This window comes from Medicago sativa, chromosome 4 (genome assembly GCF_051527215.1).
Source record: "Medicago sativa cultivar Bolivia chromosome 4, Bolivia_mono, whole genome shotgun sequence".
NCBI lineage: Eukaryota > Viridiplantae > Streptophyta > Magnoliopsida > Fabales > Fabaceae > Medicago > Medicago sativa.
The window spans coordinates 39,792,815-39,936,993 of record NC_140752.1 but is presented as its reverse complement, the minus strand read 5'-3'; the positions used below and the strand labels follow the sequence as shown (position 1 = coordinate 39,936,993).

The window sequence follows — 144,179 nt, the reverse complement described above, 5'->3', positions numbered from 1 at the left end:
GGGATCCTCACAAGATGCAAGAACAAAGCCATGGTACTTGGACAGTGGTTGTTCTAGACACATGACTGGGGATAAACAATGCTTCATCTCCTTCGTAAAAAAGGAAGGAGGTCTAGTAACCTTTGGAAATAATGACAAAGGACAAATTAAAGGTAAAGGTATTATTGGTAAGAAAGACTCTGCAAAAATTGAGGATGTTCAATATGTTGAAGGTTTAAAACACAATCTATTAAGCATAAGTCAATTATGTGATAGTGGATTTGAAGTTGTTTTTAAACCTAACATATGTATAGTAAAACATACATCCTCAGGTAAGATTTTCTTTACTGCATCTAGAAAGAAAAACCTATATGCTTTATACTTAGATGATATTCCAGCTGAAACCTGTTTTATGACTCTTGAAAAAGATAAATGGATTTGGCACAAAAGAGCTGGACATATAAGTATGAAAACTATTTCAAAAATATCTAAACTGGATCTTGTAAGAGGACTTCCAAAAATTAATTTTGAAAAAGATAGGATATGCGAAGCTTGTACAAGAGGTAAACAAGTTAAAAGCAGTTTTAAAACAAATGATTTTATTTCAACCAAAAGACCTCTTGAACTACTTCACATAGATCTATTTGGTCCTGTTAGAACCGCCAGTTTAAGTGGAAAACAATATGGTTTTGTTATTGTTGATGATTTTTCCAGATATACTTGGGTTCTATTTTTAAAACATAAAGATGAAGCATTTGAAGCATTCAAAACTTTTTGTACATTAGTTCAAAATGAAAAGGAATCCAAAATCATTTCAGTAAGAAGTGATCATGGAGGAGAATTTGAAAATGCATTCTTTAAAGACTTCTTTGATGAAAAAGGAATTTTTCATAACTTCTCATGTGCAAGAACTCCACAACAAAATGGAGTTGTTGAAAGAAAAAATAGAACTCTTCAGGAAATGGCAAGAACAATGCTAAATGAGTCCAACGTAGAAAAATACTTTTGGGCTGAAGCTATAAATACTTCTTGCTATATCATAAACAGGGTTTCAATTAGAAAAATTCTAAACAAAACCCCATATGAACTCTGGAAAAATATAAAACCTAACATTTCATATTTCCACATTTTTGGATGTTATTGTTATATTTTAAATGATAAAGAAAATCTAGGAAAGTTTGATTCAAAATCAGATAAAGGAATATTTTTGGGATATGCAACAAATTCCAAAGGATATAGAATTTATAATTTGAAAAATCAAACCATGGAAATTAGCATGCATGTTATTTTTGATGAGTTCGATGATTTAATAATCAACAAAGAAGATGAAGAAGAAATCTCTCAAAAGGAAGATGATAACATTCAAGAACATTCTCCACAAGTTCTTCCAAGAAGCTGGAGAACCATTGGTGATCACCCTCCTGAACAAATCATTGGAGATACATCTGATGGAATAAGAACAAGACGATCATTCATAAATAATGATGTCAACATGGCAATGATCTCTCACATTGAACCAAAGAACATACAAGAAGCAATATGTGAAGAATCATGGGTAAAAGCCATGGAAGAAGAACTCTCTCAATTTGAGAAAAATGAAGTATGGAACCTTGTTCCTAAACCTCAAAATCAATCCATCATTGGAACAAGATGGGTATTTAGAAATAAACTAAATGAAGAAGGAAAAGTTATCAGAAATAAAGCTAGATTGGTAGCACAAGGGTATAATCAACAAGAAGGTATTGATTACGATGAAACTTTTGCTCCGGTAGCCAGGTTAGAAGCAATTAGAATTCTTCTTGCATATGCATCTCATAAAAATATTAAGTTATTTCAAATGGATGTCAAAAGTGCCTTTTTAAATGGATTTTTAAATGAGGAAGTTTATGTTCATCAACCTCCTGGTTTTGAGAACGCAAATAAACCTAATCATGTGTTTAAACTCACAAAAGCACTATATGGTCTCAAACAAGCTCCTCGAGCTTGGTATGAAAGGTTAAGTACATTCTTAATCAAAAATAATTTTTCTAGAGGAAAAATAGATACAACTCTTTTTAGAAAAGATGACAACACAAATTTTTTAATTGTTCAAATTTATGTTGATGACATTATATTTGGTTCAACAAATGAAAAAATGTGCGATGATTTTTCCAATCTCATGCAAAGTGAATTTGAAATGAGTATGATGGGAGAATTAAGATTCTTTCTTGGCTTACAAATTAAGCAAGAATCAAATGGCATTTTTATTTGTCAAGAAAAATATATAAAAGATCTTCTCAAAAAATATAAAATGAATGAAGCCAAAATAATGGCAACTCCCATGCATCCAACATCTAACCTAGATAAAGATGAAAATGGAAAAACTATTTCTGAAAAAGAATACAGAGGAATGATTGGATCTCTGTTATACTTAACTGCCAGTAGACCAGATATTGTTTTTGCTGTTGGTTTATGTGCACGTTTTCAAACTTCTCCAAGAGAATCCCATTTAACTGCTGTAAAAAGAATTTTTAGATACCTAGTAGGTACTACTGATCTTGGCCTTTGGTATAGCAAAGGTTCTTGTTTTGATCTTATAGCATACTGTGATGCTGACTATGCTGGAGACAAAATAGAAAGAAAAAGCACAAGTGGAGCATGTCAGTTTCTTGGGAATGCACTTATAAGTTGGTCATGCAGAAAGCAAAACACTATTGCTCTGTCAACTACAGAAGCAGAATATGTGTCAGCAGCCAACTGTTGTTCTCAAGTTCTTTGGATTAAAAATCAACTTGAGGATTTCTCTATAAGGTACACAAATATTCCAGTATTTTGTGACAATACAAGTGCAATAAATTTATCAAAGAATCCCATTCAACATTCAAGATCAAAACATATTGAAATTAAACATCATTTCATTAGAGATCATGTTAATAAAAAGGAACTTGAATTAATTTTTGTTGATACAAAAAATCAATTAGCTGATATCTTTACTAAACCTTTAGTTGAGGATCACTTTAATTTTATTAAAGAAAAATTACACATTATTCAAAATCCTTGCAAAAGGTCCAAATAGGAAGAGTCTTCTCTTCATCAGAATGTTCTAAAAACATTCTTGAAAGAAACACCCTCCAAGACAGACTTGTGGGACACGTCTCAACCATGTCCTTTCAAAATAGTTTCTTCTATTTAAACCTAGTCTCTAGGTAGAAAAGAAATTACCAATATCAAGAAAAATTACAACTCATTAATGCTCTTGTTCCCTCTCTCATCATTAAACCACTAAAAGTCACTTCTCACCTTTTTCCCTCTCCCAAAACCGGTTTCTACTTTCTCTCTCTAAAAACTTCCCACTCTCTTCTTTCTCTGAACCGTCTCATCTTCTTCTCTCAAACCACCACCGTACACCACTTCCTTCACCTCACATGGCTCGAACCAAAGGTGCCGGAAGCACTAACCCTGACAACTCATCTCCGCTTTCACCATCTCCAACTCGTTCTCCTTCTCCACCGTCTCCTCCGACGAAACCACCGTCATCCCCCACATCACCACGTATTGATTTAACTCCACCACCAACCAAAGAAACTACTCCATTCGAAACTCCACCACAATCTCCGCTCAAAAACACTGTTGAACAAACCATGCAAGATGGTTATCTCACCACCGAAACCACACCAGAAAAAACTCCATCGAAGAATGATGAAGAACTTCCCTTCATCCCTGACCCAGAATCTTTCCATCCACTTGCGATGGTTGTGTATGTTGAACCACAACCAACATTTGTCAACCTCAATCTCAACCCACCAACAGAAGCGGTTGAAGAACAACAAACCGCTCCTCAGGAACCTCCAAACCTGAACAAAATGGCTCCTCATCTCAGGAACGCCACTAAAAGGAAGATGCCTCCAAAGAAGGCTAAATCTGCTCCTAATCCAAGACCTAGAAAATCTCTAAGGCTTCGCTCTGCAGTTGGAACAAGGAAAACCAACAGTGTGGACACAACTGTCCATGAAATCTCTGATTCAGATGAAGAAACTGAACCACCTACCCCTTTGGTTGAGAAAACTCCTTCTCCTCTTAAGCCTAAGCCTAAGAGTAGCAAAAAGGTCTCAAAACCTTCTGTTAAGGCTTCTATACCAAAACCAAAGCCTAAACCAACTGTGAAGGACAAAGGAAAACAGAAGCAAACTGTTGAACCAGATCGTTCTCCAGAAGGCTCTTCAGAAAGCTCTTCAGATGAAGATGACAAACTGTCTTCAGATTATTCTCCAGAATGTTCTCCAAAGCGTAAAACTACCTCAAAACCAAAGAACATTAAAATCTCTCAAGGAAAGAAGGTACCCCTGTTTGATCCAACATTGAAAAAGGATTTCAAGAAGAAATGGGAAAACAGGTCTATTGGAATTGGAAGGTATTATGACTTTGTCAAACTTGAAAAAGACAAAGTTGATCTTAAGGAATATGTGGATGAGCAAGGCTTATTCAAGCTTTCTACAACTTTCTTCAACTTCGTGAGAGACACTACCCAAAGCTTATTCAAGCTTTCTACTTCATGGCAGAAGCATACCCTGAGGAAAGCCTGATAGTGTCTAGGATCAAGGATGTTGAGATTCGTCTCACTCCACAGGTAATCTCTGACATTCTTGGTATCTCTAATACTGGTCGTACTGTTTTTGGTGATGATTGGTTTGAAAAACTCGAAGTAGATTCTGAGAATGTTCTCAAACTCCTTTTCAAACCAAATGTCACTGAGTTTGTTTCTTCGAACCTTCTGCCTAAACCAAAAATGTTCCATGGTATAAGTCAACACTGTGTCTTACCTAGAAATGGCAATTTTCAAAATGTAAGTCCAAATGATCTTTTAGTCATGTATCATCTCTACATGAAAGAAAAATTGAGTCTACCTCATATCATAATTCATAACATGATCAATGTCATTCAATCTCGAAACAAAAAGTCATGTCTGCCATATGGAATGGCTCTCACTAAAATCTTCATCAAAAATCATGTTCCTTTTGAGGGTGAACAATCTCTATTTGAGTATTCTCAATTCACCCCAAAAAATCTGAGTCACATGAAGCAGGAACCTGATGTTGAGCCTCAAACTGACCTCAAAAGAAAGAGGGAAGATGAGTCTGCTCTGCAAAATCATGTTCCAGAAAATGCCTCTGATGAACACTGCATCCCTCCAGAACGTTCTCCAGAACGTTCTCCTGTGATGGAGGAGGATCAGGAATTGCTTGCTAATTTTGGCAACAATGCATCTTTCTCGAATGTCAAAGCTTCTGAGATCCTTCAAAGCCTCACAGAAAAACCCCCGGTCACAAAATCATCAAACTTGTTTATCTCTCCACAAAAGCATGAATATTCTGCTTTATTCCAACCTGACTCGGTGGACAAACTCTTTGCTCCACAAGGTTTTGATACATCTGTCCAGATGGATTCTTTCAAATCTCTTCAAACCAATCTCACTTTTCCTTCAAGGTTTACTGAGTCTCCTTCTATGGCACAAAGGATTGTTGAGAACAATGAAAGGCCAACTAAAAGGTCTAAAGTTGAGAAAGATTGCAGCAAGACACGTAATGATCTGACTAGGGTTATTGAAGGGAATAATGCTATTTTGCATTATCTGTCTTGGCTGACTTATGAAGCTACTCTGTCAAGGAAATGGAAGAACACCATGAGTGACAAGAATGAGGTACCTAAACCTGAACAGAATCCCTTTCCTGTTCCCATGTATCCCATGTTTATGCCTACCATCTCTTCATCATCTGATGCTTCCTCACCAACCATTCCACCTGCTGCTACTGCTCCTGTTGCTGCTGCCCCTTTTCATGATGACAAAGGGGGAGATGATTTAGGGGAGTTAGGGGAATACCAATTAGGAGGACCAGGAAAACAGCTAGGATCTAGGGAAGAATAGATTGCTGCTTATGCTGTTTTATTATGTTATTTTGATGTTTTAAAAACTCTGTTTTTATTTCTCTATTTATGCTTTTAAATATGTCTGAACAAGGATCAAAACTGCTGCTAGTATATGCGCAGGTGAACATTGCATTTTGGTGAATCTCTGATGTTTTGATATGAATCCTTGTATTGATCTTTATGATCTTTTTATCTAAATGAATATGTTGGTTATGTTATATATTCTCATGTTTGCATATAAATCTTGAATGCATGAATTGAGGGGGAGTTCTTTGATAAAATTATCAAACTCAATTGCCATAAACAAATTCTGGAAATACTCTCAAAATGGCACAAAATTTTAGTTGCTAAAGTTGAGGGGGAGTTTTTAACAAATTTTTCAAAAACTCAAATCAAAATCAAAATAAATTATAAATGTTTGTCATCATCAAAAAGGGGGAGATTGTTGAGACAAAATCCTTATTTGATGTTTTAAAGATTACAAACATATTATATTTATTTAATCTTGTTATCTACTAATTCATTTTGTGAGAATTTGTTTCATGAGAACAATCTGAGAACGTTCTGGCAAATACGATGAAAATGAAACAGTACATCAAAAGTGAACAAGTCTGCACAGCAAGAAAGCATGGCAAAATAGCATTTAATAAATGTCTCTTGGGCCTTAGGAAAAGGGTTCGACCCATTTGGATCCAAGAAGCCCATTAAAGAATAAATGCACATGGCTTAAAGCATGACATCACTAAAACAAAGGACAATGACATCATCTGCATTGGGCAACAAGTTATACAGCTCATAACAGCTGGTTATCTCATGCGCAAGCAAGCAACAGTGCTGTAAAAGCCAGGCTGTTCATACAGAACATTCTGAGAACGTTCTGGCTATTTTAAAGAAGAAAAGAGAAATCAATTGAGTCTTTGGACAGCTATCAAAAACGTGTCCAACAGCTCTATTTTCTCCCTTGATCACCAAGACACTCCTCACCTATAAATACAAGGGCCTTTGAAGGTTATAAGCAAGAGTTTTGCAAGCTAATATCTCTCTAAGTGAAAATCATCACTACAAACAAAGCTCTTCGCAAACAAAGCAAATTCCAAGCTCTCTCACTATATCTCTTGGATCTTCTCTTTCGAATTTGCTATTGTAAAACTCAAACTACGAGTTGAGTATTTTATTTGATCCACACAAATCTCATTATACAAAGTGTGTTGTATTCTTCTCAAGTCTATTGGGCTTAATAGTTTGAGGTAGAAAATTCCAACCTTTCTTTTGCTAGTGCGCAAAGAATTGTAGAAGCCTGCTGAGGTTGATAATACAGGTGTAACGGACTGATCTGGTGTGATCAAGATCTTATAGTGCTAGTCAGAAGTTTCTGTTAGCAAGAAAACTATAGTGGATAATCTCACACGAGGTGTGGGGACTGGAAGTAGCCGGGTTTGGTGAACCAGGATAACTCTCCTGTGTTATTCTTCTTTCTCTCTCTCTTTATTTAAAGTTACACAACACACACACTTTATCACACTTACATTAATCTCCAGAACATTCTGGTCCAAGATAAAACATTTACTTAAATATTTAACTAAGGTTTAAAATCAGCATATAATATTGTTTTATCATTCTGTCATCATTCTCCAGAACATTCTAGTCTTTGTTAAAATAAACTTATATTTTAACTTAACATCATTTTTCTCATTCTGCTTATAATCATTCTTTAGAACATTCTGTTTTGATTAAATTGTTATATACTCTAAACTTGTTGAACTAACGTACACCAAGAACATTCTTGAGTATATAAATCCAAACTTAACTTTCAGGAATAATTTTTAAAAGGGTCACAATTCAAACCCCCCCTTTCTTGTGACGTTTATTGCTACTTCAAACCTGACCTCTTTTAAAATCATTTTTGATTAAGAAATTACTTAGTCTATCATACCAAGCTCTTGGAGCTTGTTTCAAGCCATATAGTGATTTCTTCAGTTTATAAACATGATCAGGATGCTTAAGATCCTCAAAACCAGGAGGTTGTTTGACATACACTTCTTCTTCTATGACTCCATTTAGAAATGCACTCTTGACATCCATTTGATATAACATTATGCCATGATTAATTTCATAGGAAAGAACCTGATTGCTTCCAATCTTGCAACTGTAGCAAATGTTTCAGTATAATCAATGCCTTCTTGTTGACTGTAACCTTGTGCATCTTGCTTTGTTTCTGGTTACTTCACCTTGCTCATTCAACTTGTTTCTGAATACCCATTTTGTTCCAATAATGTTCTTCTGAGAAGATTTGGGTATCAGATCCCACACATCATTTCTTTGAAATTGATTCAACTCTTCTTACATAGCTAAGATCCATCCATCATCTGAAAGTGCTTCATCAACTGTTGTAGGTTCAATCATTGATATCAGTCCAATCATTGAATCTTCTTGTCTGAAGTATGATCTTGTTCTTCTAGGACTATCTTTGTTTCCAATGATTAGATCCTCAGGATGTGAAGACTTGTGCTTGAAAGTGTTCCTGGATTGAATAGCTTGCTGAGAGCCATCTTGAGCTTCATCAGAAGCAACTTCATCATGTGCTTCTGAGGTGGGTTCAGCTTCTGGACTATCTTCAGATTCAGCTATCTGATCAGGTTCTGGAGTATCTTCAGGAACCTGTATCTATGTAAAACTTTCATCTTGCTTTGGAGTTTTATCTCCAAGCTCTTTGTCATCAAATTTAACGTGCATAGATTCTTCAACACAGAGTGTTTCTGAATTATACACTATGTATGCCTTTGACCTTTTAGAGTAACCTAAGAAGATTCCTCTTTCGGCCTTGGCATCAAATTTCTTTAGGTAGAGCTTGTTATTCAGAATGTAACATGTACATCGAAATTGATAAAAGTAAGAGATATTGGGTTTTCTTCCTTTAAAGAGTTCATATGTTGTTTTTGAAGGAAAATCAAATACAACAGAAGGGAGTAGAAGCAGCGGAATAATTTCGATTTTCTTTCCTTGGATCATTACGAAATTCAAACATGAATCAGTGATTTGATTGTTACCTCGAAGTGTGAAATCTAAAAGCTGAAAACTGGAAACTGGAATCTCGATCACAGCCAAGCAAGCAGCAAGCAGCAAAGCCTCTAGCAAGTCCACACGAACAATGCTCCTCCAAAACTCGGTGCTAGCCAAGGAATCAGAAGTGCAGAAAAGAGGGTTGCTTCAAAACGTGTAACCAAAAACTTCATCACTATGGTTCTATTTATAGAACTTCTAGTGTGCTCTGCAAGTCAGAAGTCACTATTGGGCTTCATTAAGCCCAACAACGAGTTTAGTAGTTTTGCTAACTAATTAGCGTCATTTACTAAACGCACCCCTTTATATAAGTCATACTTATATATTTCTCTTTTGACTGTTCTTTGTGTGTGACCCTATAGGTTCTAGTCACGTTGGCAATAATATTAAATCTAATATTTAATACTATAAACAATGAGCGGTATCTAGCAACACATCATTGCTACCCAAGTGACAAGAATGTCAAGTGATCTGATGAAACCTTTCCATGATAATACTCATGTGTATAATTACTCCTTTGTCTCGATATCTTCATTGATCCCAAGGCATAGATATTTCGTCACCCTTGTATAGATCAATATTTATATTTCTTGATTCCAAAATATACTGAATAACGAATAAGTCCAATATCTTATATTGACTTAGTTCGGCATGGCCATGCAGTTTTACAGTCATATTTCATCAAGAGGCCTAAAGATATATCTCCTGTTTATGAGGAGGGACAAATCCCATCTAGGACACTCATGTCCCTCAGCATGATTCATCAAGTACCCATCAACGTTATGGTTATCCTGTTACAGACAACGTTAGAATGGCAACAAAGCACTTGAGTCCACATCTAGGAATCATAGTGGTTTCAGGTCTAAGAGCGATATACATTATTATCATTGTGAGAATATCTTATGACAATATCATAACATACTATGTAGTATTCTCACGGTGGGTCAATCCAGTATAAATATTACTCCTAATACTTATACCTATGTATAGACTTAATATGTCATATCTATGACCCATGAGATGCGGTCATCAGTCTACATACATAATAGTCTCGATGCTTTATTATTATCCTTTATTCATATTAAAGCTTTGACTACGGATGCATTTAAGAATAGCGTTCTTTATGATAATGTAATCTCATGATTAAGTCACACTTAATTATATTATTACACGAACTATCTATTCTAAGGACTTTATTAACATTACATAAATATAATAAAGAGTGCCATATATTATTCAATAATAAAAGTCATGATACATAAGATAAGTTTAACATAAATTATTGGCCTCTAGGGCTTACACCAACAATCTCCCACTAGCACTAGAGCCAATCAGGCATAAACCTAATACCCATAGATCTAGTATGACCATCATACTTCTGCTGGGCAAGAGCTTTAGTAAGTGGATCAGCAACATTCTCTAATGTTGGTACTTTGCATATTTTAACATCTCCTCTTTCGATAATCTCTCGAATAAGATGATAGCGCCTTTGTATGTGTTTGGATTTCTGGTGAGATCTAGGTTCTTTGGCTTGTGCGATTGCTCCATTGTTATCACATAGTAATTCAATGGGATCCACAATACTTGGAACTATTCCAAGATCAGAAATGAATTTCTTAATCCAAACAGCTTCCTTTGCGGCATTAGATGCAGCAATATACTCGGATTCTTTTGTAGAATCAGCGACTGTTTCTTGCTTTGAACTCTTCCAGCTCACAGCACCGCCATTTAAGCAAAACACATATCTAGATTGCGATTTAAAGTCATCATGATCTGTCTGAAAACTAGCATCAGTGTAACCAATTACAGAGAGCTCTTCTTGACCTCCATAGATCAAGAAAGTATCCTTAGTTCTTCTCAAGTACTTAAGGATATTCTTGACAGCAATCCAATGATCATTGCCAGGATTAGATTGGTATCTGCTCGTAGCACTCAAAGCATACGAGACATCTGGTCGAGTACATAACATAGCATACATGATAGACCCAATTGCTGAAGCATATGGAATATCACGCATTCGATCCCTTTCTTTGTTAGTCGAAGGGGATTGAGTCTTTGATAGATTTATACCTGATGACATAGGGATGAATCCTTTCTTGGAATCATGCATATTGAAACGTCTCAGGACTTTATCTATATATGTACCCTGACTTAAGCCAAGCAATCTCTGTGATCTATCTCTATAGATCCTAATTCCTAATATATAGGAGGCTTCACCTAAGTCTTTCATAGAAAAGCATTTCCCTAACCAAGTTTTGATTCCTTGTAATGTAGGGATGTCATTTCCGATTAACAATATGTCATCCACATATAAAACCAGAAATGAGACTATGCTCCCACTAACCTTCTGTTATACCCTAATTTTGGGCCTAAAAATACTAAATCAATTCTTCTTTTCCTTGCATTTCAAGTCATTTGAATTTGTCTCTGATCAATTGCATATCTCCCTGCATTTTATTTCAATGTTATTTGCAAAAATTCATAAAAAGGGTATTTTAGTCATTTCCTGCATTCAAACTCATTTTGGTCCTTGAAAATTGTTTGAGTCTTTTCAATAGGTTTGTATAAGTCTTTGTTTCAATCTCATGTTAAGATCCATTTCAAAAATTGCATCTGAGTCATTTTGAGTCAGTTTAGTCCCTGAGGGCATTTTAGTAATTTCCTGTGTTAAAACTCTATTTAAACTCTAAAAAATTGTCTCTGAGTCTTTTAATTTGCTTGTATAAACTCTTGCTTTAATTCCCTATTAAAAAAACCATTTGAAAATTGCATCTGAGACGTTTTGAGTCATTTTAGTCCCTAGGGGCATTTTGGTCATTTCACACAAAATTTTGACAGAGAGAGGTTACTTTGAAGTACTTCATTTAAGTAGTTGATTCGTTTTAGTTCTTTTGTTGATTCTATTTTTTTAGTTTCACTTTACGTTAATTTTCAATTTACTTTTTTAATCAATTTTAGTTTTAATTGCATTTTAGTCCTCAAAGTCTTGTTATTTGCATTTTGGTCCTTTGTGGTTTGTTATTTTGCAGGTCAAAGTTGGTCAAAGTTAGTTAGGGTCCAAGTGCCACATGGCATCACATCATTGGGCAAGCATCCTACTTGGCATTCTATAAATAGGTCCCATGGGTCAAAGAGTCAACACACACTAATCATTCCAAAAAAAAAACTCCACAAAAATCACAAAATTCACAATTATTCCCCCCCCCCCCCCCCCCACTTTCTCTCTCATCTAACTAACTTTTTTTCACCTTCTCTCTCTTCTAACCACCACAACTTCATCTTCAACCTCCATAACCACCACAAAACCTCCATAACCACCACTCTAACAACCTTCAACCTCCACAATCCACCATTACCGATCCATTTCGCCACCATATTCAACAACAAGCAATTTTTGAACCGTAACCACCTCAATACACCACCAATCCGATATCAACAAACAATCCTTTCTCTCCTCTATTTCGAATTTCAACAACAAGTATCACAAGGCTCAAATCCGTTCAAATCTTCAACAACAAGCTCGGATTCGAACTTGAAGGATGGAAGAAGGTTAAAACTAAAACCGAATCAAAGGCTGAAGAAGCAAAGTGAATTGAAGGAAACTTAGGCCAGATTCAGGGGAAGGGATTCGGATTCGCGAAAACGTGAAGAAAGAGTGGCCAGATCGAAAGGTAAAGAGCAAGCAGAAACGAATCAGAGAAGCATCAAGCAATACGGTATTGTTCTTGATCCAAGCTTTCCATTCCATTTTCTTGCTTCAAATTTTCGCAGCTGTACCTATTAGGCTTAGGTGTATTGATTGTGTTTTGAACGTTTCTGAGTTCATATTCGAAAAGAGGATAACGATCCGGTTTTAAAAGTGTAAAAAAAAATTCGAATCGAAGCTCGCCGGAATCTGGAAGTGTCGCCGGAGTTATGAATTTTTCGGCAAACCTTTGAAGATTCCGGTGAGTTTGTTGAACTTTCCGGTGACATTCATGAGGTTGAAGATGAACATTTAAGAGAGAGAAGAGGGAGTTCACGCATGCTTTGGCTTTAGAGAGAGAAAGTTTTCTTGTTATGACTCTTCTTTCACGTGTTGCTTGTTTTAAAAGAGTTTTGTTTCATTCCGATTGCCTATGTGTGCGTACACTATAATTCCATGCTCCCTATGTTTCTGTGACCGTTGGATTTGGGATTGATCCAATTGGATCAATCCTATGGTCCCTGATGCTTTAAGTTTGGATGTGGATCTTGTGTGTTTGGGCCTGGACTTTTGTTACTACTTTTTCCTTATTTTCTCGCTATATGCACATTGTTTCTTGCCGTTTGCACCACTGTTTTCCTAAAAACTTTGATAAAAATTCCTAAAAAAATTTGTTCAATGTTTTCTTGTTATTTTCAATAATTTTTGATATGTTTTACATGTTAATCTTGATGAAAAATACATGAAAATAATTTGTTTCTTATTGATTCAATTCTTTTTCATTTCTTGATAAAAACTTTGTTAAAAACTTCTAAAATTTTGTGAACTTCCTTGCAATTAGTTTTGACATTTAAAATGTGCATTTCCCTGATATCTTGGCATGTTAAAATTGATAAAAATAAATGTGTAATTTTCTTGTGATTTTTGTGTTACTTCTTGTCATTTTTTTGTGAAATGTTTGCATGTTTTTGACCCTAAAATCTCACCATGATCTTTTGATCCTTGATATGTGAATTTGCAATGTGTATGCCTCTAATTTGGTGCTATTTTTTTTACTGTTTTAAGGTTTGATTGGTGAGTTGCTTGTGTTACAAGTTATGTGGATACTTTAGTATGTGAATAAATTGTGAAATAGGCTTATAATGAGTCATAATTTTTTAGAGCTTGATATTGCTTTGTAATTTTCATGTTGTGGCTGAAATAAACCTTTTGAAAAGCTTGTCATAACATGAGGATTATGGGACATGATCTTGCCTTGATATTATGGTGCATATTAGGCGTATTTTACTACCTTTTTGATTAAGTTTGTTTGCTTCTTGCTTGTTAATTTTGCAATTGTGTCTAGTATTTCTTTTGCTCATACTCTCTACCACTCTTTGCCTTATGCTACTAACCCTCTATTTCATGTTTCATGCATCTCATAAGCATCCCATCTCCATTTCACTTCTTGCCATTTAAATTCATGCAAAAGTTAGAATGTAAAACCTAGGAATTCTTGTACTTTACCTTATGCTTTTAATTTCTTGCAAGACCATAGCATGTATTTAGGCCAATGATGTAAAGGACAATGGACTCTAATGATGTACACCAACACAAGCACCGACACATGCACACACATCACATGGATACCTTAGATGTATGCTTAGGGAATGCATGTTTAGATGTATGCTTAGGAATCGCGATACTTAGAAAAATTCTCTTTTCCAAAAAAATATGAACAACTTCACTCAAATCACTTTCTAAATAAACTTTGGGACCAAAATCCCATTGATTTTCCCTTTATTTTCTTAAACAAAAACTTTAATGAATTTTAACCATACTTAGACTTCATTTTGCAAAATAACTAATTCCACCCCACTCTTTTCCAATCTTATGCCCTTGAGGCCTCTCTCTCTTATTCTTCAAAATTTCATTTTCAAACTTAAAATCAATCAACAAAAACAAAAACATCTTTTGGAAGAGAACTACGGTGGATTTGATCCCTTAAAAGGGTACGTAGGCAAGGAAACAATATTCCTTCAATTCAAATAAAATAAAAATTCAAACATCTTCTTCTCCCTCCAATTCTTCACTTAGTAAACTCTTAGGTGTAAATATCATTTTTCAAATAGCATTTAAAAATAAAGCGCGCGCGTAGAAAGTAAAGACGGTTCCTATAGGATACTATAGTCGTTATGGGTGCCTAACACCTTCCCGTAGCGAAAACAACTCCCGGACCTCGATTCTCAAGGGTTTTGCTTATTTTTTCCCTTCCCAAGAAAAAATGAGATATCAAAGGTTAAAAAGGTTCAAACTTAATCAATGTTTGACACCCGAAAAACCAAGATAAAACAGCTGGCGACTTCACTGGGGAGATTCGAGAGTTACGCCTAGTCTTTATTTCCACGCTTGCGCTTTTGTTTTTACTTGTTTCTTTTTGCTTTCCTATGTGTGAATAAATGCTTAAATTCTTGCAAACGTGTGGGGTGAGAATATCAAAAGTCCTACACCCGGGCTGAGTGAACTTAGGATTTAGGGGGGATATAATCGACCATTCATTCCGAGGGTTGCCTCGTAGTGGATTATGCGATCAATCCCACATAGCTAAGGCATTTTGGGGGTGATGTTGTCGGCGCGTTGTTATACCCTAATTTTGGACCTAAAAATACTAGCTCAATCTTTCTTTTACATTTTAAGTCATTTGATATGTCTCTGATCAATTGCATCTTCCTCTGCATCTTATTTCAATGTTATTTGCAAAATTCATGAAAAAGGGCATTTTAGTCATTTCCTACGTTAAAATTCCTTTCAATCTTTGAAAAATTGTTTGAGTCTTTTCAACTGGTTTGAATAATTCCTTATCTCAATTCTATGTCAAAATCCATTTCAAAAATTGCATTTGCGGAAAAAATACCGGAACCGCGTGAGGGAGGGGCATTACGGCTAGAAACGCGGCGGTTGAAGAAAATCGGACCGGAATCACAAGGTAACCATCTTCTCTTTTCCTCTTTTCAAATTGTGTTCAAATTGTTCCTCAAACTTCAAAGTTAGATCTACTCCGATTGGTACCTCATTTCAAAAAACTAAGCTCGGATCCGTAACAAGCATGAAAATGGATGTTTGAAACAATAAAAAAATTTCGAATCCGAGCGGAAAAAATTTCCGACGCGGTGGTGCCGCCACCTCGCGGTGGTCGGCCACCGCGCCGGAGAAGAGGGACTTATCGGAGAAGAAAGAGTGAGAAGAGAGCTTCTCACTCTAGAAACTCTTAGAGAGAGAAGGATTGGGGGGAAAATGGATAAAAACCGGTTCAGGCCTATGTATATGGCCATGAACCGGGTCGACCCGCCCCAGGGCCGGCCCGTTCTCTCCCTAAGCCTTTCTACACGTTTTTGCTGTACGCACCCCCCTTTTCTGCATGTTTTACTAATTTCTTGCTAATTGCACCCCTGCATGTTCAAAAATCCTTTAAAAATTCCTAAAAAATTCCTATGTGTTCTTGATCATTTTCTTGATATTTTTGTGATGTTATCATGTGTTAAATCTTGATTAAAAAATGTGTGGTATTTTCTTGTCAATTGTTTACTATTTTTGTTAAAAATTGTGAAGTTTTCATATGTTTTTGTGTCTAAAAATTCTTTAAAAATTCTAAAAATTTTCATACACATTTCTTGATAGTTTTGTGGTATTTTTGTGATAATTTTTGCATATTAAAACTTGGAGGTAATAATGTGATGATTTTCTTGCTATTTTGTGATGTTTTGTGTTAAAAAATTTGTGAAAATTTGCTTGATTCTAGCTCCAATTTCTTGATAAATGTTTGTGACCTATACCATATGATTTTATGAGGTTTTAGTTACTGTTTAAATGTGTATGCTACTGCATGTGAATATTTTCGTGCTTTATTACTTGTTTTACAAGTTTTGTGTGTGAATAAATAATGTGAAATAGGCCTAACTTTTGTCCTAAATGCTTGACATGTTACACTCCTTTAATCCTCCTTGAGAAAACTGATTTGGCACTCTTTGGGAACTTGTTAAAATATGAGGATTATAAGTCTTGTTCAAGCCTTGCATTGTTGATGAATCTTTAGGCCTATTTTGCACTATTTTTGCCATGTTTTGTAGTATTTTTCTTACTTTTGTTATAGTGATGTTTCCTTGCTTTTATTTCTTGATGTTATCATGTGCTACTAATCCTTTTGGTTTCATGCTTCATACACCATAAGCATTCCATATCTCATCTTGTCCTTCACTTTAATTTCTTGCACTTTAATTTTTTTTTTTACCAAGGCTTAGTATGTAAAAAACTTAGGAATTTTTTGTACTTTACTTTTATGCAATTTTTAATTCTTGCAAGACCATAGAATGTATCTAGGCCAATGATGTAATATGGACTATGGACTCTAATAATGTACACCGACACAAGCACCGACACATGCACACACCTCACTTTAGATGTATGGCTAGGATATGCATGTTTAGATGTATGTTTAGGATTGTATGTTTAGATGAATGCTTAGGCTTTACACTTAGAAAAATCTCTTTTCCAAAAATATGAACAATATCACTCAAACCATTTTCTTAATAAACCTTGGGGTCCAAAACCCCATTGATTTTCTCTTTTATTTTCTTAATCAAATTTCAATGAAAATTAATCATACTTGACCCTTCTTTCAAAAATAACTAATCAAACCTCACTTTTTTTCTTCAATCTCATGCCTTTAAGGCCTCTCAATCTCCATTCTTCAAATTCCAATTTTCAAACTTAAAATCAACCAACAAAAACAAAAACATTTTTTGGAAGAGAACTACGGTGGATTTGATCCCTTAACCGGGTACGTAGGCAAGGAACCAATATTCCTTCAATTCAAATAAAATAAAAATTCAAACACATTCTTCTCCCTCCAATTCTTCACTTAGAAAACTCTTAGGCTTAATATCACTTTCTTAAATAGCATTTAAAAATAAAGCGCGCGCGTAGAAAGTAAAGACGGTTCCTGTAGGATACTATAGTCGTTATGGGTGCCTAACACCTTCCCGTAGCGAAAACAACTCCCGGACCTCGATTCTCAAGGGTTTTGCTTACTTTTTCCCTTCCCAAGAAAAAATAAGATATCAAGGGTTAAAAGGTTCAAACGTAATCAATGTTTGACACCCGAAAAACCAAGATAAAACAGCTGGCGACTTCACTGGGGAGATTCGAGAGTTACGCCTAGTCTTTATTTCCACGCTTGCGCTTTCGTTTTTACTTGCTTCCTTTTGTTTTCTTATGTCAATAAATGCTTAAATTCTTGCAAACGTGTGGGGTGAGAATATCAAAAGTCCTACACCCGGGCTGAGTGAACTTAGGATTTAGGGGGGATATAATCGACAATTCATTCCGAGGGTTGCCTCGTGTTTTGGATTATGCGATCAATCCCACATAGCTGAGGCATTTTGGGGGTGATGTTGTCGGCGCGTGTTGTCGCGTTTAGGCACTTTACTTCTAATTGTTCTATGACGCTATGAACCGTAGATAACCGAACCCATCCATGGCCATTTTCTAGGATGTAGTGCGGAGGCTAAACCGAGTGTTGTCTCGAATTTTAGTCGTCACGCGATACTACACTCAAGTTAGACCTTCTTACGCATAATCATGGAGCGAGTGTTTGTCTCGTGACACCACGATATACGTCGGAGAGGTTGCAACTTGGGAACCTTTTTAGAACCCGGTTACTATTATCCAAAGCCCTAGTTTCACCAGACACCGTGTCCACCCATGACTCCTTGACTTTGAATTTCAACCCACCATGTTTTCTCCGAACTTGAACATAATCATGCATACATGCATAAACTTTTTCCCATGCATTTATCGGAGGACTTAGACAAGTCATCTTTTGAACATCACGGATGTGAACGCCAAGTGATACCATCTCAACTAAACTTTTAGTTTTGCTCAAGATTTTCAAATAAAACCGTGTTTCTCTGTGATGTTCACAACCACTTTGACAAAGTCCTCTGACAAAAAAGAGTCTTTTCGCATTTGCATATCATGCATCATATGCATCATTCATCGGTCACAAATGGCTTCCCGTGCTCATTGTCTCCTGGTTTTTCCGCTGCAGTCTGAAAGGTGGCTCGTGCTCGTAAGGTTTACCAACCGGCTAGAATTCATCAAACAAGATTGTACAAGAGAAGAAACATGGCTAACCTTGAGGAAGAGAATGCCAGCCCCTCGGGCCAGCACATTGAAGAGTCTAATCTGGACGAAATTCTGAGGCTTATCAAAAAGAGCGATTATAAAATTGTTGACCAGCTGCTGCAAACTCCGTCAAAAATATCCATCTTGTCTCTGCTCCTGAGCTCAGAGGCTCACTGGAAAGTGCTAATGAAAATACTGGAACAGGCCTATGTCGATCATGAAGTCTCTGTGGATCAGTTCAACGGAATAGTGGGTAACATTACTGCTTGCAACAACTTGGGGTTTGGTGATGATGAGCTCCCCGAAGCAGGGAAATACCACAACTTGGCTCTGCATATCTCAGTACACTGCAAGTCTGACATGATATCCAATGTGTTGGTGGACACTGGATCATCCTTGAATGTAATGCCTGAGTCTACACTAAGACAGTTGAGTCATCATGGAATTTCTCTGAGGGGAAGTAGCTATCTGGTTAAGGCTTTCGACGGATCTCGCAAAGATGTTCTTGGGGAAGTAGACTTGCCAATTACCATTGGTCCTGAGACATTCCAGATCACTTTCCAGGTCATGGACATCAATGCTTCTTACAGTTGTCTCCTCGAAAGACCGTGGATTCACGACGCTGGGGCAGTCACTTCTACTCTGCATCAGAAACTCAAGTTTGTGAGAAATGGTAAGATTGTCACTGTGCATGGTGAAGAAGCATATCTGTTTAGCCAAGTGTCATCTTTCTCTTGTGTTGAAGCAGGGTCCGCTGAAGGGACGTCATTTCAAGGCTTGACCGTTGAGGGTGCAGAACCCCGGAGGGCTAGTGCTGCTATGGCTTCACTGAAAGACGCCCAGAAGGCTGTTCAAGAAGGGCAAGCTGCTGGCTGGGGCAAAGTGATTCAGATTTTGGAAAACAAGCGTAAAGAGGGCCTTGGATTCTCCCCGACCTCAGGTGTTTCGACAGGAACTTTCTACAGTGCTGGGTTTATCAATGCTATTGCTGAAGATGCTGCTGAGAGTAGTTATGTGCCTACATTTGTTGTACCAGGAGGCACTGTGAGAAATTGGGAGGCCATTGATGTTCCTTTAGTCATGCATGCTTCCATGTAATGTGTCTTGTTGCTCATGTTTTTCTTTGTTTTCAAAATAACAATCCTTTCGCTCTGCCCAAGGCGAAAGTGATATCATTGTAAGGGCATGTTTGTTTCGGCATTGCCGTTATCAATAAAAGTTGTCGTCTTTCTCACGACTCTTTGTTTTTTTACTTTTTAGTGCCTTTTTCTTGGAAATAATGGTAATGCCAGAAAAAACCAACACATCTGTATTTTCATATTAATTTCAAAAATCTGCATGAAAAATTTTTTCTAAAAAAAAATCATTCCAATCATATTATGCAGATTGAACCATAATAAACCCGTTGAACACAGTGACCCTATGGTTCCTCCAAATTTTGAATTCCCTGTATATGAAGCTGAAGATGAGGAGGATGATGAAGAGATACCGTACGAGATCACTCGACTGCTTGAGCAAGAAAGAAGAGCCATTCAGCCTCACCAGGAAGAGATTGAGCTCATCAACCTGGGTACTGAAGAGAACAAGCGAGAGATCAAGATTGGTGCTGCACTTGAGCCAGAGGTGAAAAAGAAGATTACTCAGCTTCTCCATGATTATCCAGATGTCTTTGCATGGTCCTATGAAGATATGCCGGGTCTAGATCCCAAGATTGTGGAACATCGGATACCGACAAGACCTGAATGTCCTCCTGTCAAACAGAAATTGAGAAGGTCTCGTCCAGACATGGCTCTTAAGATCAAGGCTGAGGTGCAGAAGCAAATTGATGCGGGTTTCCTCATGACAGCTGAATATCCTGAGTGGATTGCCAACATTGTACCAGTGCCAAAGAAAGATGGGAAAGTTCGAATGTGTGTTGATTACAGAGATTTGAATAAATCTAGCCCAAAAGATAATTTCCCATTGCCTCATATTGATGTGCTTGTTGACAATACTGCTCAGTCTAAAGTGTTCTCTTTTATGGATGGCTTCTCTGGCTATAACCAAATACGGATGTCACCTGAAGATAGAGAAAAGACATCCTTCATTACTCCATGGGGAACATTCTGTTATAAAGTGATGTCGTTCGGCTTGATAAATGCTGGTGCAACCTATCAAAGAGGTATGACAACTCTGTTTCATGATATGATTCACAAAGAGATTGAAGTATATGTTGATGACATGATTGTGAAGTCAAGTGATGAAGAGCAGCATGTTGTGTATTTGAAAAAGATGTTTGAAAGATTAAGAAAGTACAAGCTGCGGTTGAATCCTAACAAGTGTACATTTGGTGTAAGATCTGGAAAGTTGCTAGGCTTCATTGTTAGTCAAAAAGGCATTGAAGTTCATCCCGACAAAGTCCGAGCCATCAGAGAAATGCCGGCCCCTCAAACTGAAAAGCAAGTCAGAGGTTTCCTCGGACGTCTGAATTATATTTCAAGATTCATATCTCACATGACTACTACCTGTGGACCAATTTTCAAATTGCTCAGAAAGAATCAGCCTGTTGTATGGAATGATGAATGTCAGGAAGCTTTTGATAGCATTAAAGAATACCTGTTAGAACCACCTATCCTTGTCCCACCAGTGGAAGGAAGGCCTTTGATTATGTATCTGTCAGTGTTAGAAGATTATGTGGGTTGTGTCCTCGGTCAACAGGACGAGACCGGAAAGAAAGAACATGCTATCTACTATCTGAGCAAGAAGTTCACCGACTGTGAGACTCGGTATACAATGCTTGAAAAGACTTGTTGTGCTTTAGCCTGGGCTGCCAAACGCCTGCGTCATTACATGGTGAATCATACAACTTGGTTGATATCCCGAATGGATCCAATCAAGTACATCTTTGAAAAGCCTGCTGTTACTGGAAAGATTGCACGTTGGCAAATGTTGTTGTCTGAATATGATATTGTGTACAAAGCTCAGAAAGCAATCAAGGGAAGCATCCTTGCTGAGCATCTTGCTTGTCAACCTCTTGATGATTATCAGCCGATTAAGTTTGATTTTCCTGATGAAGAGATCATGTATCTGAAAGCAAAAGACTGTGAAGAACCACTGATTAATGAAGGGCCGGATCCCAATAGCAAATGGGGGTTGGTGTTTGATGGTGCTGTTAATGCTTATGGGAAAGGAATTGGTGCCATTATTGTAACACCGCAGGGGCACCACATTCCTTTCACTGCTCGAATAACCTTTGAATGTACAAACAACATAGCTGAATATGAAGCATGCATCTTGGGCATTGAAGAAGCCCTTGATCTGAGAATTAAGCACCTTGACATCTATGGAGATTCTGCACTTGTTATTAATGAGATAAAGGGTGAATGGGAGACTCATCATGAGAAGCTGATCCCTTACCGTGACTATGCAAGACGGCTGTTGACATACTTCACAAAGGTTGAGTTGCACCATATCCCTCGGGACGAAAATCAGATGGCTGATGCTCTTGCTACTTTGTCTTCCATGTTTCGTGTCAATCACTGGAATGATGTGCCCGTAATCAAAGTACAGCGTCTTGATAGACCCGCTCACGTGTTTACTATTGAAAATATGCCAGATCAAGCCGATAAAAATGTGAATGATAAAAAGCCTTGGTATCATAACATCAAACAATTCTTGCAAAGTCATGAATATCCACCTGGTGCCTCCAACAGGGATAAAAAGACATTGAGACGATGGGCTAGCAAATTCCTTCTGGACGGGGAAATCCTATACAAGAGAAATTATGACATGGTCTTGCTGAGATGTGTTGATAGGCAAGAAGCTGAGAAATTGATGCATGATGTACATGATGGTACTTTTGGGACCCATGCTTCGGGCCACGCCATGTCAAGGAAATTGCTAAGAGCCGGCTATTACTGGATAACCATGGAACGTGATTGCCACAAACATGCTAAGAGATGCCACAAGTGTCAAATTTATGCTGACAAGATTCATGTGCCTCCACACGCTCTCAATGTTATGTCTTCCCCATGGCCTTTCTCTATGTGGGGCATTGATATGATCAGAAGAATTGAGCCAAAAGCTTCCAACGGACATCGTTTCATTCTAGTGGTAATTGACTACTTCACCAAGTGGGTTGAGGCTGCCTCCTATGCAAATGTGACCAAGCAAGTGGTAGTGAAGTTTATCAAGAATAACATCATCTGTCGATATGGTGTTCCCAACAAAATCATCACTGACAATGGTTCCAATCTGAACAATAGCATGATGCAAGCTTTATGTAAAGAATTCAAGGTCGAACATCACAACTCTTCTCCTTATAGACCTCAGATGAATGGTGCAGTTGAGGCCGCTAACAATAACATCAAGAAGATTGTTCAGAAGATGGTCACTACTTACAAAGACTGGCATGAGATGCTACCTTTTGCCTTGCATGGTTACCGTACTACGGTGCGCAGTTCAACCGGGGCAACTCCTTTCTCTTTGGTATATGGCATGGAAGCAGTTCTCCCTCTGGAAGTGGAGATTCCATCTCTTTGGGTGATCATGGAAGCAAAATTGACTGAGGCTGAATGGTGTCAAAGTCGGTATGACCAATTGAATCTGATTGAAGAGAAACGTATGGATGCTATGGCTCATGGACAGTTGTACCAAGTGCGGATGAAGAATGCTTTTGACAAGAAAGCCCGGCCTCGAGAATTCAAGGAAGGCGAACTTGTATTGAAAAGAAGGATAAGTCAGCAACCCGACCCAAGGGGCAATTGGACACCTAACTATGAAGGTCCTTATGTTGTCAAGAAGGCTTTCTCTAGTGGTGCTTTGATTCTTACACACATGGATGGTGTCGAACTTCCAAATCCTGTTAATGCCGATATAGTCAAGAAATACTTTGTCTAAAAAGAAAAGAACAGTGTGGTAGGTCGAAAACCCGAAAGGGCGGCCTAGGCAAAAATGAGCTTCCCGGTGGGTCGAAAACCCGAAAGGGCGATCCAGGCAAAAGTTAGGGACAAAAAAATGAAAATGAAAAGCTCGCTAAGTTGAAAACCCGAACGGGCAGCTTAGGCAAAAATGAGCACCCCGCTGATTGACAACCCATGAAGGCAATTCAGGCAAAAATGGGGCAATGAAAAGAATTTTATTCCCCGGTGAATCGAAAACCCGAAAGGGCGGTTCAGGCAAAAATGGGATTGAAAAATGAAAGAATGAAATAATGAAAATCATTGACCACAGATGCGAACATCCAATGTTTACCCAGCACTGACACGCCTAGCAACGGCGACCTGTATCCAAGAATCTTCCAAAGGTCCCTCCTCTACAAGTTGTATTGCCCTCAGCCATGGTTGATACGTCTTCCAACGACGGTCTCTCCAAAGAGGATTTCCGTGTGAATATTTCGTAGCACGAGCCACTACGTGCCCAATCTTCCAATGTTTTGTCTATCTTTGTGAAACTTTCTTGTCAAATTATAAACCAATCATACATTTCAAGCATTCATACATGCATAATCATGCATTTTATGTGCTCATACATTTAATAATTTTGTTATACCATACATACATGCTGCATTTCTAATTTCAACTTTCAATCCAATCTCAATTTCAATTCAATTCAATTTCGACTTTCAAATTCAACTCACTGTCAAATTCAATCCGATCTCAATTTCAATTCAATTCAATTTCAACTGTCAAATTCAATTTTAAATGTCAAATTCAAACTCAATCTCAACTTTCAATCCAATCTCAATGTCAATTTAACTCAATTCAATTCCAATCTCCAATTCAATTCAATTTCAAGCTCTCAATTCAATGTCTATGTCTATGTCTCTGATCAATCTCAATTTTCAATCTCTCTTTCAATCTGAAACTTTCAATTCAATGTCTTTGTCAATGTTAATCCATTCTCAATTTGCTTTTGGGCCAACAAAAATGGTCATGTCTATCTTCAAATCAAGTCAATATCAACTTACTCTCAATTTGAATCTTTCTAAATCCAACTTCCAATTTGTATCTTGTTATTGGTCAAGTGGCAAGTTCGATCCAAAGAACAGCTTGTACCTGCTTATATGCCTATGTTTCCGGTCAAACGGCAAGGTCGATCCAAAGAACAGTTTGTACCCTTGCTTATATTTTGTTATCGGCCAAACGGCAAGTTCGATCCAAAGAACAGTTTGCACCTACTTACATGTTGTGGTATTGATCAAGTGGCAAGTTCGATCCAAAGAACAGCTTGTATCTACCCTTTGTCTATATCCCCGATCAAGTGGCAAGTTCGATCCAAAGAACAGCTTGTATCTGCCTATATGGCTATGTTTTCAATCAAGTGGCAGGTTCGATCCAAAGAACAGCTTGTACCCTTTTCTTGGTCAAGTGGCAGGATCGATCCAAAGAACAGCTTGTACCCGTCTCTCGTTTGTATCTCTCGGTCAAGTGGCAGGTTCGATCCAAAGAACAGCTTGTACCCATCTCTCGTTTGTATCTCTCGGTCAAGTGGCAGGTTCGATCCAAAGAACAGCTTGTACCCATCTCTTGTTTGTATCTCTCGGTCAAGTGGCAGGTTCGATCCAAAGAACAGCTTGTATCTCTCTTTTGTCCCCTGGTTTGTCTACCCTGTCAATGTCTACCTAGATCCCCAGTGATATGACATGCTCTGTAGACTCCAGTTCGTTTGTCTTGCATGCATAATCAAAATATTGCATGGCATTCATATTTTGAAAACCTGAGAGCGTATTTTTATGTCCAAAAACAGTGCAAATGTTAATATTTAAGTATCTTCGTCCCGTCAAATCAAGGACTCCGTCTCTTGACTCTCCGGACAAAGAAACTTAAATAGGGGCAGCTGTTATACCCTAATTTTCGACCTAAAAATACTAGCTCAATCTTTCTTTTACATTTTAAGTCATTTGATATGTCTCTAATCAATTGCATCTTCCTCTGCATCTTATTTCAATGTTATTTGCAAAATTCATGAAAAAGGGCATTTTAGTCATTTCCTATGTTAAAATTCCTTTCAATCTTTGAAAAATTGTTTGAGTCTTTTCAACTGGTTTGAATAAGTCCTTATCTCAATTCTATGTCAAAATCCATTTCAAAAATTGCATTTGAAGTCATTTTAAGTCAGTTTAGCCCCTAGGGGCGTTTTAGTCTTTTCATGTGTTAAAGTCCTGTTAAATCTCTTAAAATTGTCTCTGAGTCTATTAATTTGCTTGTATAAGTTCTTGCTTTAGTTCTCTGTTAAAAAATCATTTTAAAATTGCATCTGAGTCATTTTGAGTCGTTTTAGTCCCTGGGGGCATTTTGGTCATTTCACATAAAATTTCTGATTCATTTTAATCTGCTTTGTTGCTTTTAATCGTCTCGCTTTACGTTAATTTTCAATTCACTTTTTCAATTCAATTTTAGTTTTAATTTTCATTTTGGTCCTTGTACTTTTGTTATTTGCATTTTAATCCCTTTTTAAGTTTGTTAAAGTCAAAGTCAAGAGTTTGTTACAAGTCAAGTGCCACATGGCATCACATCATTGGTCCAAGCATTCCCACATCACCTATAAATAGGTCAAAGTCATGGTCAAGGTTCATACACACTAATCATTTTTTTCTTTCACCAATTATTTTCAATCATTTTCACAAAAATACACAAAAAAAACAAAAAACAATTTCTTTTTTTTCCCTCCTTCTCTCTCACCTCTAACTAACTTCTCCTTCTCTTCCACCACCCTAACAACTTTCCACCACCACTCTCCTCCACCCTAACAACCATAACCACCACTTTCAACCACCCAAAACCACCTTAACTACTTCTTTCCACCATCAAAATTCATCAATTCCGCCTCCAATTATCACAAAACCTCTCAATTCTTCAACCAATCTTCACCAAATCAACCATTACAATCCAAAACCAAACCAACACAAACCTCACAAATTCCAAATCGGTGCGGAAGAACAACGTTCACGTGAATTCACTGTTCACGCAAGGTCACTGTTCAGGCGAATTCACTGTTCATGTGAATTCACTGTTCACGCAGAAGAAGAAAAATCACGGAAAAAATACCGGAACCGCGTGAGGGAGGGGCATTACGGCTAGAAACGCGGCGGTTGAAGCAAATCGGGCCGGAATCACAAGGTAACCATCTTCTCTTTTCCTCTTTTCAAATTGTGTTCAAATTGTTCCTCAAACTTCAAAGTTAGATCTACTCCGATTGGTACCTCATTTCAAAAAACTAAGCTCGGATCCGTAACAAGCATGAAAATGGATGTTTGAAACTATAAAAAAAATTCGAATCCGAGCGGAAAAAATTTCCGACGCGGTGGTCGGCCACCGCGCCGGAGAAGAGGGACTTATCGGAGAAGAAAGAGTGAGAAGAGAGCTTCTCACTCTAGAAACTCTTAGAGAGAGAAGGATTGGGGGAAAATGGATAAAAACCGGTTCAGGCCTATGTATATGACCATGAACCGGGTCGACCCGCCCCAGGGCCGGCCCGTTCTCTCCCTAAGCCTTTCTACACGTTTTTGCTGTACGCACCCCCCTTTTCTGCATGTTTTACTAATTTCTTGCTAATTGCACCCCTGCATGTTCAAAAATCCTTTAAAAATTCCTAAAAAATTCCTATGTGTTCTTGATCATTTTCTTGATATTTTTGTGATGTTATCATGTGTTAAATCTTGATTAAAAAATGTGTGGTATTTTCTTGTCAATTGTTTACTATTTTTGTTAAAAATTGTGAAGTTTTCATATGTTTTTGTGTCTAAAAATTCTTTAAAAATTCTAAAAATTTTCATACACATTTCTTGATAGTTTTGTGGTATTTTTGTGATAATTTTTGCATATTAAAACTTGGAGGTAATAATGTGATGATTTTCTTGCTATTTTGTGATGTTTTGTGTTAAAAAATTTGTGAAAATTTGCTTGATTCTAGCTCCAATTTCTTGATAAATGTTTGTGACCTATACCATATGATTTTATGAGGTTTTAGTTACTATTTAAATGTGTATGCTACTGCATGTGAATATTTTCGTGCTTTATTACTTGTTTTACAAGTTTTGTGTGTGAATAAATAATGTGAAATAGGCCTAACTTTTGTCCTAAATGCTTGAAATGTTACACTCCTTTAATCCTCCTTGAGAAAACTGATTTGGCACTCTTTGGGAACTTGTTAAAATATGAGGATTATAAGTCTTGTTCAAGCCTTGCATTGTTGATGAATCTTTAGGCCTATTTTGCACTATTTTTGCCATGTTTTGTAGTATTTTTCTTACTTTTGTTATAGTGATGTTTCCTTGCTTTTATTTCTTGATGTTATCATGTGCTACTAATCCTTTTGGTTTCATGCTTCATACACCATAAACATTCCATATCTCATCTCCTCCTTCACTTTAATTTCTTGCACTTTAATTTTTTTTTTTACCAAGGCTTAGTATGTAAAAAACTTAGGAATTTTTTGTACTTTACTTTTATGCAATTTTTAATTCTTGCAAGACCATAGAATGTATCTAGGCCAATGATGTAATATGGACTATGGACTCTAATAATGTACACCGACACAAGCACCGACACATGCACACACCTCACTTTAGATGTATGGCTAGGATATGCATGTTTAGATGTATGTTTAGGATTGTATGTTTAGATGAATGCTTAGGCTTTACACTTAGAAAAATCTCTTTTCCAAAAATATGAACAATATCACTCAAACCATTTTCTTAATAAACCTTGGGGTCCAAAACCCCATTGATTTTCTCTTTTATTTTCTTAATCAAATTTCAATGAAAATTAATCATACTTGACCCTTCTTTCCAAAATAACTAATCAATCCTCACTTTTTTTCTTCAATCTCATGCCTTTAAGGCCTCTCAATCTCCATTCTTCAAATTCCAATTTTCAAACTTAAAATCAACCAACAAAAACAAAAACATTTTTTGGAAGAGAACTACGGTGGATTTGATCCCTTAACCGGGTACGTAGGCAAGGAACCAATATTCCTTCAATTCAAATAAAATAAAAATTCAAACACATTCTTCTCCCTCCAATTCTTCACTTAGAAAAATCTTAGGCTTAATATCACTTTCATAAATAGCATTTAAAAATAAAGCGCGCGCGTAGAAAGTAAAGACGGTTCCTGTAGGATACTATAGTCGTTATGGGTGCCTAACACCTTCCCGTAGCGAAAACAACTCCCGGACCTCGATTCTCAAGGGTTTTGCTTACTTTTTCCCTTCCCAAGAAAAAATAAGATATCAAGGGTTAAAAGGTTCAAACGTAATCAATGTTTGACACCCGAAAAACCAAGATAAAACAGCTGGCGACTTCACTGGGGAGATTCGAGAGTTACGCCTAGTCTTTATTTCCACGCTTGCGCTTTCGTTTTTACTTGCTTCCTTTTGTTTTCTTATGTCAATAAATGCTTAAATTCTTGCAAACGTGTGGGGTGAGAATATCAAAAGTCCTACACCCGGGCTGAGTGAACTTAGGATTTAGGGGGGATATAATCGACAATTCATTCCGAGGGTTGCCTCGTGTTTTGGATTATGCAATCAATCCCACATAGCTGAGGCATTTTGGGGGTGATGTTGTCGGCGCGTGTTGTCGCATTTAGGCACTTTACTTCTAATTGTTCTATGACGCTATGAACCGTAGATAACCGAACCCATCCATGGCCATTTTCTAGGATGTAGTGCAGAGGCTAAACCGAGTGTTGTCTCGAATTTTAGTCGTCACGCGATACTACACTCAAGTTAGACCTTCTTACGCATAATCATGGAGCGAGTGTTTGTCTCGTGACACCACGATATACGTCGGAGAGGTTGCAACTTGGGAACCTTTTTAGAACCCGGTTACTATTATCCAAAGCCCTAGTTTCACCAGACACCGTGTCCACCCATGACTCCTTGACTTTGAATTTCAACCCACCATGTTTTCTCCGAACTTGAACATAATCATGCATACATGCATAAACTTTTTCCCATGCATTTATCGGAGGACTTAGACAAGTCATCTTTTGAACATCACGGATGTGAACGCCAAGTGATACCATCTCAACTAAACTTTTAGTTTTGCTCAAGATTTTCAAATAAAACCGTGTTTCTCCGTGATGTTCACAACCACTTTGACAAAGTCCTCTGACAAAAAAGAGTCTTTTCGCATTTGCATATCATGCATCATATGCATCATTCATCGGTCACAAATGGCTTCCCGTGCTCATTGTCTCCTGGTTTTTCCGCTGCAGTCTGAAAGGTGGCTCGTGCTCGTAAGGTTTACCAACCGGCTAGAATTCATCAAACAAGATTGTACAAGAGAAGAAACATGGCTAACCTTGAGGAAGAGAATGCCAGCCCCTCGGGCCAGCACATTGAAGAGTCTAATCTGGACGAAATTCTGAGGCTTATCAAAAAGAGAGATTATAAAATTGTTGACTAGCTGCTGCAAACTCCGTCAAAAATATCCATCTTGTCTCTGCTCCTGAGCTCAGAGGCTCACAGGAAAGTGCTAATGAAAATACTGGAACAGGCCTATGTCGATCATGAAGTCTCTGTGGATCAGTTCAACGGAATAGTGGGTAACATTACTGCTTGCAACAACTTGGGGTTTGGTGATGATGAGCTCCCCGAAGCAGGGAAATACCACAACTTGGCTCTGCATATCTCAGAACACTGCAAGTCTGACATGATATCCAATGTGTTGGTGGACACTGGATCATCCTTGAATGTAATGCCTGAGTCTACACTAAGACAGTTGAGTCATCATGGAATTTCTCTGAGGGGAAGTAGCTATCTGGTTAAGGCTTTCGACGGATCTCGCAAAGATGTTCTTGGGGAAGTAGACTTGCCAATTACCATTGGTCCTGAGACATTCCAGATCACTTTCCAGGTCATGGACATCAATGCTTCTTACAGTTGTCTCCTCGGAAGACCGTGGATTCACGACGCTGGGGCAGTCACTTCTACTCTGCATCAGAAACTCAAGTTTGTGAGAAATGGTAAGATTGTCACTGTGCATGGTGAAGAAGCATATCTGGTTAGCCAAGTGTCATCTTTCTCTTGTGTTGAAGCAGGGTCCGCTGAAGGGACGTCATTTCAAGGCTTGACCGTTGAGGGTGCAGAACCCCGGAGGGCTAGTGCTGCTATGGCTTCACTGAAAGACGCCCAGAAGGCTGTTCAAGAAGGGCAAGCTGCTGGCTGGGGCAAAGTGATTCAGATTTTGGAAATCAAGCGTAAAGAGGGCCTTGGATTCTCCCCGACCTCAGGTGTTTCGACAGGAACTTTCTACAGTGCTGGGTTTATCAATGTTATTGCTGAAGATGCTGCTGAGAGTAGTTATGTGCCTACATTTGTTGTACCAGGAGGCACTGTGAGAAATTGGGAGGCCATTGATGTTCCTTTAGTCATGCATGCTTCCATGTAATGTGTCTTGTTGCTCATGTTTTTCTTTGTTTTCAAAATAACAATCCTTTCGCTCTGCCCAAGGCGAAAGTGATATCATTGTAAGGGCATGTTTGTTTCGGCATTGCCGTTATCAATAAAAGTTGTCGTCTTTCTCACGACTCTTTGTTTTTTTACTTTTTAGTGTCTTTTTCTTGGAAATAATGGTAATGCCAGAAAAAACCAACACATCTGTATTTTCTTATTAATTTCAAAAATCTGCATGAAAATTTTTTTCTAAAAAAAAATCATTCCAATCATATTATGCAGATTGAACCATAATAAACCCGTTGAACACAGTGACCCTATGGTTCCTCCAAATTTTGAATTCCCTGTATATGAAGCTGAAGATGAGGAGGATGATGAAGAGATACCGTACGAGATCACTCGACTGCTTGAGCAAGAAAGAAGAGCCATTCAGCCTCACCAGGAAGAGATTGAGCTCATCAACCTGGGTACTGAAGAGAACAAGTGAGAGATCAAGATTGGTGCTGCACTTGAGCCAGAGGTGAAAAAGAAGATTACTCAGCTTCTCCATGATTATCCAGATGTCTTTGCATGGTCCTATGAAGATATGCCGGGTCTAGATCCCAAGATTGTGGAACATCGGATACCGACAAGACCTGAATGTCCTCCTGTCAAACAGAAATTGAGAAGGTCTCGTCCAGACATGGCTCTTAAGATCAAGGCTGAGGTGCAGAAGCAAATTGATGCGGGTTTCCTCATGACAGCTGAATATCCTGAGTGGATTGCCAACATTGTACCAGTGCCAAAGAAAGATGGGAAAGTTCGAATGTGTGTTGATTACAGAGATTTGAATAAATCCAGCCCAAAAGATAATTTCCCATTGCCTCATATTGATGTGCTTGTTGACAATACTGCTCAGTCTAAAGTGTTCTCTTTTATGGATGGCTTCTCTGGCTATAACCAAATACGGATGTCACCTGAAGATAGAGAAAAGACATCCTTCATTACTCCATGGGGAACATTCTGTTATAAAGTGATGTCGTTCGGCTTGATAAATGCTGGTGCAACCTATCAAAGAGGTATGACAACTCTGTTTCATGATATGATTCACAAAGAGATTGAAGTATATGTTGATGACATGATTGTGAAGTCAAGTGATGAAGAGCAGCATGTTGTGTATTTGAAAAAGATGTTTGAAAGATTAAGAAAGTACAAGCTGCGGTTGAATCCTAACAAGTGTACATTTGGTGTAAGATCTGGAAAGTTGCTAGGCTTCATTGTTAGTCAAAAAGGCATTGAATTTCATCCCGACAAAGTCCGAGCCATCAGAGAAATGTCGGCCCCTCAAACTGAAAAGCAAGTCAGAGGTTTCCTCGGACGTCTGAATTATATTTCAAGATTCATATCTCACATGACTACTACCTGTGGACCAATTTTCAAATTGCTCAGAAAGAATCAGCCTGTTGTATGGAATGATGAATGTCAGGAAGCTTTTGATAGCATTAAAGAATACCTGTTAGAACCACCTATTCTTGTCCCACCAGTGGAAGGAAGGCCTTTGATTATGTATCTGTCAGTGTTAGAAGATTATGTGGGTTGTGTCCTCGGTCAACAGGACGAGACCATAAAGAAAGAACATGCTATCTACTATCTGAGCAAGAAGTTCACCGACTGTGAGACTCGGTATACAATGCTTGAAAAGACTTGTTGTGCTTTAGCCTGGGCTGCCAAACGCCTGTGTCATTACATGGTGAATCATACAACTTGGTTGATATCCCGAATGGATCCAATCAAGTAAATCTTTGAAAAGCCCGCTGTTACTGGAAAGATTGCACGTTGGCAAATGTTGTTGTCTGAATATGATATTGTGTACAAAGCTCAGAAAGCAATCAAGGGAAGCATCCTTGCTGAGCATCTTGCTTGTCAAACTCTTGATGATTATCAGCCGATTAAGTTTGATTTTCCTGATGAAGAGATCATGTATCTGAAAGCAAAAGACTGTGAAGAACCGCTGATTAATGAAGGGCCGGATCCCAATAGCAAATGGGGGTTGGTGTTTGATGGTGCTGTTAATGCTTATGGTAAAGGAATTGGTGCCATTATTGTAACACCGCAGGGGCACCACATTCCTTTCACTGCTCGAATAACCTTTGAATGCACAAACAACATAGCTGAATATGAAGCATGCATCTTGGGCATTGAAGAAGCCCTTGATCTGAGAATTAAGCACCTTGACATCTATGGAGATTCTGCACTTGTTATTAATCAGATAAAGGGTGAATGGGAGACTCATCATGAGAAGCTGATCCCTTACCGTGACTATGCAAGACGGCTGTTGACATACTTCACAAAGGTTGAGTTGCACCATATCCCTCGGGACGAAAATCAGATGGCTGATGCTCTTGCTACTTTGTCTTCCATGTTTCGTGTCAATCACTGGAATGATGTGCCCGTAATCAAAGTACAGCGTCTTGATAGACCGCTCACGTGTTTACTATTGAAAATATGCCAGATCAAGCCGATAAAAATGTGAATGATAAAAAGCCTTGGTATCATAACATCAAACAATTCTTGCAAAGTCATGAATATCCACCTGGTGCCTCCAACAGGGATAAAAAGACATTGAGACGATGGGCTAGCAAATTCCTTCTGGACGGGGAAATCCTATACAAGAGAAATTATGACATGGTCTTGCTGAGATGTGTTGATAGGCAAGAAGCTGAGAAATTGATGCATGATGTACATGATGGTACTTTTGGGACCCATGCTTCGGGCCACGCCATGTCAAGGAAATTGCTAAGAGCCGGCTATTACTGGATAACCATGGAACGTGATTGCCACAAACATGCTAAGAGATGCCACAAGTGTCAAATTTATGCTGACAAGATTCATGTGCCTCCACACACTCTCAATGTTATGTCTTCCCCATGGCCTTTCTCTATGTGGGGCATTGATATGATCAGAAGAATTGAGCCAAAAGCTTGCAACGGACATCGTTTCATTCTAGTGGTAATTGACTACTTCACCAAGTGGGTTGAGGCTGCCTCCTATGCAAATGTGACCAAGCAAGTGGTAGTGAAGTTTATCAAGAATAACATCATCTGTCGATATGGTGTTCCCAACAAAATCATCACTGACAATGGTTCCAATCTGAACAATAGCTTGATGCAAGCTTTATGTGAAGAATTCAAGGTCGAACATCACAACTCTTCTCCTTATAGACCTCAGATGAATGGTGCAGTTGAGGCCGCTAACAATAACATCAAGAAGATTGTTCAGAAGATGGTCACTACTTACAAAGACTGGCATGAGATGCTACCTTTTGCCTTGCATGGTTACCGTACTACGGTGCGCAGTTCAACCGGGGCAACTCCTTTCTCTTTGGTATATGGCATGGAAGCAGTTCTCCCTCTGGAAGTGGAGATTCCATCTCTTCGGATGATCATGGAAGCAAAATTGACTGAGGCTGAATGGTGTCAAAGTCGGTATGACCAATTGAATCTGATTGAAGAGAAACGTATGGATGCTATGGCTCATGGACAGTTGTACCAAGTGCGGATGAAGAATGCTTTTGACAAGAAAGTCCGGCCTCGAGAATTCAAGGAAGGCGAACTTGTATTGAAAAGAAGGATAAGTCAGCAACCCGACCCAAGGGGCAAGTGGACACCTAACTATGAAGGTCCTTATGTTGTCAAGAAGGCTTTCTCTGGTGGTGCTTTGATTCTTACACACATGGATGGTGTCGAACTTCCAAATCCTGTTAATGCCGATATAGTCAAGAAGTACTTTGTCTAAAAAGAAAAGAACAGCGTGGTAGGTCGAAAACCCGAAAGGGCGGCCTAGGCAAAAATGCGCTTCCCGGTGGGTCGAAAACCCGAAAGGGCGATCCAGGCAAAAGTTAGGGACAAAAAAATGAAAATGAAAAGCTCGCTAAGTTGAAAACCCGAACGGGCGGCTTAGGCAAAAATGAGCACCCCGCTGATTGACAACCCATGAAGGCAATTCAGGCAAAAATGGGGCAATGAAAAGAATTTTATTCCCCGGTGAATCGAAAACCCGAAAGGGCGGTTCAGGCAAAAATGGGATTGAAAAATGAAAGAATGAAATAATGAAAAGCATTGACCACAGATGCGAACATCCAATGTTTACCCAGCACTGACACGCCTAGCAACGGCGACCTGTATCCAAGAATCTTCCAAAGGTCCCTCCTCTACAAGTTGTATTGCCCTCAGCCATGGTTGATACGTCTTCCAATGACGGTCTCTCCAAAGAGGATTTCCGTGTGAATATTTCGTAGCACGAGCCACTACGTGCCCAATCTTCCAATGTTTTGTCTATCTTTGTGAAACTTTCTTGTCAAATTATAAACCAATCATACATTTCAAGCATTCATACATGCATAATCATGCATTTTATGTGCTCATACATTTAATAATTTTGTTATACCATACATACATGCTGCATTTCTAATTTCAACTTTCAATCCAATCTCAATTTCAATTCAATTCAATTTCGACTTTCAAATTCAACTCACTGTCAAATTCAATCCGATCTCAATTTCAATTCAATTCAATTTCAACTGTCAAATTCAATTTCAAATGTCAAATTCAAACTCAATCTCAACTTTCAATCCAATCTCAATGTCAATTTAACTCAATTCAATTCCAATCTCCAATTCAATTCAATTTCAAGCTCTCAATTCAATGTCTATGTCTATGTCTCTGATCAATCTCAATTTTCAATCTCTCTTTCAATCTGAAACTTTCAATTCAATGTCTTTGTCAATGTTAATCCATTCTCAATTTGCTTTTGGGCCAACAAAAATGGTCATGTCTATCTTCAAATCAAGTCAATATCAACTTACTCTCAATTTGAATCTTTCTAAATCCAACTTCCAATTTGTATCTTGTTATTGGTCAAGTGGCAAGTTCGATCCAAAGAACAGCTTGTACCTGCTTATATGCCTATGTTTCCGGTCAAACGGCAAGTTCGATCCAAAGAACAGTTTGTACCCTTGCTTATATTTTGTTATCGGTCAAACGGCAAGTTCGATCCAAAGAACAGTTTGCACCTACTTACATGTTGTGGTATTGATCAAGTGGCAAGTTCGATCCAAAGAACAGCTTGTATCTACCCTTTGTCTATATCCCCGATCAAGTGGCAAGTTCGATCCAAAGAACAACTTGTATCTGCCTATATGGCTATGTTTTCAATCAAGTGGCAGGTTCGATCCAAAGAACAGCTTGTACCCTTTTCTTGGTCAAGTGGCAGGATCGATCCAAAGAACAGCTTGTACCCATCTCTCGTTTGTATCTCTCGGTCAAGTGGCAGGTTCGATCCAAAGAACAGCTTGTACCCATCTCTCGTTTGTATCTCTCGGTCAAGTGGCAGGTTCGATCCAAAGAACAGCTTGTACCCATCTCTTGTTTGTATCTCTCAGTCAAGTGGCAGGTTCGATCCAAAGAACAGCTTGTATCTCTCTTTTGTCCCCTGGTTTGTCTACCCTGTCAATGTCTACCTAGATCCCCAGTGATATGACATGCTCTGTAGACTCCAGTTCGTTTGTCTTGCATGCATAATCAAAATATTGCATGGCATTCATATTTTGAAAACCTGAGAGCGTATTTTTATGTCCAAAAACAGTGCAAATGTTAATATTTAAGTATCTTCGTCCCGTCAAATCAAGGACTCCGTCTCTTGACTCTCCGGACAAAGAAACTTAAATAGGGGCAGCTGTTATACCCTAATTTTGGACCTAAAAATACTAGCTCAGTCTTTCTTTTACATTTTAAGTCATTTGATATGTCTCTGATCAATTGCATCTTCCTCTGCATCTTATTTCAATGTTATTTGCAAAATTCATGAAAAAGGGCATTTTAGTCATTTCCTATGTTAAAATTCCTTTCAATCTTTGAAAAATTATTTGAGTCTTTTCAACTGGTTTGAATAAGTCCTTATCTCAATTCTATGTCAAAATCCATTTCAAAAATTGCATTTGAAGTCATTTTAAGTCAGTTTAGCCCCTAGGGGCGTTTTAGTCTTTTCATGTGTTAAAGTCCTGTTAAATCTCTTAAAATTGTCTCTGAGTCTATTAATTTGCTTGTATAAGTTCTTGCTTTAGTTCTCTGTTAAAAAATCATTTTAAAATTGCATCTGAGTCATTTTGAGTCGTTTTAGTCCCTGGGGGCATTTTGGTCATTTCACATAAAATTTCTGATTCATTTTAATCTGCTTTGTTGCTTTTAATCATCTCGCTTTACGTTAATTTTCAATTCACTTTTTCAATTCAATTTTAGTTTTAATTTTCATTTTGGTCCTTGTACTTTTGTTATTTGCATTTTAATCCCTTTTTAAGTTTGTTAAAGTCAAAGTCAAGAGTTTGTTACAAGTCAAGTGCCACATGGCATCACATCATTGGTCCAAGCATTCCCACATCACCTATAAATAGGTCAAAGTCATGGTCAAGGTTCATACGCACTAATCATTTTTTTCTTTCACCAATTATTTTCAATCATTTTCACAAAAATACACAAAAAATAACAAAAAACAATTTCTTTTTTTTCCCTCCTTCTCTCTCACCTCTAACTAACTTCTCCTTCTCTTCCACCACCCTAACAACTTTCCACCACCACTCTCCTCCACCCTAACAACCATAACCACCACTTTCAACCACCCAAAACCACCTTAACTACTTCTTTCCACCATCAAAATTCATCAATTCCGCCTCCAATTATCACAAAACCTCTCCATTCTTCAACCAATCTTCACCAAATCAACCATTACAATCCAAAACCAAACCAACACAAACCTCACAAATTCCAAATCGGTGCGGAAGAACAACGTTCACGTGAATTCACTGTTCACGCAAGGTCACTGTTCAGGCGAATTCACTGTTCACGTGAATTCACTGTTCACGCAGAAGAAGAAAAATCACGGAAAAAATACCGGAACCGCGTGAGGGAGGGGCATTACGGCTAGAAACGCGGTGGTTGAAGCAAATCGGACCGGAATCACAAGGTAACCATCTTCTCTTTTCCTCTTTTCAAATTGTGTTCAAATTGTTCCTCAAACTTCAAAGTTAGATCTACTCCGATTGGTACCTCATTTCAAAAAACTAAGCTCGGATCCGTAACAAGCATGAAAATGGATGTTTGAAACTATAAAAAAATTTCGAATCCGAGCGGAAAAAATTTCCGACGCGGTGGTGCCGCCACCTCGCGGTGGTCGGCCACCGCGCCGGAGAAGAGGGACTTATCGGAGAAGAAAGAGTGAGAAGAGAGCTTCTCACTCTAGAAACTCTTAGAGAGAGAAGGATTGGGGGAAAATGGATAAAAACCGGTTCAGGCCTATGTATATGACCATGAACCGGGTCGACCCGCCCCAGGGCCGGCCCGTTCTCTCCCTAAGCCTTTCTACACGTTTTTGCTGTACGCACCCCCCTTTTCTGCATGTTTTACTAATTTCTTGCTAATTGCACCCCTGCATGTTCAAAAATCCTTTAAAAATTCCTAAAAAATTCCTATGTGTTCTTGATCATTTTCTTGATATTTTTGTGATGTTATCATGTGTTAAATCTTGATTAAAAAATGTGTGGTATTTTCTTGTCAATTGTTTACTATTTTTGTTAAAAATTGTGAAGTTTTCATATGTTTTTGTGTCTAAAAATTCTTTAAAAATTCTAAAAATTTTCATACACATTTCTTGATAGTTTTGTGGTATTTTTGTGATAATTTTTGCATATTAAAACTTGGAGGTAATAATGTGATGATTTTCTTGCTATTTTGTGATGTTTTGTGTTAAAAAATTTGTGAAAATTTGCTTGATTCTAGCTCCAATTTCTTGATAAATGTTTGTGACCTATACCATATGATTTTATGAGGTTTTAGTTACTGTTTAAATGTGTATGCTACTGCATGTGAATATTTTCGTGCTTTATTACTTGTTTTACAAGTTTTGTGTGTGAATAAATAATGTGAAATAGGCCTAACTTTTGTCCTAAATGCTTGACATGTTACACTCCTTTAATCCTCCTTGAGAAAACTGATTTGGCACTCTTTGGGAACTTGTTAAAATATGAGGATTATAAGTCTTGTTCAAACCTTGCATTGTTGATGAATCTTTAGGCCTATTTTGCACTATTTTTGCCATGTTTTGTAGTATTTTTCTTACTTTTGTTATAGTGATGTTTCCTTGCTTTTATTTCTTGATGTTATCATGTGCTACTAATCCTTTTGGTTTCATGCTTCATACACCATAAGCATTCCATATCTCATCTCCTCCTTCACTTTAATTTCTTGCACTTTAATTTTTTTTTTTACCAAGGCTTAGTATGTAAAAAACTTAGGAATTTTTTGTACTTGACTTTTATGCAATTTTTAATTCTTGCAAGACCATAGAATGTATCTAGGCCAATGATGTAATATGGACTATGGACTCTAATAATGTACACCGACACAAGCACCGACACATGCACACACCTCACTTTAGATGTATGGCTAGGATATGCATGTTTAGATGTATGTTTAGGATTGTATGTTTAGATGAATGCTTAGGCTTTACACTTAGAAAAATCTCTTTTCCAAAAATATGAACAATATCACTCAAACCATTTTCTTAATAAACCTTGGGGTCCAAAACCCCATTGATTTTCTCTTTTATTTTCTTAATCAAATTTCAATGAAAATTAATCATACTTGACCCTTCTTTCCAAAATAACTAATCAAACCTCACTTTTTTTCTTCAATCTCATGCCTTTAAGGCCTCTCAATCTCCATTCTTCAAATTCCAATTTTCAAACTTAAAATCAACCAACAAAAACAAAAACATTTTTTGGAAGAGAACTACGGTGGATTTGATCCCTTAACCGGGTACGTAGGCAAGGAACCAATATTCCTTCAATTCAAATAAAATAAAAATTCAAACACATTCTTCTCCCTCCAATTCTTCACTTAGAAAACTCTTAGGCTTAATATCACTTTCTTAAATAGCATTTAAAAATAAAGCGCGCGCGTAGAAAGTAAAGACGGTTCCTGTAGGATACTATAGTCATTATGGGTGCCTAACACCTTCCCGTAGCGAAAACAACTCCCGGACCTCGATTCTCAAGGGTTTTGCTTAATTTTTCCCTTCCCAAGAAAAAATAAGATATCAAGGGTTAAAAGGTTCAAACGTAATCAATGTTTGACACCCGAAAAACCAAGATAAAACACGCGTGTTGTCGCATTTAGGCACTTTACTTCTAATTGTTCTATGACGCTATGAACCGTAGATAACCAAACCCATCCATGGCCATTTTCTAGGATGTAGTGCGGAGGCTAAACCGAGTGTTGTCTCGAGTTTTAGTCGTCACGCGATACTACACTCAAGTTAGACCTTCTTACGGATAATCATGGAGCGAGTGTATGTCTCGTGGTACCATGATATACGTCGGAGAGGTTGCAACTTGGGAACCTTTTAGAACCTGGTTACTATCTCCTAAAGCCCTAGATTCACCGGACACCGTGTCCACCCATGACTCCTTGACTTTGAATTTCAACCCACCATGTTTTCTCCGTACTTGAATGTGATCATGGAAGTTCTACAAGTTCAAGGAAGTGGATTTGGCTAGTTTGAGAGATTTGGCACTCAAGATCGAGGATCCGACTGGTTTCCGACATCGTTACGGGGCCTTACTTACTCTTCTCCAGACTAATGTGGATGAGAAACTTGTGCACACTCTAGTGCAATTCTATGATTGGGACTATTGGTGCTTCACTTTTCCCGACTTTCAGTTGGTGCCCACACTCGAGGCTTATTCTTGCTTGATGGATCTATCTATTGCTAAGGGGGTACCCTTCGCGGGACTTGAGAATCCTCCTACTCCATTGGTTATTGCGCGTGATCTTCATCTCAAGACCACCGATGTCTCCAAGAATCTTGTCACTAAGGCTCACATCCGAGGGATCACTTTGGAGTATCTACTTGAGAAAGCCAACCTCAAAACTACTTGTCAGGACACTCTCGAGGCTATTCTTGCACTACTCATCTATGGGCTTATTCTCTTTCCGAATCTTGATGGCTTCGTGGACATGAATGCTATTATGATCTTCCACTCCAAGAATCCGGTTCCTACTTTGCTAGCTGACACATACCATGCTATTCACGATCGATCCGGCAAGGGTCGTGGATACATTTTTTGTTGTGTACCTCTCCTCTATAGGTGGTTTATTTCGCACCTTCCGAAGTCTTTCCATGATAATCCAGAGAATTGGACCATTTCACAGAGGATCATGGCTCTCACTCCTAATGAAGTGGTTTGGCTCACTCCCGCTGCTAGAGTCAAAGAAATTGTCTTAGGTGGTGGGAAGTTTCTTAATGTACCTCTCCTTGGTACCCGGGGTGGAATCAACTATAACCCTGAGCTTGCCTTGCGACAATTTGGTTTCCCGATGAAAGAGAAGCCCATCCACCTTGCTACATCTCCTTACTTCTTCCACTACTCTAATGCACCCACAGGAATAAGAGAAGATTTCATAGAAGCTTGCTCTAAACTCCGGAAGAAAGAGGTGAAGCATATGGGTGTAAGATCCGGTGTTGCTCATGAGGCCTATACACAGTGGGTGATAAACCAAGCTGAGAAGATTGGTATGCCTTACCCCGCCATGAGATATGTGTCTGCATCTATTCCAACCAGGCCTTTGCCTCTACTTCCACCTACTCAGGAGATGTATCAGGAGCATCTAGCTATGGAGAGCCGAGAGAAGCATCCGTGGAAGACTAGATACTATGAGGCTGAGAATTTGATCATGACTTTGGATGGGAAAGATGAACAGAAGACTCACGAGGTTTTGACATTGAAGAAAGAGTTGGCTACAGCTAGGAGAGAAATTGAAGAAAAGGATAAGTTGCTTATGAGGGATTCCAAGAGGGCTAGGGGTGCCCGTAACTTCTATGCCCGATACTGCAGTTATGAGTCTGAGTCTGAGTCTGAGGATGATGCTTCCACTCCCTATGCTTGAGGATTTCTGTTTCCTGTTGTTATTTCCAGTTGTTATTGTTGTTTTACATTTCAAAGTCTATCCCTTAGCTTAGTACTTCGAAGGGAGTTATCTTGTAAGACTTCGTGATGTTTGAATGTTTCAGTTTGTTTAGTAATGTTTACAAATTTCTAATTTGTCTAAAACCCTTCGATAACATAAAAAGAGTCTTTTTGCATATGCATTAACACATCTCATGCATCATATGCATTCATTGGTCACAAAAGACTTCCCTCGTGCTCATTGCTCCCTGGTTCTTCTGCAATAGTCTGAAAAGTGGCTCGTGCTCGTAAGGTTTACCAACCAGATAGAGTTCATCAAACGAGATTGTACAAGAGAAGAAACATGGCTAACTTTGAAGAAGAAAACGCTCAGCTCCGTGCCGAATTGGCTGCTATGAAAGAAGATTTGGCTAAGGCTCATGACGCTATGTCTACTATGATGGCTGCATACGAACAACCAGCCACATCTGTCCCAGCTTCTATTGAAATGATTCCATCTATCCCACTGTCTACTGTGATGTCTGATGCTCGGTTTGTTATGCCCAATGGACGCCCTTATGGACTCTCAGCCTTCTATGCTCCTGATACTGCGGCTGGTATTTCTGGTATTGGCAATCAAGGACAGATTCCTGTGACAACTTTTACTCCTACGTCTACCTCTATGCCTCAAGTGACTACTGTTGTTACCGATCCTATTGTACACACTGTGCAACAGGTAATCGATGTTGACACTCCGTGGGGACAAGACCCTATAATGGAGGCTATGAGGAAACAGTTAAGGGAGTTAGCTGGAGAACTCCGTGAGGTCAAAGCTAGCCGTGGGAACAGCGTTTCTGCTAAGGCTCGTGATCTATGCCTGGTGTCCCGATTTGAGGTTCCTAAGAAGTTCAAAGTGCCAGATTTTGACAAATACAATGGAACTTCTTGTCCGCATGGTCATGTCATTCGGTACGTCCGAAAGATGGCCAACTACGCAGATAATAATGCACTAATGATCCACTGCTTCCAGGATAGCTTGATGGAAGATGCGGCAGACTGGTACACTGGTTTAAGCAAAGACAATATCCATACTTTTGAGGAACTCGCTGCTGCTTTTGAAAATCACTATGAGTTTAACACCCGCTTGAAGCCAAATAGGGATTCCCTTAAGTCTTTATCTCAGAAGTCAGATGAAACCTTCCGTGAATATGCTCAGAGGTGGAGAGGGGCAGCTGCCCGTGTTTCTCCTCGACTTGATGAGGAAGAACTGACACAGACATTCCTGAAAACTTTGAAGAAGGAATATGTTGAAAGGATGATAGTCTCTGCTCCGAATAATTTCTCCGATATGGTTACTATGGGAACTCGTCTAGAGGAGGCTGTCAGAGAAGGTATCATTGTTCTTGAAAAGGGGGAATCTTCAGCTAGTGCACCTAAGAAGTATGGTAATGGCCACCATAAGAAGAAAGAACCCGAAGTAGGAATGGTATCTGGTAACCAGTCCACAACTGCTACTCAATTACCTCTACCCTACCAATATATGCAGTACTCTCAACATCCTTTCTTCCCACCATTCTATCAGCAATATCCTCTGCAACCGGGTCAACCACCAGTGGCCGTTAATGCCATTGCCCAGCAGGTACAACAGCAGCCTCCGGCTCAACAGCAACAACAGGGTCCCCGGCCCAAGACTTATTTCTCACCAATACCAATGCGGTACGCTGATCTGCTCCCAACTCTACTTGCTAAAGGCCACTGCGTCACCAGACCAGGCAAACCTCCGCCTACACCATTGCCTCCCAGGTTCCGGCAGGATCTCACATGTGAATTCCATCAGGGCGCTCAAGGCCACGATGTTGAGGGTTGCTATGCTCTGAAATATGTGGTAAAGGACCTGATAGACAGAGGACGGTTGACTTTTGAAAATAGTGTTCCTCATGTTCTTGACAACCCACTTCCAAACCATGATGTCGTTAACATGATCGAGGCTTTCGAAGGAGTTCGGGTCCCTAGAGAGGCTCCCACTTTAGATGTCCGAAATGTTGCTACTCCGTTGATACCGCTACATGTCAAACTTTGCCAAGCTTCTTTGTTTAATCATGATCATGCTTCTTGTTCAGAATGTCTTCAAAATCCCATGGGTTGTTGTGTGGTGAAGGATGATATACAGAGCCTAATGGATGATAAACACTTGATTGCCAGTGATGTTTGTGTGATTGTGCCAGTGTTTCATGATTCTCCTGCTGGAGGGGTATCTCAGACAAGGATTGTTGAACCCTTGGTGATCAGGTTACCTGGCTTGGTATCTTACGCCTCTACTAAGGAAATTCCTTACAAGTATGATGCAACCATGATTGAGAATGGGGTGGAAGTGCCTCTGGTATCCCCAGCTACGGTTGATAACGTTGCTGGAGAAATTACAGCTCTGAGAAGCGGAAAAGTCCGTCCACCCTTGTTCCAAAAGAAGGTGGTTACACCTATTGCCACAATAACTCCACCAGTTGCTCCTCCTGTTGACAAGAACACCGGCCCATCAGGCCAGTCTATTGAAGAGTCTAATCTGGACGAAATTCTGAGGCTTATCAAAAAGAGCGATTATAAGATTGTACACCAACTGCTGCAAACTCCGTCAAAAATATCCATCTTGTCTCTGCTCTTGAGCTCAGAAGCTCACAGGAAAGTGTTAATGAAGGTACTGGAACAGGCCTATGTTGATCATGAAGTCTCCGTGGATCAGTTCAATGGAATAGTGGGTAACATTACTGCTTGCAATAACTTGGGGTTTGGTGACGATGAACTCCCCGAAGCAAGGAAATACCACAACTTAGCTTTGCATATCTCAGTGCACTATAAGTCTGACATGATATCCAATGTGTTGGTGGACACTAGATCATCCTTAAATGTAATGCCTGAGTCTACGCTGAGACAGTTGATTCATCATGGACTCTCTTTAAGGGGAAGCAGCTACTTGGTTAAGGCTTTTGACGGATCTCATAAAGACGTGCTTGGAGAAGTAGATTTGCCAATTACCATTGGTCCTGAGACATTTCAGATCACTTTCCAGGTCATGGACATCAATGCTTCTTACAGTTGTCTCCTTGGAAGACCGTGGATTCACGATGCTGGGGCAGTAACTTCTACTCTGCACCAGAAGCTCAAGTTTGTGAAGAATGGTAAGGTTGTCACTATACATGGTGAAGAAGCGTATCTGGTTAGCCAAGTGTCATCTTTCTCTTGTGTTGAAGCAGGGTCCGCTGAAGGGACGTCATTTCAAGGCTTGACTGTTGAAGGTGCAGAACCCCGGAGAGATAGTGCTAGTATGGCTTCATTGAAAGACGCCCAGAAAGCTGTTCAAGAAGGGCAAGCTGCTGGCTGGGGCAAGGTGATACAGATTTTGGAAAACAAGCATAAAGAGGGCCTTGGGTTCTCCCCGACCTCAGGCATTTCAACAGGAACTTTTTATAGTGATGGGTTCATTAATGCTATTGCTGAAGATGCTACTGAAAGTAGTTATGTGCCTACGTTTGTTGTACCAGGAGGCACTGTGAGAAATTGGGAGGCCATTGATGTTCCTTTAGTCATGCATGCTTCCATGTAATGTGTCTTGTTGCTCATGCTTTTCTTTGTTTTCAAAATAACAATCCTTTCGCTCTGCCCAAGGCGAAAGTGATATTCTTGTAAGGGCATGTTTGTTTCGGCATTGCCGTTATCAATAAAAGTTGTCGTCCTTTTCGCGACTCTTTGTTTTTTGTACTTTTTAGTGCCTTTTTCTTGGAAATAATGGTAATGCCAGAAAAAACCAAAACATCCGTATTTTCTTATTAATTTCAAAAATCTGCATGAAAAAACTTTTTCTAAAATCATCCCAATCATATTATGCAGATTGAACCACAATAAACCCGTTGAACACAGTGACCCTATGGTTTCTCCAAATTTTGAATTCCCTGTATATGAAGCCGAAGATGAGGGAGATGATGAAGAGATACCATATGAAATCACTCGACTGCTTGAACAAGAAAGAAGAGCCATTCAGCCTCACCTGGAAGAGATCGAGCTCATCAACCTGGGTACTGAAGAGAACAAACGAGAGATCAAGATTGGTGCTGCACTTGAGCCAGAAGTGAAAAAGAAGATTACTCAGCTTCTCCATGATTATCCAGATGTCTTTGCATGGTCCTATGAAGATATGCCGGGTCTAGATCCCAAGATTGTGGAGCATCGGATACCGACAAGACCTGAATGTCCTCCTGTCAAACAGAAATTGAGAAGGTCTCGTCCAGACATGGCTCTTAAGATCAAGGCTGAGGTGCAGAAACAAATTGATGCAGGTTTCCTCATGACAGCTGAATATCCTGTGTGGATTGCCAACATTGTACCCATACCAAAGAAAGATGGGAAAGTTCGAATGTGTGTTGATTACAGAGATCTGAACAAAGCCAGTCCGAAAGATAACTTCCCATTGCCTTATATTGATGTGCTCGTTGATAGTACTACTCAATCCAAAGTGTTCTCCTTTATGGATGGTTTTTCTAGCTATAACCAGATACGGATGTCACCTGAAGATAGAGGAAAGACATCCTTCATCACTCCATGGGGAACGTTCTGTTATAAAGTGATGCCGTTCGGCTTGATAAATGCTGGTGCAACCTATCAAAGGGGTATGACCACTCTGTTCCATGATACGATTCACAAAGAGATTGAAGTATATGTTGATGACATGATTGTGAAATCAAGTGATGAAGAGCAGCACATTGCGTACTTGAAAAAGATGTTCGAAAGATTGAGAAAGTACAAGATGCGGTTGAATCCTAACAAGTGCACGTTTGGTGTAAGATCTGGAAAGTTGCTAGGCTTCATTGTCAGCCAAAGAGGCATTGAAGTTGATCCTGACAAAGTCCGAGCTATCAGAGAGATGCCGGCCCCTCAAACTGAGAAGCAAGTCAGAGGTTTCCTCGGACGCTTGAATTATATTTCAAGATTCATATCTCAAATGACTACTACCTGCGGACCAATTTTCAAATTGCTCAGAAAGAATCAGCCTGTTGTATGGAATGATGAATGCCAGGAAGCTTTTGATAGAATTAAAGAATACTTGTTGGAACCACCTATCCTTGTCCCGCCAGTAGAAGGAAGGCCTTTGATTATGTACCTGTCAGTGTTAGATGATTCAGTGGGTTGTGTTCTTGGTCAAAAAGACGAGACTGGAAAGAAAGAACATGCTATCTACTATCTGAGCAAGAAATTTACCGACTGTGAGACTCGATATACAATGCTTGAAAAGACTTGTTGTGCTTTAGCTTGGGCTGCCAAACGCCTGCGTCATTATATGGTGAATCATACAACTTGGTTGATATCCCGAATGGATCCAATCAAGTACATCTTTGAAAAGCCTGCTGTTACTGGAAAGATTGCACGTTGGCAAATGTTGTTGTCTGAATATGATATCGTGTACAAAGCTCAGAAAGCAATCAAAGGAAGTATCCTTGCTGAGCATCTCGCTTGTCAACCTCATGATGATTACCAACCGATCAAGTTTGATTTCCCTAATGAAGAGATTATGTATCTGAAAGCAAAAGACTATGAAGAACCACTGATCAATGAAGGGCCGGATCCCAATAGTAAGTGGGGATTAGTCTTTGATAGTGCTGTCAATGCTTACGGTAAAGGGATTGGGGCCATCATTGTAACTCCGCAGGGGCACCATATTCCCTTCACTGCTCGAATAACTTTTGAATGCACGAACAACATAGCTGAATATGAAGCATGCATCTTGGGCATTGAAGAAACCATTGATATGAGAATTAAGCACCTTGATGTCTATGGAGATTCTGCACTTGTTATTAATCAGATAAAGGGTGAATGGGAGACTCATCATGAGAAGCTGATCCCTTACCGTAACTATGCAAGACTTCTGTTGACATACTTCACCAAGGTTGAGTTGCACCATATCCCTCGGGATGAAAACCAGATGGCTGATGCTCTTGCTACTTTGTCTTCCATGTTTCGTGTGAACCACTGGAATGATGTGCCCGTAATCAAGGTGCAGCGTCTTGATGGACCCGCTCATGTGTTTGTTATTGAAAATATGCCAGATCAGGCTGATGGAGATGTGAATAACAGAAAACCTTGGTATTATAATATCAAACAGTTCTTGCAGAGTCATGAATATCCACCTGGTGCTTCCAACAGGGATAAAAAGACCCTGAGAAGATGGGCTAGCAGATTCCTTCTGGACGGAGAAATCCTATACAAGAGGAACTATGACATGGTCTTGTTGAGATGCGTTGATAAACAAGAAACTGAGAAATTTATGCATGATGTACATGACGGTACCTTTGGGACCCATGCTACAGGTCACACTATGTCAAGAAAACTGTTAAGAGTCGGCTATTACTGGATAACTATGGAGCGTGACTGCCACAGACATGCCAAGAGATGCCACAAATGTCAGATATATGCTGACAAGATTCATGTGCCTCCACATGCCCTCAATGTTATATCTTCCCCATGGCCTTTCTCTATGTGGGGCATTGACATGATCGGAAGAATTGAACCAAAGGCTTCCAACGGACATCGTTTCATTCTAGTGGCAATTGACTATTTCAACAAGTGGGTTGAAGCTGCTTCCTATGCCAATGTAACCAAGCAAGTGGTGGTGAAGTTTATCAAGAATAACATCATCTGTCGATATGGTGTTCCTAACAAGATCATCACTGACAATGGTTCCAATCTGAACAATAGCAAGATGCAAGCTTTATGTGAAGAATTCAAGATTGAACATCACAACTCTTCTCCTTATAGACCTCATATGAATGGTGCAGTCGAGGCCGCTAACAAGAATATCAAGAAGATTGTTCAGAAGATGGTCACTACTTACAAAGACTGGCATGAGATGCTACCATTTGCCTTGCATGGTTACCGTACTACAGTGCGCAGTTCAACCGGGGCAACTCCTTTCTCTTTGGTATATGGCATGGAAGCAGTTCTCCCTCTGGAAGTGGAGATTCCATCTCTTCGAGTGATCATGGAAGCAAAATTAACTGAGGCTGAATGGTGTCAAAGTCGATATGATCAGTTGAATTTGATTGAAGAGAAACGTATGGATGATATGGCTCACGGACAGTTGTATCAAGTGCGAATGAAGAATGCGTTTGACAAGAAAGTCCGACCTCGAGAATTCAAAGAAGGCGAACTTGTATTGAAAAGAAGGATAAGCCAGCAACCCGACCCAAGGGGCAAGTGGACACCTGACTATGAAGCTCCTTATGTTGTCAAGAAGGCTTTCTCTGGTGGTGCTTTGATCCTTACACACACGGATGGTGTTGAACTTCCGAATCCTGTAAATGCCGATATAGTCAAGAAATACTTTGTCTAAAAAGAAAAGAACAGCGTGGTAGGTCGAAAACCCGAAAGGGCGGCCTAGGCAAAAATGCGCTTCCCGGTGGACCGAAAACCCAAAAGGGCGATCCAGGCAAAAGTTAGGGACAAAAAAAAAATGAATATGAAAAAGCTCGCTGAGATTGTACGCAACTCAGGCAAAAATGAGCGTCTCGATGAGCCGAAAACCCGAAAGGGCGGGTCATGCAAAAATGAGATTGACAATAGAAGACGAGTAACTATATCTGGCAAATCACCATCACCCCTTGGGGCATCTGCAACTGTCAATGATCGTCTTCATCAGAAGCTTCTGTACTTGTGAATTCAAAATTTCTATGAAATGTAGCGGTCATCGTGTTCAATGTACCACCAACCAATAAAATTACCATTTTTCAAGCTTTGTAAATCCGTGGAGTTATGTCTTTGGCTGACTCTCACTCTTCCACATCAATTCGAGCCTGTGCTATTGTTTGAAACTCTATTTCCTTTCTATTTTCAATGCTATATACAAAATATTTTCTTTCCATTTTGATAATGTCAATATCTGAAACAAACATTTTTGAAAATTAAAAAATCTTTTCCATCTATTTTGAAAACAAACCTGAGCAATAGGGTACATTCCAGTGAAACATGCATGGATAAACGAGTGTCAATGACTATTCCAATACGTGTTACAAGCAGGTTGTTCCCCAGGATGATCCGTGGTCAATGGCAAGAATGAAAAAATAGAATGAAAGGAAATTTTTTAAAAAAAAATGCAAATGAAAAGCTCGCTAAGTCGAAAACCCGAAAGGGCGGCTTAGGCAAAAATGAGCACCCCGCTGATTGACAACCTATGAAGGCAATTCAGGCAAAAATGGGGCATTGAAAAGAATTTATTCCCGGTGAATCGAAAACCCGAAAGGGCGGTTCGGGCAAAAATGGGTTTGAAAGAATGGAAGAATGAAAAATAATATGAAAAGCATTGACCACAGATGCGAACATCCAATGTTTACCCAGCACTGACACGCCTAACAACGGCGACCTGTCTCCAAGAATCTTCCAAGGGTCCCTCCTCTACAAGTTTTATTGCCCTCAGCTATGGTTTTGATACGTCTTTCAACGACGGTCTCTTCCAAAGAGGATTTCCATATGAATATGTTATAGCACGAGCCACTACGTGCCCAATATTCCAATGTTTTGTTTGTCTCCGTGAAACTTCTCTGTCAAACTACAAACCAATCATGTATTTCAAGCATTCTTACATGCATAATCATGCATTTTATGTGCTCATACATTTAATGATCTTGTTATACCATACATACATGTTGCATCTCCAATCTCAATTTTCAATTCAACTCAATTTCCACTTTCAATTCAGTTCAATCTCCACTTTCAATTCAACTCAATTTCAATTTCCAACTCAACTCAATCTCAATTTCAATTCAACCCAATTTCAATTTCCAATTCAATTCAATCTCAATCCCCAATTCAATTCAATTCAATTTCAACTCTCAATTCAGTGTCTATGTCTATGCCCCTGATTACTTTCAACTTTCAAAGTCTCCTTCAATGTCAACTTTTAAATCAATTCAAGTCAATGTTAATCCACTCCCAATTTGCTTTTGGGCCAACAAAAATGGTCGTGTCTATCTTCAAATAAAATCAATGTCAATCTACCCTCAATTTGTATCTTGTTAAATCGAAACTCCAATGTATTTTGCTATATGTCTTGTTATTGGTCAAGTGGCTAGTTCGATCCAAAGAACATCTTGTACCTGCTTACATGCTTATGTTTCCGGTCAAACGACAAGTTCGATCCAAAGAACAGTTTGCACCAACCTACATGTTGTGATATTGATCAAGCCGCAAGTTCGATCCAAAGAACAGCTTGTATCAACTTTTGTCTATGTCTCCTGGTCAAACGGCAAGTTCGATCCAAAGAGCAGTTTGTCCATGCCTATCTGTTTGTGTTTTCAATCAAGCGACAAGTTCGATCCAAAGAACAGCTTGTATCTTCCTATATGTCTATGCTTCCGGTCAAGTGACAAGTTCGATCCAAAGAACAGCTTGAACCTGTCCTGTGTTTCTATTCCCCAGTCAAGCAGCAAGTTCGTCCAAAGAACAGCTTGTATTCACCCTCTGTTTGTATTCCACGGTCAAGTGGCAAGTTCGATCCAAAGAACAGCTTGTCCCTATCTTTTGTCCCTGGTTTGCCTACCCTGTCCATGTCTACCTAAATCCCCAGTGATATGGCATGCTTTGTAGACCCCAGTTGTTTGTCTTGCATTCATGATCGAAATGTTGTGTGGCATTCATATTTTGAAAATGAGAGAAACGTATTTTTATGCCCAAAAACAGTGCAAATGTTAATATTTAAGTATCTTCGTCCCGTCAAGTCAAAGACTTCGTCTCCTGACTCTACGGACAAAGAAACTTAAATAGGGGCAGCTGTTATACCCTAATTTTGGGCCTAAAAATACTAAATCAATTCTTCTTTTCCTTGCATTTCAAGTCATTTGAATTTGTCTCTGATCAATTGCATATCTCCCTGCATTTTATTACAATGTTATTTGCAAAAATTCATAAAAAGGGTATTTTAGTCATTTCCTGCATTCAAACTCATTTTGGTCCTTGAAAATTGTTTGAGTCTTTTCAATAGGTTTTGTATAAGTCTTTGTTTCAATCTCATGTTAAGATCCATTTCAAAAATTGCATCTGAGTCATTTTGAGTCAGTTTAGTCCTTGAGGGCATTTTAGTCATTTCCTGTGTTAAAACTCTGTTTAAACTCTAAAAAATTGTCTCTGAGTCTTTTAATTTGCTTGTATAAACTCTTGCTTTAATTCCCTGTTAAAAAACCATTTGAAAATTGCATCTGAGACGTTTTGAGTCATTTTAGTCCCTAGGGGCATTTTGGTCATTTCACACAAAATTTTGACAGAGAGAGGTTACTTTGAAGTACTTCATTTAAGTAGTTGGTTCGTTTTAGTCCTTTTGTTGATTCTATTTTTTTAGTTTCACTTTACGTTAATTTTCAATTTACTTTTTTAATCAATTTTAGTTTTAATTGCATTTTAGTCATCAAAGTCTTGTTATTTGCATTTTGGTCCTTTGTGGTTTGTTATTTTGCAGGTCAAAGTTAGTTAGGGTCCAAGTGCCACATGGCATCACATCATTGGGCAAGCATCCTACTTGGCATTCTATAAATAGGTCCCATGGGTCAAAGAGTCAACACACACTAATCATTCCAAAAAAAAACTCCACAAAATTCACAATTATTTCCCCCCCCCCCCCCCCCCCCCACTTTCTCTCTCATCTAACTAACTTTTTTTCACCTTCTCTCTCTTCTAACCACCACAACTTCATCTTCAACCTCCATAACCACCACTCTCCTCCACTCTAACAACCTTCAACCTCCACAATCCACCATTACCGATCCATTTCGCCACCATATTCAACAACAAGCAATTTCTGAACCGTAACCACCTCAAACACCACCAATCCGATATCAACAAACAATCCTTTCTCTCCTCTATTTCGAATTTCAACAACAAGTATCACAAGGCTCAAATCCGTTCAAATCTTCAACAACAAGCTCGGATTCGAACTTGAAGGATGGAAGAAGGTTAAAACTGAAACCGAATCAAAGGCTGAAGAAGCAAAGTGAATTGAAGGAAACTTAGGCCAGATTCAGGGGAAGGGATTCGGATTCGCGAAAACGTGAAGAAAGAGTGGCCAGATCGAAAGGTAAAGAGGAAGCATAAACGAATCAGAGAAGCATCAAACAATACGGTATTGTTCTTGATCCAAGCTTTCCATTCCATTTTCTTGCTTCAAATTTTCGCAGCTGTACCTATTAGGCTTAGGTGTATTGATTGTGTTTTGAACGTTTCTGAGTTCATATTCGAAAAGAGGATAACGATCCGGTTTTAAAAGTGTAAAAAAAAATTCGAATCGAAGCTCGCCGGAATCCGGAAGTGTCGCCGGAGTTATGAATTTTCCGGCGAACCTTTGAAGATTCCGGCGAGTTTGTTGAACTTTCCGGTGACATTCATGAGGTTGAAGATGAACATTTAAGAGAGAGAAGAGGGAGTTCACGCATGCTTTGGCTTTAGAGAGAGAAAGTTTTCTTGTTATGACTCTTCTTTCACGTGTTGCTTGTTTTAAAAGAGTTTTGTTTCATTCCGATTGCCTATGTGTGCGTACACTATAATTCCATGCTCCCTATGTTTCTGTGACCGTTGGATTTGGGATTGATCCAATTGGATCAATCCTATGGTCCCTGATGCTTTCAGTTTGGATGTGGATCTTGTGTGTTTGGGCCTGGACTTTTGTTACTACTTTTTCCTTATTTTCTCGCTATATGCACACTGTTTCTTGCCGTTTGCACCACTGTTTGCCTAAAAACTTTGATAAAAATTCCTAAAAAAATTTGTTCAATGTTTTCTTGTTATTTTCAATAATTTTTGATATGTTTTACATGTTAATCTTGATGAAAAATACATGAAAATAATTTGTTTCTTATTGATTCAATTCTTTTTCATTTCTTGATAAAAACTTTGTTAAAAACTTCTAAAATTTTGTGAACTTCCTTGCAATTAGTTTTGACATTTAAAATGTGCATTTCCCTGATATCTTGGCATGTTAAAATTGATAAAAATATATGTGTAATTTTCTTGTGATTTTTGTGTTACTTCTTGTCATTTTTTTGTGATATGTTTGCATGTTTTTGACCCTAAAATCTCACCATGATCTTTTGATCCTTGATATGTGAATTTGCAATGTGTATGCCTCTAATTTGGTGCTATTTTTTTTACTGTTTTAAGGTTTGATTGGTGAGTTGCTTGTGTTACAAGTTATGTGGATACTTTAGTATGTGAATAAATTGTGAAATAGGCTTATAATGAATCATAATTTAATAGAGCTTGATATTGCTTTGTAATTTTCATGTTGTGGCTGAAATAAACCTTTTGAAAAGCTTGTCATAACATGAGGATTATGGGACATGATCTTGCCTTGATATTATGGTGCATATTAGGCGTATTTTACTACCTTTTTGATTAAGTTTGTTTGCTTCTTGCTTGTTAATTTTGCAATTGTGTCTAGTATTTCTTTTGCTCATACTCTCTACCACTCTTTGCCTTATGCTACTAACCCTCTATTTCATGTTTCATACATCTCATAAGCATCCCATCTCCATTTCACTTCTTGTCATTTAAATTCATGCAAAAGTTAGAATGTAAAACCTAGGAATTCTTGTACTTTACCTTATGCTTTTAATTTCTTGCAAGACCATAGCATGTATTTAGGCCAATGATGTAAAGGACAATGGACTCTAATGATGTACACCGACACAAGCACCGACACATGCACACACATCACATGGATACCTTAGATGTATGCTTAGGGAATGCATGTTTAGATGTATGCTTAGGAATCGCGATACTTAGAAAAATTCTCTTTTCCAAAAAAATATGAACAACTTCACTCAAATCACTTTCTAAATAAACTTTGGGACCAAAATCCCATTGATTTTCCCTTTATTTTCTTAAACAAAAACTTTAATGAATTTTAACCATACTTAGACTTCATTTTGCAAAATAACTAATTCCACCCCACTCTTTTCCAATCTTATGCCCTTGAGGCCTCTCTCTCTTATTCTTCAAAATTTCATTTTCAAACTTAAAATCAATCAACAAAAACAAAAACATCTTTTGGAAGAGAACTACGGTGGATTTGATCCCTTAAAAGGGTACGTAGGCAAGGAAACAATATTCCTTCAATTCAAATAAAATAAAAATTCAAACATCTTCTTCTCCCTCCAATTCTTCACTTAGTAAACTCTTAGGTGTAAATATCATTTTTCAAATAGCATTTAAAAATAAAGCGCGCGCGTAGAAAGTAAATGATAGACGTTTGGCAAGTGCACCAAATACTATCGAAGTAGTAAAAATATCGATCCCACGAGGACTGTTTTTAACTTCAATAATTCAATTGCGTTATAAAAAGAGGATGTTTAAAATTTATTTTGTTTTGCCACTAGGCAGTAGATTTGGTTTAATTTTAATTTAATCAAGAAACAGAAAATAAAGATTTGTTAAGAAAATATGGAGAGAGATGAGATCAGATCTGTCGAATCCTCTAAGTTCCCCTAATTGGTCTACTGCACCTATTTGTTATGAATCCTCTTTTAATTTACGATGATTAACAAAATAGCCTTAATCAATCCCTTGAGTTAGGACCCTCTTCTTAAACTACAGCCCCTAATTCCTTAGGTGGTCTAATAATTCTTGAAGGTTTTACCGAACGTTAACCTATTATCACTAACAAACGATTATCTATTCCTAGACTAACCCTGTTTATTAGAACAATTCAATTAGGTCTAAGTCAAAAGCCATGGTCAGTGGTCATTCGTTCTCACAAAATCAAGTTATATGTGATCAAGATATAAAAAGCATTAAGAACAATTGAATTGAATAAACTAGAATTGAATTCATAAACAAAATAGAGTTTCACAGCAACATGTGTCAATTAGGGTTACAAAGATTCATCTCGGATCTAATCTCTAAGAGATTTAGCTACTCATAATCGAGTTTACAAATAGCATAATCAATGAAATAATTAAAACATACATGAATTGGTAAAAGGTTGAAGAAATCGCCCTTCTAGCCGTCTCCGATGTCTCAAAATCGCACTTTGCTCTCCAAAATCGTAACTCCCCTTCTTCAGATTGAGTGCAGTATTTATAGAAGTCATGGGCCTGACCCATCAAAATCGCGCCGCGCCATGTATATAGGCGTGCCGCGATTTCCCTCAAACAGGGAGGATGTAATTTTGCTTCAAAAATCGCAGCACGGCTTGAAATTGGCGTGGCGCGATTTCCTTCGAACAGACTTCAATATTTAAGCTTTTTGCACTCCAGAACAGTATAAATTGCATGAGAACTCTATCAAAATGTCACAATAAGTCCTAAAAATTACGTAATGACAGCATGTCATCACAACCCCAAACTTAAACCATTCCTTGTCCTCAAGGAATTTGCTTGCAACAGTGACAAATGACAGTAAAATAACAGTTACCTGACAAAACGATAGTACCCAAAAGTTCATTCTCCTTCTAGCTAAAGATGAGCTAGTTTGACTTGTTCGCATCCACCAATTCACAACTCCTCGCATCAAATTGAAACAGGGTTCTACAGTCGACATGCAGGTCTACATATTACCATACGCTTGAAAAGTTTCTAAACATCAATCAAAGTCAATATCATTACACACTTTTGAGGTCTTTAGGGTTATAACGGGGCTTAGGTGAAAGGTGGGATATATTTGGATAAGTAGGCTACACAAAATTTGAGTTAGGCATTCCTACGGAAGTTAAAGCACAAAATTCAATCCTCTAATCATTCACCTTGTGGAAATACAATCAATGCAAAGGTACTAGAGAACATTTTTAACATTTAGGGACAATCGAGTTTGAAGTTACTCGGATTTTAAATGTTTTGTCCCTTTTTCATCATTCAATTTTTTTTTTTGATACACCATTTTTGTGTGTATTTTGCATGTCAATTTCATATTTCTTTCATTTTTGTTCTCTTATTCTCTAGTACCCCCACCCCAAACTTAGTTGGTTGCAAATTCCAATAGCAACCCCAAACTTAATCATTAGCAACATTCTACAATGCCTTAACTCAGAAAATACATTAAGGGACAAGTCATAAAAGTCTCTAGGCTTGTAATGTAGTTTGTCACCGAACAAAAAGTTCTAATCCTACCGGCTCACAATTGGTTAAGAAAGGATAAATTCAACAAATTAAAACAGGGTAGGCTTCAAAAAGGCTCACAGGACCAAGCACTTTTGCCTCAGTGTGTAATCGACAAAGACCAATCAATAATAGAGAAACAATGCAAGTTCTAGAAATGTAGTTGCATGGAAAACTAATCTAAATATAAGTAAATTGAAAAACAAATTTGGCAATGAACCTTATGGCTGAGATTTCTGGGAGTATGTGACTACCTAGCAACGCCGTACACTTCGCCTTTGAATCAAGTCACCCCTCCTTTAGAACTTTTGGAATACCGTTTCATCAAACAACTGTAACTAAACTGGAATAGGTCACATGAAACAAAACAAATTCATTAATAATAAACAAGTGCAGGAGCAATTACAATAGGGAAATAAGTTCAATGGACTTCGACATAAAGAAAATGAATTGAAAACAAAGTAAATCTAGTGGGTTGCCTCCCACTCAGCGCTTCTTTATCGTCACTAGCTTGACTGCTAAGGATCCTCAGAGGTCCTTCAGAATGAGTGCCACCCTTCCTTTTGGTAGGTCGCCACCTAGGTATGGTTTAACTCTTTGTCCATTTACTTTGAAACTTCGATCTCCTTCAGGTGTCACTAGTTCAACAGCTCCATATGGTGACACACTTTTGACCAAGAATGGTCCAGACCATTTTGACTTGAGCTTCCTAGGAAACAGCTTCAACCTGGAATTATACAACAAAACTAGTTGTCCACAGTTAATATCCCTAGGCACTAAGTTTTTGTCATGATACCTTTTTGTCCTGGCTTTATAGATGAGCGCATTTTCATACGCTCTAAGCCTCATCTCCTCAAGTTCATTAAGTTTCAAAATTCTTTTCTTACCAGCGGCTACTTGATCAAAATTTAAGGCCTTAATGGCCCAATAAGCTTTATGTTCTAGCTCGACTGGAAGATGACATGCCTTCCCATAGACTAACTGATAGGGTGAGAACCCAAGATGGGTCTTAAAGGCTGTCATATATGCCCACAGTGCGTCATCTAATTTCCTAGACCAATCTTTCCTATTTGACGCAACTGTCTTCTCCAGAATCTGTTTCAGCTGTCGGTTTGAAACCTCTGCTTGACCACTAGTTTGTGGGTGATAGGGAGTTGCAACTTTGTGCTTAATGTTATACTTTTTGAGCACATTTTCAAGAAAATTATTGCAAAAATGCTTCCCCCCATCACTGATCAATACTCTAGGGGTTCCAAACCTAGTGAAAATATTCTTTTGAAGGAAGTTGACAACCGTTTTGGCATCATTAGCAACACATGGTATCGCTTCAACCCACTTTGTGACATAATCAACACAGACTAGAATATGGAGATAAGAGTAAGAGGAAGGGAATGGTCCCATAAAATCAATACCCCAACAATCAAATGGTTCAACTTCAATGATTCCTTTTAGGGGCATTTCATTCCTCTTTGATATGTTACCTGTCCTTTGGCATCTGTCACATCTTGTGACAAAGTCGTGGCAATCTTTGAAAAGGGTGGGCCACCAGAATCCACTTTGCAAAATTTTTGCAGCTGTTCTTTCTCCACTGTGGTGGCCTCCATAAGCTGAGCTATGGCAGTGCCACATGATACTATGTGCTTCCTCACCTGCAACACAACGTCTAATCAAACCGTTAGTACCTACCTTAAACAGATACGGGTCATCCCACAAGTAGTGGTTTGCATCTTTGAAGAACTTTTTCCTCTGAGGGTAGGTCAGATCATCAGGAACTATGTTGCCGGCCTTAAAGTTTGCCATGTCAGCAAACCAAGGTCTTTCTCCAATAGCAAACAGCTGTTCATCTGGGAACTCGGCCTTGATGGCCTTCTCCTTCTTTGTCACCTCATCATTCTCCAGCCTTGAGAGGTGGTCAGCTACCACGTTCTCGACTCCCTTCTTGTCACGAATTTCAAGATCAAATTCTTGCAATAATAGGATCCACCTCAACAGTCGAGGCTTTGAATCCCCTTTAGTTAAGAGATATTTGAGAGCTGCATGATCTGTAAAAACAATGACTTTGGAGCCTATTAGATAAGAACGAAATTTTTCCAATGCAAAGATTACTGCAAGCAATTCCTTTTCAGTTGTGGAATAGTTAACTTGATTTTCATTTAAAACCTTGCTTGCATAGTAAATTGCATGAAAAAATTTGTTCTTGCGTTGGCCTAGGACTGCACCAACAGCATAATCACTTGCATCACACATAAGTTCAAAAGGTAAATCCCAATTGGGTGCAATGATTATTGGTGCAGTCACCAACTTGTTTTTAATCAAAGAAAAAGCATTTAGACATTCAGAATCAAAATTAAACTCGTTTTCTTTGACCAAGAGGTTACAGAGGGGTTTGGAAATTTTAGAAAAGTCTTTTATGAACCGCCGATAGAAACCGGCATGCCCCAAGAAACTCCTCACTCCTTTAACATTGACGGGTGGAGGAAGTTTCTCTATAACCTCTATCTTGGCTTGGTCCACCTCAATTCCTTTAGCACTTATTTTATGCCCCAAAACTATACCTTCAGTTACCATAAAATGACATTTTTCCCAATTCAAAACAAGGTTAGTTTCGGTGCATCTTTTAAGTACAGCATTTAAATGGAACAAGCATTGATCAAAAGACTTACCAAAAACAGAAAAATCGTCCATAAATACCTCAATGTTCTTCTCTATCATATCAGAGAAGATGGAAAGCATGCACCTTTGAAAGGTTGCCGGCGCATTACACAGCCCAAAGGGCATCCTTCGATAAGCAAACACTCCAAATGGACAAGTGAAGGCAGTCTTTTCTTGATCCTCCGGAGCCACTGCAATTTGATTATACCCCGAATACCCATCCAAGAAGCAATAAAAGGCTTGGCCAGCCAATCTCTCAATCATTTGATCCATGAATGGTAATGGAAAGTGGTCCTTTCTTGTTGCGGTATTCAACCTCCGGTAGTCTATACACATTCTCCAACCAGTGACGGTGCGGGTAGGTATCAATTCATTTTTTTCATTTGCTACCACCGTCATTCCTCCTTTCTTGGGTACCACATGAACTGGACTTACCCATGAGCTGTCTGAGATAGGGTAGATCATACCTGCATCTAGTAACTTCAGCACCTCTTTCTTCACCACTTCCTTCATTGTTGGGTTAAGTCTCCTTTGAGGTTGAACCACCGGTTTGTATTCAGCCTCCATGTGTATTTTATGCATGCAATAAGCTGGACTAATACCCTTCAAATCAGAAATGTTCCACCCCAAAGCTCCTTGATTGTCTCTTAACCCCCTCATTAATTTTTCTTCTTCCAAAGGTGTCAAGGTATTGCTGATGATTACTGGTTTAGAGGCATCCTTAGTGAGAAAAACATATTTCAAGTGAGAAGGGAGTTCTTTTAATTCTGGATTTTTCTCTCCTTCTCCACTCAAAATAGGAGCATCCATAGAGTACTTACCCATTAATTCTTCTATTTTTACCGGACCCAACTCTTGCTTGCTTGCTTCTAGTTGCTTCACACAATCACTTACTTCAAGATCTTCATCATCTCCACATCTTGCTATAGAATTCACAATTGCACGTTCAAGAGGGTGTGTTGGTTGATGTTCACAAGAGTCATCTTTAACTATTTCTTCAACAATGTCAATCCGGTAACACTTGGGAATTTCATCTTTGTGCTTCATGGCCTCAAATATATTAAACACTACTTGCTCCTTATGGAATCTCAACATTAGCTCTCCTTTCTCAATGTCAATCAAAGCACGGCCAGTTGCAAGGAAAGGTCTTCCTAGAATGAGTGGCATATCCTCATCTTCAGCCATATCTAAGATCACAAAATCTGCTGGAAACACCAAGTCATTAACCTTGACTAGCACATCTTCAAGCACACCGAAAGGATAAGAGATTGACCGATCAGCAAAAGTAATGGTCATTCTTGTTGGTTTTGGTTCCCCACACTTAAGCTTCTTCATCATTGAAAGAGGCATCAGGTTTATACTTGCTCCCAAGTCACATAAAGCTCTTCCAATGTCTACCGATCCAATTGAACAAGGGATAGTAAAAGCACCAGGATCCTTCAGCTTAGGTGGCAGCTTCTTTTGAAGAATAGCACTACAATTTTCAGAAAGTGCAATGTTCTCATCATCCTTAGGCTTCCTTCGTTTAGTCAACAAGTCTTTCATGAACTTAGCATATAACGGCATTTGATCAAGAGCTTCGCCGAAAGGAATATTCACCTGAAGTTGTGAGAAAAGTTGCATGAACTTCTTGAATTGACCTTCATCCTTTTCTTTCTTATTTGAAAGGTGAGGGTATGGAAGCTTCACATATGATGGAATAACTTGTGATTTGTCTCCATCCTTCAATATTTGACTCTTCGTCTTCCTCAAGATTGAATCTTCATCAATTAACTTCTCACTTTTTTCTCCCTCTATTTTTTTCTTCCTTTCGTTTTCAACTACTCCATGATCATTGTCTTTTTCAACTACACCCTTCTCCTCCACCTCAACTACATCATCAACCTTCTTTGGAGCTTTTGGAACTAAAGGTGTCAAAACCTTTTTGCTCCTCAATTCAATAGCATTACGAGACTCATTCTTAGGGTTGTCTTTAGTGTTACCTGAGAATCCGCCTTTACTTTGTTCAGCCAATTGCTTAGCTAATTGCCCCAGTTGAGTTTCAAGCATCTTCCTAGAAGATTCATTGTTCTTTCTTTCAGCTTCTTGACTCTTCTTCATCTCTTCAAAGTTGCCTTGAGTCATCTTCATGAAGTTCATCATAGTTTCCTCAAGAGCTGATGGCTTTCTTTGTTGTTGTTGAGGAGGAGTAAGCATCTGAGAATTCAAAGCGTTGTTATTCGAGTAGCTTAGATTGGGATGCTTGTTGATTCCTGGAGTGTAGTACTGATTTTGCCTTTGATATCCTCCCATGTAGTTAGCTTCTTCATTAGAACCTTCTGGTACACATTCACCATTGGGATGTTCTTCACCACATAGATCACATTTGATTGCAGCCACTTGTTGTTGCTTATGAGCCAAAGTGAAGCCTTGAAACTCCTTAGTTAGAGCTTCGATTTGTTTGTTCATAGCTGCTTGGTTAGCAAGGATAGCAGTTTGTTCACTCACCCCAAACACTCCTCTTTCTTTCTTCTTAGCTTTAGCACGATACTCATTTCCAGCCATGTTCTCAATTAAAGCTTGGACTTCATGATCAGTTTTGCTCTTGAGACTACCTCCCGCGGAAGCATCTAAGAACATTCTAGTGTTTGGTGTTACCCCCTCAGTGAAGATTTGGAGGTATTGTTTCTCGGTGAACTCATGATTAGGGCATCTCTTAAGAAGCAAATTGAATCGCTCCCAAGCATCATATAATGACTCACCTTCTCCTTGCTTGAAGTTAGAGATCTCCATCTTCTTTTCCCAATATTTAGACATAGGGAAATATTTCTCCAAGAACTTCAGCTCTAACTCTTCCCATGTTTGAACAGTCCCGTTTGGTATTGTTAACAACCAATCTTTTGCTCTTCCCGTCAAGGTGAAAGGAAATAGCCTTAGTTTCTTTTGTGCTTCAGTCACGGTGGCTGGTTGCACACAAAACTCGCAAGTTTCAGCAAAGCGGCTCAAGTGTTCATGAGGACTCATAGCTTCAGTCCCATCGAATTGCTTGTCCCTCAAACCGTTGAGGACAGTTGTCTTGATGTCGAAAGCTACGGGGTTAGCTGGTTGAAAAGTATGGGTCAGTTGACCGCGATGAGTGGCTAACCCGTAATCTCCTAGCTTAGGTCTTGGTGGTACAACTCCTTCTCCTTCCAAAGTTGCAGATTTAGGAGAAGAGATCGTTTCAGATTCGGTTGAGAGTGGCTCCGGTATTTGTTCTCGAACACCCGGTGGAACAGACTGAGCTAACCTTTGCGACCGGACAGCTTTCCGAAGTGCTCTAGCAGTTCTTTCAATTTCCGGATCGTACTCTAAGTCGTCTGAGCTCTGTTTACCTCGCATAAACAGCAAAATACCTTAGTAGCACTGCACAACGCAAAGTAATCAAGTGAATATGAAAACAGAAAAATAAAAATTAAAAACAGAAAATTAAATTGCAAAAACCCTAAATTATAACGTAATTGCCTTGTTGAAATAATTCAACAGTCCCCGGCAACGGCGCCAAAAACTTGATAGACGTTTGGCAAGTGCACCAAATACTATCGAAGTAGTAAAAATATCGATCCCACGAGGACTGTTTTTAACTTCAATAATTCAATTGCGTTATAAAAATAGGATGTATAAAATTTATTTTGTTTTGCCACTAGGCAGTAGATTTGGTTTGATTTTAATTTAATCAAGAAACAGAAAATAAAGATTTGTTAAGAAAATATGGAGAGAGATGAGATCAGATCCGTCGAATCCTCTAAGTTCCCCTAATTGGTCTACTGCACCTATTTGTTATGAATCCTCTTTTAATTTACGATGATTAACAAAATAGCCCTAATCAATCCCTTGAGTTAGGACCCTCTTCTTAAACTACAGGCCCTAATTCCTTAGGTGGTCTAATAATTCTTGAAGGTTTTACCGAACGTTAACCTATTATCACTAACAAATGATTATCTATTCCTAGACTAACCCTGTTTATTAGAACAATTCAATTAGGTCTAAGTCGAAAGCCATGGTCAGTGGTCATTCGTTCTCACAAAATCAAGTTATATGTGATCAAGATATAAAAAGCATTAAGAACAATTGAATTGAATAAACTAGAATTGAATTCATAAACAAAATAGAGTTTCACAACAACATGTGTCAATTAGGGTTACAAAGATTCATCTCGGATCTAATCTCTAAGAGATTTAGCTACTCATAATCGAGTTTACAAATAGCATAATCAATGAAATAATTAAAACATACATGAATTGGTAAAAGGTTGAAGAAATCGCCCTTCTAGCCGTCTCCGATGTCTCAAAATCGCACTTTGCTCTCCAAAATCGTAACTCCCCTTCTTCAGATTGAGTGCAGTATTTATAGAAGTCATGGGCCTGACCCATCAAAATCGCGCCGCGCCATGTATATAGGCGTGCCGCGATTTCCCTCAAACAGGGAGGATGTAATTTTGCTTCAAAAATCGCAGCACGGCTTGAAATTGGCGTGGCGCGATTTCCTTCGAACAGACTTCAATATTTAAGCTTTTTGCACTCCAGAACAGTATAAATTGCATGAGAACTCTATCAAAATGTCACAATAAGTCCTAAAAATTACGTAATGACAGTATGTCATCAGTAAAGATGGTTCCTATAGGATACTATAGTCGTTATGGGTGCCTAACACCTTCCCGTAGCGAAAACAACTCCCGGACCTCGATTCTCAAGGGTTTTGCTTATTTTTCCCTTCCCAAGAAAAAATGAGATATCAAAGGTTAAAAAGGTTCAAACTTAATCAATGTTTGACACCCGAAAAACCAAGATAAAACACCTTCTTGTAAACACAAGGCTCATCTTCATTTTTAATGAATCCATATTGTTGTACAGTTTCATCAAAATGAAGATTCCAACTTCTGGAAGCTTGCTTCAATCCGTAGATTGATCGCTGTAATTTGCATACTTTCTTGGGTGCTTTAGGATCACCAAATCCTTCAGGTTGTGTCATGTACACATCCTCAAGAAGATTTCCATTAAGGAAAGCAGTCTTGACATCCATTTGCCAGATTTCATAATCATGGTATGCAGCGATAGCAAGTAAGATCCGAATGGATTTAATCATTGCAACTGGTGAAAAGGTTTCATCGTAGTCTACACCATGAATTTGTTTGAAACCTTTAGCAACCAATCGTGCTTTGTAGGTATTAACCTTTCCATCCATGTCGATTTTCTTTTTGAAAACCCACTTGCATCCTATAGGATTAATTCCTTCAGGTGCTTCAATCAAGTTCCAAACTTGATTTGTGTACATGGAATCCATTTCAGATTTCATGGCTTCAAGCCACTTCTCAGATTCAGGACCAGTAATGGCCTCGGTGTAAGTCACAGGCTCATCTTGGTCCATGAGCAATACATCACCCTCTTTTGATATGAGATACCCATATCTCTCGGGTTCTTGACGTATCCTGCTAGACCTACGTGGTTCTTGTGTTACTGGAATAGGAATTTCTGTCACAACAGTTTGTGTATCCTGTTCCTGTTCCTCCATCGGTATGTCTTCACTTTGTGGGTCTTGAACTTCTTCAAGATCTACTTTGCTCCCACTGATTCTTTTGGAGACAAAATCCTTTTCAAGAAAGACTCCATTTCTGGCAACAACAATTGTTCCCTCAGAAGGTTTGTAAAAGTAGTATCCTCTAGTTTCTTTAGGATATCCCACAAAGAAACATTTATCAGATCTTTGTTCAAGCTTAGTAGACATAAGTCGTTTTATATAAGCTTCACAACCCTAAATCTTTAAATGTCCCACATTGGGTTTTTAACCATTCCATATCTCATATGGTGTCTTTTCTACCGCTTTGGATGGAACTCGGTTAAGTGTATAAGCTGCAGTTAATAAGGCGTATCCCCATAAGGAGTTTGGAAGTTCAGCATGACTCATCATTGATCGGACCATGTCTAACAAGGTTCGATTTCTCCTTTCGGAAACACCATTCCATTGTGGAGTTCCAGGAGGTGTGAGTTGGGACAAGATCCCGCATTCTTTTAGATGATTGTCAAACTCTAAGCTCAATTACTCTCCACCTCGATCAGATCGAAGCATTTTGATTTTCTTGCCTAGTTGGTTTTCTACTTCATTTTGAAATTCCTTGAATAAAGTAAATGATTCAGATTTATGTTTCATTAGATACACATATCCAAATCTACTAAAGTCATCAGTGAATGTGATGAAGTAGTGAAAACCTCCTCTAGCAGTTATGTTTAGGGGTCCACACACATCAGTATGTATGAGACCTAAAAGATCACTAGCCCTTTCACCTTGACCGGTAAATGGAACCTTTGTCATTTTCCCTAACAAACAAGATCGACATGTTTCATATGATTCAAAATCAAAAGAGTCCAAAATTCCATCTTTATGGAGTTTGGAAATGCGATTCTCATTTATATGGCCTAAACGAAAATGCCAAAGTCGGATTTAACTCATTTGGTTTCATCCTCTTAGCATTAATGTTATAGATAGGCATATCAAGATCTAGGATATAAAGTCCATTAATCAAAATTGCATTAGCATAAAGAATATTATCCAAATAAACGGAACAACATTTGTCCTTTATTGTAAAATAAAAACCAGCCTTGTCCAAACAAGAAATTGAAATAATATTCCTGCTAATGGCAGGTACATAATAGCAGTTTTCTAAATTAATTAAAAGACCACTAGGTAAGGTCAATACATAAGTTCCAACAGCTAAAGCAGTAACTTTTGCTCCAATGCCAACTCTAAGATCGACCTCGCCTTTTGCCAATGCTCTACTCGTTCTCTGGCCCTGCACATCAGTACAAATATGAGAACCACATCCAGTATCTAATACCCAAGATGTAGAAGTAGACATATTAATTTCTATAACAAAAATACCTGCAGAAGTAGTAGGAACATTTCCATTCTTCTTGTCTTCCAGATACTTTGGGCAGTTACGCTTCCAATGCCCCTGCTTGTTGCAGTAGAAGCACTTGCCTTCCTTAGCCACGCCTCCAGTAGGCTTCAAAGCTTTGGTTGATGGCTTGGCAACAGATTTGCCTTTGCCATTTCCCTTAGACTTATTCGGCTTCTTATGGTGCTTTTTGGACTTGCCATTATTAACCATTAAAACGGCAGCAGCCTTTCCCTTTCCCTTCATATTTTTCTCAGCAGTTCTCAACATTGTTGCAAGCTGTGGAAGTGTTTTGTCCATGTCATTCATGAGAAAGTTCTGGACAAAACTGCTGAAGCTTTCAGGCAACGATTGCAAGATAAGATCAACAACACGTTCCTGCTCAAGGACAAATCCCAATCGAGCTAGGTTCTCAGAGTACCCAATCATTTTGAGCACATGAGGTCCTACGGGACTTCCTTCTGATATCTTGGTAGAGAAAAGGGCCTTAGAGACATCAAACCTTTCATGCCTAGCCTGCTCTTCATAAAGAGTCCTTAGATGTCCGATCATATCGAACGCAGCCATCCCTTCATGCTGTTTTTGCAGCTCGGGAGTCATGGTGGCTAGCATGATGCAAGAGACTTCTACGGAATCATTGAGATGCTTGGTATGAGCATTTCTTTGAGCCGCAGGAGCTCCAGTAGGTGGTGCCTCAGGAACGGGTCCATCAAGCACATACAGCTTTTTCTCGTGGGTGAGGACAATCCTCATGTTACGGTACCAGTCAATAAAATTTGTTTCAGTCAATTTTTCCTTTTCAATGAGTGATCGCAAAGTGTTGTTTGAAGCGTTATTGGCCATCTACAATTTTAAAATATACAAAATAAGTATCATGAAAATAACATATTTAATTTGGCCTTTAATTAAATACGCTCCCACTATTTTACTCAAATCAAATGACCTTCAAACATTTGACTCGGAAAATCCCGTTGGAAGATTTTCTAGTGGATTGAAATCATTATTTCACCTTGCTTTAAGTCAACGGGGGCTGTACTTAAAACTCAGCTATTTAGGTAGGAACATTTCCAATTGTATCCTATACAACTTTCAAATCAATTAGGTGAATAACTCTTATTCAAATCTATCATATAGATGTTGCCCAATTATAGCTTCTAAATTTATTCTAATCAAATTAAAATTAATTTAGTTAAGTTAGACCCAAAAGAATAACACTTGGGTAAATTGGATTACCGCACCGCAACTTACTAGTATAAAATATGCGCTTCACGGAGGCAAAACCCACATATTCGATATTAGTCTTGAAGGGTGTTAAACTTTTGGAAAGCATGAAACTTAATATTTTGATTTGAAGGATTTTTATTAAGTTTGATCTCACCTCACCACGGCTTATATATCATATATATTTGCACTCCAATCATAACATGTATAACAATTATACAATAATAAAGTGACATGATTATGGCCATCCTAACGCTATGACTCTCTCAAGCCAATGAGAGAATATAAACTAATCCTAGAAACGACCTTGCTTCTCCAAGCTTGACTTCCATGACTATCCTAACGTCTTGAGCCCTATTACCTCCTTGCATTCTATTTACATTACATATGAAAGAAACTCGTTTTACATACGAGGGAGTGGATGAGAAGAGAATGTACAAATAGAGATATAAGAGAGAGGCACGACACGCAGGCCGTATTTCAATAACCAAAAGTAAAATAAAATAAAAGGACTAAGGCCATAATCATTCACATGAGAACAATAACAAACACACTTTTATTATTATTAATTATACCTTATAATTAAATAAATTAAATTAAAATTCGACATATGATCACCCTACGCAGATTAGCCGGGGGTTCCGCTGCCCGGTCAGCAAAGCAATCCGATTCAAGGTTTCGTAAATGGCTCTGATACCACTGAAGGAAAATCGAATACAACAGAAGGGAGTAGAAGCAGCAGAATAATTTCGATTTTCTTTCCTTAGATCATTAAAAAATTCAAACATGAATCAGTGATTTGATTGTTACCTCGAAGTGTGAAATCTGAAAGCTGAAAACTGGAAACTGGAATCTCGATCACAGCCAAGCAAGCAGCAAGCAGCAAAGCCTCTAGCAAGTCCACACGAACAATGCTCCTCCAAAACTCGGTGCTAGCCAAGGAATCAGAAGTGCAGAGAAGAGGGTTGCTTCAAAACGTGTAACCAAAAACTTTAGCACTAGGGTTCTATTTATAGAACTTCTAGTATGCTCTGCAAGTCAGAAGTCACTATTGGGCTTCATTAAGCCCAACAACGAGTTTAGTAGTTTTGCTAACTAATTAGCGTCATTTACTAAACGCACCCCTTTATATAAGTCATACTTATATATTTATCTTTTGACTGTTCTTTGTGTGTGACCCTATAGGTTCTAGTCACGTTGGCAATAATATTAAATCTAATATTTAATACTATAAACAATGAGCGGTATCTAGCAACACATCATTGCTACCCAAGTGACAAGAATGTCAAGTGATCTGACGAAACCTTTCCATGATAATACTCATGTGTATAATTACTCCTTTGTCTCGATATCTTCATTAATCCCAAGGCATAGATATTTTGTCACCCTTGTATAGATCAATATTTATATTTCTTTATTCCAAAATATATTGAATACGAATAAGTCCAATATCTTATATTGACTTAGTTCGGCATGGCCATGCAGTTTTACAGTCATATTTCATCAAGAGGCCTAAAGATATATCTCCTGTTTATGAGGAGGGACAAATCCCATCTAGGACACTCATGTCCCTCAGCATGATTCATCAAGTACCCATCAACCAACGTTATGGTTATCCTGTTACAGACAACGTTAGAATGGCAACAAAGCACTTGAGTCCACATCTAGGAATCATAGTGGTTTCAGGTCTAAGAGCGATATACATTATTATCATTGTGAGAATATCTTATGACAATATCATAACATACTATGTAGTATTCTCACGGTGGGTCAATCCAGTATAAATATTACTCCTAGTACTTATACCTATGTATAGACTTAATATCTCATATCTATGACCCATGAGATACGGTCATCAGTCTACATACATAATAGTCTCGATGCTTTATTATTATCCTTTATTCATATTAAAGCTTTGACTACGGATGCATTTAAGAATAGCGTTCTTTATAATAATGTAATCTCATGATTAAATCACACTTAATTATATTATTACACGAACTATCTATTCTAAGGACTTTATTAACATTACATAAATATAATAAAGAGTGCCATATATTATTCAATAATAAAAGTCATGATACGTAAGATAAGTTTAACATAAATTGTTGGCCTCTAGGGCTTACACCAACAGTTTTCTCCAAGATAGGTCTGATATAGATCCTATTCTGGACATAACATGTTGTATTCACTACTTCTGCCCAAAAATGTTTTGCTAAATTGTTTTCATGAATCATGGTTCTGGCCATTTCTTGTAAAGTTCTATTCTTTCTTTCTACAACCCCATTTTGTTGTGGAGTTCTAGGAGAAGAGAAGTCATGGACAATGCCATGTTTTTCACAAAAAGCTTCAAATGGCTCATTTTCAAACTCTCCACCATGATCACTTCTGATTTTCAAAATCTTTGATTCTTTTTCAGATTGAAACTGTGTGCAGAAGTTACTGAATACATCATATGCATGATCTTTACTTCTCAGGAATTTCACCCAAGTCCATCTGCTATAATCATCAACAATGACTAATCCATATTTACTTCCATATAAGGATGCAGTACTGACTGGTCCAAATAAATCAATATGGAGTAGTTCTAAGGGTCTGGAGGTTGAAACAATGTCTTTAGTTTTAAAAGATGATTTCACAATCTTTCCTTTCTGGCATGCACCACCGAGTGCATCTGAATGATAATCTATATCAGGAAGGCCTTTGACAAGTTGTAACTTACTAAGCTTAGAGATTAATCTCCAGTCAGGATGTCCCAACCTTCTGTGCCACATCCATTTCTTATCATTCATTGACAGAAGGCAAATGACCTTCTGGTCAACCAGTTCAGAAAAGTTGATTTTATAGACATTTTCCACTCTCTTTCCCTTGAACACAATGGATTTGTCTTCCTTGTTGATTACAGTACAATTGGCTTTTTCAAATAACACATCATAACCATTGTCACATAACTGACTGATGCTCAATAGGTTATGTTCAATCCCATCTACCAACCATACATTATTAATTGAGGTAGAGGAATTACCAATAGTTCCTGTACCAATGATCTTGCCAGATTGGTTGCCTCCAAACTTCACATTTCCTCCTTCTTTCATTGTTAAGTTGAGGAACATGGACTTCTCTCCTGTCATATGTCTTGAGCAACCGCTGTCTAGGTACCATGATTTCTGCTTTGGCATTGCTCTTAGACATATCTCATTTTCTTCTTCTGAATCTGATTCTGATCCAGCTTCTGAAGTTGCTGTAGCTACTAACCCAACAGCTATCTTTGCACCTTCATCAGCTTCCTCTTTATCAGATGCAGATTCACTTTCTAAATCATCCCAGGTGGCCATCAAACTCTGTTTAATCTGCTTCTTGAATTTGCTTGGTTTGAAAGTTGACTTCTTTGACTTGTTCTTTGACTTATCTTTCTGAAGATCAGGGCAATCAGCAATGACATGACCAGGCTTCTTGCAGTTGAAGCAACCCTTCTGATCTTCTCTGTTTGAGCTTCTGAAGTTACTCCTTCTGGTCAGAAATTTTCTATTCTTTTTGGCCAGATACTGCAGTCTGTTGGAGAGCATAGCCATCTCAGCAGCATCTTCTTCAGAATCTGAACCAGATGGTTCTTCTTCTTCAGAGTCAACTACTTTGAGAGCTTTTGATGACTTGCCTTTGGATGGAAGAGCTATTGATTTACTCTTCTTAGTAGACTCATGTTCATTAAGACTTAACTCATGAACTTTGAGAGAACTAACAAGATCTTCAACACTTAAAGTGTTTAAATCTTTAGCTTCCTCAATGGCAGTCACCTTTGGTCTCCATCTAGCAGGTAAACTTCTGAGTATCTTGCTCACATGATCAGAAGCAACATAGCTCTTCTTCAGTATTTGTAGTCCAGAGACTAGAGTTTGAAACCTTGAGTACATCTCCTCAATAGTCTCATCATCATTCATCTTGAACAACTCATACTGATGAACCAGCATAAGAGCCTTTGCTTCTCTGACTTTCTTGCTGCCTTCATAGTTAGCACAAAGAGAAGCAAACATTGCTTTAGCTGTTGACTTGTCACTCATCTTCATATATTCTGCTTTAGGAATAGCAGTGACAAGTGCTCATCTGATAATATGATGCTTCTTGTAAGTCTTCTTCTGAGCAGGAGTATGTTTCTTTCTATCAACAGCAGCTCTTTCTTCATCAAGGACTAAGTCACCAACACCTTCTTCAAGTATGTCCCATAGTTCTTCATCTAAACTCATGACATAGCTGTAGAAGTTGGTTTTCCACCAAGAAAATTCTTCAGGATCTCCATTAAACTTAGGAATCTTTCCTACGCTAGATTTCTTGTTGTCACCATAATCATATGAAACAGCAGTATGATTATGACCAGATCCAGAGACAGAAGTATCACTAGACATGTTTTTCTCAGATCTTGGACTGTTACACTGTTAGGTGTTATCAACAGAACCAAGGCTCTAGATACCAATTGAAGGGGAGAAAAAATACAAGAAGGGTGGGTTGAATTGTGTTGGACTTTTCTTCTTTTTCTCTTAACAAATTAGGACACTTGAGTTCAGAAGCAATGATGAGCTTCTGAAGTGTGATAATGTGAGTGTATGCAGCGTAATAAAACAGAGAGAAAGGGAAGAAGAAAGACACAAGCAATTATACAGGTTCCTTCAACAAACCGGAAGTAGTCCTGTCCCCCTTGCACTTCCAAGGAGAGTTCACTATAATGTAATATCTGATTACAACTGCTCACTGCTAAAACTAGCAAGAGACTTTAAATGCTCAAGCACAACTTGCAAGAGTCTTCCTATGCTCAAGCACACAAGCAAGAGACTTCTATTGCTCAAGCACAACTGCAAGAGACTTCTAAACAACAAAATTATAATGAAAAATGTTTGAGATTGAACACTTGATATACAATCAGTGGTGTTCACAATACAAATCAGATAAGACTCTTAAGACTTAAGAATTTCTAAGATATGAACTTGAGGAACAGAAATTCTAAGTGAACTTTTGGATGTAGAATTATTTCAACAGAGTTTTGATGCTTTCAAAATGTTGTAGAGTCTTGTTCATTCTTCAAGTATTCACTCCTATTTATAGAGGTGTGAAATGAACGTTGTAAGTGCCAGCACATCCAAAAAGAGTCGTTGTTGAAGCTTGATCTTTCACCAATGAATCCTTGCCTGATTTAGTTATTGTCCTATGAAGGATCAATTTCAAATCCATTCCCATTGTGAAGGAATATTGTTGCAGGCAGAGCTGTATTCCAGAGCTGTTTTCTTGTCTTGTAGCGTGGACACTGCAGGGTAGTGGAGAAGGTGGTTGTGCAGTTCATACAGAGTACAATGTCAACGCTCTTGTTCCTTTTGCAAGCAAATGCCTTCAAATACTTTTGAAATGACCGTTGCAAAGTTCCACTAGTCTTCTGCGTTGCTTTCGAGTCCATTGAACAACTTTTGAAGTAATAAATCTTGAATCTTCAGCTTCTGGTGATTTTCAGCTTCTAATGAAGTCACTTCTGAACTTGCTTCTGATGAACTTCAGCTTCTGATGACGTCATCACTTCAGGAGCGTTTTGTCTTCAAGAGCACTTTTTTACTTCAGGAGCACTTCTCTTCAGATGCTTTAAGCTTCCTTTTTGTTGATATCTAAGCTCTCTTTTGTTCTTCAGAACCCATATATGATGTAAAAAATTTAACTATGGTCCTGTACACTTGAACAAATATTAGCTAGTCCAATTGACAATTTTTAATACCTTGTTATCATCAAAACTCTTAAGGCTTATTGTTAAACACATTTTGTTCCAACAAAGCTCCAACAAAGTCTATAGAGATACTATCCCACTTCCACTCTGGCACAAACAACGGTTGCATCAAACCCAACGATCTCTGATGTTCAATCTTAGATTTCTGACAAACCAAACAAGCATACACAAATTCTGCGATCTCTTTCTTCATTCCAGGCCACCAAAACAACCTCTTCAAATCCTGATACATCTTAGTCGCTCTTGGATGAATACTCAAACTACTTCTGTGACCTTCTTCCAAAATTCGTCTCTTAAGCTCAAAAACATCTGGTACACAAACACGATCACGAAACATCAACACACCGTTCTCATCCAATCTGAAGTCTCCACCCTTGCCTTGGTTAACCAACACCACTCGATCTACAAGTTCCAAATCTTCCTTCTGTCCGTTCTTGATCTCTTCCACAATATTACTTGTCAGCTTCAACATTCCTAACCTCACACCCGCCGGTGTCAATTCACTAACCAAACTCAAATCTTGAAACTGTTCAATCAACTCCAACTCTTTAACCATCAAAGCAGACATATGCAACGACTTCCTACTCAAAGAATCAACAACAACATTCGCCTTTCCAGGATGATAACTCAACTGAAAATCGAAATCCTTAAGATACTCCAACCATCTTCTTTGCCTCACATTCAACTCCATTTGGTCAAACAAATACTTCAAACTCTTGTGATCACTGAACACCTCAAACTTAGAACCATACAGATAATGCCTCCAAATCTTCAACACATACACAACAGCTGCCAATTCCAAGTCATGAGTCGGATAATTCTTCTCATGCACTTTCAACTGCATCGAAGCATAAGCCACAACCTGACGATTCTGCATAAGCACACAACCAAGACCCATCTTAAAAGCATCACAATACACAACAAACGATTCCTTCGGATTCGGCAAAATCAACACTGGGGCTGAAGTCAACCTCTTCTTCAACTCTTGGAAACTCTTCTCGCACTTGGCATCCCAAATGTAAGCTTGTCCTTTCCGAGTCAACTGCGTCAATGGCAACGCCAACTTAGAGAATCCCTCAATGAACCTCCGATAATAACCTACCAATCCAAGGAAGCTCCTAACTTCAAAAACAGACTTAGGTGATTCCCACTGCAACACTGCATCAACCTTTGACGGATCCACCGCAATACCACCTTTAGAAATTACATGACCAAGGAAACTCACTTCTCGCAGCCAAAACTCACACTTCGACAACTTAGCAAACAACTTCTTCTCCTTCAAGACTCCCAACACAATTCTCAAATGTTCGGCATGCTCTTCTATTGACTTCGAATACACTAAAATATCATCTATAAACACCACCACAAAACGGTCCAGAAAAGGATGAAATATTCTATTCATATATTCCATGAAGACACCTGACGCATTAGACACTCCAAATGGCATCATAGAATACTCATAGTGTCTATACCTTGTTCGGAACGCAGTCTTGGATATATCTTCCGTCTTTACTCTAATCTGATGATATCCTGATCTCAAATCAATCTTGCTGAACACTTCCGCACTAACCAACTGATCCATCAAATCATCAATCCTCGGAAGCGGATACCGATTCTTAATCGTCACCTTGTTCAACTGCCGATGATCCACACACAACCTCATGCTTCCATCTTTTTTCTTAACCAACAACACTGGAGCACCCCACGGAGAAACACTACTCGGCCTAATAAACTGCTTCTCGAGCAACTCTTCCAACTGCTTCTTCAACTCACCTAACTCTGATGCAGACATCCGATACGGCGCAATCGAGATAGGACTCGTTCCTGGTACCAAATCAATTGCAAACTCAGCTTCCCTCTCCGACGGTAACTCGGTAATGTCGTCCAGAAAAACTTCTGGGAACTCTTGCACTATCGGTAAATCACCAACTCCTTTCTCACTACTTTCCTTCAAGGAAGCAAACATCATGAATACACTAGCTTCACCGTTCAAAGATTTCTTCACTTGCTCCGCGGTCAAGAACTTACCACCTTCCTCAGCTACCGGCTTAGAAAACGTTACACTCTTGGTCAAACAATTAATGTTAACACCAAAAGTCAACATCCAATCCATCCCAAAAATCACGTCCATCTGCTTCAACGGAAGACACACAAGATCCAACTCAAAATCAACGTTACCAAAACTAACAGGACACTTAGCGCACACTAAGGAGGTAGTCACCGAACCACTAGCCGGGGTGTCGATAACCATCCCTCGAGACAACGGAGTCACAACCAAACCCAAACGCTCAACACAACTAACCGCGATAAAAGAATGAGTAGCACCAGTATCAATAATTGCAATCAAAGGAGTACTCCTCCGCATTCAATGCAAACACCTTGCCCGTCGCCTTCTTCGGCTTGGTACACTTAGTACTGACATGCCCCTTCTCACCACAATTGTAGCAAGTAATCTCCTTCTTGCACTCAAACGCCTTGTGACCTGCTTCTCCACACTTGTAGCAACTATCACCCTTCTTGCAATCATTAGCAAAATGACCCAATGTGCCACACTTGAAGCACCTGACCTCAGCAACATTAGACTTAGAGCCTCCACCAGATTCTTTCTTCTTTCCTTTGTCCTTGCTATACGGTTTCCCAAATCCAGGACTCTTCCCTTTCTTATCATGCTGAGCCTTGTAATGATTAGCTTTGGCCTCCCGGCGTCATCAAACATACGACACTTATGCACCAAAGTGTCAAAATCTTGGATCTCCTTAATACACAAATACTGATAGATATCGGGCCTCAAACCGCTCTCAAACTTCACACATTTAGAAACCATCGCATCCTCAGCATTGATGTACGGACAAAACCTCGAAAGCTGCTCGAACTTAGCCGCATACTCAGCCACTAAATGGTTCTCTTGCTTCAAGTTCAAGAACTCCATTTCCTTCTTGGTCCTCAAATCCTCAAGAAAGTACTTCCTCATAAACTCAGTCTTGAACCTAGCCCAAGTCACAGCCTCTCCACTAGCCTCAAGTGTAACACCCTACTTCTAATAAGCGGTAAAACGCGCGAATATACAAACATATTCTAGAAATAGATGCTACGTCTTCGAATAAACCACAATTCATACATGCATAAAGATCATGTTTACATAACATAGCAGCGGAACATACATATAATCATAAAACATCTCCAGGTCTCAACAAAATACAAATGTATTCTCCAAATCTCAAATAACAAGTACCAACTCAACTCCAAAATACATAGTCAAATAAAACAACATGCAAGAACTACCCTAGATCAGAGCCCTAATCTAGACACTTGCATAAAAAGAGGAACTCCACTCCTCGGCATCATCAAGCAACAAACTAAGCATCCTGCACTCCATCTACCCGTCCATACGAAAAGGTAGGTGGTAAACCACTGAGGGTTAGCATTACATCATCATAATCCATATAAGAAAATAGTAAGAACATTGGAATGAAAGATATATTTAAGCATAATGTTTGCTAAATTATACACATACTCACAAGTATCCACAACATTCATATCATTCATTACCATCATTCCAAGTTCATATCAACAAGTGTATCATACACATATCACAACTTCACCTTGTCAATCAACAATTAACAATTAACAATTCAATCCACAATTGCAATTAGCAAATCAATCACCAAACACATCTCCATGCAATTCAATTCACCAACAGTTTATGCAATGGCTCTAGACTCATCTAGATGCATGTGGTACCAAAACACCTCAAGGTCGTCACCTTCGATGCAACAAAAACATCGTAATCACCTCATTTTGATATAAAATCCACCACCATCAGTCATGTATGCATGAACATATGACTCAACTACAATGCATATGTTCACACAAACAATTCACCTCAACATCACCAATATTTGTATATATGCAATCATCAACAATTCACCACCACATAACATATATACAGTCACCAACAACATTCACAATACAAGCAACATATAGTTGTCACACACATATACATCACCAATAATCTCCACATAAATCAATATATAGTTGCCACATTTCCACATAATTCTTTACAATCCAAAATAAGGAACAACTACAACATATGATCACAAACATCATGTTCATCACTCCACAACCATTCATACACCATTTCACCATAATAAGCTATTCCAAAAAAAAAGGTTGACAAACAATTGACTCTCAAAATCATATTTAATCAAGTTCATCTCCCAAAGTCAAAATATTACAAGTAATTGAACATTTAAGTCAAAACCAAGCAAACAAGCTCAATTGCCTATGCCATGTATTCTCACAATTCACATATATGTGCAGTAGAGGTTACATAAGCATTTCATCGGCCAAATACGATGAATTCATGAAAACACAAAGTTCGTCTCACTTTATCGTTTTTACAAAAGAATTCAAATTTCAAGGCAAAACAAGTTAACTCATTAAACCCTTTAAACAAAGTTATTTCTTTCATAAAAACGCCCCTAGATGATTAGGATAAAGTTCCTACACTTAGGAATAAGTTTAGAAACAATTGGATTGAAGACAAATGCATTTTTGAGGTTTCTGGGCTGTTAAAATCGCTTCATGATCCGTAAGATCGCTTCATGATTTTGACAGCATCAGACTGTGCAGAAAAATTTGATGTTGTTGTCAAAATCGCCTCATGATTCGCGAAATCGCTTCATGATTTTGACAGCATCAGACTGTGCAGAAAAATTTGATGTTGCTGTCAAAATCGCCTCATGATTCGCGAAATTGCTTCATGATTATGACAGCTTCAGTTTATGCAGAAATCAACTTTCAAATACGAATTTTCTCAAATAATTGCTTTTAAGTCACATAATCCCACCCCAATACTTCCCAATCATTTCCAAAACTTAACCCATTATTAAACCCCTTATAACCACCACTTAAAAAAACTTGAAACATCATTTCTCATTCCAAAATCACTTAACTAGCTCTTCATATAAAAACCTAAGTTTCTTCCCAAAACTTTTCACAACCAAATCTTATAACTAAAAACAGAATTTCATTAAACTTATACCAACACAACAACACCAACATTTCACCTTAATTCATCAAGAATCACAACCCACCATGAATAACTCATTTTCATCAAACTCTTAAAACAACAACTTCATTAAATGGAACACTCATGGCATAATTAACAACATCAAAATCTCTTCATCAATTCATCAATCTTGGTACCCAAAGCACCAATTCAACAACAACATGTTCCAAATCAATAACAATAACTAATGAACACAAATTCATGCACAATTCAACACCACAACTTCAATTCTCATCAAACTTGCTCAAGAACACAAAGCACCAACAACTATGCATTTAGACATGTTAATTCACATACTAATATACAATTATCATAAAAATCATGTTCTCAAACATAACAACAACAATTATGCACGAATTTACAACAATTAGATTCAATTCATCAATTTCACAAAATGGGTAGAAATGAAAAGTTATGAATTATGGTTGAAATCTAACCCTCTTACCTCTAGCACCAAGATTCTCTAACCCAAGCTTCAATTTAGCTCCTAGTTGATGAATCCCTCTTCTAGCTCTAGCCTTCCTCTTCAATCTCTTCAAACCCTTTCTTCTCTCTATCTCTATCTCTTCTCTAAAATGAAATGAAATGATAAATGTTTGTGAAACCTAATCTTCACCAACAACTAGAGTTTATATATGCTCTATCCAATTGGACTTATCTCACAAACCTTAATGGGCCTAACCCATTTCTATTCTAACCCCAAATGTTACTACTCACTTATCGGTAAAATATATCACTAACGGTCACTTACCGGTAAATACAATAATTACTACACTCTCTAGTAACTTAGTAAAATAACAACTCTCACTAAGCACTAAAAACAATCCTCAACAAAATTACAAAATTACCCCTACTCTTAAAATGACCAAAATTCCCCTAAGTCCAAAATGACTAAAATACCCTTCTAACACCGAATCCTACAATTCCCAACTAAAAATACACACAGAGGCAAATAATCACACATGAGCACATATAACACACATAAATAAATAAATAAAATAAATCTAGCGAAAATTGGGCTGTTACATCAAGCCTTCCCTTAGCATTGGTCCACCAATACTCAGCCTCCTCAGCAAGCATATGAGTAGCCAATCTGACCTTCTGATCCTCACTGGTCACCATAGCACGAAAGATCCTCTCCATGGCCTGCATCCATGTCTGAGCTCCATCCGGGTCATATCTACCCTTGAACGTCGGCGGACTGTTTCACAAGAAACGATCAAGCCTCTATGTAACACCCACAACGTGGCTTTCGATATACCGCCAGTTGGATACGAAAGGTTCCCGCCAGTTGGAACGGGCACTATCCGTAAGGATGACCCCACGTTAATAAGAGGAACCTAATCACATCGGAATGAGAGGGATCCGGAGGCCGTGTAGGTATGGGACTACATGGTTGAAGGAAGGCTTATAAGAATTGTTAGGTACTACCCATATCAACAAGATGCATCTTCTTTTCGGTAGCCCATTCCATAAGAACTCCACAGTTAAGCGTGCTTGGCTTGGAGTAGTACTAGGATGGGTGACCTACCGGGAAGTTTCCCGGTAAGCATGTGAGTGAGGACAAAGCATGCTGAAAAGACTCGTGTTGGTTTGTGGGGTTAGTCGGCAATCCTGAAAGCAGTATGGGATGTTACACCTCAGCTTCTCCAGGATCACGATGACTAACCGCCGCCTGCTCATTAGCTTGAGCCAACACTTGTGCCATTGCAGTCAAAGCCTCTGCAATCGCTCCATCATCTCTACCACCAGCCATCTCACTTCTACACAAAACCAACCAACAGATAAGAACAACAGCACAACAAACAAGTACCGAAGGTAACTCATTGCCATTTGCGTACAAACAGGAAAATTCAACGGATGCTAGTCCGGACAAGGACTGATCACGGCTCTGATACCAACTTGTAACTCCCTATTTCTATTAAAACGATAAAACACGCTAATATAACGAATATTTAAAAAATAGACGCTACGTCTCAACAAAACCCAAAATCATCATGCATATATAAAATATTTCAACAACACAACAGATACAATCGTATATCTCCATCGATACATATGCCATGGTCAACAAAACATCAACATAAAATTCTCCAAATCTCAACAATGAGTACAACTCAACTAAAACAATCCAACATAACTAAGAACACTGACACAACCTAATCAGAGCCCTAGACTACGACGCCAAAATGATAACAGAGGCTAGCTCCCGCTATCCAAGCACTTACCAAAGCGGACTACTCCTGCACAGCGTCTACCCATCCATACAGACAGGTAGGCGGTCAAAACCACTGGAGGTTAGCATTACATTAATCATAATTAATAAATAATAATTAACATAAATGATTCAATTCATTTCTCAATAGTTTGCCTGAATAATAAACCTCCAAACACATTCATACAATCAATCCAAGTATCACAAGTAATCACTCATCAACAATTATCACCAACAACATCATTCACATACCACATTAAGATCTCATCTCTATATACAATGCGCCTACACTTGACACTTATATGCATGTGGTACCATACATCTACATTAGATGCCAACTGCACATCTATGTAAGAGTACACCTCCTCTTACAACAACTATGTAAAAGTACACCTCCTTTTACATTTCAACATACGACTCATATGATATGATGCATGGACATACAACAACGACCCGATAATGCACAACTTCATAACAACTATCAACGACAATGTAAAAGTACACCTCCAATTACATTGACTATCTCAACAACAATTGCATTATCAAGTATTCATGTCCACACATTCAACAAATCACGATTCAAATAAGAGTCATCAACATCAACTACAAGCTACCACAACAATTCCATAAACTTCTCATAAACCAAGTAAAATGGAACAACACAACATTTCATGATAAATATCATATTCAACCTTCAACAATCATCCACATATCCTCAATTGATCATATAAAACCACTCATGAAAGATTTATAAGGTAATTGGTGTAAAAGAACCATTTCCAACCAAGTCCGTCTATCTTTCCACCATTTTCAAATAATTGAAGTTATTGAACCAAAACCAAGTAAACAAGATCCAATGTCTCAACTAAGTATACCTTTAGTCTACATATAAGTGCAGTAGAGTATACCTTTGCGTTTCACCAGCTAAACACGACTAAATTATGAAATTCACAAAGTTCGTCTCACTTTATCACTTTCCAAAAGAATTCCATTTTTCAAAGCAAAACAAGTTAAGACTTGATGAAACCAATCACAACCATTTTTAGAAATCATATAAACATTATACAACCTCAATCCTACTTCATTTTCCGGATAAAAACAAGTTTTCGGAAAATCGGCGTTCTTGGACCATTTTTCAAAAGTTTAAGTTCAATTCACAAACCAAGTCCAATTCGATTCAAACGGTGTTCCAGTAGGTTTAATTGTGTAAACAGAGATTAAACAAGTCAAAAGAAACATTTTAGAAAGCCCGGATTGGTCCCCAAGTGCACCAAACGAAAAATAAAAAATGGCTGAAATAGGTGTTGCTCGCTTAAGCGAGGGCCTGCTCGCTTAAGCCACCAAGTTCCAGTAAGTACTGGGCTTGCTCGCTTGGAGCTCGCTTGCGGCTCGCTTAAGCGAACTGCGTCTAGAACGTTCTGGGCACGCTCGCTTAGAGCTCCCTTGGAGCTCGCTTAAGCAAAGCTTCATCAGTTCAGAAAAATAACTTTCGGGTTTCAACCCCTTTTCACCCCAAAATCCCAATTTTGATCATTCCAAACCCCAAAACTTAATCCAAAAGATGTTTACAGGTCATATATGCTTCAAAACACTTAAACATGCATACAACTTACAATCACAACATCAATTCATCAAAATTTACCAATTCACCAAAACTTTCTCAACTCTCAACAACAACAACAAATCTCATCTCCAATTCATCAATTCATGATACCCAATGCATCAATTTTTCAACAACACATATAACAACAACAACAACAGCAACAACAACAACATTTGATCATGAATTCATCACGATTTAACAACCACAACATCATTCATCATTAATTTCACATAAAAACACGTTATGTTCATATATACCCATTTTCACATACAAATTCAACAACAACGACAACACAATTATCATTCAATTCATGTACATAATCATATCATCACAACTAAGCACGAATTTCTACATCTAAAATCAAATTAACTACTTAATTAAGGAATTAGGGAAGAACAACTACAATTAATTATGATTAAAGCGTAACCCCCTTACCTTAATTCTTCACAAAATCAACTAGGGCTTCACTTTAGCTCCCAAAGCTTGAATCTCTAGCCTCCTCTAGCTCTCTCTAGATCTTCCTCTTCAATCCTTATCTTCTCTTGCCCTTTCTCTCTACCTCTTCTCTTAATAATGAAAACTGATGGTAAACCCTATTTCTCTCTAACACTAGAGTTTAAATAGGTTCCACCTAATTGGGCTCAACTCACAATACCTTAATGGGCCTAACCCATTACTAATCTAATTCAAAATGTTACTACTCACTTAACAGTAAAATGTAATAATAATAGTCACCTACCGATAATAAAATAAATTACTACAACTCCCTAGCACTTGTCAAAATAATAACTCTCACTAAGCACTAAAAATAATCCTCAACGAAATTACTAAATTACACCTACTCACAAAATGACCAAAATACCCCTGAGTCCAAAATGACTAAAATACCCTTCTAACACCGAATACTACAATTCCCAACCAAAAATACACACAGAGGCAATAAATCACACAAGAGCACATATAACACACATAAATAAATAATTAAATAAATATAGCGAAAAATCGGGCTGTTACATAATTCCCTGGGATACACACCAGTAGGAATGAAGTCAATAACCTCTCTTCCTTTTAAGCTTGGAGGATTCTGCACCCAGGTTCTCAGAATCTTAACTTCCTGCAGATTGTTGTTCATTCCTTTTAACTAGTCTTAAAGCTTCTGTTGAGCCATGTCTTGAGCATCAACGCAAGTTCTTTGGAGTGCATTCAAGATGTAATCAACTCTTTCCTTCAGTCTACTCCACTGCTTTTCGTAGTTGTCCTTGTGAACCAAGTCATTCCTATCTTAAATGAGCTTGTTAAGATCCCGAAAGATCTTCTCACACACATCTGTTAATAGAGTAGAATCTAGAAAGATCGTTGGTGGTGAGGGTACTTTTGAAGGTTTGGTAGGAGCAACAGATTGTATAACTAAGTGAGAGGATGATGAAGGTTGGCTACTTATGGAGGTTGGAGTTTGATTGCTGGTTGAGGGTTGATTAGGAACAGACTTTTCAATCTTAATTTCCATCTCATCATCAGAAGCTTCTAATGTGATCATGAAGTCATGTTCACTAACGGTTTCAGGGTTGGAGAGATATGTAGTTTTCTCAGGAATAGGTTGTTCAGGAACAGCAAGTTCAGGAACAACAAGTTCAGGTGTAGAGATGTTCGTCAGGGTTGTTTGTGATTTTGGTGCTTGTTGTTGGGGGCTTTCTGAAGCAACTTTATCAGAGGCTACTTCAGAGGTTCTTTGTAGGTTTGGCTCAACGCCTGGTAGTTCACCAAAGTAGTGACTAACCAAGTTGTCTAAAACTGATGTTTCTTGGGTTTGGTTGGTTGAGAGTGGTTGAGATGATGATGAAGCATTATGAACTCTGTATCAGCAGGAACAACATTTAATGGTTAAATCATTGGTGGTTTAAAAGGATGATTAGCAGGTAGTCTATTGCAGAAATCTGTTTTCCATTGTGACAAACCAATGATCCTTTCATCAATGTCAGATCTAATAGGTTCAGAAGGGGTGTTGTCAGCAAGCTTTTTATGGAGTTTGGTGGATGGTGAAAGGCCTTTATGACTAGTTGAGAAAATTTGGCTTAAAGGTATATCTTCTAAATCTAGAGATGATGAGGAGGTTGATTGGGAGGATGCAGATCGGGTTGAGTCTGACTCTACTACTATAACATCAGGAGTGTGTGAAGAATCAGGATTACCTGTATCAGCTTCTGGAGCAGCAGAATCTGAACCACCAGTATTGTCCTCCTGAACTTCTTCACCAGCCTTGACAACCATCAGCATATTCCCAGCTTCTGAAGTTGTCATTTCCTGTACTTCTTCAGTAGCTTGAACCAATTGTTGAGCAATAACTCCATCATCTTCCCTTGCAATGCTTGAAGCAGGGACTTCAATTCCCTTTGCAAGTTCTCTGATCCTTGCAAGAGTAGCAGCATCTTCCTTCTTGTTCTTCTTCACCTCTCTAGTAACCAACTCAGTAGCAGCTTCAATCTCCTCTTCATCTTCAGCTACATACACTGATTCCTTTAATTTCCTGACAACTGTCTTCCTCTTCTTCTTGGGAACTGGAGGTTGTTCAGGAGCAGTTTGAGTAGAAGTAGCAGCTTTGCCACTTCTGGTTCTCCTGTTTAGGACAGTATTTGTGTCTAGATCCTGAACTTCTTCTTGAATTGTTGGTAAACCAGAACTACCAACTTTCAATTTACTAGAAGTCTTCTCCTTCTTATCCTTCTTTGCCTTCTTCTGCTTAGGCTCTTCAGATTCATCTTCAAGATATTCTTCCTTAGTGAGAGCTTTCCTCTTGGACTTCCTCCCCTTTTCTACTGGTAATGCTCCACCATACATGGTCTTAGGAACATCTTCTAGCCTTATCTTTTTACCAGTTAGAGCAAAGTGTTCTTTGATGTAATGCATTTGAACTTCCAGAGGTTCTTGCTTGCAGATTGGTGGAAATTGCATCAGACTCCTTCAGGTCTGTGCTGAGCTCTGTGTAGCCATCTTTTGGAATTAGAGACATATTCCTAAGAGTTTTGCCATTGATGACCTTGCCTGTTTCAGTACCAAGCTGTGCATCAGTGACAGTGTTGACATTGCTAAGAGCCCTTAGAATCCCTCCTTGATGAAGAATTTCTGATATCAGCCTTCCATAGGGAACCCAGCACCTTTTGTTCTACTGGCTTTCCCAATGCTCCTTTATCATGTGCTTAAAGATATATTTGGGCACATTAGCTTTTTCTTTCCTGATGAAGTAGTGAAGGAATACCCTGTGCTCCAAAGATGGTTGATCACTGCCACCACCTTTTGGTAGCAGGTTTTCATTTTGGATCTTCAGAATCATCTTCTTCTCCATGCTCAAATCAGCATATGCACCTTTCTTTGCACTGTTGAACATGGATTGATTGACAATCTCATTCCATGGACTTGTCTTGGGATTAGATATCCCTCCTGTGTGTTTTCCAAATGTATCTCTCTGAGAACAAATGTTATAATCTCTTTAGAGATGAACACTAGGATCCCCATGATGCTAAACCTGATCTCAGTGCATCGAATGGTTCCAAACCCATTTCTTCTCTAGTCTTCCCTTTCAAAGTGGGGTCAATCATCACTTTCTCCGTCTCTTCCAACTTAGTAGCATTCCTATCGTAGATATGCGCCCTTACCCAGAAGTGCCTGACCAAAGTCTTGTATGTTTGGTCATTCAACATGTTGAAGTACTCCATCAACCCTTGTTCTTCATAGTAGCTTCTGATGTTGCAACCATGATGTTCTAGTGAAGTGAAATCAACGAGATTCTCCGTTTGAATCCTCAGTTCCCATTCTTCCAAGGACATAGTCCTTCCTTTGATTTCATACGCAGGAGCATCTTGTGTAGTTGATTCTAGAACTACTTCCTGCATGCTTGACTCTGGAACGGAGAATGATGAAGCCATTGATGTTGAAGAAAACTTTTTAGGGTTCTAGGTTTAGATTGCAGAGAATGCGTTTACTTCGCAGAGAATAGTTGAGAATAGAAAGTGTTGGTCGTGAAGTGAGTAGTGTGTGAATTGCCTAAGTGTTTTGAGTAAAAACGATTGCAATTCAGAAAGGGGATAAACAAACACAACAGTAATGACATAGGGGGCGCGTGATAGTATATTCAAAGCTTAAAATCATCATTGCCCTATTACGTTATACACTCGTACACATAAGCGACGTCATAAGTTCTCAGAGTAACTGCCAAATTAGTGGGACAAGTGTTACTAAAAAGTAACTTCCAGCGTTTCCACTAACTCTGCTATTCAGAAGCGCAAAACCCAGCTTCTAGAGTTCAGATGCTGATGTCATCTTCAGAAGCACATTTTCCTCAGAACCTCAGTTAAGAGCTTCTGATGGACCATAACTTCTGGACAGACTTCAGGACCTAAATTCCTATTCAGGAGCAAACAAATTTTAATCAGACACAAAGTGCATGTTCAAATTTTTCTTTATAAAATCAAATCTTTCCACAGTTAAAGGCTTAGTAAATATATTAGCCCATTGATGTTCAGTATCAATGAATTGTACATCTAAAATTCCTTTTTGATTATAGTCTCTAATAAAGTGGTGTTTGATTTCAATATGCTTAGCTCTTGAATGTAGAATTGGATTCTTTGACAAGCAAATAGCAGCAGTATTATCATAAAAAATAGGAATACTGTTAGCATTAATCTGATAATCGTCCAACCGATGTTTCATCCAAAGCAGTTGTGTACAACAACTTGCAGCTGAAATGTATTCTGCTTCTGCTGTAGACCTAGCAATAGTTTCTTGTCTTTTGCTAGTCCAGGATATCAGATTATCACCCAAAAATTGGCAGTTGTCACTGGTTGACTTTCTTTCAATCCTATCACCAGCATAGTCGGCATCACAAAATCCAACCAACTGATAATCTAAGGATTTCCTATAAAGGAGTCCAAGATTAGTTGTTCCTTTCAAATACCTGAAGATTCTCTTAACAACATTTAAATGAGATTCTCTAAGATCTGACTGGAATCTTGCACACAAGCATACACTGAATAAAATATTTGGCCTAGATGCAGTTAGGAATAACAAAGAACCAATCATACCTCTATACATCTTCTGGTCTACTTTTATTCCAGTATCTTCTTTGCTTAAGGTGCAGGTTGGATGAATTGAAGTGTTCATCACTTTACAATCTTCCAGCTTGAACTTCTTCAGAAGCTCCTTAGTATATTTTGTTTGATGAACATATACTCCATCTTTGCTTTGATTGATTTGAATTCCAAGGAAGAACTTCAGCTCTCCTATCATGCTCATTTCAAATTCATCCTGCATTAACTTAGAAAATTCCTTGCAAAGAGATGCATTAGTAGAACCAAATATTATATCATCAACATATATCTGCACAACAAGAATGTCTTTCTCAAGAGTCCTTCTGAAGAGTGTTATGTCAACCTGACCTCTTTTAAAATCATTTTTTATCAAGAAATTACTTAGTCTATCATACTAAGCTCTAGGAGCTTGTTTCAAGCCACATAGTGATTTCTTAAGTTTGTAGACATGGTCAGGATGCTTAAGATCCTCAAAACCAGGATGCTTAAGCTCTAGATGTAACCTGATTGCTTCCAATCTTGAAACTGGAGCAAATATTTTAGTATAATCAATGCCTTCTTGTTGACTGTAACCTTGTGCAACAAGTCTTGCTTTGTTTCTCACTACTTCACCTTGTTCATTCAGCTTGTTTCTGAATACCCATTTTGTTCCAATAATGTTCTTATGCTGAGGTTTGGGTACCAGATCCTACACATCATTCCTTTGAAACTGATTAAGCTCTTCCTGCATAGCTAGTATCCATCCATCATCTGAAAGTGCCTCATCAACTGTAGCAGGTTCAATCACTGATAATAGTCCTATCATAGACTCTTCTTGTCTGAAGTATGATCTTGTTCTTCTAGGACTCTCTTTGTTTCCAATGATTTGATCCTCAGGATGTGAAGACTTGTACTTGAATGAGTGCTTGGATTGAGTAGCTTGCTGAGAGCCATCTTGAGCTTCATCAGAAGTAACTTCACCTTTTGCTTCTGAGTTAGGTTCAGCTTCTGGACTATCTTCAGATTCAGCTATCTGATCAGGTTCCGGAGTATCTTCAGGAACCTGTATCTCTGCAAAACTTTCATCTTGCTCTGGAGTTTTACTTCCAGGCTCTTTATCATCAAACTTAACGTGCATTGATTCTTCAACACAAAGTGTTTCTGAATTATACACTCTGTATGCCTTTGACCTTTCAGAGTAACCTAAAAAGATTCCTCTTTGGGCCTTGGTATCAAATTTCTTTAGGTAGAGTTTGTTATTCAGAATGTAACAGGTACATCCAAATTGATGAAAGTAAGAGATATTGAGTCTTCTTCCCTTAAAGAGTTCATATGCTGTTTTCTCCAAGATAGGTCTGATATAGATTCTATTTTGGACATAACATGTTGTATTCAATACTTCTACCCAGAAATGTTTAGCCATATTGTTTTCATGAATCATGGTTCTAACCATTTCTTGTAAAGTTCTATTCTTTCTCTCTACAACCCCATTTTGTTGTGGAGTTCTAGGAGAAGAGAATTCATGGACAATTCCAAGTTTTTCACAAAAGTTTTCAAATGTCTCATTTTCAAATTCTCCACCATGATCACTTCTTACTTTTAAAATCTTCATTTCTTTTTCAGACTGTATTTGTGTCAGAAGTTACTAAATACATCATAAGAATTATCCTTGTTTTTCAGAAATTTTACCCAAGTCCATCTGTTGTATTCATTAACAATAACTAATTAATATTTACTTCCATATAAGGATACAGTGCTAACTGGTCCAAACAAATCAATATGAAGTAATTCTAAGGGTCTGGAGGTTGAGACAATGTCTTTTGTTTTAAAAGATGATTTCATAATTTTTCCCTTCTGGCATGCACCACAAAGTGCATCTGAATGATAGTCAATGTCTGGTAGGCCTTTGACAAGTTGTAACTTACTAAGCTTAGAGAATAATCTCCAGTTAGCATGTCCCAACCTTCTGTGCCACATCCATTTCTTATCATTCACTGACAGAAGACAAATTACCTTCTAGTCAACCAGTCCAGAGAAATTAATTTTATAGACATTCTCCATCCTCTTTCCCTTGAATACTATGGACTTATTACTTTTGTTGATTACTGTGCAGTTGGTCTTTTCAAACATCACATCATAACCATTGTCACAAAACTGACTGATACTCAAAAGGTTATATTCAAGACCATCTACCAACCACACATTATTAATTGAGATAGAGGAGTTACCAATAGTTCATGTACCAATGATCTTGCCAGACTGGTTGCCTCCAAACTTCACACTTCCTCATTCTTTCATTGTGAGGGTGAGGAACATAGACTTCTCTCCTGTCATATGCCTTGAGCAACCGCTGTCTAGGTACCATGATTTTTGCTTTTCCTTTGCTCTTAGACATATTTGTTGCATTGACAAATTCAGATTTAGGTACCCATTGTTTTATGGGTCCTTTCAGGTTAGTACTAGAAGTTTTACTCTTCTTTTCTTGTACCTTGTGCTGTAAGTTTGGTTGCTTCTGGTTAATCATTACCTTAGGTTTAACATCCTTTGATTTTGATACCCCAAGAGCAACAACTGTTTTGTTCTTCAGAACCTTAGACTTCAAGACCTCAGATTCAGTTTTCAATAGACTCTGAGGAACAGGTTCTAATCTCTTTAGAATCCTTATCTTTGAAGCCTTAGAATCAAAGTTTATCATTGCCTTTGGCTTAGAGTTATTTGGCTTTGAAGTAATCTTAGCCTTAGAGCTGGAAGCTTCAGGTTCTGACTGAACTACAGTTTCAAATTTAGCACCTTCAGGTCAAAGAAGGTTTTCAATCCTTCCTTGATGCATTCACAACATGCTTTGAGACTGATTTCATTAGGTTTCCCTCCTGAAAATCCAATCCCTTTGTCATTTGCTTCTGTCAATACCAGATATGATAAAATCCTCAAGAGCAATTTCATGTTTGCTTAAAGACTTTCCATTACACTTTTCTTGTAGCCTCTGACAAAGATACTTGAGCTTCTCTTCATAAGTTTTACAAATGAAGTCAAAGCGTCTAAGTCCTTCTTTAGAAGCTTTCTGATCCAATAGAGCTGATTCTTGTTGTTTCATTAACACAACATATTTTTCTTTTAAATCTTTCAACTCATTGGTTCTTAGTTCAAAATGTGTAAGAAGTTCTTTAAGAGACTCAGTAAGTTCTTCTCTGGGAATTTTAGAATATACCTCATTTTCATCTTCAGAGTTTGAGTCAGGATCTGCTTCTGAAGTCTCAGTAGCCACTAACCCCATAGCTACTTTAGCATCTTCTTCATTTTCTTCCTTTTCAGACCCAGATTCACTGTCTAAATCTTCCCAGGTTGCCATTAAACTCTTCTTAATCTGCTTTCTGAATTTCCTTGTGTTGAAACTTGATTTCTTTGACTTATCCTTTGATTTTTCCTTCTGAAGATCAGGGCAATCAACAATGAAATGTCCAGGCTTCTTACAGTTGAAGCATCCTTTCTGGTCTTCTTTCTTGGAGCTCTTGTAGCCACCTCTCTTACTAAGAAACTTCATGTTCTTCCTTGCCAGATACTCAAGCTTGTTGGAAAGCAAAGTCATCTTCTCAGTAGGATCTTCATCAGAGTCTCCATCAGGTGACTCATCTTTAGATTCAATAACTTTAAGAGCTTTTGATGACTTCCCTTTAGATGGTAGAGCAATAAATTTACTCTTCTTAGCAGGCTCATGTTCATTAAGACTTATATCATGAACTTTGAGAGAGTTGACAAGATCTTCAACACTTAAAGTGTTTAAATCTTTAGCTTCCTCAATAGCAATAACCTTAGGTCTCCATCTAGCAGGCAAGGTTCTTAGTATCTTGCTCACATGGTCAGAAGCAACATAGCTCTTCTTCAGTATTTGTAGTCCAGAGACTAGGGTTTGAAACCTTGAGTACATTTCCTCAATAGTTTCATCATCCTTCATCTTGAACAACTCATACTGATGAACAAGCATAAGCGCTTTTGCTTCTTTGACCTTCTTGCTGCCTTCATAGTTAGAACAAAGAGAAGCAAACATTGCCTTAGTAGTGGATTTGTCACTCATCTTCATATACTCTGCTTTATGTATAGCAGTGACAAGTGCTCCTCTGATAATATGATGCTTCTTGTAAAGTTTCTTCAGAGCAGGAGTATGTTTCTTTCTGTCAACAGCAGCTCCTTCTTCATCAAGGACCAAGTCACCAACACCATCTTCAAGTATGTCCCATAGTTCTTCATCTAAACCCATGACATAGCTGTAGAAGTTGGTTTTCCACCAAGAAAATTCTTCAGGATCTCCATTGAACTTACGAATCTTTCCAAAGTTAGATTTCTTATTGTCACCATAATCAAATGGAACAACATTGTTGTGCGCAGGTCCAGCATTGGAGGAATCACCAGACATGTTTTTCTCAGATCTTTTTCTGTTACACTGTTAAGTGTTAAGACAACAGACCAATGCTCTGATACCAATTGAAGGTGAGAAAAACACAAGAAAGGGGGGTTGAATTGTGTTAGCTTTTTCATCGTTTTCTCCTAAGCTGAAAACACTGATCATAAACAAATAAAGTTTTGCTTCTGAAGTGATGTTCAAGACTAACTTGCAGCGGATAAAAACAGAGAGAGAAAGAAGAAAGACACAAAGCAATTATACAGGTTCCTTCCACAAACCGAAAGTAGTCAAGTCCCCCTCGCACTTCGAAGGAGAGTTCACTATAATGTAATATCTGATTATAACTGTTCACTGCTACAACTAGGAAGAGACTTCAAACTGCTCAAGCACAACTGCAAGAGACTTCCTATGCTCCTGAACACAATCAAGAGACTTCTATTGCTCAAGCACAACTGCAAGAGACTTCTAATCAAACAGAATTACAAAGAAAATTGTTTGAGGTTGAAAACTAGATATACAATCAGTGGTGTTCACAATACAAATCAGATACAGACTCTTAAGACTCTAGAATTTCTAAGATATGAACTTTGAAACAGAAATTCTAAGTGAACTTTTGAATGTAGAACAATTTCAGCAGAGTTTTGGCACTTGTAAATTGTTTTTGAGTCCTTGCCAATCTCTAAGTCTTCACTCCTTTATATAGTGGTGTGAAAGAGACGTTGTGAATTACCAGCACATAAAAAAAAGAGTCGTTTAAATCTTTGATCAATCACCAATGATCTTTTACCTGATATGGCTATTGTCCTATGAAGGATCAATTTCAAATCCATTCCCATTGTGAAGGAACAACGTTGCAGGCAGAGCTGTTTTTCTTGTCTTGTAGCAGAGACAAAAACAGAGTATTGGAGGTAGTGGTTGTACACTTTGTACAATTGTACTATGTCAACGCTCTTTGAAGATAAAGCATCCAATGCCTTCAAATCCTTTCAAAATTATCGTTGCTTTACACTTCCAGTCTTCTGCAATGCTTAGACGAGTTTAAATCCATTGAACAGCCCTTGAAGCTTTAAGTCTTACATCTCCTGATGAACTTCAGCTTCTGGTGATGAACTTGCTTCTGATGAGTTGCTTCTGGTGAACTTGCTTCTGATGACGTCATCACTTCAGTAGCACTTTGTCTTCATGAGCACTTCTCTTCAGATGCTTTAAGCTTCCTTTTTGTTGATTCCTTAGCTCTCTTTTTTTTCATCCAGAACCTATTTAAGATGTCAAATTTTTGTCTATGGTCCTGTACACTTGAACAAATATTAGCTTATCCAATTGACAATTTTTAATACCTTGTTATCATCAAAACTCTCAAAGGTTTATTGTTAAACACATTTTGTTCCAACATTCCAAACATGATCTTTTCAGTTTATTTCCCTTTGATCGTTTTAGGCTTTTAGTGGGCCACGTCTTTTCACCTGAAATCACTTATACGTTTATTTATGACCTTAAGGCGTCATTTGTTGTTGATTGAACTCTTCATATTCATTTCCTTTATTGTGCCTTTATTTCGACCTATAATCCAAGAAATGTATTCCTTCGACAAATTGTAAATGGTAAAGAGTTTCAATTTCTCAAGATAAGAATGATTTGAAATAAAGAGACATTTGCAAATAAACCAAAATTTGTAAGTAAAAACTTCAATAAACATAACTCCTTGCCCCCAAATTTTTCTATTGTCAAGCCTGTCAAAAAAGGATACTAGACAAGAGTTACGCCTATTGTGGTTTCAACCACCTCTTTTGGCTTCTACCCAAAACTTTGAATCTTAAGGCAACTAATGCCAAATTTCACCATTTGATTCTTAATTCAGGAATCATACGAATTCCTTATCATAGATATAATCAAAATTAATGGTCAATTGACCATCATTTGCTTATGTTTCAATCTAACCATTTTGATAGTATCTTTGCTAATGGCTTCTTAACCATCTTTTGCTAAATACTAGCCACTAAGGCCTTCTTTATCTCACACTCCGGCTAAACAATCGTGATTCTGTTCTAAGCATCTTGCTTAGATGTGATGACCATCTTCATCATTCCCTATGACTAGGGAATTCAGATCTTCCATATTAGGTTATGTGTCGAGAGTCTTTATTTCCCACATGAAACCATGAGTTGGATGGAGTCTTACAGAACTTGCATCTGCTTGATTAGTGCCATCAGATTTCACAGATAAACATGGAGCAATATTTGCTTGATTCTTGTCGAAAGTCTTTCTTGTAATCTGATTCACTTCAGCAAGAAAATAGCTTTGGTCAGCCACAATGTTTTCGACTGTACCATCATCTCTCCAAATCTAGATTCTTTGGTGCATGGATGAGGGAACAACGCCTATCCCATGAATGCAGTCTCTTCCTAACAACAAGTTGAAGTTAGCTTTCGATGGAACCACCACGAATAAAGTTGGTCTAACCACAGGTCCCACTATTAGGCTCACTTGGAGAGCACCAAGGGAATGACCATCCTTTCCTTCATAATTCAACAGAATTACGTTATGAGGCTCCAAATCTTTGCCGGTCTTGCCGATTGTTTTAAGTAAGGATCGAGGCATCAGATTGACAGCAGCACCACCGTCAACCAACACTTTATTGATACTAATCTCATCAACTTTGGCTTGGATGAACAAAGGTTTAAGATGATTCTTCATCGAATCATCAGGTTGTTCAAATATGGCTTTTCGATTACCTTCAGAGCAATCATTTGTTACAAAGTAGCACATGGGTTTGTATTCCTCCATGTCCTTGGGATCGAACTCTCCCTCTGAATCATCAACTTCAGACACCATATCATATTCGACTGGTAAAATGGAAACCACATTGCATATGAATTCAAAATGGTTCTGAATCCATAAATTCTGAACCTAATTCATCATCTTCATCAGGGTCCTCTTTGACTAGAGGAAGAGCAACCTTTCTTTCGCTGGTCTTCTTCCTGATTCGACCATTCTTTGATTACCTTTTGGGTCAACATTTTCATCTTCAAGGCTTGCAGCAATACCTTTTTTAGACCTCTGGTACCTTCTCCATTGAGTCCTTGTCATGGGATTCTTTCCTTTGTAGTTGTTGCTATAAGCATACTTCTTCGACTCAAAGGTGGTACCATTTGTGTTGTTATCAACATTACTGGTGCTTCTTTTCACCACATTGTTCTTTCCATATCGCACATTCTTGGGTCGACTGAACCCATTTCTGGTTGGGTGCATAAGGAACAAAAGCTTTTCCTTCACCTTTGTTGACATAATTAGTGGTTGAAGAGTTATTGATAAAAGGAATATAGCTCTTGGTAATGGAAAACTTAGGTCTATGATCACCAGACCATTTTCCCCTTTTATTTGGTTTTGGGATAAAACTTTCAAGGCTTTTAGTTTCCTTTTTGTCAAATACAGCACTACATCTAGGGCAGGGCCTCTGAATTTTATAAGTGTCCTTACTTTGTCAAAATTAAATAACACAAAAACACTTTGAGAAATTTATACAAACCTTCATATCTTAGAATTTCCTAAGTCTCAAAATCCATTTGAACTTTATTGTATTACACCTCTAATTGTATATCAAATGTAAAATTCAACAATTTTTTATTTGATTAAGTTAGATTGTAGAAGTCTTTTTCTTGTGTGATTGAGAAAAGGAAGCCTCTTGCTTGTGTGCTTAAGCAATTTCTAATATGTGAGATTATAGTGAAAATCCCTTGAAAATGCAAGGGGACTGGACTACCCTCGGTTTGTAGGAGGAACCAGAATAATTGCTTTGTCTCATCTCTCTCTCTCTCTATCTCTCTCTCTCTCTCTATGTGTGTGTGTGTGTGTGACTTCATTTCGCTGCACTCAACTCTGTTTTAGACTCTGAACCTTTTTATGTTTTAAGAAAAGGCAACAGAATTCAATCCCCCTTCTTATGTTTTTATCACTTTCAAGTAGTTTTTTTACAAAGGGATTTGCAAGCTGCCGAATAATTTGTGGCCTCAGGTCTATGTGTCAACAAAATACATATTCAACTTAGGTTTCGGCAGGCCTGCTGCAACCACAACCTATTCCAGATGCAGTTTGGGGTAATATCATTATGTACTTGATATTACCAGTCTTCCACCAACTCATGGTTCTTCCATCATCTTTGTGGTGGTTAATCTTTTATCAAAATCGGCTCATTTTGGGGCACATCCAGTAAACTTTACAGCTTCCAAATTGGCTGAATTATTTGTATCCATGGTTGTCCGACGCAAAGGATTTCCTCTCTCCATTATGACAGATTGGGATCCAATTTTTACGAGTTTTTTTTTTGGCGCAAACATTTTGAATCAAGTGGCATGAAATAGTATATGAGCATCGCTTACCATCCTCAAACTGATGGGCTATCAGAGGTGGTTAACATAACATTCTGGTGTATACCATGGGTTCCACATTTATCCGATTTTCAAGATTATGCTCTTCAAACTCATACTAAATTATTACGAGTTTTGAAAGAAAATTTATTTGATGCTCAACATCGTATGACTCAACCTCCCAACGCTCACCGTTATGAGCTCACTTTTGTTGTTGGTGATTTGGTTCTTGTTCGTATTTGACTGTATCATCAAATTACGGTGTGTCAAAGGTACCACAAGTTGTCCAAGAAATATTGTGGTCTTTACCTAATTCTGGAAAGAATTAACGTGGTTGCAAATTACAGTTACCTCCAGAGAGTTGTATTCATTCCGTTTCCCATGTTTCTGTCCTTAAACCTTTCCATGACACAGGCTCTCTACCACCTCATGATCCTTGCCCCTTGACAACTTCAACAATCAACCATTTGAACAACTGTTGCAATCTTCAAGGACCAGACAATGTTGAATCAAGTTCGTCCCACTCCCTAGTGGAAAGGTTCTTTAGTCAAGGAGGCCTCTTAGGGGGATCTCACTTCCTTTAAAGTGAATTTTCCTTACTTTCACCTTGAGGACAAGATGATTTCGGTAGCAGGGGGAGTGATACAACCCTGATCTCCCCAAGCCCAATACCGAATCCAGAGCATCCCATGAGTAACACGGGCTAAAGATGAGATTCCAATACTAGACAAATACATATCCAAAAATCCAGCATAGATAGAAGAATATAGATGTTATTAATGAGTATTGGGTGAAAAGAAGTAGAAGATATATGCAATTATATATGTTATTTTGATTCTGTTATTTCCTTCATGATTTCTGCAAGTTTGTTATGATGTAATAGCTTTATAATGTTATACTTGTGAACCAATCGCTTATGATGAATGATAAGAATATTGCTTCTCTCTCAAATTTTCTTCTTCTTCTTTTCTTAGGTAGTTTACACTCACTTGAAGAGTGCATTTTCTGCCTTGCATTCTGAGTAGCAGGATGTAACAATTTTTCGTCTTCCATACTGAGCTAGTTTGTCAGGTGAAACTTTTCTTTCCACTTTCACATTTTATAATTCTTCCAAGGATTTCTCTATCTCCATCCTTGTATAGAAGAGCTAGTTGCTTTCGGAAACCCCCTAAACCATTGTTGACAAAAAAAACAAGTGAAGGTTGATGTTGTGAACAAGCTTGCCATGCATGTTAACTTTTATACTCAAAAGTGATTCACTTGTTAAATATCACAAATCTGTAAGATGTTATGAAATTCAAATATGTCATAAAAAAAACAAACACACTTCCTTCTCAATTTCCATAAACATGACATTTTTGTGACATAGATTCACCGCAATTCAAGAAAACACATAGTCACGGTCGAGAGATCTCAAAGGATAAAAATATAATGGCTTGTATTTTGACTTCAGCCAATTCACCAAATCAACTTTTAATAAAGTTATAAGAAAATTGCTTTTCTGACGTAGAATACTTCCTTTTGACACAAGTAAATGACCAAATTACCCCCAACGGTAGTTAACTACCGTTGGGTAACCCGCCAGCTATTAACTGCCGCTGGAACCAGCGGTTGTTAACGACCGCTGAAGCTGAAGGTAGCGGTTGTTAACTGCCGCTACGTGCTTACAATTTCCAGAAGCTCATTTTCATCTTCCAGTGTCTTTCCTAACCAAATTTAACTTTCATTTTCATCTAAAAATTTTATCAAATAACCAATTGAAAATTCTTCTAAAATTTTCATCTAATAATACTTAAACATATTCATCCAATATTTAACAGGAACATGGTAAAATTAAAACGCAAGAAATAATATAAAACGAACGTACGTATATGTCATAGAAATAGGAAAATGTATGGAACATGTCATAATAATACATCATGATCATCATAGTCAAAAAATACATAAAAAAATCCTAATACTAATCAGCCCTGCCTACCCTGCCTCTGTTGCCCCCTGCGCCGCCTGGAAATCTGATAAGTAAGGGCAGGCTCAGTAGCACTAGCTATCCGCATGACCTCCTGGACAACCTCCTCTTTGGTCATCTCGCCATGCCTGGCCACAATATCTCGGGCTATGTGCGCCACATCCCGGACGATCGTCAGTGTGTCAGGCATCTCCCTGGCATGCTCCTCCTCAATGAGCTGCTCCACGTTCGCCGACCTGGGAGGGGATCCCTCATAAGGTGGGAGAATGCGAGGGTGAGAGACTCTGCATACCAAGCCATGTAGCCAGGAACATGCTGCCATGGTGTCTGACACCCATCTCCCAAAGCAGGTACAAGCCATGGCCGAGCGTCCATCAACACAGTGGTCAGCATCTGTGTAGGCACCAGAGGGACATCTGACAGATGTCTGGGAATGTCCTGCACAAAGGAGAACTGCCTCTTCACCCGCTCAAGCAAATGACGGTACACCCTCTCCTTCCCGCACATGAGCCATCCCGAGTAAGTGCACAAGATATTAAATGGGTGCACGTCTCTGTGATCACCATAGGTAGAAAACCTGACGTCATCCACCTCCAAGAGATCCAGGGCTAAGAGGTAATGGTGCACATCTGTATGCCCTCTGCTAGTGAGCCATCTCCCAGCACATGGACTCCGCGGATCCCACTCCGGATTACGTTTCCTTGGGTAAGGACCTGGCAAATGCTCCAAAATCCATCCCTGCAACAAAATAAATAATACACACAAAAATAATTATTCGAGTTAAATATTCAATAAATCTAAAACATTATAAATAAATCTAACATGATAATAAAATTTATAAAATAAATTCATAAAGAAATTAAGATAAATATTAAATTATTACCATAAAAAGAGTCGTAGAGCCAGCCATCATTCTGTTATTCAAGATAACATAGTCATCCAGATAATCGTAGAGGTAGGCTAAGGCCATCCCTCCCCATGACCACTTCCCAATCGCCCCCAAGTCCACCATGCAATCAAGATATATCAAATCGATGTGTCTGTTCGTTTTGTTAGTGAACAGCGCACAACCGACGAGATATAGAAGGAAACTCCTCACACACCACGCCCTCCTCCTGGCTCTCTCCTGCAGCTCCTCCCTCGTCCGTGCATCCTCAAGCCGTCTAGCCTCTGTCAGGTGCTCCTCATAAACCCGCTTCAGTGCGGGATAACTGATATGACCAGCAGACTCATCCCTAACCTGAGCTCTGGCATCAGCATCTGACATGCCCAGCAACCTGGTCATAAAATCAATCGATCGGTCCCGATCCATCGACTCGTCGTGGTCCAGCATGCGGCCGTAAATAGGAATGTGCAGGAGATTATGCACATCGTCTAAAGTAATCGTCATCTCCCCCACAGGTAGATGAAAACTACTAGTCTCCGTGTGCCACCTCTCGCAGAGAGCACGTATCACTGCGTGGGTCGCAGTGGAAAACCCAGTGTGTATCAAACCATGGAGGCCAGACCCCTCCAAATGCTCCCAAAACCACCTCAAACCCGGCTCCGGCTTATCAAGCTATTTCAACCTTTTCCCTGCATTTATGCTTTTGTAACCCACATCATCATGCCGCATCTGAAATTCAAATTAATTAAGACATTGTCACTATTTTAAATAAATAAATTAATTACGCTACATAATATTTAATAACTAAATCACTTACGCTACATTAATTTAAATAACTAAATCACTTACGCTACATTATATTTAATAACTAAATCTCTTACGCTACATTATTTTAAATAAATAAATCACTTACGCTACATTATTTTAAATAACTAAATCACTTACGCTACATTATATTTAATAACTAAATCACTTACGCTACATTATTTTAAATAAATAAATCACTTATGCTACATTATATTTAATAAATAAATCACTTACGCTACATTATATTTAATAACTAAATCACTTACGCTACATTATTTTAAATAAATAAATCACTTACTCTACATTATTTTAAATAACTAAATCACTTACGCTACATTATATTTAATAACTAAATCACTTACGCTACATTATATTTAATAACTAAATCACTTACGCTACATTATTTTAAGTAAATAAATCACTTACGCTACATTATATTTAATAAATAAATCACTAACGCTACATTATATTTAATAAATAAATCACTTACGCTACATTATTTTAAATAAATAAATTACTTACGCTACATAATATTTAATAACTAAATCACTTACGCTACATTATATATTAAATAATCACTTTAGAGAATTTTAAACAATTTAAACACTTACATTATTATGGTTCACCCAAAGAGGGTTCGCCAAGCGCCTCGCGTAGTCGGACAATAGTGTCGTGGTCTCAGGTCCTCCAGGAATGGGAGCCTCTCCAGCTGGATACGGCGGTATCAACGGAAGACGACGACGTCGTCGCTGAGTCTCATGCTCAGGCTCAGGAATAACATTATCTGCCTCAAGATAATCCTCCATAACATCCTGTGGCACCCCCTCATCCTCTGCCTCGTCCTGCGGCGGCTGATAAAACATTCTCTCCTCCTCCATCCGATCATATCCAGCAAAACCCTCATCCGCATAATCATGCGCTGGTGTCGGATCAACCACCTGGGAGGAGTAATCCACAAGTGCCTGTGACTGTGAGCCCTCTCCATGTATCGTCGGGTCCCTGTGCCTCCGAGTCTTAGGGACATACGGGTCTTCAGCCCTCTTTTCTCTCCGAGCACTAGCGGTACTCGCCTCTTTACCTCTCCGCATCCTATCCTCTCTAATAACTCGTTGCTGCTCATCCGTATCCCTAGCCATATCTGTACAAAACAAATTTTAAAAAACATAAATAAGTTGACAATGTAGTTAAGAATACAATGTATCTAAGCATTTACTTAAGGCATTGAACATAGGCGAACATAGGCATTCATACAATGTATTTAAAACTTTTAAGGCATTGAACATAGCAAGTAACATGTAACATAAACTTAGGCATTCATAAAATTTAATATAACACATTCATCAAACTTTATATAACATACCACAATATGTCATGCTTCAAACTTGCCAAAAAATTTAAAAATCCAAGCTTATAATAATTATAACATATATACTTTATAAAATTGAACATATTTGAAAACAAATTACACAAAAAAAGCAAGATTTCCTCACTTATGCATTTTATCAAACATCTTATGTGCATTCTAAATTAGGAGCATAATTAGTGTGATTTGAACATCTAAAGGGCTACATTGTACCTACATTGTTTCTAAACAACAAATACAGCAGAAACAATACTTTAAAACATCAAAATCATGCTTAATTTTCAATTTTCTAATCTAATGTGAAACTAACATTTTGCTCCAAAATATGTAAAATAAAACCCTAAACAAACTACATTGCTTGTAAATATGAAGAATATAACTTACTTGTGAATTAATTGACGAAATTTGGTTGATTTTCGAGCAAATTGAAGTTTGGGTGATTTTTGGTTATAATTGAGAAGTTTAGCAATCAACACTGTAACCAGAAAATGGAGGTTTCTGCGTTCTTAAGATGCAGAACTCGGCGGTAGTTAACAACCGCTGGCACTCAGCGGTAGTTAACTACCGGCGTGTTCCCCAGCTGTAGTTAACTACCGCCAGGGGCATTAAGGTCATTTACACGTGTCAATTGGAAGTATTCTTTGTCAAAAAAGCAATTTTCAAGTTATAATGGGAAATGTTAACTATGCCCGTGGGCCATCAGTTAACAAAACTAATGTAAAATTTTTGCATTGGAATGGAAAGTGGTAAAAAATGGGTATGTTCATTTTAAAAGTCAAAAAAGTTTTTTTTTTTTTTTTAAGGAAAAAGTCAAAAAAGTTTTGTTTTCATTAAAAAATTATATTTTTTACTTTCTTGACCGGTGTCCCGGGGACCAGGGAGGAATCTGGACATAAAATATCAGTGGGGCTAAAAAAAATTTATCCAATATTTAAATAATACTAAACTTAATAAAAAATTATAGTAAAAATAGTTGTAGCAACCAAAATTACAAAAAAAATATTCTATCATCTATTTGTTGAAAATGAGCTAAAGTTTTAAATTTAGGTGAATAATGTTAACATTTTAAAATATAGAGGATCAAATAAAAAAAAAGTTAAAGGACCAAAACGTTAGTTAAAATTAAGTTAAAAGACTATTATTGTAATTTTGCCATTTTTTTCTATTCAAGGAAACGACCAAGACAGTTTTTGTGGTTAAACGTGTTCACTTGTGGTGCGCAAATTTGTGTCTTTAATGATTATTTCATTGATACATTAATCAGACAAGAAAAGGAAAGAAAAAAAAAAGGGGTGATAACTTCTCTCTTGTTATGTCGTTACTTCAGCTTCAACCCATCAATGGAATATCACAGCTTTTGGTGAAGTCTCAATTCCCACAGAAGAAATGCAGCAGAAAAGCATTCAGGTTCATACCACAAGCTGTTCCCTCCAAAACCCAGGTACTAAGCTACTACCTCTTCAACATACTAATATGTGTTATGTTATAATGCAACTTTGTTTTTCTTTGTATCTTAAGGTGTTTTGTTTTTTGTTTTTATTAGAGGATAATGGAGAGTGTTTCTGTGAGTGGTGAAGTTGGTGGAGCTGGAGGAGCATACTCATATGAAGCTTTGAAAAGATTAGACCAGCTATGGTCAAACATTTGTTCACCTCAAGAAGGTTTGTGTCATTCAATGATTCTTTATTCTCTACGAAACACTGACAGTCTGACACAGACACCGACACCGGACACCACACTGATACTCACACGTCGACAATGATAACAATACAAGACAATGATTTAATTGAATGTAACCATATGTGCTGGCATCGGACACCAGACACACCTTCAATTTGAAATGTCGGTGTTAGGAAATGAGACAACCTTATATGTATGGTAAATTGGTAATCTTCTTTTGTAATAATATGTATATATTGCAGTTGTGCAGGAACCTCAACAAATTGTCTCTACAATACCAAGCTTGTTTACCTCATCTGATATTGCTGATAAAATAGAAGGTTCATATGATGTGTTAGTGTGTGGAGGAACTCTTGGAATTTTCATTGCCACCGCCTTGTGCGCAAGGGGTCTTCGAGTGGCAATTGTGGAAAGGAATGTGTTGAAAGGGGTAATTTTAGCTGCATTGAAAACAGTCAATCAAATTTTTTTAGCGATCCAATTAGTTTTTGAGTGGCTTTTTTGCTGTTTTGATCATTAGAGAGAACAAGAATGGAACATATCAAGAAAGGAGCTTTTGGAACTTGTAGAAGTTGGAATCTTGGAAGAAGATGACATTGAAAGAGTCACAGCAGCAAAATTTAATCCTGTAATAACTGAACTAATGCATTAATTTCATTTTGAATATACTTAGTTTACATGCCTAAACACACTTCAAATATACTTCCATAGCTTCATGCCATTTTCTTACCTCTTAAGGATTTATGCTATTTACTCTTCTCCTTTTGTATTTCGAAATTATTTTAAACTATCTTTGTTTATGTCATTTCATGAACAATGCAGAATAGATGTGGATTTGAAAGCAAAGGAGATATCTGGGTCAATGACATTCTTAATCTCGGTGTTTCGTCAGTTTCCTTCCCATAAACTAATTCAATATATACCTGTGAAGTATTAGAATTATTGTGTTTCTTCTATTTCAGTTATAATCTAGTACTTTTTATCTATGTTTTTATTTTGTTAATGACTTCATTTTTGAATGTCTGTCTGGGCTTACTCTCGGAAACATGCATTTTATTTTTACTATATGCTTGCAGTTCCCACTAATTTAAGTATTCAACTCAGTATCCCGTTGAAGATTCAGATCTTGCCTATTGTAATTTTTTTTTTCTCTGCCACTGCAGGCCTGTTAGGCTTATAGAGATTGTAAAGAAACGTTTTATCTCCCTCGGTGGAGTCTTTTTTGAGGGTTACAGTGTCTCCTTCATAAATGTATACGAGGATGCTGCTGTGAGTTTACCTTAACCTGTAGAACTAGTAATAAGTGAAATCTTGTGTTATTTCAATAATCATACTATTGTGAATTATCGTAATTGGAAGATAATTATATCTAAATGAGGATCAGCTGCAAAACGATTGCATAAAGTTGCATGGTGAATCATGCAAAGATAGAGTACATGAACTTAGCATTGAAATAGAAATTTTAAATTACCAATTGATTTATGTGAAAGAAAAATGATAATATTTAAAATCTCTTTTGATTGAAAAAAAAATGAGTACATGCATTATTTCATTTTCAGGTTCTGAAACTTTCCGGGGACAAAATCTTGTCATCTCGTCTTATAATTGATGCCATGGGGAACTTTTCCCCTGTTGTAAAACAGGTCAGGGATTCTTCTTACATGTTTCTTTCAAGCAGATAGTCTATAATTTTCATCATGTTATAGTTACATGGGTGTTTTTACATGTTTCATGCCATGCAATATAGGAATAGGTTTCCATTTATATTTCCTCGTTTTTTTTCTTTATGAGTGCTCTCATTGTATTTGATCGATGTCATAGAAATTTGACAATGTTTTACATTTGTTATTAACTGCCAAACACAACGCTCTCCTATTATCCGGAATTGGGACAGACTATGCATAGCAAGGCTAACATATGCAGGGTTTGGGTATGTAGAGAGAAAACAGTAGATCACGTGGAGGGTAGTCAAATCACTAGATGTAGAGGAAGACCTAGAAAACTATTAGAGAAACTACTCGGAAAGATATAGAGATTAATGAGTTGGATAGAAATATGATATATGATAGAATACTATGGCGTCATTTAATCCATGTAGCCAACCCCACTTAGTGAGATAAGGCTTGGTTGTTGTTGTTGAGAGTGCTCATATGGGACATCGCATATGATTTGGCTTTGTCACAAACATCAGATAGGTCTTCTATTACACTTGCATATGTATGTTGTCCAGCATTTAATGAAAGATTAATGAATATTCAAACCTTTCTCAACCCTCTTTCAGTGTCATATTCTATGATTTTACAGATAAGACGTGGGAGGAAGCCTGATGGTGTTTGCCTTGTTGTTGGAACCTGCGCGCGTGGCTTTGAAAATAACTCCAATAGTGATGTCATATTCAGCAGCTCAACAGTAAAGAGAGTTGGAGATTCAAAAGCACAATATTTTTGGGAGGTAACATTTTACGACATCAATTGAACTATAATATCCTCAATTTTAATTTTACAGAATTTTACTGAAATCTTCACAGGCATTTCCAGCAGGATCAGGTCCTCTTGACCGTACTACTTATATGTTCACTTATGTAGAACCTCAACCAGGATCGCCAAAATTGGAAGAATTGTTGGAAGAATACTGGAATCTGATGCCAGAATATTGATAAGTGCTCAAAAGTAATATATTTCATGTGTTAAAAGAGACATTTTTAGTGACTTGTTATGCAAGTTATCTACGGAAAAGCAACCAATTGTTGTAATTATACCATTTATGCTTTATATGCCTAATTCTACCCAATTTATGCAGGAAATGACAAGCAAGGACCAAAACTCAAGTTGTGTGAACCAAGCAGATCTCGCTTACGCGAGGTCATCTCGCTTAAGCGAGATTCCTCCAGGGAGAAGCTCAACCTTCGCTTGCATCTCGCTTCCAGGGTCGCTTGTGAATTTTAGAATCTCGCTTACGCGAGATCATCTCGCTTACGCGAGATTTCTCCAGGGAACAGATGAGCATCTCGCTTTCTATCTCGCTTCCATGTCGCTCAAGCAGGATTCTAAGGCGGTTTAAGTTTCAAGCAACTTCGCTTACGCGAGGTCCCACTCGCTTACGCGAGATACAACTTCATCAAGGAGCAGGGCTACGTGGCAAGACTTCATTGGTTTTTGTTAGATATTTAGGCATCTCGCTTGCGCGAGATGCAGCTCGCTTAAGCGAGATTGCACGTTTTCAGCCCATTTAAATACAAGTTTTCCCTCTCTCTAGGATTATTCACTATTCCATTGAAACATTTTATACATTTCTAGAGAGAGGTTAGAGCTATTTCATAGAGAGAAACACAAAGCAAGTGATTAAGGAGTAGATTCAACCCTAGATTCATTGAGACATCAAGGATCTTGGCATGGAATCTTCATCTTTCCTTCATTCCTTGCATTAGTTTACATGTCTATATGTAACTAACCTTCTTTGTAGTATTGAGGTAACAATCAAGCTATTATGTAATCTTTTGATCTTTTAATATATATGGTTCTAGCTATATGATTCAATATTGTTGTTATTCTTGCTTTTAATGCTTTCAAAGAGATTCAAGATGATTTGGACACAAACTCTTGAATCTAGAACTAGAATAACAATCTATCTTATGTTATATCACTCTTGACAAGTTTGTAAACCTTTGATAATTACTTTTAATCAAGATTTTTATGCTTTCGGATGCTTAACCAGGCTGGACACGGTCGATTAAGTTATCCGATCGACTTTGTTATCGTTTAAGGAATTTGGACACGAATGTTTAAACGATAACCTAGAAATAACGATGTCGCTTTGGACACGAAGGATATTGTAGAAATGATTGTAATAATATTGGTTATAAAGCTAGAGTCTGTTAATCGATCGAGAGATTGCTGCTGTTATGCTTGCTCGTTATCTTATACCGCAAGCGAAATAGTTCGATCCCCTCTCGTTTTTACTTTAGTGTCAAATATGGATATAGTGTTACAAACAAACAAATTATATCCAAACCCTTAATGTGAACGATTGTGTAAATGCTTATGATTAAACGTAACTCCCTGTGGAAACGATCCTATATATACTCACGTGTACATAGTTATATGACGTGTAGGAAAAATTACTACATCAAATATCAGGTATCCATTTCTTTTCAATTTGTTGTTCCTCAAAACCAAACTAGAATTTCAACCACAGCTGTTGATGTTGCATCTACCATTACGCTACTTATATGTTGACTTATGTCACATAATTGATGTTGCATCTACCATTACGCTACCAGTTTTCTATACTGCATTGATTATGCTAATAAACCATAAAATTTTATTTTGTTGTTGACGAAAGCCAATCCATAAAGTTAGTACCTTACATTCTTCAAATATTTATTTTCTTCAAGTCTATGCCAAACATCTAGAGTTGGCCTGATGTGTTCTTTAATTCTCCCGTGTTCAGTTCTGCTGCTCTCTGCTTGATGGTCTGCATTTGCAATTTTTATATGATAGGGTGTTCCACTTGACAATCTAGAGATACTGAGAGTTATTTATGGCATCTTTCCCACATATCGTGAGAGGTACTAATATGCATGAGACCATATGCTTACAAATGAATTAAGTTCTACTATAGTTTCCATTCAATGTCACAAATCATGCATATATAATTGATTTTCTTTTACTCAAAGTTCTTGTTTCTCTTTATTGGCCCATGATCCAATTGTTTCATTCAATAGGAACATTTGAAGTTTTTAATACTTTTTAAAACACATCATTCAGATATAAACTTTTCTCTCTTTCTATCTATTCTCAGTATGGTAACTTATCTGAAGCTATGAAGTTAGTTGAAACTAGATAACATGATATGCTTTATTTCACTTCCTAACATCTTCAATTTCCTAAATATTTATTTCATATCTTCTTAATACAATGTTATTACCATTTTTTTTTTTATGATACGGCACTGTTTGTTGATATGGAGCACCTCACAGCCCGCTACCAGCTGCTTTTAGTAGAGTTTTGCAGGTATATTACGTTTTGCACTCCTGAACCTTTGTGAAACTAAGTCATTGAAGATCTATAATATTAAAGCAATGACGCTTTATTTTGTAGTTTGGTGATGCCAGCGGTATTCAATCACCTGTATCATTTGGTGGTTTTGGGAGCTTGACCAGGCATCTTGGGAGACTGTCAGCTGGTACGCCTTTCTGTTGCATTGTTGCTGGACATGGTTCACTTGTTTTTAAAATCGGTGATTGTCAAAATATAGATCATTTAGTTTTTTTTTTAGTTTATGGCCGAAAAAGTTTTGGAAAATTATCAGAAGAATAACTAATATCAAACTGATGAAAGGAAGATGCAACAGAAATAGCCCTGATATAATATAATTCCTTCTTCAATTTAATTTAATGAAGGAATACACGAAGCAATCGATGGTGATTATCTTGACTCATACAACCTGTCTCTTCTGAATCCATACATGGTACTTTTCTGCTAATTTTTAAAAGGTTTGACTAATTCATCAAATTTACATGAAGCCAATCACCAACATTTTTGTCTAATGCAGCCCAATTTGAGTGCTTCATGGTTGTTCCAAAGAGCAATGTCAGCAAAACAACAGTCCGATGTTCCCGAAGATTTTATCAATGAACTTCTTTATGCCAACTTTAGTTGTATGCAGGTGGTTCATTTCACTCATCATTTGAGATTATTTTTATCTCATTGTAATGATTGCTTATATATCATATTTCGCACAATGTTATTAATTGGCAGTGCTATTCCTCAATACTATAGCGTAATGGAGTTTGAATAAATCTCTTTTGTTCCACGATACAGTATAGTACAAAATACTGTCAAATAGTGGCACTATAGCACTTTTGTGTTGTGGAAATTAAACAAACCTCTATTTTCTGCAATCTTCAATTGACAACACTGATTGTACATTTGCAGAGGCTTGGAGATCCAGTGCTACGACCATTTCTGCAGGTGGATATCTTAGACCCTTCATTAATCTTCCTTTATGACTTCTTTAATTAGGATTAAAATTTAAACTCTATCCAATTTTAACCTGGGAATAATGACAGTCCTAAGAAATATTTATTTATTACAGGATGTTGTACAGTTTGGGGCACTTTCGAAGACACTAGGCCTGGTTATGTTAACACGGCCTCAAATACTCCCATCCATATTCAAACAGGTGATTCATGTGTTTCACTATTATATTATTTTAGTTTAACATCTATGCGCGCTGACATCGTAAACAGATTTCTCATAAACATCCAAATGTATTCACCATCTTCCCGCTTTAGACTATTACTTTTTTGTAGTTTGTTTAAATTGTTGTAAGATGGCGAATTATGATTAGATGTCTGTGTGTGTGTATCAGTCAACCATGACCTTAAGGCCTTTTCTTGTTGAGCAAGCAATATCAGCTTTAATATTAGTGATAAAAATTGCTTGCATAATTATGCTTCGCCGTTGTTCAAATGAATCTTGTGGCCAAAATTTTAGAATTTTTCAGTTTGTCCATCGATTCTTGCCCCTCTTACCTCCTATGATAAAATATTCAATATAATTAATTAGTGAATCAACCTTTTCAATATAGAAGATTTAGAAGTTGATCTTGTTTCAGGTTGGTATTCCCGTACTACTTGATTGGTCCAGACATTTTCTGATGCTTGGCTACTACACCTTTCTCGCGACCTTTGCTGATCCTGCTGTGAGGTAATAGTCTTTTCATTTGCAAGGTCCTTTCTGAACCATTTTATTATTCTGTATATTCTATTTACAAGAATGCATATAAAATCAGCAATAATATTATTATCTATCATTTGCTCTCACACGTTCCATTAATTGCAAGGCCATTTTTAAATACACTTCCATCGAAGACGAGTTTCCAGTGGAAAAGACATCTTGAGGCATGGAAATATGGAGCTGGTCTTGATTACAAGCTATAATTAGGAACTATACTTATACACGTGGTTCATGTTTAGAACCAAACTCATTGTCACTTGTGTACCAACATGTGTTGGTTTCGATGAGTTTTCATTTTTACCATTTTCTAAAAATTATAACAGTTTTATAACAGATTCTTTTATCAGTCTCACAGCATCTCCAACAGTATTCTTAAGTGAGTTCTTATATTTAAGAATCGATTATTCCTGAGTTCTACAATTGGAGCAAGTTAACATGGATTCTAGCCGTGAGAACGATACAAGAGTTTTGTTCTTTGCATTTTTTTCACTCACCAGAGCCAATAATATTACATTTGATGTAGATGTAGAAATGTAATAACCTCCCTTTTCACCAATGAAGATGTACAAGCAGACATGTAATAATGAACAAGTCCTATATCAAATACTGATTCATTTCAGCATGGTCATGTATTTCACCATCTCATTTTATCAAGAGGTCCAAAATATCATTCAGTATTGCAAAGAACATGTTGGTAATTCACTACTTGACCCTCTAACCTGTTTGTATTTAGATACAACATTTACAACAAACAAATAGAAAAACACCAACGTGGAATTGTTCCATTTAACATGTGACAAGACATACCTAAAAAAATTAATTTTCATTGTTCAGTTGTTTTAGTTGGAATCAGACCTATTAAATTATTATATGATAAATCGAAAAAAGAAAGAAGAGTCAAATATATCAGTAATGATGGAATTTGTCCTCCAAGGTTGTTATTGGAATGTACAATTTTTAGAGTCGCCCTCTCCCATAACAACCGGGACAGACTCTAACGCCTTTGCAGAATCAGCCGCCTTTGCGGCAAGGGCATTCAAAATCTCCGGAGGGACGACTCCGTCATCACCACAAGGTTGTTCCTCCTCCGCCACAGGAACAGCAGGAGTGTTCATCTCCTCCTTCATGGCCTCCAGCGTACTCAACAGAACCATTGAATCTGCACAAAAACAAAGTAAAAGTCAAACGACAGCCGACATAAGATAACATCAAAATAAGCAATGAACAAGCATCGCTACTACTCACCAAAAATCCTCCTTCGATGGGCGGCATCCTTCCCTCTAATCACCATCCTAGTCTCCACAAATCGGACTTTCTTAATTAGCTTGGATGGATCATCCAGATCCTAGTCCTGCTGCAGCTCAAACGAACGCACGAATTGCTCTAAGTCATACCTCAACTGTAGCTTAGAAGGGGTAAGGTCGGCGTCCGAGCTATAAGTATATTCAGCAGGAGATGCTCCTGACTCCAAGAATGGGAAAAAGGGGAACATGCGCAGCTTCACCAGGAGAAGATGACGCGCCTGAGAAGCCGCTGCCACAAGCAGGGCCATGATTTTGCGCCCGCCAATCCACAAAATATTCAGATTTCTGAGTAGGCATCCGAATCAGGACTTTCTGAATCCGAACGATCTATCTGATAATCATGGGGGGCCTGGCAGATACAAGTGTGGGCGCGCCTAAAGGAACACGCCAACTTTAGTGCACCGCATCAAAGCATGCCTTCGCGTGAGGATCACCCTACATGTGTCCTCTAACCGCTCCCTAATCACACGCCGCAAAACTCGGAGATAGTTATCTTCACGAGTGCCTATATAAGGGTGACTTTGTTTAACCATCAAGGTATGATTCACTTTTCACAACACTTTCTACACAGAGCGTTGGAGTGCTAACATGCGTGCAAACACCTTTCGTTCAACTGCGAAGACTCATCGCCACCGTACCGGAGCACTTTCCGCCACTGTTGTCTCTCATCCATCCAACCCTAGATATGGAGTGTTTCGTGAAGGCGAAGAAGATTTTTTTGGTTTCACGGTTTTGTTTTATGAAGAAGATTATGAAAAATAATGGATTTGTTGAAATGGTGTTTAAAGAAGAAACATTTGTAGTGGTGAGAAGAAAAACAAAGAGGAAAAGGGAAGAAGCAGAACCAAGTTGCACTAAGGGCCCGTCTGGATTAGCTTATTTTAGAGCTTATATAAAACATCTTATGCAAATAAATAAGTTTTTATGTATTATTTATAAATTTTTAAGGTAGTTTATGACAAAACAGTTTATGAAGATACAATTTTCGCTAATGAGAATTTATAAATTAAAATAAAAGCTTATTTATTTACATAAGTTCAAACCAAATGTGATAAAGGACAAAAAGGGGTTGTAATTTTAGTTTTGTATTTTTGTGAATTTTGGATAAAATATGATAATAAAACAGAATGAAAAAAATGGAAATTTGGGCTAAAATGGATAAATGGCAGAATTTTGACCAAAACAGATTTTGTGGATAAAATGGAGAAATGGAATGGAAAGAAAGGGACGCCACACTTTCTAATCCAAGAAAGTGATAAGTCTATGGGATTGAGGATCACCACAAGAAAGGATTCTTGATATGATCAATGCATGGTTCAATCCAGAACCAAAAAGAAGCAAAGCTTCCAAATTCACATAAAGTGACTTTTTTTATCAAAATTCTCTATCTTTACATATCATTTTCGTGCTCTATTTATATGAACTTATTACATGATGATTTTGACTCTAAAACTCTTAGAAAATGAAAGGAAATGCAGCCACTAATTACAATAATGTTTTGGTGGCTGATTAATGCAAACAAAAGGTTACAAAATGACTTTAAGGTGAGGGTGGCTGCATCAATGCATGGAGATGTTATACATTCATTTGCTTCTTTAATCATCATTGCTGAATAGTTTAGAGACGTTACACTTTCATAATTCAGCTCCATCTAACCTCCATTGTGCTTCTTTAATGTGTTGTTTCTTCTCTTACATCAGCCCATTCATCAAAATCACGTCATCCAATTCATGCTCATTTTACACCAAGAAATATTCCGAATTTGCTCTTGAGTCCAACAGACGAAATGTAGAGAATATTCTAAGCTTTCCAACGCATTAAAGATCACCTCAATCGGACATTCAGAACTCTAGATATGAGAAAAACAAGACAGCTATATAATTGCCTACGAAAATAACACTTGGAACCAAAATTAATTTGGTTAATTTTATTCCATTATTAAATTATCTCTTGTATAAGATGAGAATATTAGGTTCTCATCATACTCCCCCTCTTCAAGAGAATTCGACCTCGAATTTGTAGATTGATTACCTCCGGGGTCAAAAATAACTCTATAGAATTCATCACATGGAATTTCCACTTTAGAAAACTCCTCATTTTGATTGATAGAATTTGTTGGATTTTCTCCCCCTTGTGATTTGTGGACATGATCATCTTTCCAAAGCACATAATTTCCTTCCACCTGTTGAGAAAAAGTTTCTTCATTCTCATTGTTTCCTTCATGACATAAAGAAATGTTAGACAATTGAATAATATTATAAGAAGAATCCCAACATTTGAAAACACAAACCAACTTAGAAGAAGGTACTAATGTAATATTAGGCCAAAACTTCCCAACATTTTTTTCTTCCTTTTCCTTCTCATTCTCCTTTTCTTCTCCTTTTTCCTCTACTTCTTTTCCATCACTTTCTTTTGTCTCTTCTCTTTCCTTTTCACATTCTTCTTCGTGAGTTTCATTTATAATGAGACTCTCTTTTTCTTCAACATTTATTTTAGGCTCTATATAATGATTTTGGATTTGAAGGAGATTTTCCTCTAGTATTTTAGAGATATCAGCCATTCCTCTATCAATTATTGCCATCATTTCCTCTCTCCTATTTCTCTGTGACTCTCTAAGAGCAGAAGAAGGACTTGATCTTCTCTTGATATTCTCAAGAATTTTTCCTCTACATACTTTATCAAAATATTCAATTGAAGCTTGAATTTCATGAGCCATATTTTTTTGTTTAATACTTCAAAAAGAAACTGAGATGAAGAAATTTCAAGAATAATATGAAATGAAAAAGATTTTGAAATTGAAAAATAAAAATCAGTCCCAACGAAACCTAGCTCTGATACCAAATGATAAAGGACAAAAAGGGGTTGTAATTTTAGTTTTGTATTTTTGTGAATTTTGGATAAAATATGATAATAAAACAGAATGAAAAAAATGGAAATTTGGGCTAAAATGGATAAATGGCAGAATTTTGACCAAAACAGATTTTGTGGATAAAATGGAGAAATGGAATGGAAAGAAAGGGACGCCACACTTTCTAATCCAAGAAAGTGATAAGTCTATGGGATTGAGGATCACCACAAGAAAGGATTCTTGATATGATCAATGCATGGTTCAATCCAGAACCAAAAAGAAGCAAAGCTTCCAAATTCACATAAAGTGACTTTTTTTATCAAAATTCTCTATCTTTACATATCATTTTCGTGCTCTATTTATATGAGCTTATTACATGATGATTTTGACTCTAAAACTCTTAGAAAATGAAAGGAAATGCAGCCACTAATTACAATAATGTTTTGGTGGCTGATTAATGCAAACAAAAGGTTACAAAATGACTTTAAGGTGGGGGTGGCTGCATCAATGCATGGAGATGTTATACATTCATTTGCTTCTTTAATCATCATTGCTGAATAGTTTAGAGACGTTACACTTTCATAATTCAGCTCCATCTAACCTCCATTGTGCTTCTTTAATGTGTTGTTTCTTCTCTTACATCAGCCCATTCATCAAAATCACGTCATCCAATTCATGCTCATTTTACACCAAGAAATATTCCGAATTTGCTCTTGGGTCCAACAGACGAAATGTAGAGAATATTCTAAGCTTTCCAACGCATTAAAGATCACCTCAATCGGACATTCAGAACTCTAGATATGAGAAAAACAAGACAGCTATATAATTGCCTACGAAAATAACACTTGGAACCAAAATTAACTTGGTTAATTTTATTCCATTATTAAATTATCTCTTGTATAAGGTGAGAATATTAGGTTCTCATCAAAATGGGGCCTAAATAGTTTGATTTTTGCGTATGTTTTTTCCCTTTTTGTTTTTTTTTGTTACACTTTCCTTTTTTGTTTTAATTCAACAAATACACACTTAGATTTCCTAATCATCACTTAAGTGAGGTGTCATGTGTGCATTGACTAAATTAAAATTGGACCAGAAGCCAAAACTGCAAAAGGGAACAACTTAAAGGTTAAAATTATTATTGTATGTATTTTACAGGGATTAAAATCGTTAGATTGTGAATCATAGGAGGAGGTCAAAACTGTATTTAAGCCGAAATATTAATATACTCCTTCCATCCCTGATCACAATCACCATTGAAAAAAAAAATAAAAAAATTGTTCTTAGCTCTCTTACGAACATTCTCTCGAACACGTGATGTGAATTGTGAAGTTCATAAACCCTTATACCCTAGCCTTTTCCTTTGAAACAGAAAATGCTGAAGTTGATTAGGTCAAGTTGGAACCATTGCAACACCACTCTTCGTCTCTTACATTCCTCTTCGACACCAACTGATACCCTCTTCCATCGAATTTCCAGAGCCGGTGACCCAATCATTCCCATGACTCCTATCCTCAATCAGTGGATTCAAGAAGGCAGAGATATCAACCATTCTGAGTTACAGTTTTTCATCAAACAACTCAGAATCCGTCGTCGCTTCAAACAAGCTCTCCAGGTCCTCTTTCTCTCTTGTTTCAGTCACATTTATGATTCAATGCTTTCATTTAATTTTATTACTGTATGCTGTTTTTTTTTCCCTTCAAATTATTATAGTTAATGAGATGATAATGTTACATTTCACCATTTGGTTATGTTATAATGGAACGGAACGGAAAAAAAAATCATTATTTGTAGGAAATAATTTTCCTTGTGTAAGTTGGTTTCTCGAAAGTGAATTGTGGATGTAGTATCGGTAAATAAGGAGCATTGACGACTGACGAGTAGTAGCTACCAAAATGAATGATTTGTCACTTTTTTTTTTTTTAAGAAGTCAAACTAGTCCACCAAAATTGGCACACAGAACCGAACGTGAGACCTTGAGTTTATCACACTCCAAGGTTCCAAGTCAACACCAAAATAGTAGCGATAATAGCTATAGAAGTTCGATAAGAAGGATTTCTGACCTTGACTGATTTGCCACTCTGATAAATATATAATGAGATGATTATGCTTTTTAAATTACTAGAACTTGCATTCGAATCCCGCTACCGATATAAGGACGTGGGTAAGATGTGAGTACCTCTTCTACGAGCATTGAGGGTATCTCTAACCATCGTGAACCCTAAGTCCCATCTTACCTAAGTAACTTATCATAAAAATAATTGAATTATTTCATTATTGACCATGAATATTTCTCTGTATTGGAAAAATATAGTAAGACAACTTAAGTACTGATAAACTTTTGGGAATACTTATGTGTTTATAACTTTTGGACCATTGGGCCTCCATGCTGAACCCTAAGACTCATCTCACCTATACAACATTTCATAAAGAATGAACTATTTGATTATTGACTAAGAATTTATTTTTTTTGAAAAAACGTGGTGAGACTACTGAAGAACTGATATATAAAAACTAAAAGGTTTAAAATTTCTCTTTTTTAACTACACTGTTTTATGCCTCTCATATGCTTGTTTTTAAGCTTGTTCTAAGCTCAAAGAACCTATTTTAAGAATTTGTTTTGCTTGTGCTAGGTATCAGAATGGATGAGCAATGAAAGAAACCTTCATTTATTATCAGGAGATATTGCGATACGTCTCTACTTGATAGGTAAAGTCCGCGGTCTAGATCAAGCAGAGAAATATTTTAACAGTGTTCCACACACTTCAAAAGATTTCAAGGTCTATGGTGCTTTGTTGAATTGCTATGCACAATACAACTCTGTTGAGAGGGCAGAACTTATCATGAAGAAATTAAAAGAGTCTTTTTCCAATAATGAACAAGACTTGGTAGTGAGTTATCATGTTCTGTTAAAGCTCTATTCTCGGACAGGCCAACATGAGAAGTTGGTTGCTCTGATGAAAGAAATGAAAGAGAAGAAAATGTGCAACAGTTCCACACTTACCAGTTGGCTCAATGCTTATGCGATTACTAGTAACATAGTTGAGATGGAGAAGTTATTGGCGAAGATGGAAGTTGATCACAACATAACTTTGAACTGGCTCACGTATTCTGCTGTTGCTGATGGATATATTAAAGTTGGCCAATTTGACAAGGCGTTGATAGTGTTGAAAAAATCTGAACAGTTGATTAGAGGAAAGTCGAAGAGAGCTGCGTATCAATCTCTTCTAACTAAGTATGCTGCTATTGGGAAAAAGGATGATGTGTATAGAATTTGGAATATCTGCAAAAGCTTAAATGGTTCCCAGCATTCAACCTACATTTCTATGTTAATGTCATTATCCAATCTAAATGACATTGATGGAGCTGAGACGATTCTAGAGGAATGGGAATCTGGAAATACATGCTTTGATGTCAGAATTCCAAATGTGATGGTGAGTGCTTATTGTAAGAATGGAATGTTGGAAAAGGCAGAAGCATATGTTGGGAGGCTTTTAAAAAGAGATGGTAAATTAGATGGAAGAATATGGGATCGTTTGGCGCATGGCTATTATAAGTATAACGATATGGATAAAGCAGTTCATACAATGAAGAAAGCAATATTGGCAAGTCCACAAGGATGGAAGCCTTACCCATTTACTTTTGCTGCATGTATTGATTACATGAAAGAAAAGAGAGATTTGGAGTTGGCATTGGAGATTTTTGGGACGTGTAGGGAACTAGGTCATTTCTCTCAAGCTACCTGTGATGAGTTGATAAGTTATGTGCAAGGTGAAATCTCAGAAACAAATGCATTGAAACTATTGAAAGGAGATTATCATCTGAGGATTGATGAAGTTCCGGCGGATGGAGAGAAGCAACATGAAATGTAGCACCTGGAAAGATCTGCTACTATTTTTTTTTTTTTTATCTAACAAAGGTCAGCTACTAAATCTTTCTATTATAATATATTAAAGGGTTAATAGTGCTTTACCCTCTGTAATATAGGTCATTTCCGGTTTTCCCCTGTAAAATAATTTTTTTGGATTCCGTCCTTGTAATTTGAAGATTTTTTGGTTTTAGACCTTCATGAAAAATTTTGCCCCTTGTAATTTGAGGAAATTTCGGTTCCCCCCTGCAATTTGAGCAAATTTTGGTTTACCCCCTTATTAATTTGAGAAAATTTCGGTTTACCCCCTGCCATATCATCGATTTTGTACAGTCAAAATTCATGAAGGTCCAAAACCAAAAAACTTCAAATTACAAGGACGAAATCCAAAAAGAAAATTTTACAGGGGCGAAAACCGGAAATGACCTATATTACAGGGGGGTAAAGCACTATTAACCCTATATTAAATTAGCTACCAAGTTTCTTCTGCCGCCACCTCATCTGTATGTTTGCCACATCGTCAAATTTCTGATGTGTACATCTTCAGGATCTCAGAAAGCATGTTCTATTAGAATTTCTACACTCAGCGCTCATTCTTATCTCAACTGATGATTTTTTTTAGTTGAATATCTAAATTGACTTCTTATTTGACCGTTACTATTCCTCAAACTTATTATCACATTGTTATTCTTCCGTATTATTATATAACTCCAATCCATTAACCGTTTCATACATGTGCAACGACCCCCGATTTATTCTCTTTTCCGTTGCAAAAACTATCACACGACACATACTCTGAAAACAAATGCCTCAGCTTCCTTAAATTGCGAGACCAGACCACCAGACCTCTGTTATGTGCATTCATCATGTGTCTTCTTCTCCCTTCTCCATTGAATACTGTTCGTTGCCTCCGTTCATTGTGCGAATTGGGTAACTTTCTGTCTCTAATACATAAACTTAGTTGACTCTAATGAACATGTTCTGTGTTTAATAGTTGAGTTCTACCCCATTTACATTATATATCTCCCCTTTAATGTGACAGTTGCACGGTTAAAATTGGTCCAAAAGAAAATTCAGATAGATCGAGTCAGGAGACATCAAAGTCAGAAATAATAATTGTGATTAGTGCCATTTGTGGTGTTTCTTTAGTTCTAATTATTTATTTGTCTTTGCAACAAAAATATTTTTTTTGCCTTTGTTAAATGCCTCTCGCAAATTCAATGAATAATGCAATTCAGGAATGATCCTCATTAATCGTTACTTTAGATAGCAGTAAATTGTGCAAGCCGTATTATTTTTTATGTTGGAAGCTAGAGCTGCATTCATATCAAGTTGAATGATTGTAGAATATCAAGTTTGTGGCTCAAATGTCCTTTTCTAAATAGAGGCTTAGAGCTTACACCCCTCCACACACAATTGTAAAAACGACTTTCCCTCCTGCCACTAGACACTTCCTACGGATATGAAAACAATGTTGCTTACAAATCTGGCACATGGAAGATAGTCGAGCAGATGTTTGGATTATGATGGCAGTGGTTCTTACAAAGGCTCATTTGTCACGGTGAGGCGTCTAACTGTGGGTATTCTTCTGTCTTTTTTTATTCTCGATGTGTCTTATATGGACAGTCCTGTCGTAGCTATGCAAGCTATCAATCATTTGAACGTGTTCTTTGATTGTGTTTCTATAGGTCTCAGATGGAAGATAAAGATCCATGAATGGGGTATTCAAAATGCTTCTCATTTGTATTTGCATTACAAACATGCAATTAAATTACCTTGAGCAGTGTTCCTTGAATATTTTACGAGATTTCAATTCATAAAATAAAATTGTATAGTATTTCTTCGTTGCACTGTTAACATAAACGCAAAAAAAAAGTAGTTAAAATTCAATATTCACAATACATTTTATATGTTGCAATTCCGGTACATGAGTATTTTTATTTTACCTGGTATGGATCTCAACTTCAACAATTCAGAATCCACCTGACTTGGAATTGAATAAATACAACAATTTTTTGCAGCCATTCCTTATTACCTTACTTTATTTTATGAATGCTTTGAGGCACTTGCTCATGTGGTCTATATTTCTCTTCGTCACTATGCTATAGGTATTAAGCTTTATAATTAGACTTTTTTTCACAACTACATCACACCTGATTACTATAACAATTTTTAGCGTGCTATCAATTTAACGGTTCACGTTTTGCTTCCATTTTGCTTACCATATGTGAAGATGATTGTGAACAACAAAGAAGTACAAACGAGGTGTCTATTTTCTGATCTTAGTGACATTCTTACTAATAACTTAACATTCACGATATTCCATTCCATGTTGATTAAAAATCTAACAAAAACTGCAAAAATAACTCTACACCCGCGCAACGCATGGGTCGCAATCTAGTTAACATTAATACTAAATTCCTCTCCCTCCCCCAAAACAAAGTTCTTTATGTCTCATAATTTGTATTGTTATATCTTAGGAGTTGTATCATCATTATCCTATAATATAATTTTTGTTTCTGTGCTCATTCTATGTCAAATTTAGCATTATTTTTCATCTATATGTATCTATGAATTATGGACACTAACATGAATAGTGATAACTGATAACTACAGAAAAGACCCAAGTGTTGGGACCGAAGTTTGGATAAATTTGCCAAGAGAAAGACAAGAGAAAGAAACAGAATGCTGAGGTGGCTTAAAACAGAATTGCCAAACTTGCCAGGGTGATGAGGAAAATCCGTTAAAAGGAGGCGAATCAGATGTGAGACCGAGGGGTATCCATTAAGATGGTATCATTTTGTAAGGTCAGAACTATTTCCCTCTGAAGGAGCTTGCTCTGGGCATTTAGGAATCACAATTCCCTGCAATAACTATCTTTTCATTCAATAATGCAATATCAAAGCCCTCTCTCTTGTTTGATTATCCTTTTAATTTTTGTTTTCTCTATCAGATAGGTAGACACCCTATTGTAGTGTCTAATATTTGTATGTATGGCATTTACGAGCTAATTGGTCAGCAGTCCTGGAATTTAGTCGTGCTTCTTATAAATGTTAAGGATTGCTATAACGGCATCTTATGATGCACCTTGACCCGTAACACTGTTTCTTGGTTACACTTTCAACTTCATGATCATACCATTTAAAGCATAAATTACGATCAATGTACTCGGATTTTGCTAATTAATAGAATCTGGGTCGATAAGTCCTTAGATTACATGTCTATCAAGCTCATTGCTTAAAACACTAATAGAAAGCTAGGTCAATTAGTCGACCAAGTTGAGACACCCCTCGATATCCAACGTTTTTTCTATAGACCATTGCCAATTCCCTAAACTAAGTTTCCATTCAAAATAACCCAAACGGGCACTTCCCCTCGAAAAAATTGGCCTAACTTTTGTCGTCACAATATCATGAACCTAATAATCACCTTCACAATATTTATTCTTCACAATCTTCACCCAGACCTCCTCTACCCGAGCACATAGATCCCAACAGGCTTTGAGCATGCAAGTAATTAATGTTACGAGTAGAGAGAAGCCTTGTATCTCCCATTGTTTGGGATAATAATTTTTCACCCAAATGAGAATCCACTTTGTAAACAATAAAAAATGTGAAGAGAAATGACACGCTAGTTACTTATTAACACTTGTCATGTATTCAAGATCAAACACAAAATTGCATAAAAACTAAAGACATTTACTTTCTTTTTAAGAAATCTTTATTATACATTCAATTAAACTTGTGCAACAATACTAAATCAAGGTTTAGATATCGACAGAGAGGTGTCTACATTTATTATCAGATGGCATCTCGAACATCACCTTTAGAGGAAGGAATATATAGAAAAACAAAATACAAAGTGTGCAATTAAGAATCAATTTGAAAAAAATTGTAGAGTTTTTTTTGAAAGGCCAAAAAATAATTTTATTAGATGGCATAAGACAGAAACAAAAAATACATTGTGACAAGGAATGTACTAATAACATTTACTTAATAACAACCTTTAATTTAATGAGCTGAAATGTACTAATGGGATATTTTATCATATGGTCGGTGGATAGCATTAGTATTTTGACCACGGACGGTAGCTTGTCCCATGCGAACAAAATCATATTCCCTCCGTTTCAAAATACATGTTCAAGTCAACCACTTCACATATGTCAATGCACAATTTTGACCGTTAATATCTTTAATTAGCTAAAGTAAAAAATTATAAAAATTTAATATTTTGAAAATATTTGTCGAGACAAATCAAACAACTTCTTACATGCTAATATTTGTATTTATACATTAGTTAAAAAGTATGGTCAACGTAAGTCAAGTGAATAGTGCACATTGCAAAAATTGAACATGTATTTTGAAACGGAGGGAGTAAGTTATAGGCCAGGTGTTGCCTTCAAACAAAAGAAATGAAACCAGATATTGCTTATCTCTATGTCTTTCTTAACCCTTTTTTCATCAAAATAATTTATTTTAATTATTTTTCTATCATTATTTCTCATCAAGATACACTAAAATTATCAATGTCACCAAAACTCAAAATCACTCTGGTAGAACCTTTAGGTTAAGGCAATGAAGTCGTCGAATTTGAGGCAAGGAAATATAGAATATTGAGTTACCGTAGTCATTGTAATTTGTGTGATTATTGTGAAAATCCTTCAAGTGTAACAGATTGTACTATAGCTCCGATTTTTGGAACAAATAAAAATAAATTGTGTGTCATCTTTTTTTCCTTATCTCTTTATTTTATGTCAAATTATGTTCATTGTCCTCTAAGCAAAAAAAAAATAAAAATTAAAACCTGAAAAACACAATTCAAACCTCCATAACTGTTAATAATGGTTCGGCTTATGGGGTGCGGACTGTATTGTGAATAAAGATTGGACTTCCTTTGTAATGTTCTTCCTTCTAACAAACTTTCAATACTTCAACAATACCAAATTTCAAATCTTTCGACGTTGTAAATGAACCTCACAAAATAAATCGTTCAAAAAATCTGAATTCAATTTTTGTGTTAAACAATTTTTGTCTTATCCCACCGCTGAAACATTATTATTACTATTATATTATTATTTTGTTTCCACCACATGGATTGAAGACACGCATTTTATTCTATGGACCACAAGCTTGTCCTATCCTTAGGGAAATACTTGTGTGACATTAATGTCACGGTGACATTAAATCTGGGCCACACATTGGGTGACATTAGATGTGTTGTGTGGCCCAGATGCAATGACAATGACAATGTGTGGTTCAGATTTAATGTCACCGTGACATTAATGTCACCAAAGTGCCACCCCTATCCTTAGCAATGGATAAGTACACGCATCTATCCTGAACCTGAATAAAATTATATTTTTATGTGAAATCCAAATAAAATATTGTAGTGGCATAATAAACAACTTGTCTTTATTCTTTTCTTAAAAATTGAAAAGAAAAAAAAACTTGTCTTTATTCTCCTTCTTTTGTTTCTGTCGTTAGAAGAAAATATCTAACTAAAAGATTGATTTGGCTTGTAACAAGCTGAAAGGGGAAAACAAAAAATAGCAACTGTAGTTATACAAAGTTACAAACATATATTTCATATATGCTCAAATTGACACTAGTAATTACACATCTCACCATTAATTCTCAAGCTAAATCAGAATACTGAATATAATCTATACAAGGATACATATACTGTTACTAAAGATGAAAATGAAGTACAATTATTCAAAATAAGAGAACACACAAAACTAAGCTGCAAAAGAGGAAAAAACTGATTCTGTTGAGTGATTTATCAACTTGCATTAAATGTCTTCTCATCCTTGGATTATTGGTCCCTTGAAAACTATAAGAATTAGGATATGTATAAATGTTTTCTATCTGGTTACCAAACATCCTTCCATATATCATTTCACCAAAGATTCCGTATGTGTTATCTAGTGCCGAACCACTTGTACTAAACATCGGTGAAGGGTAACTGCTCGGAATTGAGTTGAATTGCCGAGGATGATGAGGATGTTGATAACTTTGATAAGTAGGTTGTGAAACAGTTGTAGCATTAAATGATCTTGGACCCGTAGGTCTTCGAGGCACGACAATCCCTACTTGTTGAGCCTTGCCTTCAGACACAGTCATGGTTTGGCCACGGCCATATAATGGAACTAGCGAGGATTGAGAGAGTTCTGATTTGCATACCGGACATTGTGGCTTCTGCTTCTCGTTTTCGGAAGAGATGCCACTTTGTATGTCAAGCCATTTGTAAATGCAAGGCCAGCAGTAAAGATGACCACAAAAAGTGACAACTGGGTCTTGCACACAATCCAGGCAGATGTTACAGTCAAAGCCACTAGATGCATTTCTATCAGAATCGGCAATCACATCGGTGGAGGTTTTCCAGTTTTTCAAAGATGGCTTATCTTCAAAGGTATCAATTTGAGAGACGGTATCGTCCATGTACTGATCTAAGGCCATTTTCTGTGTGTTGCAGAATGTTCTCTTGGATGTAGTTGACCTGAAATGCACAATCAAACAATGTCTTAATTATGAGTGTTTTGACAGAAGAGTACAGATTAGTTCATTCTCTCATATGCAACCTTTTGTTAAGATGAAAAGTTTGGATCATATAAAGCACTATAGATATTCATAAGGAATAAAAACAGGGCTCAAAATTGAAAGCTGAGTAAAAAATGCATCAAATATACAATCATCCAAGTCATGAATTAATTAGTGTGGGTCAAGGCAAACAAAGATCTCAAACAAACAAATCAAGTACACTCTTTCATTATGGTTATTTGAGTTTGCCAAAATGATTATAACTGTTCCATAAAAATAAGTAATGTTTATAGTTTGAAAAATAAAATCAAAATCAAAATCTTGGGGTCAAACCAATTCAGAGAATTTTGAAACTACCTTCTCAATGTGATGTTATTTGACCTTGAAAGTTAAATTAAATGGTCTTTATAGGATAATTATTTTAAGCTAGTTAGTCATAATAGCTTAGGGTGGTGGTTGGTGTGGGGTCAGAATTTGGCTAGAGTGGATAAGTTCAAGTTGTGGCAACCACTCTCTCACACATCATGAATCAATTTTTCCATGATAAATTGTTTGGAAAGGGATACACCATGCATCCTCCGGTTTCATACGTAAGCAAATAATCTTTTTTTAGATACATTGAATAACTAAAATTATTCAATGAACTTAAAAAAAGACGAGATACATAAGTTATTTAATGAACCTAAAAAACAGATTATTTGCTTATATCCAAAATTTGGTGGAGTACAAGCATAATTCAATGTATTCTAGAAAGTAAACCAAACACCAAATTCAAAAATGATCAGCTGATTCAATTCTCTAGCAATTAAACATGAATTAATATTTCAATGATATTTCTTCAAAAAAAATATTTCAATGATATTTATCTAATTAGTCTATAAAAGTCTTCGCAAATATATTTCCTTTAATGATTTATTTTTCTACTGAGTAGTTAGAAGTTAGAACTAACTTCCTAGTTTAATTTTTTTTTCTCTGTCTAAGAAAAGAGGTTTCCACTAGAGTAAAGACTACATGAGTCTATGCCTACTCTATAAGCATTTTGTACACTTATAGTCAATAATAGCAAGAAATATCGTTAGCTATTACAGTTACAAATATTAAATAAGTTAGTTGTAGAATCAAACTCATTTATTTGACAGATAAAAAAGAGTGTTTACAGGTAGGAATTTTAGCTATTTAACAGAATCAAAAAATAAAACTCAACTATTTTCAAGGAAGTAGTTAACAAAAGGAAATCTAATTAACTTTCCAAAGTATTTTACTTATAATATCCAAAAATCTAGCTATTTAGCATTCTCCAAAATTAAATTATTATTTATCCTATTATATGAGAGAGAAATATAAGAGACAAAAGAAAGCAATTTCTGATATCTAGCAGCACCATTCATGAAATCAATTTTAAAGAAATCAAATTTGTTTCTAGATCTACTATGAGAGGAAAGAAGGTTCAATCAATAATGAACATTGGAACATGTTACCTTGGAGCCTAAACTTTATTGAAAACAGAAATTCACAAGAAACACAAAATATTTAAACATTAAAATTTAGTATAAAAAAAAAACAATTTTAAGCATTAAATTAAATTACTATTAAGATTTTAGAGAGAAACAGAGGTGGTAAAAATAAATTCATTTATTTTGAAAACAATAATTTTATAACCAATAAAGCTTAAGATAAGCAAACACAAGACAACATTGTTAAAATGCCAGTAACATAGAAATGGAAAAAACAAAAATAAGGATCAGAATTTTTCATGTTTTTTAACATTAACCACATCATCAATTAAAATGAAATGAAAAACCATAAACATGCATATGACAAACATAAACATAAACATGATAGTAGTTTTTTGGTTACTGACAGTTAAAGGATCCATTGATTAATGACCAAGTTGAAAGCCCATATAAAGAAAAGAAGCAAAACACACAAAAATGAAGAAAAATTACACAATCAAACAACTAGAGAGAGGTATTTGAATACTTACAGTTAGAGAGATGAAGTGAATGAAGAAGGTTTGAAGATTGAAAATGGAAGGAAAAAGGGGTTTGAGAATGTTAAATGGAAGCTAAGACGCGTTGAAGAGAAGAGACGACAGAATAGAATGTGAATGGGAATGGAAGAAAAGGAAGGAAGATGCGTTGAGTATAAAAGGAGGGAAGGAAACAAGTAAATACCGCAGACAATAGGATTTTATTATTATTTTATTTAATTATAATTAAATATATCCAATAAAATAACCTTTTTTTGAATGACTCAATTGAGGTTGATTGATTGAGTCAATAATAATAAACAAACAATTGTGTTTGGTAGAGGTGATTTATGAGAGAGAGAAATAGGTGAGAGAGAGATACAAGAGAAATACAGCATTTCTCTAGTTTGGTACAGCAGAGAATTAAGGAAGAGAGAAGAGACAGGCATGGGACCCACTACTTTTAGAACTCTCTCCAACTGAGCCGAGAAAGAGAGGAGAAAGATCCACTTTTTTGTTCCACATTTACCCTTTGTCTTTTTCTCTTTAATACTTGTTGAGTTTTCTTTTTTGTTTTCTTTTTTTTTTTAAGGTTGATTTTTTTCTTTCTTTCAAAACTAGTTATGCCAAAAAATATGATTAACGCAACATAAAAATAAAAGGAAGTATCGAATATAAATCTACTGTAACATAACATTTTTCTTTGAAAAAGGAATAAGTGAGTAATCTTAAACAAAATACCAAAAAAATACAAAATACAAAATTATTCTGTCGTAATTTTTTAATTGTATTAGTGAATTTTTTGGTGGTGGCCAGGATTCGAACTCATTATGCATTGTCCATACCAGCTGAGTTAAGCTCACGAAGACAATTGTATTAGTGAATTCAACGCAAACAAAAGTATATCAATTATTACATTTAATAAATAAAATATTATTAAGTATACAAAATAATACTTTTAATTAATTGCATTGCATTTCCCTCAAAAAATTAACTGCATTGCATTTTAAAATAATTTTATTTAGAAAAGCAATAATAAAATATATACATTAGTTTTTTTAATTGAAGGATATTTTTGTCCTTTCATAAATAATTACATCTCTCTCTTCTCACTCTCTATCAAACCAAACAAGAGAAGAGAGAGAATACACTTCTTTCATTCCTATTTCTTCTCTCTTTCTCTTATTCCAAACAATACCTCAAATCTTCTCTATTTCTCACATCTTTCTCTCTTCTCTTACTCTCTCTCACCTCTTTCCCTCTTCTTATTTTCTTCTCACAACCAAACACATTAGAGTCTTTCATTTTCAATTTTTCATGCTATTCTTGATTATTTTATCTTTTTTTAGTAAATTTTTCATTATTTTTTGAAATGCCCCTTTCATGGTATTATAAAATCTGTCCAAAAAAATCAGTTATTATAAAAATAAAAAAAGGATAGTCATTAAAAATAAACATTAATAATACAGATGGTTGTTAAAAATAATTTAATATATTTATGATCTCCAATTTGTCAAAAAAAATATTTATGATCTCCAAAAAATTATTGTTAGTCCCTTAAAAAGTTATTATTACTAACGAAAAGACGGACACTCACGTGCCCGTCTTTGCTCTCTTTTTATTGCGCTAACATTAAAAAATTATGAACGGTGTTTTTTTATGAAATTTTAATTTTGATTAAAAGTAAAAATATAATGTTTTTTACTAACCATCATTATCTATTTCAATGAAACCAACAATATAACCAAAAAAAAAACTAAATTCTTATTTTTTTAATTACACCGACAATCATCTTTATTATAGAAAAAGTTGTTGTTAAAGGTATAATTGGGATAATAAAAAAGAAAGTATAAATGCACTCATCTAGTTTGTTATACTTTTTAAATAAAAAAGAAAAAATTGGACATCTGTGTTTGTTACACTTTTATTTTAATATTTAAATTTATTCTTATCATGTGCTATTTGTATTGAAAATTAAGGGCATTTTTTGAAAAAGAAAAAGTCAACCCAAAAGAGCTAAAAGAGCTTATTTTCTTTATATATAGTATAGATTATTAGTCATTATTTGGCTTAGGCCCTCAATTGTAAAAAAAAGAAAGGACTTTTCCTATCTATTTTCTCATGTGCACTATTATATTTTTTATGAAAATACTTTTTAGTAGGATTTTATATTTTCAACGTTTTTTTTAGGGATTTTTCAGATTCTAAAATGCGAAATATGTAAACTCTATGATTAACAATCAGAGTTTCTGTCATTTCAACAGTTTTGAATTTTGTTTTTAAAAATAATAAAAAAAGCAAAGTAAAAATTGATAAAAACATGTCAAATAAAAAAATATAAAAATACCACCACAAAATTCTAAAAAAAAATAAAGTTAATGTATATTTTTTCAGATTTTGAGAGTATGAAAAGATTTTAAAAAGGAAAAATGGGTCTAAATAACCTTGATCCTTGATTTTTTTATGATTTTCTGAGTAAGTTTCAGAGCAATTCTATTAAATAGTCTGAAAACCATATTTTCGACCGGGACTCGATAGAAACAACTAACAATGACCTAAAATATAAGCAGGGGAGTAATGATAATCAGTATGGTTCTTAAACTGACTATCAATATTACAAATGGACATAGATTTTGTGTTGATACAGTTTAGATTATATAATTTGAACCAGTTTTTCCTGATACAAGGAGGGGTGTCTATGGAGTGTTTGAATTTTATAATCCAAAAAAAAAAAAAAAAGAAACGCACCTTGTTATATGGGTCTTCGGATTTTAAAATTCGAGCTACTTAGGCTCTGATTGGTAAAAATAGCGGATAGCTGATAAGCTAGCTGATAGCTTATAGCAGATAGCTGATGACAGATAGCTTATAGCGGATAGCTGATGACTAGTGATTTATAGCTGATAAGCTAGTTGAAGTATTTGGTAAAATTAGCAGTTCAACTGACTTATAAATGTAAAATGACATAAAAGGACATTCTTATTTCATATTAAAATTTATATTCGTTAATATTTAAGTATTTATAATTTATTTATTTAATATATTTTTTTATGCATTATTTTTAGAAAAATATAAAGAGTATCTACTGAAAAAACAAAATATAAAGAGTAAAATATTTGGACGTAAAAAAAAAGTATGGCAATAAAATATAACGAGTTTAATGAATTTAAGTGTAGTAAAAGTATTAAAAAATGTGATTATTGTAACTAGTGTTTTAAATTATTTAGACAAAAAGAATATAGACGTGAAATGATATATGAAAAACAATTTAAGGCTAACACCTTTAATAAAAATAATGTAAGCCTAACAAAAAGAATTTAAACGTCACCAAAAAAAAAAAGTTAAACGTGCCCTTTTTATGAAAAATTATAACGTAATTCATGAATTTTTTTATTTAAACGGAAGACAATGATCATTTTTATTTATGAATATATATATATATATATATATATATATATATATATATATATATATTATGATGTAGGTATATTGCAGTTGCATAAAAACGTAATTATATCTATTATTACAACAAACGAAGGCAATGGATATTTATAAGGTAATTATATCTATTAGTTAAATTATAATAAATTATAAAGGATAAAAATGGATTTCAGATAAAATAATACGGGTAAAATTGGAAGAAATTTTGATAAGCTATAAGCTCAAACGCTATTTGAAATAGCTTCTGAAAAATAGCTTATAAGCTCGTGAAATAAGCTATAAGCTCGTGGTAAAAGACCATTACCAAACAGAGCTTTTTTTGTCAAACGAGCTTATAAGCTAAAAGCTATAAGCTATAAGCTCATTTAGTGGGCTTACCAAACAGACCTATTGTGTTAAGATTGTATAATCTGAATAGTTGAAAAACTCATTTTCTATCCAAAAACAGGAGGAAAACTCAATTCGGATTCTACAATCTAAAAATCTTCATGGCATTTTCGAGAAGGAAAAAAAAGGCGCGTGAGAAGGTCATACGATGAGAAAAGTAATAACCAAAAAGAAATAATCACTATAAGTGTGTGTTTTAGTCACTTGTGCTTAGGCCCTCAATTATAAAAAAATAAAAATAAATAGTATTTATGTTTGATATGCTAAAAAAGTAAGTATAAGGCAAAATAGCACAACACAAATTAGACTATGACAAACTACTTTTATGTATCGAACAACTTGTACTTGTGACAAAAAATTGTGTTGAGATTTAGTGTTGACAAAAATTTGTGTTGTGGTTTACTGTTGGACAATAATTTGTTCAGTCCCACGGTGTTTTTGGTATGTTGTTGAATCATGATTGTGTGTGACGTTTCCCCTTCATTTTATTGACAGTGTGTAATTAATAGAAATGTCCAGGACATTTATATATATGTCCTTATACCAATAATATTTGGGGGAAATTGGTCCCCATATAGCTTATTAAAGGGAAAATCACTCAAAATGTTCATGTAATTTTGGATTCTTCATAGGTTAATTAGTCCTTGATCCAGTTGGACCTAAGAGGATGGTTGAGATGCTTGGATATGCCGCCTATCAAGATTGATCCGCTGATCTGTCCGCTGTTTTCCTGGTCATGTCGAGCTGCAGTGTGGTGACGATTTTGGTGAGGTTGGGTTATCGTCAGCCCCCGATGAGACGATGGGGGGTTGTGTACATGCAGATGCTCTAACGCTCAAGTATGTAAGGGGTTCAAGAGGAGAGGTCACAAGTTTAAGGTAAGAAGTGTCATACTTGTCCCAAAGCTAAGGCCTGAGTGTGTGTGTGTGTGTGTGTGTGTGTGTGTGTGTGTGTGTGTGAGTTAGGTAGGGCTTGGTGGCAAACCTTATCTTGACAATTGTAACTATCTCTATCAAACTCTGATAGTACAGTTTGTCATCTTCTGACCACGTGTAAAAATAGAAAAAAGAACTTCAAGGACAAAAAGAATGAATGGATAATTCATGTTGCAGTAAAGTAATCTCAAATGTCTAATCAACGACATTATTCATATCAGGCAATGGTTCAACATCCTTGATTTGAAGTTTCTCAACGACTCTTAATGCGCTGACACCTCTTCAACGTCTCTCAAATCCATGCATATATAAGGAGTTAAAGACTTGAAGAACTAGAACAAGACTCTACAATTTTAATTGTGTCCTTACTCCGTCAATTTTGACCAGCCTCCCAAGGCCATCACCTCTTTTCATTTTGCGCTTTCCAATGTTATAGATGAAATTGTTGGTACAACCACATTGGTTGGACAACATAATAATGATCAGTCTCCTTTTATCCTAGCACCGGTAATTCAACAACTTGTTGCCCCTATAGACAATATCATTATGCAAGGGATGAATGTGTAGATGGAAGCAAATGTTTTTGATGCAAATATACATTCGACAACATAACATATACATAATAAATCTGATACTCAGATTCAGAAGGTTGGCGATGCTCAGGTAACACAATTGAAGAAAGAGACAACTCTAACCATGTGCCTGATGCTACAAAAGGATCATAATTTAATTAGGCATTTGTTAGTTAAGGAGATTGACGATGATAACATCCTATTTACTCCTTATTTAACGAAGAAACAAAAAAAGGAGCTTAACAAGACCACTTATAACATTTGTTCTAAGGGTGAATCTAATGATGGTTGAATGACATCAATTTCCTTTTGGGCTGTCTCTCATCCTTTCTTTTATTTATATTTTTCAAGCTTTTGATATTTTTATTTTTTTATTTTGAGGGTTTTGGTTTGACCCTCTTATACATAATTTTTACTTTTTCTAATAAAATTTCCAAAGTTGGTAGGAGAGGATAAATGTCTCTTGGAGGTGCCAACACTATTGGAATGTTTAAGTTTCACCTTAATGTAACAATAGTCTTTTAGTTTATATATAATTAAAAAAAAACCTTGATGAAAATCAATTCTCACTTTTAGACATAAATGGTGAATTCTAAATATATTATCTATTGCATGAGATAAATAACGGCATCCATGATCAAAATGATAGTAGAAGACGAATTAACAGTACCTTGTCTATAAGAGAAAAATATGTGATAGTAGAAGACGAATTAACAGTACCTTGTCTATAAGAGAAAAATATGAGGAGGTCGGTTAAGTACTGTTGAGAGGGTCCTTTTCCTCGAATTGATATAGATATTAGGCTTAATTGCACTTTTGCCCCCTATATTTTGCCAATTGTGCGATTTTGGTCCCCATAGTTTGAAACGAGCGATTTTGGTCCCCATAGTTTTCCCCCTTTCTGATTTTATGGTCCCCATGACATTTGGTGCTGATGTGTCTTTTTTTAATCAATTAATGAGTGCCACGTGTGTAATTCTATTATTTAAAAAATTAAAAAAATCTAAAAAACGAAAAAATTACCGAATTTTTTTAAAAAAATTGGAAAAATGAAAAAAAAAATCTGGAAAATTTTAAAAATAAAAAATAAAATCTGGAAAATTTAAAAAATAATATTTTTTTTTAAAAAAAATTCTGGAAAAAATCTAAAAAACGAAAAAAATAACGAAATTTTTTTAAAAAATTGGAAAAATTAATAAAAATGAAAAAAAAATCTGGAAAATTTTAAAAATAATAATTTTTTTAAAAAAAATTCTGGAAAAAATCTAAAAAACGAAAAAAATAACGAAATTTTTTTAAAAAATTGGAAAAATTAATAAAAATGAAAACAAAAATCTGGAAAATTTTAAAAATAAAAAATAAAATCTGGAAAATTTTCGGTATTTTTTTAAATTTTTTATATTTTTTTAATTTTTTCAGATTTTATTTTTTATTTTCAAAATTTTCCAGATTTTATTTTTTTTTTTTAAATTTTCCAGATTTTTGTTTTCATTTTTATTAATTTTTCCAATTTTTTAAAAAAATTTCGTTATTTTTTTTTCGTTTTTTAGATTTTTTCCAGAATTTTTTTTTTAAAAAAATTATTATTTTTTAAATTTTCCAGATTTTATTTTTTATTTTTAAAATTTTCCAGATTTTTTTTCATTTTTATTAATTTTTCCAATTTTTTTAAAAAATTTCGGTATTTTTTTCATTTTTTAGATTTTTTTAATTTTTAAATAATAGAATTACACACGTGGCACTCATTAATTGATTAAAAAAAGACACATCAGCACCAAATGTCATGGGGACCATAAAATCAGAAAGGGGGAAAACTATGGGGACCAAAATCGCACAATTGGCAAAATATAGGGGGTAAAAGTGCAATTAAGCCTAGATATTATTAGATAGGATAAGTTCCTTGACGTGGCGCCACATATCACGCGCATCAATACTCTGCCAAGCCAAATCCACTGCAAGTGTAAAGTTGTAAACTAGGAGTAGTAAGTAATGACAATGGACCCGACCCATTAATGACAAACTTTTTGGTTGGATATAGAAGAAATTGTGACAGAGAAACAGGTGGTGAAAAGAGCACTAAATTAACAAAAGGAAAGATTTAATAACTTAAAGTGAATAAGTAGAGTGTTTAAAGTTCAAACTCCGATATATGCATTATCCTTTATCAAATGAATTAAACTCATGAATACATTAACAAAAGATCTTTAAATGGATATCACATGTACATGATTTATTTATAATTTTTAAATAAAAATACATGATAAGGACTCAATAACTTCAATGACACTAAACTAAAAAAAGTTCTTAAATAAGTCTACTAATATGTATTTTAACATGAACATTTTAAAAAATTTAAAAGAAAAAGAATCACATAAACTTATAGTGGAACCTACTTTTATATACTTTATTTCTACTAGCGGTAAGTCAGACACTCAAGTGTCCGTCTTTCCGCTCTTTTTATTCAGAAAATGATATATATCGCAAATTGAAATCTTGCGAAACCGTCCCAACGTGTATTTTGCCTATGCGTTTTTTTGCTGACTTCAATCTTTCCACTACTTCCTTTGAATTCCGCTAATATATGTTTTTTATTTCGCTATGCTCTCGTGATACCATTTGTCGCTGGAAATAGCAATGTTTTTTTATTGTGCTAACGCATGTATATTATCAGTGATATTTTATATAATTTTTTTGATATAGATTAAAATTATAAGTATAGATATCTTTAGTCAAAAAAAATATACAGATATTTATGATTTTCAAATGTAACAAACTCAACAAATATTTATCTTTTTCAATGACAACAATAATATATCAAATATACAAAAAATTCTTATCCTTTTTAATAACACCAACAATATAACATTATTATACGAAAATTTGTTTAAGGGTATAATTGGAATAACAAAAAAGCCAACCTAAAATCTTCCCTAAATGGGTTATTTTCTTTATATATAGTATAGATTTTGATTGTGAGACTCGTTACTTGCACAAAAGAGAAAGTCCTTGTATAGTTGCCGCTAACTAATAGGTACCCACTTTTTTCTTCCTCCAATGGTGGTCCTTAATAGGTTGAGGTCCTTGTTAAGTAAAAGACTCTCATTGAAGATGCACTTAGGTAATTAGTTTCCACGTATGCGCGTGAATGATACTTTTGGTTTATAAAGTTGATATTTGAGTTAAGAACCGAGTAATGCGGAAGATCGATTCCATTAACCACTAACATGAAACCCAATGAAAACGAGAGTAAAACTCTGATAAACTGACTCAACAGCAAAATTATTAGTGTCTAAGGGATTTAAGTCTGAGACTTATAGAAAAACACATACTTAGATATCAAATTTTCACCATCAGACTAACCCCTACAAGTGACACATATATATATATATATATATATAGGGGGCATATCTAGTGAGAATGGGTCATTTATGTGAGAATGGTGAGAAAATTTATCAAGTTTTAGATAAAAAAATATATGGTTTGAATAGAAAATAGTGTGAAAGATTGATGTCTTCTCATTGATCAAGGATACAAACAACAAAATACAGATCACTCCTTGTTCATACTTCACAAAGGATCAAGTCTCACAACACTATTGGTATATGTAGATGATGTAATTCTGACAAGCAGTTCACTTGATGAATTTGATAGGATCAATAATTTTTTATACTAAATTCAAAACCAAAGATCGCTAAAGTATTTTCTAGGCATAGAAGTTTCTCATTCCAAAACAAATATCACAATATGTCAAAGAAAGTATTGTCTTAATCTTTTGCATGACACATGATTAATGGGAGAAAGTATTACGCCTCCCTGCTTTTTGAGTGTAGTAGTACTAGTAACACTAGCTCATTATCAAGAAAAGTGGCCTTCTCATACAAATATGAGTGGTTGATTTAAGGAAGTGTTCAGTTGAGTGGTTACCTGAGTGGATTTCAGAGTCAGCTCTGTCATCTTATTATTGATCTGCCGCAGTTGAGTTGTAAGAGATGCTTGCCTTTTTTCTTCAAGGGCATTTAAGGAGGCCAGGAGAGAGGATTTATGTGACAGATTGGGATTATATATTAATGAAATAACAGAGTTTTGGTCGGATTTCAGGGAGTACTGCACTAGTAAACTTTCATGAGATGCATTTAATAAAACGCTTTCATTACATTCTTGGACGAATTTATATTACAAAATTTAAGATACAAATGTTCACCTAGTATTGGTTTACTTCCTGTTTGCTTTCTAATGCAAATACATTGTTTGCTGAATCCATGTCAGCTAGACTGAGATCAGTGGCAAAACAAAAATCTTTGCATGATTGAATTAAACAAACAAGTGCTGGATTTGGCACACTATTATTGGAAATTACATTACTGGCTGCATTCATAAGCCTGACAACTGTATCCTTCTGAAACCGTTGAGAATTTTCTTTGAATAGATTCAACCATGAAGACTTTGAAAATGGTTGCAAATCTTTTGGTGTGCTATTTGTGATGCATTGGAGAGCAACAACATAATCATCCTTCTCGAGCTTTGTACAGAACCTCTCCTTGATTAGAGAAACTGGTGGAATTCGATCTGTAGCGGCCAAGTGCTTCCATGTTATCTCCAATGGCTCTTCCTGAAAACAAAGCAAGGTTCCATTTGTCAATGAAATGATCTCAAATTTCCTGATAAAGTTTGACATCTATTATTTATTAATTAGTCTTCTATCAAGAAGGAGAAAGTTAAAGCTAAGATTTTATAACATCATAGTGGAACAAATTCAGGTCAAAAGTGTACTTACTATAGAAACAAGGATAATATGTCAATGATTACATACAAAAGGATATACAACGAGACTTACAATCAAACATGACATATGCATACTAATACAAGGGCAGCAACACAAACTATACATGTATGCAAATACGGATATTATAGGAGTGGTGATATATGTACAACCATTTGGGACAACTATGATGACAACTTTTATTTTCTCTCTTCTCATTGGTCCAAAACAATAGAGAGAGAGAGAGAGAGAGAGAGAGAGAGAGAGAGAGAGAGAGAGAGAGAGAGAGAGAGAGAGAGAGAAAGGCAGAGAGAGAATACTAATATAATGTGAGTATGAGAGAGAAAGTTGTCAAAAAGTTGTAATAAAGTGGTTGTACAAATATCATTTCTCTTATAAGAAAGAGTAATTCGCTACATCTTCAAATGAAGTATATATGCATTTTGTTTAGATTCTTATAATAATGTTTCCTGTCTAAAGTTCACCTCATTCAAGTCCATTTTTGTTTTCTTCCTCTTTATTGGCTTACTGAGCAAGCTTTAATTGATGTTTACTCTTAGTTTTTAAGTATATTTCACAAATTAGAATGCGGTAAAGTAAGATTCTCAGCGTATCATAATATGGAGAAAAAAGAATAGAAAGGTCACCTTTCCAGCTCTTGAAGCCTCCAGTATCATTCGAAGATGTCGTTTTGGATTGAAATGATAACCATGGTACAGCATCCTCTGGTAAACATGGTCAAAATAATCCCATCTTTTTTCTGCAGCACATGCATCTAACATGGTATTAAATGTGTATATATCTGGTATCACTCGCATTTTGTAATCATCATTTCTACTCAGATGATTTGTGTTTTCTAGCATTTGCTCAAATAACTCTTTAGCTTCTCGAAACATCCCATGATCAACGTATGCTTTCAGCATTATGTTGTAAGTAACCAGATTCGGAGCACAAATGTCCTTCATTTTCTCAAAAATGTAAGATCCGTCTTGAATGTTTCCAGAGTCTAGACTTGCTTGCATCAAGCCAGTGTAGGTCACCACCAGTGGTTTATTTGCAACCTTACATATCTTGTCTATCTGTCAAAGGATGAGCAACACCATCAGTGATCAAGCCTTTTAAATTGTACAACTGCCCTTGTTACACTAGAATTAACATAATTTTCAGAACCACTGCAACACTTCTCTTTGAGCTTAGAATTTATACATTCACAGAATTAACAAAAAAGAACTATGTCCCAATCAACTTATGTCAACTGAAGTTACCATCATACTCATCACACGCCTGTGAAACACATCATACCGAGGCCATACCATTGACAATTAATGTAGATATTCGTTAAGGTGGAAGCATTATAAGTTATTATATTACTTAGGTAGGTAGGTAGGAGTATGGTGCACTTTATCCTATGTTGTATTTCATCAATTGCTACTTGGCAACCCATTGGTTTCAATCATTGCATAGTAGTTAATAGATATTGGAGAATCACTGTGCTAACAATAGAACTTTTTCACAATTTTCCCTTATTTATATTTCTTAGGCTATGCTCAGCAAAGTGGATTCCGAAGAAATTGAAAAAGAAAGAAAAAAGAAAAAATGATCAGTGATCTCCATTTCTTTCCAAATCATTTACATTGCTTTGAAAATTGTGGATTCATCCATCACCTTTTCAATTGGGAATGGATCCATCCCAATGGAGACAATAGATAAAATTGTTATAAAAAAATTTATAGGTACACACTACACCACGAAATGAAATTTCTATCATTCAAATTCAGAGGAAATTCTTCCAAAAGGTCTTAACTCAGGAAAAATCTTTCCTAAAATATTTTCATAGCCTAATTCAAGGAAATTCAATGTCATTACAGTTTCTTGGTGTTGCGTGGGTAGGTGGATGGTGGGATATTGGAACAACAACTATTGCCTTGTCTGTTACAATCTGTTGACTTTGTGAGTTTGTTCAGCATTACATCTGGATGATGTTTTCATATGTGACGGAACTATGTACAGCTAGACATGAGGGGAGGTTTAGGTGATAGGGTCGTTCCTGCTTGCATTAAGGGGACTTTAGAATATATGGTTTGAGAAAAATGAAGAATACACTATCAGGTTGATTCTCAAAAGTTACACAGAACATCACATTAGTCATCCAAAAAATATGATCAGCATCTAAAAGATTACCACAATAGTCTCAAAATATGTTGTCACAAATTATGCAAAAAAAAAATTTAGCACTGATATGGTGACAGATGTAACTTGTGAGGACCAACTCAAGAGTTTACTCTGAAAAATCGAAGTGTTTTCAATATAAAGTAGAAATTTTGGAAAATATCAAGAATTTAATTTGAATTGCTTATTTTGTCATACTACGACGATTTCACCTTTTGAGATTTTCTTTCTTCTTTGGACATTTTTTAAGCTCCAAACTTTTATGTAAGTGTTGTGATACCTGGCCTTGTTACAATTTTAATAATACATAATCCACCTGTTAATGCACTTGTAATATTGAATGAAAACGAAATGGATATTAATATTAGCATATCTATCCCCCTTCCCCCACCCTTTCAGAAAAGCAACTGAAAGAAACAACAGGAATAACAAAACACACCTGCATCAGTGCCTCGCGACTTCGTCCAGCTGTACAGAGGCATCGAGCTAGATCATAATAAAGAGAAGCAGAACCAACAATTCCACGTCTTTCCATTTCATGGACAGCCGAGACAGCCTCATCAATTTTTCCCTCTTTCCAAAATGTATTCACGAGAACTGCACATAACATGAGCATGTCAAGATAACAATCACATAATGTTATTAGGTGATTCACATGGATGTGAAAATAAATGAGAATACCTCTATATGTCGATGGATTAGGAATAGAAGATTTCTGAAGTTTTCTAAAAAAATCATGAACCAAGTTGTACTTGCCACATGAAAACATCACCTGTTCAAGTATTACACAAATTTGTGAATTATGTGAAATTCAACATTCATTCATAGATGCAACTGCATTTGAAGTTTTCCAGTTCTTCCATGGAATCAATGGTTTCCCAATTGCAATATAATTCGACACAACCAGAAGTAGGAACCTTGTTCTATATCTTGTAAAGATCTCAAATATAATGGGATATGCTATTCTCTTCTCTTCTTTTTTTCTTTTTCTCTTTTTAAAATGAAACTTGAATTATTAGTCACTTCTCTTCTCAGTTAAGTACTAAACTTAATTACCTTCTTCAACTCCAAGTGTGAATGAATAAGTAACTCTTTTGAGTTAATTAACTATTTTAGCTGCTTATTATTTTCTCTTATTTGCTCTGTGATGTGCTGTTTCTGGAGGCATTGTCTCCTACTCTTTGTACTCACAATTTATAATAGAATCTTAATATTTTTAAATTTAAAAATACAACAGTAAAAGTAAAATAGCTTAATTTTAATTCTCAGATTGATTAAAATGTTTTGTTATATAACAGGACTCATTCAAAATGAACAAATGTAACTATAACTCATAAAAACACTAGAGGCAACTACTACCTCCATAACTAGACCATATGTCGCGGCAGAAGGTTGTATGTTCTGCTTCTTTAACTGCTGTAAAACCCAAAATGCTCCTTCCCACTGTTTCCCCTTAACACATGCATTAAGGACCTGAAAATGCAATTAATATATAAAATACAAAATCAGACCTTAATCATGAAACTGAGCAACAACGGCAGGTATTTTTACAAGAAAAAAATAACTTATTTTCAAATAGAACCACAAACGGAGAAGGAAAATAATTATTCAACCAATTTAAGTTATGGGTTATGGGAGAACCTGCCCACAACAGTGATAAGTTTAAAAAACACGCTGCCGAAAGACTAAGGTATACACATATAAAGTGTGCAAGCATGATGCCATTTATGCAAATTTGGATACCAAAATTTACTCGGGAAAACATTCAAGGGAAGATGATGGATCATCAAAACCTTCTTTATGGAAATCCAAAGGACAGAATAAAAAAAATAATTGTAGCAACAAGCAGCTAATGGACGAAGAGAAACTACTTTAATATTTTAATTGATCATAAAGACTATAATTTGAGTCCAGTCAAGAATTAGCGGCATGAAAATGGATTTTCTTGTTGTTAGAATATCTATCTATTATCAAACTTTAACATGCACATTCAGAAAGATGAAATGTCTGACCCCAAAGCCATTAATTTCAATCTAGAAGTGGCCTCCAATTGCAAAGATATGGTGTGGAAAACCTATCTCTTAAAACATCTAAAACCAAGTTCCTTTTTAACAACTTACTGCATTATAAACTACGATATCAGGTTCCAGCCTTGGGTCCCAATTCTCGAATATCCCTTTATTGAACTTCTTCTTTGGTGGAGATTGCATGATATCTATCACATCAAAGAGTTGCTTCATGTGCCCTGCTTGTCCAAGAGTAACAGCAATACTATGATAAGCTACTAAGTCAGGATATGTCGACATTTGTTGCTGAAAGAAAAGGAAAGTGTTAGTTAAGTTGTCTGCATTCGAATGTCGTGTTATTTAACATAAATTTTACTAAAAATGAGCATATTGGACTGATAGCAGCATTACCTGCATTGCATGAAATATATTTAGTGCTTCCACAGGTCTCCTCAACTTCCCAAGTGCGTCAAGTGCAGCATTATATACATGCCTAATGTCAAAGAGTAGCAGATTAACGGCTACGTGAAATAAAGCAAAAAAACAGGGATAAAGGCCATTCACTAGCCAGAAATAAAACTATGCATATGTTAAATATTTTGGGAACAGGAACCTGCTACAAGATTGATAATATACATACAGAATTTTATATCAATCAATGTAGTTTTCTGCTCCAATATATGTCAAAATCAAAGTATAATACAGTTTTCAAATAAAAAAATTCCATCTTTTGATCACACATGTCTAGTTTTTTCAATCTATAACTTGGCTTGGAAGATAAATATGATACTTATGCATACTTCAATAGTAGGGTTGGTTAACACCACTTTATAATATATATAGTTATGCCTAATCACTTGCCACTCAGGTGTTAGTCATACTAAGTTTACCACATGCTATGCAAGTACCTTGGCTTATGGGATTGAAAACGCTCACGTGTTTGAAGCCATTCAATGACTTGTATCACTCGCTGCCAGTTTCCTAGGTTACCTAAGATTATGATAAGCCTTCTTATGGAATAGTCATTAAATTTGAGCTTTGCACTTTTGATCATCTTAGAAAACATCCATTCAGGTAAATTGATATCCACACCATTCAACCTGTTCGAGAAAATGGTCAACAAGACAAGAAAGAAACACTTTAACATGAACAAACTAATAAAAAAATAATCCTAAGATCACACACATTGAGAACAGGCGAATAGCTATTGGATTGTCAACTTACCGCAAGACATCTGTAATATTTATTCAGCAACGCTAATGTCAGAAAAAACAATTCAATGTTAGATATCTTATTAGAATTGTGTCAGTTTTATTATAATTATAGTAGTTAATTATGCAGTTATGGTTTATTAATATATTATGATTAATAATTAATTAAGTCAGTAGTGGGAGGTTAAGTTTTAAGAATAAATAGGGGAGAGAAGGGAAGATTGGGGGGCATCTGAGGATTTGACTGGGAAGGGGCCATTTGGCATTAGGGAGGTGCAGACCCTCGAAGTTCTGCAATATTATTCTGTAATCAAAAGGGATTTTCCCTATTTTATTCTTCTATATCAGTTGGTTTCTATCATTCAACAAGAAGGAATGAACTTATAATACTGGGAAAAAAACTGTAGAGCCCAGCTTTACTTACTGTTAATACAATATTCAAATTATTTTGCTTCATAAATTTTGGGTGGTCTTCCCATATGAGATACACAGCTTCTTTTGCATTCTTTTTCTCCCCATTTTAATTCAGGGAAGAAGGCTACTCACAGATGGTGAGACAAATAATATTTTATTTACAGGGCTCTCGTGAATAAGATAATAGTAGAAAATGGAAGGTCCACATATAACGCGCCTCTCCCAGCAAAGAAGATAGTATGAAAAAGTGTAATCAACAGCCATTCCTAAAAATGACCAGTCAATTACAGATTTCACAAGAGTTCAATACTAGTTCCCCAGCCCGAGAATTATCGACAGACACATGGCATAAATAACAGAACTTATGTAACAAGTCAACTCTAAAGATTATTAATCTAGAGATCACCAACTTAGAAATCACATTTAATGTAAAATATACTACATATTAAGTTTCTGCCGAAGCAAAGGCCTAACTTGTTCTGCCTACATCGACTCCCATAGTCCAATTAATACCGAAAACCAAACCAGTAAAGTGCAGTGTCAAGAAGCTCCTAAAAGAATAAATTTACATGAAATGAGTACGAAGCAAAACAATCAATTTTAGGCATTAAGCAACATTTGTAGATTGCTTCAATTGTTCCCTAAGGCAGCATTTTAAAAAAAAAAACTCGTTTATCAAAGAAAATACAATGGTTCCCGAGTGTGTTATTTTGTCGAATTCAGATACCCCAAAAGCATGAAAGAATGAATAAAGTACATACTGTTTAGCTAGCTTCTGGATTCTCTCCTCCATTTCTTTATGCGAAAAGTGTGCCTTACTGATAACATTGTTAGGATCCTCAAGATTCTTGAATGCTGCTCGTTCCACCACCAAATCGTCAGAATCATAACCTCTATTAAGAAATCGTTTACTGCTTCCATTCGACTTGACATTCCTCCGTCCATTTCTATTCGTCATACTCTCAATTTCGCTGTATCTTTTACCCGGACCTCTATCCATAGCTTTTTTTCTATCTACAAAATTATCACCACCACCAAGGGTTTTACCACCCTTTCTGCTGTTATTTCTTTCTCTAATACTAGTAACAACTTGTTGTTCTAAATCATAAGTAACTCCTCTCTCTACAACACTCCCACCACGGCCACCGTTCAAATTCGACTAAATTATGTTATCTCTTTCTCTAATACTATCAACCTCATCAGATTTTGAGTCTAAACTACGACTCCGGCGCTTCGACCCATCAGATTTCTGCTTCCTTTCATTCCTAAACCCTTTATTCTTCTGTTTTCCTCTGGAGGAGGATACTTCATCATCTTGAAACTCATTATGAAGACCCTTTTTTTTGACTAGTGTGTTGTTCTTAACAGATTCCATAGCCTTCAAATATTGATCAAAGGATGGTTTAAATTCCAATTCATTTTTCATGGAAACCATAACTGGGTTAAAATTGAGATTTCGAGAACGAGAAAGAAGTGGATAGGACGAGGAAGAGAAAGAGAAAGAATTGGCACCATAATGCAAAGCAGAGGCAGTAAAGTTCCCGTTGAATTCCAAGCTAATAACTACCATCTTCGGTGTTATTGTTGTTGTTCAATTTGAGTCATCCTCTCCTCTCTAAACCCCAAAACGTTGCCATGGGGAATGAATTTTAATTTTTTTTTTTTGGGGAAAATTACATTAATTCAGCGAAGTCTATTACACCTTCTAAAATACATCTTTTAGTATTTTTTATATTTTTTTTTAAGTAAGCTCACACAATTTAATTGTAGAGAAGCGGGGGTTCAAACATCAACCCCTATATGTA

At 36.7% G+C, this 144,179-nt stretch overlaps 5 protein-coding genes, 2 long non-coding RNA genes and 2 pseudogenes across 7 annotated transcripts; 4 read left to right on the top strand and 5 right to left on the bottom strand.

The window, feature by feature from the left end:
• The first annotated feature begins 2,299 nt into the window (after nt 1-2,299).
• On the top strand, nt 2,300-3,034 carry LOC146929354 (secreted RxLR effector protein 161 pseudogene; annotated as a pseudogene).
• Nucleotides 3,035-83,972: 80,938 nt separating this feature from the next.
• On the bottom strand, nt 83,973-86,610 carry LOC146929353 (uncharacterized; annotated as a pseudogene).
• A 499-nt stretch (nt 86,611-87,109) lies between these two features.
• On the bottom strand, nt 87,110-87,844 carry LOC146929352 (secreted RxLR effector protein 161-like). Its single transcript, XM_085707293.1, has one exon. It carries the CDS (start codon nt 87,842-87,844, stop codon nt 87,110-87,112), a length of 735 nt encoding a protein of 244 aa, XP_085563419.1.
• A 14,953-nt stretch (nt 87,845-102,797) lies between these two features.
• On the top strand, nt 102,798-110,609 carry LOC146929351 (Lycopene beta/epsilon cyclase protein). Its single transcript, XM_085701326.1, is given in 18 exon segments — nt 102,798-102,976; nt 103,079-103,196; nt 103,458-103,645; nt 103,736-103,843; nt 104,038-104,102; nt 104,379-104,484; nt 104,775-104,858; nt 105,520-105,666; nt 105,743-105,874; nt 107,715-107,782; nt 108,194-108,227; nt 108,315-108,399; nt 108,617-108,684; nt 108,769-108,882; nt 109,152-109,187; nt 109,312-109,398; nt 109,834-109,925; nt 110,062-110,609. Coding segments are annotated over 18 exon segments (1,758 nt in total). The 5' UTR covers nt 102,798-102,847; the 3' UTR covers nt 110,159-110,609.
• Nucleotides 110,553-111,695, bottom strand: LOC146929350 (uncharacterized). Its single transcript, XR_015005997.1, has 2 exons — nt 111,201-111,695; nt 110,553-111,114 (listed from the first exon to the last, which is right to left on the bottom strand). It is a non-coding gene; the product is annotated as an uncharacterized LOC146929350 (long non-coding RNA).
• Nucleotides 111,696-115,340: 3,645 nt separating this feature from the next.
• Nucleotides 115,341-118,205, top strand: LOC146929349 (pentatricopeptide repeat-containing protein At2g20710, mitochondrial-like). The gene is made up of 2 exons (XM_085701325.1): nt 115,341-115,719; nt 116,738-118,205. Exons 1-2 carry the CDS (start codon nt 115,480-115,482, stop codon nt 117,974-117,976), a joined length of 1,479 nt encoding a protein of 492 aa, XP_085557451.1. The 5' UTR covers nt 115,341-115,479; the 3' UTR covers nt 117,977-118,205.
• Nucleotides 118,206-118,228: 23 nt separating this feature from the next.
• On the top strand, nt 118,229-120,897 carry LOC146929348 (uncharacterized). Its single transcript, XR_015005998.1, has 2 exons — nt 118,229-119,533; nt 119,661-120,897. It is a non-coding gene; the product is annotated as an uncharacterized LOC146929348 (long non-coding RNA).
• A 2,633-nt stretch (nt 120,898-123,530) lies between these two features.
• On the bottom strand, nt 123,531-126,626 carry LOC146929347 (E3 ubiquitin-protein ligase RMA1H1-like). The gene is made up of 2 exons (XM_085701324.1): nt 126,496-126,626; nt 123,531-124,470 (listed from the first exon to the last, which is right to left on the bottom strand). Exon 2 carries the CDS (start codon nt 124,428-124,430, stop codon nt 123,687-123,689), a length of 744 nt encoding a protein of 247 aa, XP_085557450.1. The 5' UTR covers nt 124,431-124,470; nt 126,496-126,626; the 3' UTR covers nt 123,531-123,686.
• Nucleotides 126,627-135,943: 9,317 nt separating this feature from the next.
• Nucleotides 135,944-143,972, bottom strand: EMB2279 (pentatricopeptide (PPR) repeat-containing protein). Its single transcript, XM_085701323.1, has 9 exons — nt 143,136-143,972; nt 141,658-141,849; nt 141,161-141,242; nt 140,864-141,055; nt 140,103-140,216; nt 139,425-139,515; nt 139,183-139,340; nt 137,222-137,653; nt 135,944-136,424 (listed from the first exon to the last, which is right to left on the bottom strand). Exons 1-9 carry the CDS (start codon nt 143,372-143,374, stop codon nt 136,017-136,019), a joined length of 1,908 nt encoding a protein of 635 aa, XP_085557449.1. The 5' UTR covers nt 143,375-143,972; the 3' UTR covers nt 135,944-136,016.
• Nucleotides 143,973-144,179: the final 207 nt, after the last annotated feature.

Coding starts and splice junctions, on each gene's coding strand:
- LOC146929352 (XM_085707293.1), bottom strand. CDS start 87,844: ATGAACACTTCAATTCATCCAACCTGCACCTTAAGCAAAGAAGATACT.
- LOC146929349 (XM_085701325.1), top strand. CDS start 115,480: ATGCTGAAGTTGATTAGGTCAAGTTGGAACCATTGCAACACCACTCTT. Junction 115,720..116,737: donor GCTTCAAACAAGCTCTCCAG/GTCCTCTTTCTC, acceptor TGCTTGTGCTAG/GTATCAGAATGGATGAGCAA.
- LOC146929347 (XM_085701324.1), bottom strand. CDS start 124,430: ATGGCCTTAGATCAGTACATGGACGATACCGTCTCTCAAATTGATACC.
- EMB2279 (XM_085701323.1), bottom strand. CDS start 143,374: ATGGATAGAGGTCCGGGTAAAAGATACAGCGAAATTGAGAGTATGACG. Junction 139,516..140,102: donor CATATGGTCTAGTTATGGAG/GTAGTAGTTGCC, acceptor ATACTTGAACAG/GTGATGTTTTCATGTGGCAA. Junction 136,425..137,221: donor AGGCTTCAAGAGCTGGAAAG/GTGACCTTTCTA, acceptor CTTTGTTTTCAG/GAAGAGCCATTGGAGATAAC.